This window comes from Lemur catta, chromosome 2 (assembly GCF_020740605.2).
Source record: "Lemur catta isolate mLemCat1 chromosome 2, mLemCat1.pri, whole genome shotgun sequence".
In the NCBI taxonomy this organism is placed as follows: domain Eukaryota; kingdom Metazoa; phylum Chordata; class Mammalia; order Primates; family Lemuridae; genus Lemur; species Lemur catta.
Genome location: NC_059129.1, coordinates 112,423,897 through 112,568,075, shown reverse-complemented (window position 1 = coordinate 112,568,075; position 144,179 = coordinate 112,423,897). Strand labels below are relative to the sequence as shown.

General features: G+C 35.6%; 1 protein-coding gene across 1 annotated transcript; it reads right to left on the bottom strand.

Annotated features, from left to right (window-relative positions):
• Positions 1–63,132: 63,132 nt before the first annotated feature.
• CLVS2 (clavesin 2) lies at positions 63,133–129,457 on the bottom strand. Its single transcript, XM_045542309.1, has 6 exons — positions 128,689–129,457; positions 127,309–128,239; positions 114,551–114,725; positions 76,292–76,402; positions 69,861–70,081; positions 63,133–63,588 (listed from the first exon to the last, which is right to left on the bottom strand). The coding sequence occupies exons 2-6, from the start codon at positions 127,695–127,697 to the stop codon at positions 63,501–63,503; spliced, it is 984 nt and encodes a 327-aa protein (XP_045398265.1). The 5' UTR covers positions 127,698–128,239; positions 128,689–129,457; the 3' UTR covers positions 63,133–63,500.
• Positions 129,458–144,179: the final 14,722 nt, after the last annotated feature.

Below are 144,179 nucleotides of genomic sequence, written 5' to 3'. Positions count from 1 at the left end.
AAATCACAAAAGTAAATTTCTGCCATTTGGGTGCATTTGGATAAACAATGAAGCAAAGTATAAAACCAAGCTGTTTTTCCAATTCTGTCAATAGTACGATTGGAAGAAAAATAAATAATATCTCAAATTTCTTTTAAATGGAAATGAAGAAAGCTTCACAAACACTGATCTAGATCAGACATTTCATTTTCAAAGATGTTACTCACATGAATTGAGGATACTTACACAAGTTTTGAAAACCAATTGCATTTCACAAACGGTTGGAAAGTTTATTTAAATGTAAATGTTTGTACCCCCATAATATTCTGAATTTTAAAAAAATTTGAAAAAGGAAGCTTGAGATTCAAAACTAGATAACAGTACTGTCTTAGCATAATTGTGTCAATATCCTGGTGCCTACAACCAGTTCAGCCTGTCCAGAGGTGCCACTGACCTCTCATTAGAAACACCACATCACTTATTAGTTGTATCAGTTAAGGGAGGAGTACATGTACACCATTGACTCAAAGATTCTGAGCCATGTCAATTCTCAGGCAAAGATTTAATTGCTTCACAGGAAGATAAGGAGGTGCTCAACTAAAGGCAAATGATGTTTAACATGTTACTTCTACAACCAAAGATGATATAATTAATAGCCTACACGTCCCTTACTCTCACAACTTCTAATATAATTTACACTAAGAGAAGCTTTCAGAAAAATTAGTGGTTTTTAACTTATGTGATCTAGTAAGAACTCTCATACTAAGCAAATATTAAATGGAACCTTGTGAGCTATCCATGTACTTCTTAGTAGTCATTATGTTTCATGGACACAAAACAAAGCCAACACATACACCCACAATCACACACATGCACACACACACCCCACATGCACTTTAAAACCCTAAAGACCTATTTCCTTGAATATAAGGCAACCTAATTTTGAACATTTAAAATGTATTCTAGTCAAAATAGCTTTTCCTGTATACTCTCTTGGACAGATTTTTATTTTTCAGCTTCCAAGTGTCAACCTGTGATAATATCTAAACCTAATTTAGGTAATTCTGAAATCAAACTTTTTGGGAAAATATTGCTTGTTCTTTTATATAACTTATCTTTATAGCTTCTCACTGGAAATTATATTTGCTTATCTCAAGGCATAATTCAAACATCTATTAGTTTCTCCATTCCAAGTTTTTGTTTGCGGAAAAGACTGCTTATTTCTTCTGATAGTGTCTCTAGAATCAAATGGTTGACGTCTAATCTAAATATGCTTTCTAAAAGGGGGAAAACATCTATGCTGCTATAAAAATTACTGCAAAGTTAAAGAAATTTTTATTTAGTTGTGGTTCTAAGGATTCTTATTTGAAGAAGGTACATTCAAAATGTTGACTTTGGTATCACAATATTTTTGTACAACTAGCTAGCTCTTGTCTTGACTGATTTTAGGAATGCAAAAGACATACCCTGATGATAGAGAAGGCCAAAGCAATTCTGGAGTGAGGTGGCAGAGATTGCTCAAAAAACACCCTCCCTAGAAGCAGTTTCCACAATAAGTCACACTGTACATTCCCCCATCCACACTCATGACACACATTTATGTAATAAAATATAGGATATAAATTGCAAAACGAGAAAAAGAAATGGTAAAAGCATCTGATAAATGTGTGTAAAAGAAAGGAAGGTCAGCAAGAGCTCTTGGTTTGGTATCACAGTTAGGGCAAAAGGGTACAGAGGTCAGATAACATTATTGTAGTGTAGGAAATCCATATATTTTCATCACTAAATCCTAGGACCTTTTATTACTTCTGTACTGCCTGGCTGAGATAACAGACCCTACAGAAAATTATTCCAACTTTTCTGCCATACAGACATCTAAAGGAAATTGCATCAGAACTTTCAATGTAAAGGTAGTTTGAATGCTGTTTAAGCCTCAGGGTTTGGGGGCCTAAATACCTGGAATTGGATCATGACTCCACCAGACACTAACTGTGTGACCATAAGATACTTAACATGTCTATACCTCATGTATAAAGTAGGGCTAGTGCTAGTTCCTCCATCAGTAGGTCATTTTGAGGATTAAGTCTTATTTATTAGTTTTAATATGGTTATTATAGATAACACAAGATCAGGATATGAAATCTAGAGGTGCAGACCTTTGATTTTTAGTACCACTTTACAAATTAGATCTGGTAAAACTAGGTGGTTTTCATTTTACGTAAAGATTATGAGCCTTCCAATTCTTGAGGGGGGAAAAATCAATTGTAAGATATGTTAGTAACCATCAACGAAGGCAGAGTTTTTAACTGAGAAAAAATCCAAGGCCTGTTACACAGTAAACAATTAGTAAATGTTCTTTGAATGATGACACAATAGCTCCAAATTTTCGTTAAGGCACTTGTTTGTGAATCATCTTTGTTGTGGTACATAAATTCCTTTGAGATAGAAAAATCAGCTTTCATCATTTTCAGTTTATAGGTCTAAAACAAGTTTCAGAAAATGCCATAATATGTTTTTAAGTTCCCAAAGAATGTATTTGTTAGAGCTGCAATGAGAGTTGAGTTTGAGTATACAATAAAAGTGATCTTTGACTGGGCATCACTGTCCTCTGCCATACAGAACACAGTGGTCCTTAGGAATTAGGAATTAGGTCGTTAGGAAGTTCTAACTTATTTGTTGTAATAATTAGTGGGAAAACAACCACACTAAGTTTGTCGTTAATTTCTATTTTCACAAAATACAAAATTATAAAGTTATTTGACACAATTTTGTAAAATTGTCAATGTGATAAAAAAGTATAGTAAAGGATAAAAGCTGACTTTCAGTTCATAAATCTAGATATGGATCTAGAATCCAACATCCAGTTCACATACAGTTAGAGCTACGAGAAAAGTAGAATTAAGTAATAGTATCACAGACACCCATCTTAAATATATTAACAATTAGTATTGGTAAAGTCTTTTACTGTCTTGTGTGTTCACATATATTAATATTACCTCATTAGATCAAGTGAGCTAGGGAAGCTGTTCTTACCATTGTACAGATGACCACACTGAGGCTCAGAGTATGCATGTTACTTGTCCGAGACTAGAAGTCTAGCAAGGCGAGAGAACTGGGATTGAGCCCATGTCTCCCAGGGCTGGGTCCCCTGCTTGTTGATATATCAAGGTGCTTTCTCTCTCTAAAGAGAAGCCCTTTGTTGTTGCCCAACTGATCTAGTCATGTCACAATAAAGAAGATCTAACTTCAATTATTTGTCTGTAAGGTGGTCTGCTGTCACCTCTGCCAAAAAGCCTGTGTGTTAAGAGCGTGGACATCCCAATCTAACACCATCTCCTCACAGCAAGATTTCCCTAAGGAATTTTCTTTTCTAAACACTTGTTGTTTTATCTTCTATTCTTACAACAATTGATCAGAGACCAAGCACTCTCTTCAAATAAATGTATTTAACGCTTTTGGCATATTCCTCAGTCCCCATGACAGTGCCAAGCAGTGAGATTTATGGTGACATTCAGCAGGTTCTGTTTGCCTAGAGGTTAGCTCAGAATTGCATCTGAGCTGCAAATAGCTCAGGAGAGAATGACCAGGCAGAGAAGGCTCTAAAAATGAAGAGCGAGCACATTATGTATGACTCTCAGGCTTCTAGAAAATCTGTTGCAGAAGTTTATTTCTTAAATTGTCCAAACAGCCTAAACCCCCAGAGATAAAACTAAAAATTAATCCACATAAGAGTTCTCAACTATAAAATCAGAGAAAATAATAACTGCATAAGTTTTTTTTTTTTTTCTGGTCAGAATAGAAAGACAAAATGGATAGAACCAAAGCTAAGATTCTTTTTATTCCTCAGGGAATTTAGGCTGTTACTAGTATAATGTGGCAATTAAGAACTATAGAGTGATAGTTTTTAGTGCACAGGAGGTAGTGGCCATCATCATAAAGGCTGGCTTTAGCTCCCAAATTTGTCTCATTAGCTATATGATAATGGGCAAGTAACTTCATCATTGTAAATGTCAGTTTTACCCTTATCATCTACCTCATCATGGTATAATGAGAATCACAGAAGCTAAAGTAAATGAATCAATCAACATAGGCACTGGTACATATCTTATAAACACATTCTATATATCAGAAAATATTTACTAATGAGGAAAATGTCATTATATTCATATAGTCCTTTTATGGAAATGCTTCAAAGTATTTTTAAATTTTCAAAGGTCTTTATTTACCATAAACTTACAAATATCTAGTATTGTTTTGAGTACTCCTCAATTTAATCCAAATTTGGTTGTATTTTGCAGCTATTTTTTAAAGGTTAGGGTTACAATAATAATAGAATTTTTAATCTTTTGGGGGGATTTTTATTTTTTTTAATTTGTACTTTTAATTTTTATTCATTTATTTTTTGCTTTTTTAAATGTCATAGTATTATGGGGGTAAAAACAATGTGGTTACATAAACTGCTTTTGTACCATTCGAGTCAAAGTTATAAGTGTGTCCGTTCCTCAGATAGTGTGCACTGTACCTGTTAGGTGTGAATTTACCCATCCCTTCATTCCCCCTCCCACCTGCTTGACTTCCGAAAAATATCATTTCCATATGTGCACCTAAGTGTTCGCTTAGTTCCAATTCAGTGGTGAGTGCACGTGCTGTTTGTTTTTCCATTCTTGTGATACTTCACTTGATAATTGTAATAATACCCAGTAGTGGGATTGCCGGATCAAATGGTAGTTCTACTTTTAGTTCTGTGAGGTATCTCCATACTACTTTCCATAGAGGTTGTACTGGTTTGCGGTCCCACCAGCAGTGTATGAGTGTTCCTATTTCTTCGCATCCACACCAACATTTGTTGTTTTGGGACTTTTTGATAAAGGCCATTCTCACAGGAGATAAGTGATATCTCATTGTGGTTTTGATTTGCATTTCCCTGATGATTAGAGATGTTGAGCATTTTTTCATATGTTTCTTGGCCATTCGTCTGTCATTTCATTTGCTTTTTGCTTTCTTTTGACAACAAAAATAATAACAGTTTAAAACCCTTTACTCTGACTTCTTCTGCTCTTAATCTATACTAAAATTAAGGCTGGAATTTGATTAAATTCTCTCAAACAACATGAAGGCTTTCCTAATCCTCACAGGAATAATAATTTTCTTTCTCCTTAATCCTCATAACTCTTTGTGCATTAGGTATTTCACATACACTAAATAACTTCGTTTAAATATCCCTTCTTCCCAGTTGACTGTATTTTCAAGACATAAAGGCAATATATGTAACCTAAGCATTTGTACCCCCACAATATTCTGAAATTTAAAAAAAATATTTTTTATTCAATTTATATCTGTGGACCTGAGTACAATGCTTGACACCAATGCATGGACTTCCTTCAAGTTCTATTTTGATAAACTAATTTGATCAATGAATAAGTGATTGACTACCATTCTTATGGACACAATATAGATGTATATGTTGAAAGATTAATTATGTGAAAGCACAGCTACATTCAAAGAGTGTTAACAGAGTGATGTCAACCTGAAAGAGAGAGCCATAGTGGGTGTAGGAATCTCTGTATTGGATTCTGTTCTTTCACTATTTCTTAACTGGGAACTTGATATATTAAGGATGGCTTACTTTAAAGCAAGGGCTGATTATAACACAAATGTGAGACATAACCATATAAAGTTCCACAATATATATATCAAAAGAATTACATTAAAAAGAGTAGATAGTAAAACTATGCCACCCATTAAGCCAATTGCACACATATGTGAGCAATGTGAGTTTTATCACTGTGGTCCAGGAAAAAACTAATTTTTAATATTTTACTATATCTGTATTTCACACAAATATTCTGCACAAGTATTCTTTATGTAATCAGAAATGTATTTATGAAAAGATAAGCATAAGCAGGCAAGGCATCTCACTAAGATAGGATAATGAATTAAAACTAGTGAGATTAATCTTAATGAAAATAAATGTAAATTCCTACATTTATCACTAATGTGCATTGTGGGATTTTGGCTTAAAGAAGGCGTATAGAAAAGACTTGGAGATAAGCATAGTGTGAGTCAACTGTGGCTGGTACAACAGTGAGAAATGAGTGCTGAGTGCCTGCAGCTGCACAGCATTCAGCTGAAGAAAAATAGGAGGGTTGCAGATGTTTCCTCTTTATGCTACCTAGAGAGGAATCTTTGGTTTCAGTTCACTGTACTGTATTTTGAAAGGGAGAGTAACAAACCGAAATACATCCACAGTTAGGTTACGGGAAAATTGAGCAGTCTAGAAACCAAGTCAAATGGGAAAGATACGGGAAGAAGAAGAGACATAAGAAGAATGACCTCACGTTAGAATAATGTTTATCTCTAATACCTAAAAGTCATCGTGCTGACCTAGAAATAATAAGTAGATTTATTAATGCCATGATTCTCTGCCTTTTGTTTTGGCCCAGCACACCTGAGTAATTTGACATACTCCTGTCAGTAATTGAGATCTGCTGCTAGAAATTACCACCTGGAAGACGAGTTTAGGATCTCCAGTTCGAGGAGTGATTGAGATGAGGACTAAGCATTTACATTGTAGTTTGAAAAATACAACTATTTAATAGATTAGACATTGACATACTATATTCAGAGGTTGTGTTGGTATGGAATTTCTACTTCACTGAGATTACCTGTTTTAAGTGCTTAATCTGTGCCAAGCACTCTCATTCACAAATCATCTCATTCAATCTTTATAAGACTCAAAAATGTAGGTGTTGTTTTGCCTACCTTCTAAAGCTTAGAACAGAGATTCAATATCATAAAGCCAACAAATTCAAGAATTAGAATGAAAACTAGCCTCTATCTGAATATAAACCTAGTATTTTTAACTTTATGTTATAGGTAGGGTTAAGAGAGGGCATGATTTGCCTGAGTATCATGGATTTTCTAACTTCAAATCAGCATGAATTAGATAGGGATACTTTTAAAGTAATTGCAGGAAGAATTCAAGGGAAAACTGTTAAGCCATATGACTCTGAGTGAGAAGTAGATTAATTCTATTTAAGTTAGGATGCCTTTAATTGGAAGTAACAGAACATCTGTCTAAAATGTCTAAAAATAAAGACATCTACTTTTTTATATTCTACATATAAGTGAGATCATGTGGCATTTGTCTTTTAGTGCCTGGCTTATTTCACTTGACATAATTTCTTTTAGATTTATCCATGTTGTTGCAAATGACAGAATTTCCTACTTTTTCTAAGGCTGAATAGTATTCCATTATTGGAAAGTAGAATGGTAGTTAGCAGAGGCTGGGATTAAGGGTGGATGAGAAAAGGGGAGATGTTAGTCAAAGGGTACAAAGTCTTAGACAAGAACAACAAGCTCTAGTGATCTATTGAACAGCATGGTGACTACAGTTAATAATAACATATTGTATATTTTGAAATTACTAAAAGAATAAGTTTTAAATGTTCTCACCACAAAGAAAGAATAAATATGCAAAGTGATGAGTATGTTAGCCTGATTTAATCATTCTACAGTGCAGTGTATACATGTATCATAACATTACATTGTACCCCATAAAAATATACAATTTTTGTCAATTAAAAAATAAAACAATAAAGACATCTAATTCTCCCAGAATATCCCAACATATTAACCCTGCAGTGTTTGGAAAGACCTGGTGTAAGGTTTTCTATGTCTATATGCATTTATTTATCCTAACAGGAAACGTGAGGGCTCTGGATCAGAGAAGAGACTGCTTACTCACAGAGCATCTTGCATGAGGAGTGTCCTGAGGTTTTTATTACACACTAAATGTGAGCAGATGAGTCCAAGGGAGATGAGTTTCTCAATCTCCTTGAAATAATTCACAATCCCTAGTTCCTTTGCCATTCAATCATAAAGCCCAGCCTGTGCAGAGAGATGAAATATCTGTGGAGCATTGTTCCCCAATATCTAGACTCTATCTGCTTACTGCTCTGTCCTCCTCAGAGTATCAGGGTGGCGATAGGCATATGTTTCATGTTTTCACATGTCATTATCCCAAGCACAACGGAAAGGTCAAGTGGAACAAATAGCGTTCTACTTGTGTAGCCATCTCTTTCATCATGAAAGAAAATATTTCTCAGAAGAATCCCAGTAGACTGTACTTGATATCTGACTGATTGGAACTGTACCATACACTCATTCGAAGAACACTCAATGTCAAAAGGGAAATCCTTTGCCATATTTGGTTTAGATCAAGTGCAGGGTAAATTGGCATTCAAACAAACTGAGGTTCTAACTGTCATGCCTATTAGATGGGAAGATCTGCTACAACAGCTGGGATTACTTCATTTATTCAACATGTAGCACTTGCTATGTACCAAGCATTGCTACATAAAGAAAACATAAAAATGAATGAGATAGTTTCCAGTTTTAAGAAGCTCCCAATCTAGTGGCAGTAATAGATATTTATAGATCTTAGAGTGCATGTGGCTACACGACAAAATAAGTATTAAATGTTAAGCATTAAATAGTCTTTCAGTTAAAGAATTTTTTAACAAATTGTTCTCAATTGTGAATATTTTATGATTAATTTATTGTCCTTTATTACTATCTTGATGGCAATATGTTAAATTTGACTATATAGTATGTATTTTCAAACATAAAATGACACATATACATGTTAATTATATAGTGTATGTAATAAAATCTTTGGTAATTATCTGAACAGATATAGCAAATTTGATTGCTATGATAACAATTGACTAATTTCTTAACAATCATTTTCATAAATTCAAGTAAGAAGACTAAAATAATCAATGTAGGCCTTTAAATTATTAATGCTCTCAGAATATGAGATAACTTTCATGGGAAGAGTGTAGAATGTACATCTCCGAGAATATTTCACATTAGGAATGGATATACCAGCCAGTAAATAAATAATTTCACTTTGAGTGTATTCTGGGATACTCTGCCAGAAAGTCAAGGAGGGGCTAGATAACGTCACAAAGTTCCTTTGTCTGAGATCTGATGTTTTACTGTGAATATATGATGAGTTCCTTTTGCTTCCTAGATAAGAATAGGCCATCAGTTGATAAACCATGCATATTTTGGGGGGAAGGAGTACAGAAGAAATACATAATATATATTAGAGCTATTGACTTGTGATGCTACAAAATATAGTAGAGCCTTATAGCAGTCTTTGATTTTACATATTTAAGCTTTCCTGTCTCAGGAAAACACATGTTCTGGATTTTTAATATTTCATCACTTTTTTTTTGCACTGCACTTCCTTTAATATTTATTTTTTAATATTGATTTTATTAGTGCGTTTGCTATAACAGGAATTATAAGACTCAGTAAGAGAAACAGAATGAGCTCCAAAATCATGTGGTGTTGAAAAGCTGGTATCATTCAGTAATTGACATAGAACACTATTTTCCAAAATTTTGGAACTTAGAAATAAATTTGGTAAACAAAAAAAAAATAGTTTTCTTTAGTTAACCATCAACTCCTTATCATAGATGTTTGGGTGTATCTGCAGTTCTAATAGGAGATTTAGGTTCTACTTGCTTTATTTCTCATTTCACATATGACAACCACATAACTTTTGATAGTCCTTTGAAGGCTGCGCAAGCATTTTCACATTATCTCATTTGGTCTCCAGTCAACCTCCTCAGTTCAATAGGAAAAACATTATTCTGACCTTTGAAAGAAGGAGAAACTCAATATTAAGACCTCTTCAAAAGTATATAGCAGATAGGGCCCCTGAGCATCAGACAAAGGCCAGCAAAGCTCACTACATTACATGCTCAGATGGACTCTGAAAGTGAAGGCAATAAAATGCCAAGTTACAAAAGCACCCTGGCATTATTTCCTACTATAGATGATCTTTGAGAAGATTAGTTTATAACGACGATGCTGTTGAATGGCCAATAGTAGTTGGAAGGGAAGACATCTGGGTTGGCAGCTATCAATAGAATATGGGAAGTATACACCCAAGAACACACAGAGATTTTAACCAGATTGTGGTAAGATACTTCATGATGTTAAAAAAACATGTAAACCATTCCAGATTATTACTTCAGTGAAACCCTCATCTTATCCTAATAAAATGATAAAGGGAAAAGATACATAAAAATGATGTCAATAAAAATCAAGTGTGGAGTCACAAGTGATCTACTTAACTTCATCTTGGGTGAAAGAGTTGGAGAGGAGTTTCAGAAGAATTTGTAACACAGACAAAAGTTGGCATCATGAGAAAAATAAGTTGAGTCTGATGTAGAACACTTATTCTAAGATGTCAAATTTTAGAGAATTTTTTATGTCTTCTACTGCCTGGCCAAATAGACACAGATTAATCATGTAGATGGACTTCCACATTATTTTGCCTGTCACTGCCTGAAGGGTAGCTTTAACTAAGGAAAAACTTACTCACTCTTTAGGTGACCTGCGTGAATTGTCCTGACAGCAGAGCAATTGGATCACTACTTCTCTGCCCATATATACATTTTTAATAAATAATTTTACCTTTATCCTCATAAATCAGAAGATATTACTTTTTAGATAATCAAATAACTCAAAAATTTTCCTTCTCATTTATTTTATCATTTGTATAGTAAATACTTTTACTTTTTATTAAAAGTTTTATTAAATATTAAATATTAAAGTTTTATTAAATATTGAGTTTTGTTTTCTTTGGGTTTTCTGAATACGTATGTTTATATGTCTTTGCTAATAAATGTTTAGTCAATCATATCTGAATGTATGGCAGAATTTAAACTGAGCCTTCCTTTAATTGTAGCTTAATAGTAAAATTTTTGAAAGAGCAGCCCAACCTCATTCATCTCAAAGTTTGACAGCTCTGTTATCTAAAACAAACAAACAAAAGCGAAAATAAACAACTCCAGGATTCTTAAGATCATATTGCCTCGGTTTAGTTCTCATCATCACTCCCCACCTAGGGCTCCTGAATACAAGCAAAAGGGTTCCAAACTGTAACAATTTCCCAGAATCAACCAGAAGTTTTATTCTGACTTTTTAGAGCAGAGCCTGAAACAAGGATTTGAGTGTACATGATGGACTGAGAAGATGAACTTCAGGAAGAAGCTATAAAAACAGAGAAGGAAGAGCCATGCAAAGAGTGGTCCCAAATAGAGCCCAGCCTTAGTGATGGACAGCAGGGTGGTAAGAAAAGGCCTTTGGACTTTAAATTGTTCTTCAAAGTTGTGCCAATTTAGAAAAAGTGTTGGTGGGCTTTTGTACCACCTTATCAACCAGTCACTAGCTAAATGGGAGGGTGGTTAATCTCCAGGCTTCTCTAGTTAAGGTTGTACCCATCAGTCAAGGGCAAGTGTTGGCCAAGGTCACATGTGTAAGTCATCACCCCCCATCACAGGCACTAGCTCCAGCAGGTAACAGGTTATGAGTCAGGACACTAACAGCATCTACTACACTGATCTTATGAGAGAGTATACAATCTATAAATGTGCGTTAATCAATTCCTTCAACAAGTATTTATTAAGGGCATGAAGCAAATGCTATGAAAGTCATGAGATAAAAATAATATGTGATCCCTACTCTCGAAGTGCCTATAAACAACATCTTGCCTGTGACAGATAATCAGTCTGTAGCACTGGTGCTATAAGTGAGGTTATCAGTTGAGAGAGAGTAAACCAACAGAGAAATTAAATAGGCTAATGGGATGGAGAATGACCCAAAAAATGTTGGTTGGGCCTAGGTAGGGTGGTCTATGTAATATGAGGGGGTTATACCCTGTATCAGTCTGGAGATGTTATATAATATGTAATAAATCTAAAATTTGAAAAAAAAATCAGTACTTTTAAAAATCAACAAATTTTGAATTGAACTAGACAGGTTAATAAATATATAAATGGGATGAATAAATATAATCATTAAAATAACAAATGCTGTGGTAGTTTAGTGACCAGGGATGCAATACAAGTTGAAATATATGGGGATAACATCATCAATTTCATCCTGGAGGTTAGACAGAGATTAGAAAATTGAATTTGAGAAATAAATAAATTCTAGGCATAGAGATGAGCATGAGTGAAAATACAAAGTCAGTAGGGGTAGAAATTGGATATGTCTGTTCTTGTGAGGTTTAAGTGGTTTATGTTTAGGAATAGTGGGAAATTAATGTGGAAGGAAAGATTATAGCAAAATTCTGATTGTGAAGGGCCTCAAATTCAGGCTTTATCCATAAGCAATGGGTAAAAAGAGAAATTCCTAAGGAGGGCAGATATTTATTGTTTAAAAGGATTAAACTATTATAGGCAAATATGAGGAAGTACTTGAATTATTTACAGTTTAATATCATGAAGTATATTGGATTTTTACACACTCTGAAGAATACAATAAGAAGGTTAACTTTCTACATCTTTAAAAGTAGGGAGAAAAAATATAAATAGCATACATTGATTAAATAAGATGGGTCTCACATAAAAACCAGGGTAGCATCAAGATAAATGCAGTCAGTGTAGATGGTTGTCCCACACCTAAAGTGACTTCAGTCAGTTCCTCCCCTCCAACACTTTTTAAACTGAAAACTCCGTTTGTATTTAGCAAATGCTCACTACTATACAATTTTTTGCGTGTGTTTTTCTTTCTCTCACAGCACACAACTAATCCAATAGCAAATCCTGGAGAAACTGCTGTATTTCCTTCTAGGTTTTAATGTTTACAAAAGCTATTTTAAATGAGGATTTGAAAATGTAAAACTCAATACTCCCTCCTTCCAGATCATGCCAAATGCAAGCCCAATATGCATTTTAAAACCAGAATTTGAATACAATATTTTCTACCAACACTATTTGCTAATGTGTTTGTGAAAAATTGGGTCAGAGTCACTGAACATGGTTATAAATTGGGAAGGAATCTAAAACAGTAATTTGAGTGTTATTACATGAATGAAGTATGCAATTTTATCCTTATTCTTCCTATTAGCAGATAATTAACACACTGTGTAATTGCACTGTTCAATCAGGATGACACTGGAATGGAATGGTGATGGAATGGACGTGGAGATGCAGTGAACTGCAGTTTCTGTTAAATTCTCACACATTAGTTTTGCAATTACAACTAGTTGATTTTAATCTAGTGTCATAACGGACCATTTACTCAAAAGTCAGAAGAGATTGGTTTCCAGTTAACAATTCAATTGAGTTTAACAAATAAATTATTGAGAACCCATTAAATGCCTACACTGGATTAGGAACTGTGTACACTAATAATAAAACAAATATAATCCCTGACTTTGAAGGTGATACAACATAAAAATAATACCATTTGTCAAGTTACAGAAATGTGCTGCGTGTTACTCAGGGCTAAGTAGTAATAAGAGTGATATTGGAGTTTATACAAATGGTGTTTAATCTTTTTAAAAGGTCAGGGAAGTCTTCCATGACCAAATAACATTTAAACTGAGGTTAAAAATAAGTATGATTTAGGATGAAGAGTAGTGGCCAGAAAAAATCTTAAAGGTCCAGAGACGAAACAGAACATTTAATAGAAGGTAAAACAAATGATAAGGGGAAGATCAGTACCATGTATATTACTTCAGTCTTTGGTGCTTTGACTTTCTCCATCCATACTCATTTCCTAGGTTGTGACCTTTCTGTTTCAGTAACACTGATATTCTGATGGTACCAGAAATTGTATCTTCAGCCTAGACCTGAAACTTTGAACTCTGGCCTCATAATCAACTTCCTACTCAAGATCTCTACTATGATGTCTAACAGGCATCACAACCAACCAGAAACTGCTAATTCTCCAGCATTCCCCATCACAATAAATGCCACCTTCATTCACCCCAGTTGCTCAGGAGAAAAAAATCAGAGAAATTATTGACTCTTCACTTTCCCTCATACTGCATAACTAGTCCATTTTGTTGGTTCTACCCTCAAAACATATTTTAAAGTTGACAACATTTTGCTGCCATCACCATGGCAGTTTCACTGCAAGCCACCATCAGCCCTCTTCTAAAGTATGATAGTAGCCCTCTACAGATGTTCCTGATTTCACTCTATTCTCCACACCATTCGAATAATCCTTTTGAAGTGGAAATCATGTCACAGTAGTCTTCTGTTCAAAATCCTACAAAGATTCTCCACCTTTCTCTGAACAAAAGCTGAAAACTTTTTCCCCTACATGTCTGCCTAGTCTGCCTTTTCATTTTGGCCTCTGCTCAAGTAGTTATCTTCCTTAATATGCCTCCTCCTAATGCACAATCCAAAATAGCACATTCTATGATTCCCTACATTATTATGCTGATTTTCTTTTTCCCATATCACTTCTTGGGGCCCTACAGACACGAAATTTGGTCTGTTTTGTTGGCTACTCTTTCCCTGGTACCTAAAATAGTTCCTGACACATAATAGGTACTCAATAAACATCTTTTCTTATCAATGAGCAAATGAATGTTATATCTTGAGATGTCAATGAACAAATGAAACAGCTAGGAATAGTTTCAAAGGATCCCTAGTTATACTTCAGGAGAGAAAAGAGTTGCTATAGGTATCATCTCCAGTAACTTACTAAGTAATTAGCTAATTGATTAATCAATGCCTTCTTTTATTCATCAAATATTTATAAAGGTTCATTAAGTGTTTGACACATATAGGTGCTGGCATTTCAGATATTCCAAGGAAGAAAACACACAATCCTTATCCTCATAGAACATAAGGATAATAGAAAGAGGGATGAGTAAACAAACAATTGCAATATTATATAAAAGGTAAGTAACATAACAGGAGTAAATCCTGGGAGCCTTCCAGAATGATCACCTTAAGGAAGCTGGTAAGTCAAGGATGACATAAAGAAGAGCCTGTGTGCTCCTTGTCCTCCTTGGGAGACTTGGCTGAGATGTTCTCATCAACCCTCTTTGATTAGGAAAATTGACACTTCAGGGCTGTCTCTTGAATATGAGTCAGGACTGGGCTGATCCTTCTCAAGATTAGGGAATGATTCCAACCCAAAAGAAATGACGAGACGTACAAAACAAAAACTATGGAGGTCAAAATGGGAATAAAAAATAAGTTAGAAGGAAGATGAAAGCAGAATAGGCAACAGCAACAATCATGGTTGGCACGTAACACATAGGATTTATTAAGAGAATACACAAACTATGAATGCACCCTTTACTTCAGTCATTAGTTTTACAATTTGCATCATTGAATTACATATTTCCCTAAAACTTTCACCATTACAAGGCAACATTTAGGTATAAAATATATGTAGATAAATCCCTTAGCTGAAAGAAGAGGGGATGCCTTCTTTTTACCACTATGCCAGCAGAATATAATGCTATTCTCTCTCTTTTTCTGGTCAACATATTCTAAGATTCTTAACATCACTCCCTTGTGTGGTTGAATAAAAAATGACGATGACTTGATTGTTCTGGCTTCCTGCTTTCCCATTTCTGTGTAATTTTTTACAAACTAACTTCTTATGACAGCTCTGCTTGGAGGCATATAAACCTAAATAAACAAAGGGGATTCAGAAACTTACAGACATAGAAGGCTTTGACATTGTGCAAAAAGGCTGGAAATTTAGCTGCATAATTCTAGTGTGCAATACAATAACCTGATTCTAGTTGATGCTGAAAAAAGAATGAGGAAAGACCTTCACTTTGGATATTTAGTGGGCCCAGTATAACATTGAGTTATGATGTTAGCCTGTTCCTTTATTTCTTTTTGCCTATGCCCTTCAGCCTCTGTTAGAAAATTAGATTGTGAATGCTGATCTACTGCTTAAGATTTTATGAGAAGCTCCTATTGACTGTGAAGACCTCTGCAATAAAGCTATGTTGCTCCAGCACCTAATCTGTGATATTAATATTATTATAGTTATCATTAACTACATAACACTGAAATTTACTTTCCTGTTTGACATAAAAATGAATGAATGAAAAAGATTTCCTATATATTTCCTGGACTCTATTGATTTTTCCTGAATATAAACTATATCTGTCTACTGTTTATTCTATCACCACCCCGTTTCACAGGAATCCAATTTGTGAAAAATTCACAGCCTCTGTCTCCATTTTTCTCTTGGCTTTTGTGTACATCATTATTCATTACCACATACCAGAGTGTGAACTTCATAATGAAGGAGAGAAAACCTAATAGGACAAAGTTGCTTCTGAAAAAGAATTTTTGAAGGATACTGGTAAAAGATTTTTTTAAAAGATAATTTAAGAAATCTAGACATCTAACAGAATAATTATTAGCAGAGAAACCCTCCAAAGCACTTCTACAAATATGCATTCACTTATCGACAAACAGAAGTAAACTGAAACAACTTCAGGATTATGAACAATTTCTTAGCTAATAACACACCTGGCACTGGGACACAGGGTTCTGTCCTCTCAGAAAAATGGTTTTATCTACCTGACCAATGTCCTATGAGAAGCAGCAAAGTATTTGAGAAAGCTAGCTTGATAATGACATTTAAGCTGTCTTGGTTTGGCAACATCTTGTTTATTAACCGTGTATATTCCTAAGGTATGTTTAGGTAAGTTCTGTAGCTTTCAGTAGATATTGATAGGTAGGTAACCAGTAAAATCTCATTTTAAAAGGAAATGAAAATCCTTGTTCAGCTTACATTTGGGCTCATGATTCCTACATACCAATAAATCATTTGATTTTGAAGATTTCGTTTTATGCAGGGTTGTTATCACTTAAGCTTTGGTAAGAAATCCAGGGTATTCCATTAACATTAATAATACATCTCCAATAACTTACTATAGATGGCCATTGCTTTTTCTTTCTTAGACTATCTAAGTCATACTGAACAGAGAGTTAGCCTGTACAGTGGGATAACATTGATAAAATATGATATCATATCATAAAGCCACATTAATGCATCCCTCTTCCTGTGACATATCTATGATTAGAATCTTTTAAAAAAAACCTGCACGCCAACTAGAGAGCATATATTTGCTTTAAGCCTAGGATAGACTTAATTCATCATCTAACCTGGAAGACTTTTGAGATTAATAGGAAGCATTATTAATAATTATGCTGGACAGCAAGCACAATCATGGACTTTTTTAAAAATGAAAAAAAAAAGAAAGTAGAAAATGTTGTCCAATATTGAAAGTAACATTCATGGCTTACAATCAAAATTAGAGAACATGCCTGCTACTAAATTTTGTAATTTTCCTTAGAAATGTGTGCCATATACTAACCTAGATATTTTATTTTTCCTCAATACATACTATTATTTGTTCCATTTATAAACACATGATTTGTTATGACCATTAATCAATGAAAAAAAGTTGGTGGACTAAACAATGCTTAATTAGGTTCAGTCTCCAATATAACAGTCCCTCAATGTAAAGTATCACCTTAGCGTTTGCTGCTAAAACAACTGTAATTAACATTGCCATTGCATATACTAGTTACCATTTATTGAGGGATTAAATGTCTAGAGAATGGTGTGAGTATGCTACATATTATTATCTCATTTTATTCCAAAACTCTGAGAGGAAGATATTATTATTCCCATTTTATAGATAGAAAAACTAAGCCCAGACAGGTTATAGACTTTCTCGGGATTCCGCTGTTAATGTTCAGAACTGACACATATATAAGCCCTTTAGATTTTAAAGTTTCTGTGAGTCACCCTTTCTGGGCCTTGGCTTCCCAATTTATAAGATAGATAAAAACGAATAGGAGTAGACAATCTCCAAAGGAATTCAATATTATAATTTGATGATTCCCTTTTCTAGTTAGTATATAATAATAACATTCTTGATCTACACTTTATAAGTACAAACAAGAAATCTTAACCATTTATTTTAATAGCACAAAAGTGGACTTAAATTTTCCAGCAAAGTTTGGTTTTGAATATAATGATAATGATAATGTGTTCCTCTCAGTAAACTGACAACTTAGATGCTAACAACAAAAAGAGCAAGCAATTACTTTAATTTAGAATGTAACGAGATGAATATTATTTCAACATGTAGATATAGTGCCTTTAGGGCTCTCTTGAGGATTGTTTTGAGTTCATTTTGTTTTGAAAATGATAAAATTATCTGTCATTTAAAATTATTTGAGAGGCATATTTCACAGAGAATAAAATAAAGTGCTATACTGTTATTATTCAGCTGGTATTATTATCTGTGCCTGCCTATAATATAATGGGATTATGGGATTAATAAGGCTATGTTTTGGGGGGGGGTTGTTTCTTTTCTACTTTTTACCGTCATTTTATTTTGCTTTGCATCTGGAAACTTCCTTATTTGAAAATTTTCATTATTTTACACATTTTTATATAATTTAGTTTCTTCAACAAACAAATGAAATGAAGAATGGAATTGGATTAATAGTGAGTCAATTCAGGACAGAGAACTATCCCTGAAATAGATATTCTCATGATCATTTGGACAGGACAGGTTTAGAGGGGGGATAGGTGCAGCAATTTAATTTGGAAAGTGCATTATCAAAGAACACAGTAATTTTTGGTTTTCTCAAAATATAATAATTTCTTAACAATATATTACAGAATAGAATTCCTAAAGTGTTATATGGAAAATGGATCTAAAGTAGAGGTCGGGCAAGATGCTATTCAGTTTGGAGGACAATTATTAGGGAGGTTTATCTGAATCAAAGTTTTCTTTGGACTAGAGAGAATTTTCCTTTCATCTCATTTGTAAAGTAGGACGTTGACTTTAAGGAAGAGATCTTAGGTGATATAAAAAAGGGCATAGTACTCCTGTAAAATGCACTGTGGAAGCTTCTTGGTCCCAACAGCTGTATAAAACAAGCTGCTTTGTCCTGTAATGCTTTGGATATGAACTGTGTTTTAGGGGAAAGGATGGATAACAGATCCTTTGAAAGTATCATTGCACTGATGGCATGAACTAAACATCAAGCAAGTCACAAACTATGTGTAATATTTACAAGATACAATTCAAAGAGTTACTGTCCAAAAAAATGAAAACCTTTAAATCAAGTAAACCACAGACATCCCAAGAGAAAAAAGATGAAGGATAAAATCAGAAAATTCTTGGAAGAAATAAAAATGCCTAATATAACATGTGGACTGAATGATAACCTCTACAGAAGATTGTGATGGCTCAAATCTTCAGGTAACAGCAGACCAACTGATAGACAGGGTAAGTAGCAATTTGTGGGAGAAAAACTGCTTGTGTTGAGAAAATGAAAGAACCACTTGAAAATAATTAATATCACATATATATATATATATATATTTTTTTTTTTTTTTTTTTGAGACACAGTGTCACTTTGTTGCCCGGGCTAGAGTGAGTGCCATGGCGTCAGCCCAGCTCACAGCAACCTCAAACTCCTGGGCTTAAGAGCCTCAAACTCCTGCCTCAGCCTCCTGAGTAGCTGGGACCACAGGCATGCGCTACCATACCCGGCTAATTTTTTCTATATATATTTCTAGTTGTCGAGACAATCTACCTCTATTTTTAGTAGAGACGGGGTCTCGCTCAGACTGGTCTCGAACTCCTGACCTCGAGCAATCCACCTGCCTCGGCCTCCCAGAGGGCTAGGATTACAGGTGTGAGCCACCGCGCCCGGCCTACAAATATATTTTAATGACTATTTAGCATTAACAGGAAAATGCAAAGTGCTTTTCCATAGCCATTTAAATTTTCACAAATTGTATTTCTGTGCCTGATAAGGAGCTCCAAAGTTGTTAAAAATTTCTGAGACATATTTACTATAATTTTTTCATCAACAATATATCACAGACTTTGATAATGAGTTTGCACTAAAAAGACGTCTGTGTGGTCATAAGCATTTTTTCCTAGACATTAAAGTTCCTGAAGCTCAAACTTGGTCCTTTAAGGACCATTATGTGAAGAACATTTCTTGGCTAGAAGCTTGTCCTTTAAATACATGATAAAATTAAGAGTAGAATGCTTAGCAAGTGCTTTTTATAAGCTTATCACAAATCACATGCTAGTTGAACTAAACTGAAAATCAAGTTCACTACATTAGTATCCATTCTGGGTGATGCAGTCTTCCAAGCTACAGTAATTTCGATTTTGGTTGTTCTACAACCAAATGTAATTAAAAGATAATTCTATTTTTATTAAATCTCATCAAGATCATTAGAGGAATACAAATGTACAAGCATTACTCTTCCTGTTCTCTGTTGTTGCATAATAAACCATCTCAAGATCACTGGAGTAAAAACAGTCATTTTATTATTTTCACAGATTCTGTGGGTCAGCAATTCAGCAGGGGCAAAGTAAGGATGGCTGTGTCTGTTCCACAACATCTTGATTCTCAGCTGGATTTGGGCTAGAATCACCTAGAAGTTTCTCATATCTGACACAAAAGTTGGGATGACTTGAAGGCTGGACCTTACTGAAATGTCAACTGGGGCACCAAATCGCTGTGTCTCTGTGCAACTGGGCTTCTCCTAGCATGGCAGCTGGGTTCTGAGAGGGACCAGCTGGGCCCTGAACAAGTGTCCCAAGAATAATAGGTGGAAGCTCCTTAGCCTTTTCCGACCTATCCCCCAAAGTCACATAGCATTCCTTGTGTTGTACCCTTGGTCAGATAGCAGCATGACCCCATCCACATTCCAGAGAAGTGGACATATCTCCCCCTCTTGATGGCATAATGTCAAGGTCACAGGGGATGCAAGAAGTTGCAACCATCTTTGGAAAATACAATCTGTCACAATTACATATTCTCTTTCCTCTCCCAACTATTTGTTGCAGATCCTTTAGTTATTCCACTACTGTATTCTTTGTGAAAGAATCTCCTAAGTTCCTTCAGTCTCTCTTTCTCTTTTCCTCCTAATTATTTTACTCTTTCTCAGTATTTCATTGTGTATATCAATTTAGCCTCTAGGCCTAAATAATTCTGTTTTTTCTACTCTTTGGTGTTATGGATCTTTTTCTCCATTTATTTTCCAATTTACAGCATCAAAAACCAAAGAATCTAGCTACATTAGCCAACATCATATTGAGTGGTGGGAAAGGAAAGAACAAGCTGAGTAATCAAAGATCAAATTCTCTTTGGCACACAGGAAAATGGAAAATTTTCCTTGGAAGCAGAGATATCATTGTTAGCCCTTACTCCCCACTCAGTATTGTGCCCTTTCTCCTGCCCAAGACAAGACTTCATGGTGTAAGTTAGTCATCATTTTTTTGTCATGCCTGAATAAAGCCCTGGATCATCTCTATCTCCTTACTCGCCCCTTCCTCTCTATGCTAAAGTTACTTTTGGTCACAACTTTTGGCCACACTAGAAGCAAATCATAGGGTGCAGTCTCTAGCCAGGTTCCCAACGTGGCTGCCCTCTTCCTATACCTGCCCGAGCTGCTTACTTGGTACCTTTATTCAAGGGCCAATATGAGTCAACTGCTGCTTCTTAAGTCCATCTCAGGTCTAAACTTTAAGAGGGGATCCTATTACCAGAAGATAATAAGCTTATTAATTGCTGACTAAAAATTGTCCAGACACAACTTTGACTTAACTGTGCATGAACCTCCCAGTTTCCCTCCCCTGCCCCTTAGCAGATGACCTATGGAAACAGTACACGGTCCCCCTTGGACACTATGGCTAGGAATTTAATACCCAAGTTCCTGTTACTGACTGCCCTGCCATATATTCATTCTAATATCCACATTTTTGCCTTTCATTCCAATAATAACCTTGAGAGCAGGCACTTTGAAAGTCACATATAAATAATGAATATTTCTGTGAACCTGAACCTGTCCATCCTTACACCATTAATGTGACATGCCCTAGGCCCAATTCAAAACTCTTATATTTAAAATTCAGCACACATAGTACATTCTAAAAATACACCAGGATTTTGGTAGAAACTAGCCTATTTCAGTGGCTAAGCCACATTAATTGTGAGTCCCTCAGCAGAGCAAAATCCCTAGGGTTGGCACTGTAAATCTGAGTAAAAATCTAAAATCCATCCAAGCAAATCAGACTTCCACTCTCTTTACAAAATGACTTCAGTATCTCTAGGAATGTCAATATTTGGCAATTGCCTAAATACAGGCAGGAGTAAAATAATTTGCAGCTCATTATGTTAAGAGGAAGTGTTTTGGTCTTATTCAGTTTAGTTAACTTATACACTGATGCATAGATTTGACCCTCCTGATGTTACATCCAGTCCTGAGTGCTGCATTTTCCTAAAACTGACAATTTTCTGCCCTTGGGATCATTTTCACAGTGTCTTTTTAACTCAGCATACACATTTCAGTGGCCATCATGGATCAAGTTCAATTAATCTCTTTCCTTTGCACCATTGTTCCCATACACAGGAGATCATATGAAAATATGCTTATGTGATTATGTTAGGTTCAAAATTTCAGATAAGTCTCCTCAAATATATAAGCCTCTCAAAATAACTTTTTTTGAATCAGAGACCCATATAGCCTTGCACTAAGAATGCCATATTCAAGATGCATATTTGAACAAATAAATTTAATTTATAGGAATTTATTATTCACATGGCTCAAAAACATGAAAGGAGATCCAAATATGTAATGTACATTTCCTTTTGTATTTTATCCATTTTCTTCACATCCTGCAGGTTCCCTCTAGATCTCCACTCAAAGACTGAAAAATCTCATTCATCATTACCATCTTTTATACTGATTCTGGGACTCCTCTCCCTCTTCTATCTAACAATCACCCATCATGCCAAAAAGCAGGAAACTTACAATTTAAACGACAAACAACGGATGCCAACATCGAGTTAAATCAGATACTGTAATTATCTGACAAAGCAGTCCTCATAAAAACACTTCAGCAAGCATTGTCTTAAAACAAAAAAAAGAGAGAGAAAACTTCAGCAAAGAAATAAAATCTATAAGAAATAATCAAATGGAAATTATAGAACTGAAAAATACAATAACCAGAATTAAAACAATTCTTTTATGGACTCGTTACAGAGACTAGGATCAGCAAACTTGGGGAGAGACAAATATAATTTATCAATCTGAACAACAGAGAGAAAAATAGATTAGAAAAAAAAGTAAACAGAGCTTCAGGTATCTGTGGGACAATTATGAAAGATCCAATATTATTGGTGGATCCATTTTTATTGGTATCAAAAATGGAGAGACAAAATAGAATGGGGCTGAAAAAATATTCGAAGAAATTATGGCTGAAAAATCTCAAATTTTTCAAAAGACAAAATCTTATAAAATCAATAAAGTGAGGAAATCCAAATAAGATAAATCTAAAGAAATCTACACTAAGATGCATCATAATTAAACTTCTGAAAACTGAAGACAAAGGAAAAAAATCTTTAAATCAAAGAGAACCAACATATTACCTATAGGGAAATGCTATTATTAATAAATAATTTGAATGACAGAAAATTCTTTGTCTAAAGCCAGCAAGGCTAGAAAGAAGCATCACAACATTTTTCAAGTGCTGAAAGAAAATTTTTTTCAGCTGTTAATTCTATATCCAGTGACATTATCCTTCAGAGATGAAGGGTAAATAAAGTCATTCTCAGACAAAGGAAAACTAAAAGAATTTGTCACTAGCAGAACTGCCCTTGAAAAACGGTTAGAGGAGGTTCTTCAAATGGAAGTTAAATGATAAAGGATGAAACCATGGGGCATCAGGAAGGAAGGAAGGAAGGAGAATAGAAAGTAGAAATGAGTGTAAATAATAAATTAGCCCCTAGAATTTTCTAAATCATATTTGACAATTGACAAAATTATAATGCTTTTTAATACGAAAGACAATAATAATATTTAAAAGTTATTAGGGTAAAGGGACTAAAATGGAAGCAAGGTTTTCACATTCGCTTGAAATTGTAAAACATTGATACCCGTAGACTGTGATAAGTCACATACATATGTCACAGTATCAAGAGCAACCACTAAGAAAAGTATACAAAGCGATACACCTAAAACACAAATGAAACATGATGCAATCCTGAAAAATGTTCAAGTAATCTTCAGGAAGGTATATGTCCTTTAGGCGAACAATCAAACAAATAAATAGTGATGTACCCAAACAATGGAATACAACTCAGCAATACCGAGGAATAAGCTATTAATACATCCAAAAAGCTGGATGAATCTCCAGAGAATTAGGATAATGAAAAAAGCCAATCCCAAAAGGTGACTGTATGTTTTCATTTATACAACATTTTTAAAGTAACAAAATTAAAGGGATGGAGAGCAAACCCTTAGTGATTGCCAGGGTTTAGAGATCTGTTGGGGGCAGTTGCAAAGGAAGATGGGGATGGTTATGAAAAGGAAACATAAAGGATGCTTGTGGTATGGAAATGTTCTATATCTGGACTATGGTGGTAGATACACAAACTTATATATCTGACAAAATTGCATAGAACTAAATACATATACACATGTAAATGAATACAAGTAAAACCAGGGAAATCCAAATAAGATTGGTGGATTATATCAAGATCAGTATTCTGATTGTGATATGGTACTATAGTTCTGCAAGATGTTACCATTGGAGGAAACCAAGTAAAAAGTATATATGATTTCTATAGTATTTCTTACAAATGCAGGTAAATTTAAAATTATTTCAAAATAAAATTTTAGTTAACAACATCAAATTAGAGAAAAATATTAAGTGAATTGCAGAAAAATATTAAGTGGTATTTAGCTGTGGAGGCTATCCTAAAGGTGACAAGAGACTAACTGAAATTTAGGATTCGGAGCTGGTCAAGAGTATGAGCTCTAGAATCCTGCAAATTTGCCTACTAAGCACCTGTTCTCTAGGTCTGGGCATGTGTTTACCTTTCAAGTGGAGGAGGTGAGAATGGGAACAATCCCACTCAAGTAATGTCAGGGAGGAGGCGTTTACAGAAGTAAAAATATGCAATATTAACAAAAGAGGAATTAGTGATGGTAGGCAGGAAAAACACCAGAGATCTTCTTTACTTGAAGAAGTTCAGAAGAGGGAATGCCGCCGAACTCCAACAAAAAGGATACGGGGCATCATTCCAACATTGCAGAAGCAGGATGCTTCTACAGTGTATCATGACAGACCTCAGTCATGTTTTATATGGGAAAAGTACGAAGTCCTCGAGAACTGAACATCATTACAATAGGAGGGACTTGGGCCAGGGGAGAGTTAACCATATGTCAGCATAGAAAGTATAGGATGAACTTCAGATTCCTATATAAGCTCTAGGATTCTGATTAGGTCACTATTCATTTCAGTTATACTAAATGGAAATGTTTATGAAACATAGTGTGGTAGCTCCATCAGGGAAAAAACATTAAATCAGTAAATTAACCTTGGCTTCATGTTCTAATATAGTAGATATGCTTGTAGCTGTGGTTACTGCTTTCCAAAGCTTAAATATAATGTAGAAATATTTTCAAAAAATTATCTAAAATAAGTTTTAGTGTATGTAAGAACATAGGACAATAAACCTCGAAATTGGATCTCACATTGTAAAATCTATTAATTTGCAAAGAGAGTGCTGCTTAGCAAAAAAAAAAAAAAGCCAGAAGATTTCGTTTGGTGAGTTGATTACATGTACACTATGACTCTTGATGACTAATTAGTACATATTGTCAACCAATACAATTGTGTTTAATAAAAGAATTTCAAGCTATGTATCATTTCAATAGCTTTCTAATGCTGCCTTCTGGTAGGACCACAATCAGATCTTTCAACTAAATGTAAAAGTACACACTTCAGTTTATAATGCCAATCAAGCACAGCAATTGCTCATTAATGGAAAATTAGCACCTTGAGAAAAATGTTGGTCACTAATTATAGAGTACCAAAATCACGAAATTACCTCCCTCAGTAAAATTAAGTAGAAATAACAGTGTGTTGAAGAGAAGAAAGAGAAACCACCCTTGCCATTGAAAATATCACTTTACAAACTCACTCTCCTCTTCAGCCATTTTTATTTTCCTAGGTGAGTAAGTGTAGCTGTTCAGTCATTCTGCTAAACAAAAGAAAAATTTGGTTAAGAAAATACATTTTAAATGATTTCTTTGCATCTTCTCATGGCTGTGAGAGAAGAGCTTTCATATTATTATGAAATTATTCTCCATGTGATGGAAAATAGACTCCTTGCAAGTACAAAAACGAAAGGAGTTATATGATTCTCATTCATGTAAGTAATGTAATATAAACTACAGCATGATTAGAAGCATGGACTTTTAGATAAATTTGGGTTAGAAATTTAGCTCTGCTTTTGATTATCTGCATAATCTTGGTCAATTTACCTAACTTTTCTGGGTTTTTATTTTCCTGATTTTAAAATAGGTGTTATATGACCTATACATATGTATATATTGAACAGATTAAATAAAATGTCAATAAGGTATTCAAAGTGTTTTACAGAGTATTTAGCTCAAATGAAAACAATGGTAGTAGAGACTGGTTGTGGTTAAATCCAGAAGCTCCAATTGCTTGGATATACATCTTCCATCACGAATTGATTTTTGGCTAAATAACTCATAAATGGCAAGGAAAAAGCAACACATATTTTTAAAAAATGTTAATTATTTAAACTAAAACTTTAAAGTATGAAAAGTTAAAAATATTTTTAATATATTATAGCATAATGTTTGCTGAAGTATGCATAGTCTATGGATTCATAGTAGAATATTTCTTAGTTTATATATTTTACATATTTTAATTTTCTTTGCCTTTCTCTCTCACTATATATATGAGTGATAAACCATATATATATATATATATATAGCTAATAATTTAATAGAAATTACTTAGGCCTTAATTATTAGGGGATACTATGTAAAGAAACTGGGTCAATTTAAAATCAAGGCAGAGAAAAATATTAAGTAAATTACAGTACGGGTTGTATTTATTGAATTCAAAAAGAGTGTTGACTATCTCAGGCACTTTGATGTAGGAAAAAATTGTAGCAAGGTTCTTGGCAACATAGTTCTTTACCAGGGAAACACCGCTTTTGCACAAATCATGTTGACTTTAAGAGTCAAAGGGTTGAGGAAGATGAGCTTTAAGTCCATACAAAAGAAAGGACAGTGCCTACCCTTTATCTCTTCTATGAAAAGCCAGGATGGTGCTTTCTTAGATGTGTGGTAGTCTTGTCTGTAAAACTGTAATTTAAGACTGAAGAATGATAGTATGTCAATACCAGACCATTTTTCAGAGCCAGCCCTAAGCAACATTATGAAACAGATCAAATTATCTTTGCCATTTTTCTCTTTTTTCCTAATAATTCTGCTCTTTACCTGAGGCACATTTATTTCTAGCCCCAGCAGGGTATGCTTTCTTAACTGTCACTAATTTAGAAAGCAAGATAATTTCCCTTGCAGTGTCAACTGTTCAATAATAACATTTCCCAAGAGTATTATAAAGGTTCTTGCTTACCAAGAGAATCTGCAATTCCCAAAGAAAACTATTCCTAGACGTGCAAGTTAGTATTATCATCAATGCTTATGTATATATTCTTGCGAGAGAAACTTTATTAGCATCACTGAAATCCTACAACATAGATAATATTTACTAGTAAATCCTAGTCTAATACTATAATTTTTCATATATTTAGCTTACTTTCCACCCTTAGCAGACCACACACACACACACACACACACACACACACATACATTCAAACAAGCATGTATTTATGTGATTTTTATGAAAGAAAACAATTATAGGCCCATGTCTAGAGGAGAGATACTTTATAAAACAAGCTGCCACTTGATCTACAAGGCCCAGAGACATCTCTGCACTGCTTCTAAAATAAAGTAATATAGGATTTTTTTTCCTGGGACTGTTCTAACAGTCAGAGGTAGAGAAAACCCTTCTTTGTGTCTTAGGGGGATACAGTGATGATAGTTCAATTTTGGATATAAAAATTATCATCTTCATCTCTAATCTGTAATCAAATTTTCCATCATAGGTTCTCCTCTGAATCTTTTCCCCTAATGCTCACAACACCACATCCTCAGGAGAAAACAAACAACTTTTGATTTAGTACTACTACTTGGGTCTTTAGCTAAAATTCCTGTTTGTTTTCACTGTGATCTTCTTCAAAGAAGCCATTCATAATCGTTGCAGCCAATCTCAAATTATCATTCTGAAAACCATCTTCCACCACCATTCTTCCAAGTTATTGAAATAATTTTTCAATCAAGAGTTTCCTGAGGGGGAAAAAAATAAAACTTCGGCTATAAGTAGGGTCACCTGAAAGTACATACCACAGAAGCAAGGAAAAACTGGAAATAGATCAGCCCACACAAAAACAAAAAGCCCAGAATTTAATCACTTTCACGTAAGATTGAATTAATGTGATCTTCCATCCTAAATTTCTACCAGAATTAAAAGAAAATTATATATGAATCATCCAGAGACTCCAATTATTCACATAAAATGATTGACAATCAATAAGATGTTATTAGAAAAGCCAAGTACAGACAAGAGGAAAAGACTAGACAATAGAATAAGGATCACAGATGATACACAATTTAGAGTTATCAGACATAAACTTTAAAACAAATGTGATTAATATCTTCAAGTAAATTTCATCAGAAACCTGAAATCCATAAAGATGATGCAATAAAATTCTAAAACAAAAAATAGAATAAGATATTAAGGATTTAATAGATGTTAACATCTTGTTAGTCATAAGTTAATAAAGTAGAAAATAGGTCAACAGAAAATATTCAAAATGAACCATGAACGAGAAACAATGAGAATATATACAAAAGAGCTTAAGTGGCTTATAGGATTTCATGAAAATGTCTAAGATACATGTCAAAGGATCTGGGGAAGAAAGAGAGAATGGAGCAGATAAATCACTTAAGGAGATAATGACCTAACATTTTCCAAACTGACAGTATTTCTTTTAAAAAAAAGATCTATATTTAAGAGAATGAGAGTAAAACTGCTTAAAGCAAAGATAAAGAAAAAAATCTTCAAAGTAGCCTGAGAATTATTAAAGAGAAACAGTAAAAATGATAGCTGACCTCTCAAAGAACAATAGAATCCAGAAAATATGAAATATCTTTAGAATGCTGAGAGAAAGTAACTACAAATTCAAAATTCTACTAGTACACACACACACACACACACACACACACACACACACGCACACACATACAATAAAGTTGAGTGAATTTGGTATTTGTTTGGAAGTGGAAAGTTGAAGATTTGTCAATGTCCAATAGGCTTCCACTTCAATTTTGGAGTGGATGGCAAGAGCATTTCTTGACATTGAAAGGATGGAAAGAGGGGAAAGATAAATGAATCATTTTCTGACACCAAGATGTATAAATAGATATATACATCTGAGAAAAGAGATCTAAGGTGGATCTCGAAACTATCCATATGCGTCCGGAAATTGAAGCCATGAGACTTGACAGAAAACACATAAAGTAAAAGAATACCAATATTAAAAATATATAAAAGGTAGAAGAAGTTTAAAATAGTCTAAAAGAAGCAGGTAGAAAGGAGGTCAGTGATGGACATAGGAGAGCAATTTGAGAAGCAAGGTAGTGACTATATTAAACAGGGTTCTCCAGAGAAACAGGATCAACAGGATGTGCATATGTGTAAATATATACACACATATATATGTGTGTGTGTAAAACATATACATATATATATAGAGAGAGAGAGAGAGAGAGAAAGACTTAAAGGAATTGGCTCACCTGACTGTGGGGGCCGACAAGTCCAAAGTCTGCAGGGTAGGACAGCAGGCTGGCAACCCAGGGAAGAGCTGCAGTTTAATAGTCTGCTGGAAGAATTTTTTTTCCTGGGATGTCAATTTTGATTCTATTAAAGTCTTCAGTTGATTGATGAGGTACAACCATATTATGGAAGGCAATCTGCTTTACCCAAAGTCTACTAATTTAAATGTTAATCTCATCTTTTAAAAAATTTTCATAGAAACATGTAAAATAATGTTTGACCAAATATCTGGGTACCGTGACCTAGACAAGTTTGAACATAAAGTTAACCATCACAGGGACCGAAGCCAGAATGTCTTGGTTTGAGGAGTACTGGGGAAGTGAAAAAGGAAGTTTTAACTATTCTTTCACAAAGTTTGGCTGTGAAAGGAAGGGGAGCACAAGCAGGCACTAGAGGGTTATAAGGCAATTGTATGTAGGAGTGGTGTGTTGTTTAGAAAAGGAGAGACTTGGCATGTTGATATTCTGGGGGGAATATTCAGTAAAGAGAAAGACTGATGATACAGGAAGATATGTGTATTGGGACTAGATCTCTTAGGCAGGGGTGAGCCCCTGAAAAGGTATGATAATTAGTCCATTTTGCTCAGAAAATTAGCACAATTCTTTATAGCTAACATATATAGTTTTAGTTTTTTGACACATTAACTGCCATGTGAGTTGTATTTAACGCATGCTAGTTTTGAGCCCGGGGCCTCATGAAGAAAAACGTGGGCAAAACCCTGCAGTTGGTTTCTGAAAATCTTACTTGTTGATGTTCTTATTGTTACAAGTAATACTAACAAATTAATTATTTAAAAGTGGATTAAATGAATAGAAGTCAATAAATTTCATTTTTCATTAAATATTTCATCAAATTAGAAAGGATTGGTTTGTTTTAAAAGCTTTTATTCTATTTTTTGTAATAAAACACTATGGCCCCAGGGGAAAAAAAATTTTTTTCTAGTGTGGCAGGCAATGTGTTAAACATAAATGCAATATATTTAAGTAGTGATATGTTGATTTTGCAGTATGTTAACTTTGTTAGCTATATAAGATATTCAATGATGTTTGAATACAAAGAAAAATAATAAAATAGCATTTTATTATTATTTTAAGGCAGGTAGGTAGAGTTTTCTATCAGAATTACATTGGGAAGATCAGAGAAATCTTCCTGCAAAAAAAAAAAAAAAACCCAACATTTTAAGTTGCTCTTAAAAACACATAGAAGTTATCCCAACAGGAAGAGGAGAATGGGAGATACAGAAAGGATGAGATATACCCAGTTCATAGGATAATGATAACTTTTCAGTCCAGGAAGGAGTTTATTTTAGCTGTGTTTAAAGGAAACATAATATCATCAATATGACAATGCAAATTTAAATTTTCATAAATAAAAGACAGCAAGCTCTTGTAGTTGTATGTCCTTCAAAAATAAAATTCAGAATTTAGTTTGGCATAAATATAAAAACATATATTTGCAACACTTAATTATTTTAATCATAAATTTAAAACCTTTTAAAGTTTTGTTCAAAAGTTATTTATTGAGATTTTGCAATGGATCTAGGAATCATGGTATTCAAAAGACATTTTATATGATGGAAAAAGATCTGACAAAATTGTAGACCCTAAGGAACTTACAATATTGAAAAAGCAAAGCTTACACACATTATATATGATTATATTAAATCCAAATATATAATGGTAAGTTTTACAAAGGTCATAAAAATGAAAAAAAATCACCTTTCTTAAGAATTTGCCATGTAACAGAAGAAAAAATACAAATTTGTAAATTTTAATACCTGGTAGAAGGATGACAACATAAGGAAGATACTAATAATGCTCTATGGCAAATTACTTCTCAGGGAAGATAGGGAGTGTCTTATAAGAAAGAATCCCGTTCTAAATGAACCTCAAGGATTGAGTGGAATACCAAAGGGTGGAATGTTGCCACCAGTGATATTGTAATGAGTGATATCAAAAAGAGAATATTTTCCTTTAATTCGACAAACAGTGGGTTAGCCTCAAATAATTTTTATGCAAGAAAGAGTGAAACTGAGTTATTAACAGAAGCGATGGCAACTTATGACTGGTCAGGATGTTGTAATAGTTTATCCAGGAAAAAATTTGGTCCTAATTTAGAGTGGTGGAAAGGGAAAGGAGAATGAGATGACTGAAAAATATCTATTCCAGTGTCCCCAAAATTTGAATTTCATAAGACACTAATGCTTTTTTTTAAAATGAAGGACTAATTTAGAGCTCTATTTGACTAAGAAAGAACATTTAAAAAATATATTCTTATATAACCTCATGATCATCTCTGCAGTTAATATTGTCCACACAGTGGCACTTAGAAGATCCTTACTAACTGGTTGGGTCATGAGACAAGACTAACCTTGTTCATTCAATCCATGAATATGTATTATGCACCTACTATGTACACTACACTCTTCTAGGCTCTGGAAGACTGCAATAAACAAAACAGAGTCACCACTCTGTTAGAGCTTATACTTTAGCACAGTGAGACAGATAATTTTAAAAAATAAATACAAAACAGCGTATAAAGAAAAGTAAAAGCTTTGAATTTTACTCTGAGGTTGAAAAGAAGCCTCTGGAGGTGCCTAGCTTTATTTTGAAAGGATAGCTGTGGCTGATGTGTAGAATTTTCATCTGCACTAGTACAAAAGGGGACAGGACAGGTAGTTGGGACAGGAGGTAAATTAATCCAGGTAAGATTAAGATGGTGGCATAGGGTGGAAAAGTAGCATTATAATTGGTGAGAAATTCCAGATGTATTTTCAAAGTAGAGTTGACAAGTTTTGCTGATAGGCTAGATATGAAAGTGAGAGGAAGAATGAAGGTTGACATTTTGGACTGGCTATTCTTCTGTTAGGGGAGATTATCACTAACATTATAGATACCAGTAGCATACACTCACCCCTGTTTATGACACCCAAAAATGTCCCCAGACATTGTCAATGTCCCTTGAGGGACAAAATTATCCCCAGAACTACTGTTTTAGACTAAAGAAGGATTATATTTGAAAGAGAATTATCAAGCATTTGTTTTAACAAATGCTAATTAGGGATACTTATTGTATATCCTAAAAGAAAAGTCAAGTAGAAATTTGGATATACAAATACAAATATATAGCTTAGGGGAAAAGTCCTAAGACTGAAGGCTGAAGATATTAATGTGAGAGTCATCAACATGTAAATGATAATCAAATCCTGAGAATGAACGAGAGTAAAGGTAGTTAAAGGACAGAGATGGCTGAGAATTGAGCCTGGAGCGTGGCGTGTTTAGCCGTGGGGAAAAGAATACAAGTAGAACAACTGAATATAAACAAGATACTATTCCAGAAGCCAAGACAAGACAGTGCTTAAAAAGAGACTTCAAATGTTGCTGAAAAGTCAAGAAAGATGGAAAGTGGAATTTGAATTTATTACTATGGAGGTTATTGGTGACACTAGCAATTTTTGTAGAGAGGTGGAGATAAAAATCTGGAATGTTTTCAAGGGACAACAGAGGTGAAGAAGTAGAGACTGTAAAAACCAAGAATATTTTAGAAGAGATTTGCCCAAGAGAGGAGCAAAGAATTAGGCAGTAGCTGGAAAGGAATGTGAGGTCAAGGGAGGTTTGTTTGTTTTGTTTTATTTAAAAGGTGGGGACAACTTTTTCTTTTTCTTTTCTTTCTTTTTTTTTTTTTTCCTGATATCAATGATGTAGTGAGGAGAAAAAATGATGATGCAAGAAGGGAAAACCTCTGGAGTGAAATCATTGACCCTGAGTAGGGCAGTGGATATCAGGATCCAAAGCACACAGGGAATCATGTTAAGAGCATAGATGATCTGACTTGGACACACCAGGAATGAGGAATGCCAGGTTATCAAGCTCCTGGAGCAAAAGTGAGGCTCATATAAACCATCCTACAGAGATAACTTCAGAGGCTTACTACTCGAGTTTGATTCCAAAATACTCAGCTCTTAGCTTACAGCAGCCATTTTCTGAGCTCCAGTATGAGTGAAGCAAAGGCCACTGTAGATAGACCTTCTTACATTAAGGTAAAAATTTGGACATCTTTGTTGACACTAGGATGGACACTAATATTTCCCGGGCGGTATCATTCACTTGAAAAAGTTCAGCTACCACTTATATGCAGAAATCACTCCCTACGTGGTTCACATGCATATATAATTTTGGAAACACATTTACTATGTAAAATAAGTTCCACATGTGTTACACTTCCCATCTCATAATCCTAAAGATGCCCTGTTTTATGTGCTCAAAATTATTCTCCATGGTTTAGTTTCAGTGCAGTCAGTACACCCAAGGGGTAAAAATTGAATCGTCATGACCCTGAGAAAAATAAAAAGCAAAAATTTATTTGGGTCTATTTTACAGCTAGATTTTTTTCCACTTACACCCATACTTAAATTTCCACTTTTAAAAAATACACCAGACAGCAGCATGACAATTTTAGTGACTAGGAAGATAATGTCTTATGAGGTGACTTATAAAATAATTTCACAAGTTTTGTAATAAAACAAATTGAATAACTATGGAAGTGATTTATTTTTGGAGATCGTATCTGCTTCTGCAGATAGTAGGAGAGATCATCTTTGATGATATTAATACATTCAGAAGAAAGGATTTTACCAAATGTATACTGTTAATTTTGTTACATGGTTCAGCTTCATTTGATTGCATTTCTCCCATAAGAATAGTTTGTTGAAGTTATTCCCTATAGCTATGAACAATTCAGATTATAAAATCTTATAATGCACTTGTTTGTAATTACAAAGTTAAATTTTTGACACTCTTGAACCTTTAAAATATATGCTATGTATAACTAATCTATTTCAGTCCTACTGTTGAATTCATTTGGTGTATTCCTTACTAAAGGTCAGTAATATAATACTAATTGCATCAAATTCCCTAAAGCACATCCTCAGCTCTTTCTGATGTACAACAAAATAAAACAGCTTCCATTGTAGACACAATAGAAGTCTAAAAAATGAAATAAGATCAATAATGTTGGATATTTCTAAAATGCTCTAATGATCTTTCTGCAGAGATGCTTCCTGTGGCTTTTTTTTTTTTTTTGGTCTTTGTTAATGTGGATTTATCTGATCATTTTAACTAAAGCATTATTTTTAAAAAGGACTTTTTTCTATTTTATAAATATTTTACTACTCCTTAATAATAAGTTATAAGCTACCTATAGTCATTTGCTTATAAATAATACTATAACTATTCCTGGAAAAAGACACAATTCCAACATCCAGAATTTAACTCAGCCACCAGGTCCAATAGGAATTTCCCTTCGTATTAGTGTTTGGGGGAGAAAGTACTTAGGAACAAATTGAGCTTTCACTTACTTTTAAAATATTTATTGTTAATTAAGAGTATCTCCCTTTCTATACTTTTTATGTAGGATGGAGAGAAGAGGCTCTGCAAACAGCATCATCTTGCCCTCATTTTCCTGGTGGCATCACGTCTTTCCCTGCTCCCTGTGTTCTGACAAGGACCTAAGAAATATACTTGTCCAACCCTCTTGTCTTAGCCAAAATTATCAGCCTCAAAGATATATATGTGAATACTTAGATAGATAATCTTTATGTACATATACTAAAATGCATAAGCTTCCCACAAAACATTTGAGTTTGATTGAGTCCATCTGCTATTGTAACTTTAAAACATAGAAACTATACGAAAGTAGATGGTAGAATTAAGTATTTAGTGCCAAAATGTACTGTACATTCATCTATGAGCCATTTCTCTAAGGAAGAGAAACCATCCTACAATGAGCAGCCACTGTGCTAAGTAATCTATATTTATTATTCTAGTTAGTCCTCACAATAAAACCGGAAGTTATAAATAACCCCATGTAATAAATGATGAAAGTAAGCCTCAGAAATGTTAAGCAATTTATCAAAGATCAAATTGCCTAGTTGGTGAGTCAAAATTTCAACCCAGGTCTACCTTACTGAGAGTTCACAGTGTTTCCATTTATTAATCCACTCAACATATATGTATTAATCATCTATTATGTGTCATGAACTGTGCTAAGGGCTGAAATAATGAATGAATAAGATAGATATGATCTATGCCTTCATGGAGTTATAGTCTAAAGGGATAAAATTGTATTTAAAAAAATATCAAAGTAATAGCACAAGGACAAATCCTGACTGCAGGTATATTTATTTGTTCTGTATAGTATGGACCTGGAAAGTGTTTTTATTATTTGAAGTTTTAATAATTAGAACATTTATAAATCAGAAGATTTCACGCTCCTGCATTGTCTCAGTCAGTTTGAACTACCATAACAGAATACCACAAATTGGGTGACTTAAACAACAGAAATTTATTATTCACAATCTGGAGGCTGGGAAGTCCAAGAACAAGGTCCCAGCAGATCTAGTGTCTGGTAGGGACACTCTTTCTGGTTTGCAGATGGCTGTCTTCTTGTATCCTCATATGGCAGAAAGAGAGAGAACTCTCTTAGGTCCCTTTTATAAGAGCACTAATCTCATTCACGAGGGCTCCACCCTCATGACCTAATTACCTCCCAAATGTCCCACCTTCTAATACCATCACATCAGGGATTCAGACTTCAACATATTCATTCCATATGAGAGTGTGCACACACACACACACACACACACACACACACACACAAACACACACACACACACACACACCCTCTTAAAAAAAGAAAACTGGATTCCTGGCTTATATGAAAAAATTGGGTAGCAAATAAGGCTTGCTGGGCCAGAGTTCTACAAGGCAATGACTGACTAACACTGAGGACAGCTGGATTCTTTACATGGCCAGAGGTCCTCTAACTCACCACATTTTCTACACTCTTTACTGTCATTTTATTCATTACCAAAACCTGCCAGGCACTGTAGGCATTCTAGCTTATGATCCCTGATTTGATTACATTTTTTGTAAGTGTTAGTGTCAAGTAAGTTTAGCTCAAATGAAATTACACATCCAAATGAGTTAAGCAAAATTCTAAGATGACCTCTAAAGAGTTGCACCCTTGTAAACCCCACATCTTCAGCTTGGGTGGACCTGTGAATACGATAGAATGTTACTCCCTTGATTAGGTTAGGTTAAAGAGCAAAGATAAAGGGATTTTGCAGATGAGATTAAAGTCCGTAAGCAGTTGACTTTAAATTACTTAATAGGGACTTTTCCCAAGTGGGTTGCCTGCACTAATCAGGTCAGCACTTTCAAAGAGATCTAGAGTTCAGAGACTTGAAGCAACAGAGATGCTGTCCTGCTGGACTTGAAGAAGCAACCTGCCATGGAGAGGCCCATGTGGCAGGGAATAGTGGTGACTTCTAGTCCTATGCCCACATGGAACTGAATTCTGCCTATAACCAGTGAGCTTGGAAGTGCACCCAAAACTTAGATGATACCATACCCCAGGATTATATCTTAATTGCAACCTTGTGAGCCCCTAAGAAGAGCACTCAATTAAACTGTTCCCAGACTCTTGGCTTCTGGAAACTACATTGCTTTCAGCTGCTAAATTTATGGCAATTTGTTACACAGCAATAGAAAACCCATAGATATTTTCTAAGCACGCAGGTAACAGAACATTAAGGGTGGGAAGAAGCAGTTTATGAAAGGCACCATGGCAGCGGTGTGAATAGGCAGCAGTGTGTTGAGACAGGGAGGCTGGACAGGAGATGTTGAGGCCCAGAATATGGAGGGTCTTATGCCCCACAATTTCTGTCTAATCTAAAAACATTAGGAAGACTTCCTTGGGAGGTTTTTAATTTGAGGATTGGCACACTAAAGCTTGTACTTTAAAATAATGAATTAAATACAGAAAACAAAATAAAAGGTTATTGAGATAGTCCATAAAGCTGGGATTAAGGAAGAAGATATAGAAAAGTGAATGGATTTGAGAATTATTAAGGAAGCAGAATCAACATGACTTGGTTATTGGATACAGGGTTGATATCAAGAGAGGTGTAAGCTAAAATCCAGGTACTGTACTTACAAATAATGATATGGAGTAACAGTGACATTTACTTTAGGATCCTAAAGGTATTACTTATACCTAACCATTCAAGATTCTCCCTTTTTGGAAACAAAAGTGGGCCACTGATAGGCTAATGACCTTCTCCCTAAAACTGACCCCCTTTTCCAAGCACATATAAACTTTGTCATGTATTGCTAACTTATGCCCTTCACTCCATTGTATACTGGCACCACTGTTCAACTGTGTAACTTCTCTGCTAGGATGAAGAAAGAAGATGTTTTCTTTATGATCTACCTATATTTACTTACTCAGAACCATCCAGGTCCTGCCTAGGCAGGAGTCCCTTATTTTCCTTTCCTTTAAGAACGAAATTCATTTAATCCATCAATTTCTTAATTCCCATTCTGTTTCATTAGATTTAGCAAACATTTGGGGGTCTTCTAAGTATATGACATCTAAAATATAGAGTCTATATTCTAGACACAGTGCCTTCCTACCAAAAACTAGCAGTTCATGTAGGAAAAATTAAGCATCTTCAATACAATGTGAAAAATAGTATAATAAAGAAATACACGGGATAGCACTGAGACACATAAGAGAATAACTAATCTAGATTCAGAATGTTCAGGGAAGGCTTTCTGGAGCAGATTATATCTGAGCTGACGTAATAAATAATAATTACCCAGTGAAAGAAATGTGTGCGTGTGTGTGTGTGTGTGTGTGTGTGTGTGTGTGGTGGTGGATGGGGGGAGGTGGTTAGAGGAAAGTCTATTTTAGCAACCAGAATATGAAAAGGTGCAAGAGGAAGAAAGCATGATGAATTCAGGTTCCTGCAACTCATGCTGAAGACCGAAGCTGAGGGTCCATGTAGAGAAGGGCCTTGCTGGTACTTGCTGGTAAGTGGGACTCAGATTGTGAGGGCCACAGTGTGCTGTGGAACAATCTTGGTACTGTTATCATTCATTAAGGCTAGAAAAAGTACCCACTCTGACTCTTTGTGCCTAGATTCGCCAGCCTCAAGGGGCAAAGTACAGAACAATGACCTTTCAGTGTTCATTCTAATTCCTGGTGATAAAAATTACTCTCCAAATTTTCCATTCTCCCATGTTCTGTCTTCTACTTTTTTGGTACTCCTGAATAAATGCACTTCTGATTAAAATATAGCCTTATGAATAGCAGGTTTTACACATAAGGAAAATGCAAAAGAATTTGATTAAAAGAAGAATAAATGGACGGAGATGGTTTCATCTGTAATTGAACACAGATTCTGTCAGCTTCTGGTTTGGAAGCCTCTGCTTGTTTTCCACCTTCTACAGCATAAAAGAGAAACTGTTACCCGCCACCTCCCTTCCCACCCACAACCTGCCCCACTTACCCTGTTCGCTCAGTGTGCCTTTCCAGTCTTGCCTCTACCCTGCTCCCACAAAACCTCACTCTACAGCCATTCCTGGTGGGTCACTACCCCTAAAATATGTCACACGCGGGTCCTCTGCTATGGCTTTCCCCATGTACTTCCCCAGGCTTGGAATGCCTTTCATCACTAGCCTACCTGGAAAATGATTTTCTCAGGCTTTAAAACTGAGCACAAACGTCACCTCCTATCTGCAGCTTCCTGTAATTCTGTTTTCATTCCCAACTTGACTCTCAAACAGAAAAAATTACTCCTCCCTCAGTCCTCCCATTGTATTTTCTAATTCAACAACTTCTCATGCTGCGTTACACTCACTTGTGTTTGTGATTCTGTCTCCTTTACTGGATCGGAAAGGCTCTCAAATGTAAAAACTGCTCCTTATTTATATTTCTATCCTAGTGACCAGACGGGACCCACCAAATATTAGATATCCAATGCATGTTTGCTGAGTTGAATTGAAATGAATCTTGTCACAGGAGAAACAGTGCGCTGGGTTCCCATCTCCACCAGTTTCATTTGTTTAGATACCCTATGGAACAATCAATCATGCACATAATTCCCTGGGAATTATACAATTCTTGAAAGGCTGGGCGTGTGGGTGGTGGTGATAAACTTGGGTTGTTCGTATGAAAGAGAACTGTAAAGTAAACTTGATATGCTGATGTCTGAGGTGTGGTATTTTCCCTGCATCTACCTGGTGGCTATGTGCCTAATTTCTTTCTTTCTGTGTGTAGATCCCAAGCCAACAATGTCAGCTATATTTTCTAATTCTGAGTCTGTGGTCTTTTTTTTTCTGACATCTGGGGATAAAATGGTAACCAAGTCAGTGAGTCAGTGAGCATTTCCTGTATGGCTATTATTAGCATGAGCCCTGAATAAAACACTGGAGCTGTGTCACTGTGCAAACTAAAAGGAAAGTGAGGCTAAAGACCTACTACTTTGTAATAAATAAACTCCTAGAATTCCTCCTTGTCTGCATTTCACTGAAAGGAAAAACTATGTCCCTAGCACCAAACCATTTCCAGTGTGGTGGAGGCGTGGGCCGAGTGGCTTCTCTCTATAAGCCTTTTAGTAAATGAAGCCCTTCTAGCTGGGAATCTCATCCTGTCTATCTGACTTTCACTTTGGAAAACATGTTTATCAACTAAGAGATGAATCATTGCTGCATTTATGCTAAATAGACAAACCAGAGCTGCATAGTTATTTTCCACTGCTATGGCAGCCTTTCTTTTCTATTTACATCTGAATCTCAGCCCACTCCTGTGGAATAGAAAGCCTGGCCTCCTTCCAGACTTCCCAAATCTGATTATGGAGTCCTCTGAGGATAGGTCTCATTGGTATACACTACCTTGAAGGCCAAATCCAGCTCAGTGAGAGAGCTGCTTCTCTGGGCTAAATTGGTGTATTATGGAGATGTCAGCCACTCTTGAGTCATCAGCAAACACGAGTTGGTGTACAAGGTGTCCTGAAATGATTCAGGGCAAAGCAGAGTCAGTCTTCAGCTTTGCTCTCTTCTGACTGCTCGTAATGCACAAGAGATTTAGATTATGAAGCTTCTTGTTGACTTTTATAATTCCTTAAAAAAAATTGTGAAGCAGTATGTTGCAGTGGTTAAAGACTGCTATGTTCTGAATGTTTATGTACCCCCCAAACTCATAATGTTGAACTCTTTATCCCCAAAGTAATGGTATTAGGAGGTGGGTCTTTGGGAAGTGATAAAGTCATGGGAGTAGAGATTTCATGAATGGGATTAGTGCCTTCATAAAAGAGGCCCTAGAGAACTCCTTGTCCGATCCACCTTGTAAGGTTAGAGTGAGAAAACAGCTATGTTAGAGTGAGAAAGCTACTTATGAGGAAGCTGGCCATCAGAACACACCTTGCTCTTAGACTTCCCAGCTTTCAGGACTATGAGAAATGAATTTCTGTTGTTTATAAGACAACCAGTCTGTTGCATTTTGTTTTAGCAGCCTGAATAGACAAAGACAAAGGCCTAGGTTTATGAATCAGAAAGAACTGGATTCAGATCCTGACACTTCTAGCTATATGTCCTTGGGCAGATAAATTGATGTCACTAAATAGCAGTTTTCTCATCTGGGAATTTTGGCTAATCTTAGTATTTACTCTATAGTGTGATTTTAAGTATTAAGTGGAATAAAGTACATAAAAGGCAGAGCATAGACCCAAATGCAAGATATGGGCTCAAAAACTGGTAGATATTATCATTGGTATTATATTAAATATCTTATTTCCAATGTTAATTGTCTTATTTTCATAATAATCCAATGTTCTTTTAGCTATCACTACCATCATTCATTCTTCCTAGTTAGCCATTCCTTTGACTTAATCCTCCTCAGCATGCCCCTTTATATCATATCTTCCCTTTCAATTCAAAACTATCCATTCATCCAAAAGTAATAAAGACAAAAAGTCATGTCTGATAAGAGGCAGTAATGGGTAGCACTAATATTACTTTAAGAACTCAAAGACTGGCCAGGTGCGGTGGCTTACGCCTGTAATCCTAGCACTTTGGGAGGCCGAGGTGGGTGGATTGCTCAAGGTCAGGAGTTCGAGACCAGCCTGAGCAAGAGCAAGACCCCATCTCTACTAAAAATAGAAAGAAATCTGGCCAACTAAAATATATATATAAAAAATTAGCTGGGCATGGTGGTGCATACCTATAGTCCCAGCTACCCGGGAGGATGAGGCAGGAGGATTGCTTAAGCCCAGGAGTTTGAGGTTGCTATGAGCTAGGCTGACGCCACGGCACTCACTCTAGCCCTGGCAACAAAGGGAGACTCTGTCTCAAAAAAAAAAAACAAAAAAACTCAAAGACTAAGATAGCTGAAATTAATTGAATCCAAGGCCTATTTAAGACTTGGTTGTGGTGTTTGTTTTCATTTATTTGTTTGTGTTTTGCTATTGTTTATGATTTCTAACAATAGAAGTGGACTTAAATTAGGTAGTTGGGCACTAAACCTTAGAGTATTTACTAATATGCTAAAATTCACAGGATTGTGTTAGAAATAATACAAATATAGTATAAAACTCAAAGCAAAGAAAGAGCTGAAACAAAATCTATTTGTACTTGCAGACGTGGCTTACACTTGGGTTTTCAGCTATGTTGGCAATCACCTGATGTTAGAACAAGGCCATGGCCCACTTTCATACCCCTGAGAGATTTCTATCTTAACCAATCTGATACCACCAACAGCTGCGCTGAAGTGGCCATTCACTGTTCTTTTGATCCCTTCTGTTTCATAGATTAATTAATTTTTCTACTTCTGGTCTTTCATCTGTTTTCAGGCTTCCAATCTCATATATTCCATGCTGTAGCAATTGCATTCATTTGCTAGGGCTGCCATCCCACAAAATTCCATCACACAAAATACCACAGCCTGGGTGAATTAAACAACAAAAATTTATTTCTCACATGCAAACTGATTGTTTTCAATTCGTTGGCTATTACAAACCATACCACAATGAGGATTTTTTTTTTTACCTAATCTCAGAGTTTTGTTCACATTCAAAGTTTTTCTAGAGAATACCCCTAAGAGTGAAGGGATTTTATATTTTCATTTTTATTAGATATAGCCAAATTACTCTCCATAATGGCAGTACTAATTATATTCTCCCAGAAACCTCATAAAACTTAGTATTATAAAATATCTTCAGGTTTTTCAATCTTCAGTTGTGTGATATTTTCATGATGTTATTTTAACTCACATTTCCCTGATCTCTGTTGAGCATCTTTTATGTAGTTTTTGGCAAGTTGTGTTTCTTCTTTTTCTCTTAAATCCCTTGTCCCTTTTTCTACTTCATTTTGTACATTTTCTTAATAATTTCAGCAGTTATCTATATATTTCAGATTGTTGGATATATTCATTGCAAAAGGGATTTGCTAATACTTAGCTTATCAGACATTTATTTATGGTATCTATTGCTATAGAGAGAATTTTAATTTCAATATAATCAAATTTATCCCTCTCTTCCTTCACAATTATTTGGAGAAAGGAGTTAAGAAATGCTTCTCTATCCTGGCATCACATATTCTTCCATATTTTCTTCTGTAATTTTTAAATTTTATTTTCACATTCAAACCCTTAATCCACTGAATGCAGAAAAGATGTGTGAATCAACTAAGAATGTTGAATAAAAAAATTGGTAGGCATGCTTACCTATTTTATAATCATTATTTGGTAGTTCTAATATCTAAAATGTTAAAGGAGATGACATGCTTTTTACAATTTGTTGTATCTAATGATTATTGCTTATGGTAAATTTGTTCCCTGTGGGTTTTAAAACCTTGCACTGTGAACTTCTCTTCAAGAAGGTTTTCTATGTGGAATGAATCCTGCAAAGGTGGGTTTGGTATGTCTCTCCAGAACAATCGTACTTTTGCATCTGTCAGGCATTCCATAGGTACTGCTATCTGTTTAAATGTTATTTCAGATTATGGTTTTTTGGACCACTCATGTGGTGTAAATTGGTACCCCCAGGTCATATGAGAGAGAAGGATGCACATAGGTACGAATTCTCAGAGGAATCTCTCTTTCTTTTTTTTCCTACCAGAACCCAGACTGCGATTTGTCAGGGTTCTTATAAGGAAGAATTTTTTTCTATTTTACTCTTTTAATGAGAGTATAGCCTTTTGTGGTGCCTACTTTAGTGTAGGATCTTAGCTCTGATTTGTCACCCCTTTTTTGGACCCAAGAATAGCAGCTTCCTCCACCCACTTTCCACCTCTTTATTCCATAAACCCACCACTTAATGTAATTCAAGTGCTTCAGTGCTTTAATTTTTTTATCTTGAATATTTCCTTTATTTTCCTGTTTGCTCAGCTATGCATTTAAAATTTTAAAAATATTGTACCCATTCTAGTTGTTGTGTTGTTTGTATGTGTTGCTATAAATGGACGCCCTGCTTTTTTGTTAATAAATACTGTACATTAAATAGACCTACTTATGATTCACTTTAATTGAGCAAAGCAGGATTTATATTCTGATTTATATTCTAAAAGACATTAATACAAACTCTCTGTTCTTTAGTTTCTGTTTTCTTTTCAGTGTTTTTATACATTATTTTTTGTAATCATAGATCACATGGGTGACATATTAAAGGCTTTAAAATTAGGATTAAGTGCTCATAAACAGTACTGCACCGTGAATAATTAGTTTGCAGAATTTCCATTGATTGGTTATCACATTACTGCTGTCACATAAATTTCAAAAATACCCAACTGAGAGATTGTGCTATCAAGAAATGTTCCTCATCCCCACCACTTGGGAGTGAAAGCAGTGCCAATTTAAATTTTTCCAATTTATGCCATAAGAACGTCTCTTTCAGCAGTTTCCCAGCTGATCTACCTCTAATATCACTTATATAGCTGTAGACAGAATCAAATGATTCAGTTTATGTAATGTCTCAATTCTCATTCCAGAAGTTTCCATCCAGAATTTTTTTTTAAAAAATCAACCAAAATTTATTTTACATATTTCTTCATCTCTTTATACTTTCTCTTATATACTTCTTTAATCTTTTCAAAACCTCTGTACTCGTTTACTCATGGGAAACTGGTAGGAGGCATATGGTTTCTAATGAACTAATCAAAGGTCTGCCTCAGTTGTTAGGGTTCCCAGAAATCTACTCAGTATCTCTTTTACTATGTCATCTCAAAGAATGAGTTATATGGTGGGATCAGACAAACAGAGCCAATGTAAGGGATTTTTTTTTAATTAAAGGAGACGAGGATGAGGATGAGCATGTCAAGGTTCCTCGTGCCATGTATTTTGGCCATTTCACGCACAGAGCCTGTCCTGTCGTCCCCGTGTCCATGCAACAGAGCTCACATGCAGCTTAAGAAAACTCACTTGTTAATGAAGAGCAAGTCATTAGGGAACAGTTTTCTCACACGTTTCTTCTTTCACAAAGTGCTTTTGCTTAAAAAAGTAAATCTTTAAAAAGTTCTAACACAGGTAATACATGCCACGTTTGTTCTGAGTTATCATTATACAAAACATTAGAAGCCATTTCCAGTGGCCAGTGATTATTTTCAAGTAGCTTGAATTTAATATACACTTCCAATAATCTCCTTTTTGAGAGTGCCTATCCTTATTTTTGACGGATATTTTTTCACTTAGCTTTGCCTCTGACATAGAAATAATGATATACACACACCAGAATTTCCATATCACCAGTCACTACATTGTATAAAAAATCTATTGACATATATGGATTGTACTGCTTTATGACTTAGATCTTGCTTTTGCTGACATATTTTGGAAATATGTCAATGTGAAAGCCACAAGACACTAAATAAACATAACAGAGAGGAATTTTTTATTATTATAAAATGCCTTAAGATTAATTCCAATAGCAGTTAAACAACTAATCTAATTTTTTGGATTATAAAAAACATGTTATATTAACATATAACATGCTTGATATGCACATTATGACACATATACTGCAAATCTCTATTAATTAGAATTCTTTAAAAAGCAGAATATTCTGATTAAATTAATTTCTGGTGATATCAATATATATTTAAGTAGCAGAAAGCTATAGTAGAAATAACTTAGGTATTAGATAACTAAATTTTAAAATCCTGCTTCTATCACTTACTACTCTGAACTCATATTCAGAAAATCTTTTCTTTCATCAAAATAAGTGTGGGTTAAAAATACCTTCCTTTCATTAAAAAAGTACTTGGTACATATGTTCTCCCTTATTCTATGTTTATTAAAAACACTACAAAGTACAATAAGCTATGTATTAAATAATAAATAAAGTAATATAATTTAGGGTTTTAGTGACAATAATTGATAATCATTCATTTCATTGTCTGTACTGCTAACAATACATAGTAAACATATGGCCAATATTATTTCAACATTCATCACTATTTTGAGATTTTGCCACAATTTTCAATGTTGCTTTCTGATACTCATCTCAAACTGAAAAAGCCTTGTCTCCCCTGGTCTCTAGTTCAACTTCATAACTGTGCCATTTTCCCATTCTCCAGTTGTGCTTTGTAAGGACATTCTCCAGTTGATGGGGCATGAATTACTTAGTGGTAAGAGCAGACAGGGATGAGTGTTCAATAAGGGAGGAGACACTGGCCACAAACACTGTGGTTGTTTCACTGTGGTTGTTTGTGTCTTCAAATGAGATTCTAGAAACTGGGAAAGGCTTACTACACTTGTAAATATAAAAGACAAAGGAATTTGGAGCAAAAGACCACCATATTCAAGACTTCCTTTGTAGATGTTCTCCTTTACATTAACACCACACTATCATCTTATTTCTTTGTATTTTATAATTTTTCAGCTAAATGTAAAGTTTCTATCATATAATAAATTAACACATTAGCTAACATTTGCTACTTACCAGCCACTATCCTAAATGCCTTGCCTATGTCTTATCCTTTAATAGTTAAAACAATCCTAAGAATTACAAAAGAGAAAAAAAACCTAGCCTGATGTCTCCAACTGGTAAATGACAAGGACAGATGTTATTGGCTGAATTGTGTCCTCCCAAAATTCATATTGAAGCCCTAACACCCAGTACCTCAGATTGTGACTATATATGAAGATAAATCCTTTAAAGGGGCAATAAAACTAAAATGAGGCCATTAGGATGGGCCCTAATCCAATCTGACTGATGCCCTTATAAGAAAATGTGGCTGGGCGCGGTGGCTCACGCCTGTAATCCTAGCACTCTGGGAGGCCGAGGTGGGTGGATAGCTTGAGCTCAGCCTGAGCAAGAGCGAGACCCCGTCTCTATTAAAAATAGAAAGAAATTATCTGGCCAACTAAAAACTATATATAGAAAAAAAAAATTAGGTGGCATGTGCCTCTAGTCCCAGCTACTCAGGAGGCTGAGGCAGGAGGATTGCTTGAGCCCAGGAGTTTGAAGTTGCTGTGAGCTAGGCTGACGCCGGGGCACTCACTAGCCCAGGCAACAAAGCGAGACTCTGTCTCAAAAAAAAAAAGAAAGAAAGAAAATGTGGCCACAGGCAGAAACACCAGGGACAACCACATAAAAATACTGTGAGAAGGTGGCCATTGCAACCACAGAGAAAGGCCTCAGAAGACACCAATCCTGTTGACACCTTGATCTTGGACCCTAGACTCCAGAATTGTGAAATAACAAATTTCTGTTGTTGAAGTCACCCAGTCTGTGGTACTTTGTTATGGCAGCCCTAGCAGACTAATGCAAAGGACTTAAACTCAAGCATCTGGTCTCAGACATCACCATTCTAGGCTATCATGGCTTACATAGTTATCTTTGTTTGTTCCTTATTTTTTTTTATAAGTATCAGTTGTTCTATCTATATTATTAATACCCACTCTGATCCTTTTTATTCTGACAATTGTACAGAGCTATTTAGGAACCTAAAAGTCACCCTGGGTTCTAAGTAACTTGTGATACGTTTCATGTTGGTTCATTTTGTTAGAGAATAGTGTACTTCCAGACCACCCATTCTAAAAGGTATAAAATGATTTTGTTAAGAAACTACTTTAGAAACAACTTGGAGGTTCTGAAGAATTAGAGATAGAAAGAATCCTACTTGAATATTTCGCTTATCTTAACATTGCCTCCTATAATCCCCAAAGCAATTATTTCTGCTATGTGATTGTCTAAAAAGAAGGAATCCAGGGGAAATGACAGACACCTTGTCGAATGCTTTCTGTGCATCTATGCCCTCAGAAAACCCTGCCTAGCATTAGGGAAGAGTACACAAGAAGCAGATGAAATATGAGAGCTTTTTACCTAAACCAATCCATAAATCATCTGCAAGAAAAAAATAAATGACTAAGCAATTGTGATTCCAAGAAAACTGGCAATTTCAACCAATATGGAATACTTTATTTAATGTACACCTACAAGGTCTAGAACATTTATGTTTAAATCAGTGGCTATTTAGCTTCCTACCCCCATAATAATTTATTTTCTTTCTTTTAATGTATAATATTGGAACACATTGCATTGAGGCACATGTCAAAAGCACTGGTGATTAAAAAAAAACACACAAAAGGAGTAGCAAGATTACTATAATGTAAATTACTTAAAAACTAAATTAGGCTTATTATTCCAATGACTTTGGTGAAGTTCCAAGTTTTTATAATGGCAATCAATTTGATAGTCTTCTTGTACTACTGATATATAGGTATTCTAATAACTCTTCCTTCTACAAAACAAATAGAAATACTATACTAAAAATATTAAAATAATCCTAAACTGGCAAGAAAATAAGGGAACTTTTCAGATTATAAATACAAAACAGGTATAAGAATCCACGGAAGGATATCAGGGACTGATGGATCTCTGATTTTTCTTTTTCAACTGAAGTTTTGGTCTGAATAGTTACTGAAGGTACAGGATAAAGCCTAGAGCCCTATACAAGGCTGGACATTTGAAACACAGAACAATGAATAATTATCTAAAGCTAAGGCTATATGCTGGCTCAATGAGGGGAGGGCAATATTTGATTTCTACCATTCACTACACACAAATATAAATTCCACATAGGTCAAGGATTAAGTGTGAGAGGCAAAATGTAAAATATTTCGGAAAAGAAAGAAAAAATCATTTCCTAAGGTAAAAGTCATACCTTTCAAAATTTTTAATATTAGAAAATAAGAAAAGACTTAAAACTAATAGTTTGGGACCAAAGTTAGGAAGTTATAAAAAAAATAAGATCCACAAAACTTAAAACAAAGAAAGAAGCAAATAATAAAGAATAAAGTGGAAAGATGAAATAAGCAAAGGTACAATAGTTTCAACTAAGTTATATAAAGGAGACTTCTATGGCAATACTAATAAAAAGACATATTATTAATATGAAGAATAGAAAGGAGTTATAAGCACCAATGCAACATGTGTATTTTTAAAAAATAGATATTATAAAATTTATGCAAATAATTTTTTAAAACTCAGTGAAAATGGTCAAATTCCTAGGAAAAGGACTGTAATAATCAAAACCAACTCCATTAGAAACTGAAAATCAGAATATGTACATATTTTATATATATACACTACAATATTTAACTATAAGCAATGTCAAAATGGTGTAAGAGAATAAAGGATTTTAAACTTTAAAAAATTTTTTTCAATAGATTATACATTCACAAAGTTCAATAATGAAAAAAAATGTAGAAAGGTGAAAAGTGCAAATTTTCTTCCCACCCTTGTTGCAACTTACTCAATTTCTAACCCTTCCCAACAAACAACCAATGTTACCATTCCCTTTATATTCTTCTACATTTCCTTAAGAATATACAAGCAACTATGAACATTTATTTTTATTCCTTTCCTTACATTTTTACATGAAATATAACATATACTATATAAAATCTGAACCTTGCTTTTTTCTTGAACAGTATATCTTATAGATCTTTCTATTTCAGTATATAGTGTTTCCTCATTTTTTAAAGATTTGTATAGTATATACTATTCTTTTGAATAGCTATACCAATTTAAGCAGATTATGTTTGCATAGTATCCTCTTACAGCTATATCATATATATTTAACATTTTTGAGTTTCCTCAAATTTTTTGTTCTTGCAAACAAGTAACCTATGACTATGTACATGTATTTCTCAAGTGTGTAAGTATGTTTGAAGGATAACTTTCCAGAACTGTAATGATTGGGTCAAACAATACTTCCATTTGTAGTTTTAATAGATATTGCCAAATTGTCATTCATAGGAATTGTATGAATGTACTCTGCTAATAGCAATGTAAAGGAGAGCTTTTTTCGCATAGCCTCTGCAAAAGAGTGTGTGTCAGGCAGATGTGGGTGGGGGAGGGGATGGATGTATACATACATAATGAGTGCTATGTGCACTGTCTAGGGGATGGACACGTTTGAAGCTCTGACTTGGGGGGGGCAAGGGCAATATACATAACCTAAACTTTTGTACCCCCACAATATGCTGAAATAAGAATAAAAAAAAACATGGAAAAAAAAAAGAGTGTGTTATAAAACTGCTGCATGATTTGAATTTCTGTTTCTCTCACTTTTAGTACGGTATAGCATCTTTTCTTACTGTTAGAGCCACTATGTTTTCTTTTCCATGAACCATCTGTTCTCATCAATTATTTTTCTATTGAGTTTTTCCTTTTATTGTGTATTTCCAGAAGCTTTTTAATATATTAGAAATATTAGCTTTATGTCTGTGATATGAGTTGAAAAGTTTTCCCAGTGTCAGTTGTCTTTTGGTTTCGCTTGTGGTTTTTCCTATGTACAACTTTTTAAATTTCACAGTGTTTTCATGTTATTTTAAAAATCATAAAAAGAATTAAAAATTTTAGGTAAAATGACAGTGGCCAAGTAACTCCAAGGCCTCCCTTTTCCAAACTCAACAACAACAACAATGCTAAAATAATCTCAGGTAAAATCTGATGCAGAAGCTTTTTATAACCTTGTAATGAACCAAATTAAATATTTTTTTCTGCTTAGATTAAACCAATCTATTAAGATCTAAAACTTCTCTCCAAACTTTTTTAAGACTTGAGAGAATTCAATTTGTTAACATTCTAGTCCATAAAATCACTATAGTCAATCCTACGAGAAAAGTTCTCCATAAGTAGGGATAAATTGCTAAATCAAGCTATGGGAAAGTCTCTCTCCCATGAAGTACAAGAGCTCTCTGAAATACTGCATGATGGCTTGGCAGGTGTAGTGATAGGAAAAGTCTCCAACATTCTAGCATTCTACTTGCCTTAAATCATTGACAAACGTACAGAAGAAAATCACAAGCTACACTGAGTAGCTGTATTGAGCTGCTCCCCTTCCTGTTGGCCAAATGAAGGTTATTTGCAAGAGGAAGGGGAAAGGGCACAGAGAAAATATTTCTCTTCTTGAAGTCGGGGAGTACTTGCTTCTAAACACAAGAAAACTGGCTTCACTGAGTGACTATCATTTGGTTTAGACATAGGTCTGATGAAATCTCATCTTCCCACTGAACTGGGCTCATTTTAAATCCACTGTGCTAAATCCTGAAAGGCTGGGAATAGTGGATATGTACAATCTGTTCTTACTATAAAGATTCCTGAGCGCTGTCCCCCATTACATTTGTAGATGTTTATTTAATATAAAACTGATGGAGAATGCCAAGCACAGTTAATGATCTAGAGAAAATTGAATGAGGTCATGTGCAAGTAGAGTTTAATGGAAAAAAATTCAGGAGAGCAAGGGGAAAGTTCTTAAAAGCAACAAGAGCATTACTGGACTGGGTGAGATCTTAGTTCTAGTGCCAGCATTTCTCTTAATTAGTTGTGTGACTCTTACCAAGACAGACCTTAGAGATATCCAATTTATACACTAATACAATGAAAAATCTGAATTATTTAATCTCTAAAGGATCTTCCAGCAGCAGCACTTATTATTCTCAAAGAAAGTGAGAAAAGAGGAATCTTTTGATTGGAGTGAGAAATAATAAAAACATTCATTCTTTTGTTTATTTTATTAGGTATTGATAATTATGTTTGGCAGTCTCCGTTAATCAAATATATTGAAGAGTTGTCAAATTTTCTCATAATTATTCCAACTTTAAAAACATGTTTGCTTAGGTATTTCTAGTTCTGTAAAAAATATTGAATTATTCTTACAGTTTGTTTTACTATTTTTTTTTAAATATACTCTCACTCTGTTTCCCAGGCTTGAGTGCAGTGGCATCCAGCTAACTTTTTAAGTTTTTTGTAGAGACAAGGGCTCAAAAATGTTGCCCAGGCTGGTCTCAAACTCCTGGATTCAAATGATTCTCTGGCTTCAACCTCCCAAAGTGCTGGAATTACAGGCGTGAGCCACTGCACCCAGCTATTTTACTATTTTTGAATAAATTTTCTGAAAACATGTATACAATGCCCATTAAATGACAAAAGAACAACTGTGGCAAAATAAAGTTTAAAATTCTTTGCCTTAGAAAAATGTTTTCATATACATTTAGTAAATAAGTTGTGTGTAAAATCATAATTCATTATTTTTTTTTTAGAGACTGGCTTAAATCTTTAGTACACGGTCCACAAGGGAAATAAGTTTATAAAGACTTCATAAAGAAATCAGTTTATTAAAATAGGCAATCTGAAAGGTGTCTATATCTGCCTGCCTCCAGAAACAGGATTCTTTATCATGACCGTAACAGATGCGCTGTTTTTTCCCTTCATAAACCTAATGAATCAATTATCAATAGGCTAAAATATTCCATTATAGAAATCAGTATGTGAAAGGAAAGTCAATTTTTATGTTCATTAATTAATATGGCATCCATCCTGCACTAACATAGACACTGTCCTTTAGTGAATTTTTTATATGAATAGAAACAGAGAAGTTCTATGTTTCCTTAAGACAGATGTTGTTTGCTGCTTGTTTGTTTTTTATTATTTCATAAAAGAAACTTTTATTTACTTATAGCTCCTCCTAGATGAGTTATAATCAACATTCATGGTATTCTACTCTGCCCATACTTTGAGACTTTCCCATGATGAGTTTCTCAAGATATTTTATAATATGACCACTTTACAAAAAACAAAAATTCTCATTATACTTCACATACCAGCAGGAAATGATTCTTTTAATACTGCCTAAATTAGCACCTCTGAAACCATAATGGTTGGGGCTTTCATTACCTATATTACATAAAATATACTCAAACCCATCAATAAAAACCAGGGGGTTGTGGTTCTGCCTGTGGATAAGGGGAAATAACATACTGAATAGAAAGATTAAAGTCTATCAGATTTTTTTTATATTTGGTTCTTTTCTGTCTTCTTTTCAGATAGAAAATCAATGTTTATTTTTCAGTTATAATGAATTAAAGTAGTATGGAATTTATCTTAAGAGAAACAAAATTGTGCAGGAACCAGCATCTCCGGATGGCATTGAAAAGCACTGATTACAGAATGCATTTTCCCTGAACATCTACAGCCCTGGCAAACACTGTCAGCTGTGAGCCAAAAGACAGAAACCATAAGACCCTAATCGTCATGCCCAAAACAACATGGCTAAAAGGAGATTATGTTGGGTTTTTCCATGAAAAGGAAGGAGCCAAGTTGTCAAAAGGATACATAACAAACTCTAGCTCATATTTTTGGTACAATTATTGCCCCGTTATACAGATGAGAAAACAGAATGCCAGAGGTCACACAATTAAACCTGTAAATCTTCATCACACTTGCAACACTTTGCTTTTTTTATGTCTTCTCCACTAAAATGCAACTTTCAGAAGGGAAGGGGCTTTGTATTGTTTACTCCTATACCCTCAGTACCCACAGTAGTGCTTGGGACATAGTAAGTGCTCAATAAATTTGTTAGTGTAAAAAATGAGATAAGCTGAAGTCATTATTTAATCCACTCCACTATTTTAAGAGGAAAATGTTATAATTGATACTGTCTTGTATCTCAATTCTATCATTCTAGAAATCAGAAAGTTCTTTCTAGTGATTTGGAATTTATACCAATTTTATCAAATACATCCAATCAAATGAACAACAAACTCAAAATAACATTACAATATAGCCATATATGTTTCAAGTCAGTTTTAAAAGAATTTTATACTTCTAAATACTAACATCAATTTTGTATGTTTCCATTTTAAAAACTTCTTTTTTACCACTTTTTAGAGATGGGATCTTACTGTGTTGCCCTGTTGCCCAGGCTGGACTTGAACCTCTAGGCTCAAGCATTTCTCTCACCTCAGCCCCCAGAGCAGCTAGGACTACAGGGTCTCCATATTTTAATGACAAATTTATTTATAGCCATTTCATATGATGTTTTCTAAATTTACAGGAATTTAGTTTATGATGAAAAACTGAAAGGGCATATACACTCACCCACATTTCTGAATCTGAAATTTCATTTAGTGATGTTTTATTTAACAGAACTTTATTCATCCTCAGAAATCAACAGACAATGAAATAGCTCCTCATTAAAAAGGAAATAAAACATGAATATATGGTTTTAAGAATATAATAAAACAATGACCTGTTTTATAAAATTTCTGAATCCATTATAGAGTAGACATAATTAATAAAATTTACCAAGGAACATATTTTTAGAGTTCAATCATAAAATTAATTATGAAAAGAAACAAAATTCAGTATAAGAGAACATGAACTATGTATCTCTCACGTACTGTGTATACTTGAGCTTGAACTCTTTTACTTCTGAAGTGATGCTAAACACATTCTTAAAGAAAGGCAAAAAAGGATGTCACAGAGGCAATGGCTTCCACTGTACAGACTGCCAAGGAGCAAACGGTAAGAAACACAAGAAAATTCTGCCTTATTCCTGAGCAAGAGCCATTAATTAATATCTCCTCTACAGAAGGTCTTTCAAACTGTTAACCCTGATTGTCATACATTTGTGTCACTGACAAGAAATATAATCTATATTGATTAACAATGTGCTCCATAGTACACAATGGGAAACACAATCCATACCCATCGCAAAGCCAATAAAAGACTGGTTGACCTCTGAAAACATTTTGAAACATCTAACCTTATTCTTCAGGTTATAGTAACTTCTTCAGTATCACCTGCCAATCCTTTATTTTCAATATCTTCTTAATACACAGCATGGTAGGATATCATAAAACTGGAAGCTTGAATTACTACAATGTAGGGAAAGGCACAACAATGTAGTTAAGGAAAAGAAATAATATAAATAAAAAGATAAACTGCAAAGGTTAAAACTCAGAAACCCATCACATCAAGAACCAATATCTAGGGTATTTGGTTACTGAAATTATGGAGAAGTCAGTCCAAATACTATTGGGAATAAAATATGAGAACCACTTTTACGAAATAAAAATAAGAGATAGTTAAGAGCAAGTGTGACTAATAGTAAGGTTCTGAAAAAGATAGCTGGAATTAAAAACAGGAGAAGGAAGAAAGTTGGGAAACCGGTTAGAATATATGAGCATGAGTAATTCCTAAAATCTTGTATCAGGTAAGTTTTCAAAATAAGAAAAATGTAAAGATATCAAAAATAAAACCCAGTTGACATAAGACTTCTGTTAAAAGTGTTTACAGAGTATATAGCTGTAGTAGATTTCTAGATCATGGAAAGATCTTAGAATAACCAAGATACTTCCTCATTCATTTTATAATTGTTGCAGAGAGGACATGATCACAATTTCCTTCTTCCTCCTCTTCTTTTGATTTCCAGTAAAGTCACTATATAGGCATATTCCCTTAAACGGGCTTCCAATATTATAGAAATTATGGTCTATTAATTCCCTGCAATTTTTTAAAAATTGGAATTAACTAGAATAATCAGTAAAGAACAATTCACATCTGTGGCCATATCACACTGAATGTATCTTATTTTGTCTGTTCTTGGAAGCTAAGCAGGGTCAGGCCTGGTTAGTAGTTGGATGGGAGAACAGTTTCCTAAGGTTTTAATCTCAAAATGACTTCTCATCTGAGGTATTTTATACTCTCTCAAAGAGTAAGCCATGTATATGATAGATATAGGGCCCAACAACCTTACAGTAATTTCTAGAGACAAACCTAAACCTCATGTGAAACCCAGGCTCTGGGATAGAGTCAGAGTCATGAGTCCATCATCATCAGAGAGGATAAAATTTCCCCTTAGAAGACAAATAACAGGTTTTTTTTTTTAATTAAGGAAACAGAAAAAGTCTCCTTAAATGCATACTACTGGCTACTACATAAGTTGCTGAAACACATTAAGATCTTCATGAAATTTTTGTGGATTTGTTACTAAGTTCCAGGCACTGATCAAGGCACTGGTAATGCAACAGTAAATAGACACAAAAATCCCTGTCCTTATGACGTTCATACGTTATTAGGGGGAAATGTCAAATAAAATAAATAAACTATACAGTGTGTTAGTTGATAAATGCTATAGAGAAGAAATAGAGCATAAAAGGAAAATATGAAGAACCACAGGGCTCTTTCATTTTAAATTGAGAAAAAAAATGCCCTCACTAAGAAGATGGCATTTGAGCAAGGACCTGAAGGAGATGAGAGAATAAACTATGTGGATATCGGGAGAAAGAGGCAAAAGGAACAGAAATGCAGAAGTCTTCAGATGGAGTCACGCTTGGCAGGTTCCTGGAACAACAGAATGACGGTTCATCAACAGAATATAAAGTAGAGGAGAGATTCTTAAGAGATGATGTAAGAAAAGTCAAGGTCTGGAGTGAGAAGGCTTCAGAAGCAAGAAATTGAAAGTATTTAACAACTGCTTTTACATTGCACAGGCAAAAATGCTGGCCCGATCAGAAACTATGCTACTCTGCTGTACTGGCTCTTACTGACTTCATATCAACCCTTCTCATACTATTACAAGGACTTTGGTTTTCATTCTTTCAGAGGGTTTTGAGAACAATGAACGATCTGAGTTACATATTAAGAGACTCACTCTTGATAATGTGTGAAAATTGGCTCTAGGAGCTAAGGGCAGAAGCATATTCCAGGTGAAAAATGTTGAAGACTTGGACCAAGGTAGTGCTGATGAAGGTTAGAGAAGTAGTCAGAGTGTGAGAGACACACGCACACAGACACATATTAATATTTTTTTGAGACAAGGTCTTTATCTGTCACCCAGGCTAGAGTGCAGTGGCATGATCACAGCTCACTGCAGCCTCAACTCCTGGGCTCAAGTGATCCTCTTGCCTCAGCCTCCCCAGTAGCTGGGAGCACAGCCACAGACCACCACACCTGGCTAATTTTTCTTATTTTTTGTAGAGATGGGATTTTGACATGTTGCCCAGCTGATCTTTAACTCCTAGCTGCAAGTGATCCTCCTGCCTTGGCTCTCAAAGCACTGGAATTAAAGGTGTGAGCCACCATACCTGTGACTATATTTTGAAGGAGAGCCAACAGTATAGGGTAGCTGATTAGGTGTAGTTTGGAAAGATGAAAGAAAGAGATTGACTCCAAAACTTTTAGCCCAAGAAATTGGAAGGTTGGAATCGATAGTGAAATGAAAAGGGTAAAGGGGAAACAGGTTCAGAGTGAAAGTAAAGAAGTTTGATATTTGTAAAGGTTAAATTTGACATGTCCATTCAACATCCAATTAAAAATGTTAGATATATGAATGCAGAGGAAAGGATATTACCAGTCTTCTCCATAAATCCCAGACACAAAGAATACAGTAATTTTCTAGCACTAAAACCATATAATTATATTTTTAAATATAGGTAATAATTTATAAATCAGCATACAAATATTCAATCGTACACAACTAAGTGAATTATGTTCATATATGTATAATACAGCATTTTTTCCCTAAGAAGCAACAAAGAAAGTGGTATGGTTTCTGTCTGACACTTTTATGATACCAACCAGAAAAAAGAGAAGGAGAGAGCATACTTATTTTTATTTTTAGAGGAGGAAGTGGTGCTCAGAGGTATGGGTTTTTGACGGTGATGTTGTGTAGAAACATACTTCATGACAGAGACTGGACAATCACTTCCACATGGCTTCTTTTCACTGGGCAAGTAATTTAGCTCTTGATATTGGAAACCCTTGGCATTTTGAAATAGTTTCCTGTTTATAATTTAAAATATTTTCTCCCTGATCCCTGAAGAAGGAGCACAACTTTTGGTAACGAGAAATGGAGACCATATCTCTGGCTTTTACTGCTTTTTCCGGTTGCCGGGGGCTTATTCCCACTGAGGATACTTCTTGCTGGAAACACGGCTCCTCCTGACATGCTTTTAAGAAGAAGTAGCAAAAATGATTCTTGATAACCTCAAAAGCGGTGTACAGGGAAGTCATCTGAGTTTGACCAAAGAAATTCATGAAGTCTATCGTACCAGGTTCTAGGTAAATGTAATTGAGTTTCTTTTATCTCATTGGATGACTTTTCACCCACAGGTAGGGTAAATGAGGGAAACTCACAGAGGATACAAATGTGTTTGTTAAAGTAAGTATTATTTCTCAAATCAAATGGAATGTTTTTATTTTACTTCATATATTTTGACCTGGGATTAATTTCTTAAGGATGTATTTAAATCAATGCTCTTTTTTGTAATTCAAATTTCTGAATTTAATCTCTTGTCTAATCCAATAATTTCATGTGGAAATGTGAAAATCCTAGTTATTTTATTTATCATCCTAGTTATTTATTTTATCATTCCTCTCCTATATGTAATTTAAAAGTTAGTTTACTTCTTTCAAACTGTCCTCTGAAAGTTTGTCTGGAAGTTATAAAATACTGAAAATGCCACTTTGATGAAGGAAATTACTATGTATTTTTTCCTTTAAGCCCCAAACATACAAATATCAGAAATTTTGAGGTATCCTAACCTAAATAGCTAACCACAATTTATCTCAAAATAAAATTATTGTTGTCAATTTTTAGAACTCTCCATTTTACAGATAGATGCAGCAGACCCAAGACTACCAAATTCAACATCAACCATACGTAAAATAAATGCTTTTTTTAAAAAAACAGAAATGCATACTTGTTCACAAATGTTATTATACTATTTATAATATTGTACTGGAATAAATAACTCCCTCAAAAGGCCAAATAGTAATTAGTGTGTAGTATTAAATAAATATTGTGTAGTTGTAAATAGGAAGAGCATTGAGCCAAACATTAACTAGTGTACTTAGTATTCTTCAAGGACTTGTATAATTTCCTCTTAGACATTCTTTTTTTTCTGGACAGTTTTGAAAACAAAAACCATTTGGTTTTATAAGTTTTATTTATTTATTAAACAAATGTGAAATCTAAAAAACTGGATTAGAAACCAGACAATGCTTTGAATTTCTATTATATTTAAATCAATTATAGCCCATTGCAATTTTTCAAGATAGCTGGGAATTTTGTCATTCTTAAAAGTGTTGTTAAAATTTATTTTGATTTTCATCTAGGTCCATCTCACTCATCACAAAAATAATTTTGACAGAATAAATGCACTGATATCATTAAGGACAGAAATACCTGCATTGAGACTTGAGACTAAGTCAAATACTGACAAAACACCTTCTAAATGGTAACAACTTCTACAATTTACCATAAGAATACATTTATTATATTTAAGTTCTATAATTATTTGGTTTCTAAGCAATTTTTTATTTCAAAAATATCATTTGCACTCCTCCTCCTTTGGGAAAAAAAAGTCCAATTTGAGTGTTTCAATCCACAGAATTACTATTTTATATTTTTCCCTACAGTACAGGAGAATTCATTCCCATATTTAGTACATAATAGATTTCGTAGCACTATTTTCATTTGTGGGGTTACCTTCCAGGTATTCATAAAATAAAAACCTGAACTCGTGAAAATATATTATATTCTCTAAGTCATTAGGATCAGGATATAATAATGTTACAAAGTCAAGCCTCTTTTGTACTTTTACTTATTTGCTTCCTTCAAGTGGTAAATAATGCCAAATAGTTCTAATAGCACATGGGAAGCTGTTTTGTCAAGTAAAACTAAAAACCACAAAATGAAAATCCTTTTCATTACTGAAGATAATTACACACAATGGATATTTAACCAATCTTCTTTTGTTCCAAAACATTTGTCTATAATCTGCCTGTTCTTGTAGGATCTAATGGCCTCACGAATTTAAAATGCACTACCATGTTTTAGACTATGTATCTATACAGCAGATCTAAAATGGAATATATGCCTATGAACTTATAGATGTAAAAAATGTAAATACCATATCTGAAAGTTGAAATACCATGCCAGAGCTCTGCTCATTTTCTTTTTGTGTTGAAAATCTCTCTGAAATATCCCCATGGCTGATGGCAACTTTTCAAGTAATCATTAATAAGTATACACACACAAAAAAAAAGAAGCAAAGAGATATTATTAACCAACCAAAGAAGGTTAGACCTTTAAATAAAACAGAAGAGTATACAGCCTCTCAGCAAGTTTTCTTAATATAACTTCTTTAAAGGACCACAGACATATCCATAAACCTTTAGGTTGTTTGTAGAAACAAAGAAAGCTTGTCCCTGAAGATACACTCCATGGCTCGGAAGGTTTCCTTTTGTGAGGTCATAAACATATTCCTCAATGTCTAATACCACTCTTCATTTTCTTGATGCAATAGAAGGACTTCTGTTCCCTCAGGAATATTACAGAAACTTCAAATGTTTAATTTAACAATGTGACCTAGTTAACAATATTAAAAGAACCTAGATGCTTGGCTTTTCTGCTTATGAATGTATGAATTTTTGGTAAATACTTATTTATAAAGTAAATAAGCATTTTACGTGAAATGACTTAATGAATGACTCTGTCTACACTTATGCAAACTATTATTGAATGAAAAAAATCATGCATGCCCACTTCAAAAACTTGCTTGCAAAACTCTGTTTAATACTTGAATATTGTTTTAGCATAGTGCCAGGTTTGTTATTAATGTGTATTAAAGTTGCTGAATTTAACTCACACAGAGACTTAGTACTGTATGAAAATACTCAAAGCAAGGCCTTAAATATCCTTCTTCAAATGATATCTAAATTTCACCCTTATAATATAGATGCATGTACTTATTTACTAGAAGAGAGTACAAATAAAATCCCTATGCCAGTATTAGTACTACTTTATCCTATTTTTAAAGAGGCACTTCTTCATTTTTCTTAGAGTATATTTTCCTGATGATCTCTTCCTTTCTATATAGCAGTGAAAATTGTGTGTAAACATCACTGACAATATAATAAGAGAAATTATTTATTTTTAAGCCAGTTTTGGAAGCAGCTGCTCCCAAACAACTGGAAGAAAGAAAGAGTAGGCAGGCTGAGAGAAGTTAATGGACTACTGGCCTATTCCAAGTCAAATGTGTTTATTCTTTGAAGTCCACAAAATTTCAAGTGACAAGACAACTAAAAAAGAAAAGCACAGCTCTCAAAGTAGAGAGGCAAATTCATTAGGGCAAATAGTCTAGTGTGTGTGTGTGTGTGTGTGTGTGTGTGTGTGTGTGTGTGTGTGTGTGTGTGTGTGTGTCTAAGTCTGTGTGAATGAAGCTGTACTGCTGCAATTAAAATAAGGAATATATGGGTGCTCATTTAGTAGGTTATGTAATAACACACGTAGCTCTGTGACACAGACTATCACGTGAGAGGAAAAATCCCTAAACAGTGCTAGCTAGCTGGTGCTGAGGGGAAAATTTATAAAGTTGAACGAATATCCCTTGTGTAAGCAGCTTCAAAAACATTACTAGAAAATGAGTTTATTCACAGACTGAACTAGATATAGCAATTTCAAAAGGCAACATCCTTGTAATTTGTTCATTCATTTTTATATATTTTACACAATCTAGCCAACTCTCAATTGCTCATTTGAAGACGAGAAGCAATGCAATGCAAAGTTTCCAAATGTGGGGCTGGAAGACAGTGTAAATGATATTTATAATTAGACAGGCATACATATGAAATATGCCATTCTAGTTATTTTTATATATGACACTAACTTTATGATAATGGAAAGAAGCTGGCTATGCTGGAAGAATTCTGAAAGCTGGCAATAAATGGTGCACATCAAGAGAAACTCAGGAGAATGGAAAGTTGACTGCTCTTCTCTACTTACATTGTTTCTATTTTATTCCAATGGCTCACACTGTTTAAGACTAATTTATATTGTCTATAAAGCCCAGGACTATGGCTAGGATTCTTGCAAAGATGAGAGTTGCTGTGGCTTTTTGTCTCTAATTCATTCCAATCTCTGTAATAATTATTTGATAGTTACTCTTCTTCTGCACGTGACTGGAGGTTGGCACTCTTAAGGTATTTTTCACTCGTGCTAATTAATGTATTTTTACATACATTAGACAGTCCATTGGTATACTGCAGATTGGTGAACTGATCTTGCTTTTAAGATTTTTGGCTGTAGAAATATAACTGGAATTTTTGGAGCTTTGGGCTAAAAAATGTAAAGGCTGCCACATGCCTTTATTTCTGTTGGTTTCCAAGTGTTTTGGAGATTTTTTTTTCAAAAGAATATTTTAATGGTAAGTTCTCAATCTCAAGATTTATCATGCTGAAAGGGTGATAAAAATCTTGCTTTCTCATGTTAAAGTTTGAAATTTAAAATAAGATTATTAAAATTTGCTATGATTGTAGAATTTTTATGAAATAAAACTTTAAATAATATATGGATTCCAAATCTAGTATAAACTACATGCTATCTTACATGCCTTCAGATGATTTCATTTTATCTCCTGGATATAATGTATTGTTTTAATGTTTTATGAAAAGACACTGTATACATATAGGATCACTAGGATAATTAACTCAAATTTGAGAAAAAAATATTTCACTCTTTGTCACCGAATACCACCTACACTATATTGAGACCTGTTCCTTCTTTGAAGAAAAAATATAGTTTAAATAAAATGACATATTCAAGATTGCATTATAAATTAAGTTGGAATTCCCTTAAATAGGTATACTGAAAGTCTGTTTCACTATTTCTCATTTTCATTAACTTCAGTGGAAGTTTTCCAGAGTTAGCATCTCATGTAATCATTTATAACATCTCTAAAATCATTTAATATGTTGGATTTATTTTATAAGCCTGTCACATTAAGGATTTATTAGAGCTTAGTAAAAATATATATGGTGCATGTGAATATATATATATTTTTCCAACCAGTGCACAATAATTAGAAATTAGCCCCTTTTGTATAAGTGGCAAAATTTTATGTTCAAAATTAGCTGTTAAAAGACTACTCACATATAAGTTCTCATTCTCTTGGTCAAAGCATTTTGAGAGAAAATGTTCTTAGAGCACATCAGACAGAGGGTACAGTGGGGTCTTGAATAAAAGGTGCATTGTGAAGACAGCAGTTTAAAAATAATCCACTCTCTTTCACAATTCTGCATCTTAATTGGGGAAACACATCTTTTCATGAGATTCCAAGAATTAAACAACATAGAAGAGTTCAATTATGTGTTCAGTTTACCAGCTCATCTGCCATTCCTTGTCTCCAAAATCCAAGGCCAATTAAAGTCACTAAGACATATTTTCTCTGAAATGAAAATCACTAGACAGGAAATACAGTAATTATAATAATTTCCTAGAATCATTTAGTTCCCTGTGCCCATTAAAAGTATGTTTGAATACCGATACAGTTTCAGAGAAAAACAATGAAACAATCACTATGATAGCTGAAATATGGCTTCACAGGAAACAGGGCTACATTTAATCAGCTTTGACTGTTTACATCTTTCTGCTTTTTGTTAGAGTTCATATCACTGGTATAGACTTTTGAGCCAATCCTTTCCAAATTAAATTACTACCAAAATTTACAAACTTGGCATGAAGATTACATTATATTTACAAAGAACTTGGCACTTACAGAATAAATTATTGACTCTTTTAAATCCAGCCCAGGGCACCCATGGTTCAGGCAAACGGGAAAGCCTGATGCCTTATTATATATTATGCTACATTAACATGAATAAATAAGTTTCCAGCTGATAATTCCTCCACAGTGCGATCCCTGTTGCTGAAAACCAGTACCTTCCATTTCTAATCCAAGAAGGGGTGTAGAGAAATTAGTCCAGAGAAAGCAAAGGTTGCATGTTTTCTTCCTCGTTTTTATCCATGCGTTTTAGTACTGTAGGATCCACTACTGATTGGGATCTGTAAAGGATAAAGCCAATGTCAGTGAGTTGTTACCACTGAGTATCACCCAGATGATACTCTCTTCTCTGTCTTTTCTTTGTCATTACCTCTCCCATGGACATGGAATATCTTCCCCTACATCAAGAAATTTATGAACTGTGGATGTTGCACATTTAGGAAAAAAACCACTTATGGTGGTGTTTTGCATTGGAGTGAAGAAACAATCCCCTCTGGCCTCTAAATAGAATGATGAGAAGCAAAGGATTCTAAATAGACAATAATAGGCTTAAGTTCTGCCCTCACAATTGATCAAGGTTCTTTTCTTTGAGATATTAAGAATTTTTAGTGTAGGATCAAAGTTTTCCAATAAATATTTCCAAATGGAACAAATACTATTGTGAAATGATAATTAGGAGAAATTAATAGAAATGCTAGGAGGCTTGATCCCTGTCTTAAAGGAATCCATGAAACAAATTCAACATGAATGCGCATTTTTCTTTAACCATCATTTTTTTTATTTTAATGATGACATCAACAAAAAAATCCCAAATTTAAATGCAATTTTGTTGGATTTCCCACTAGAACATTCAAATAAAATCAACTTTACTCTTGAACCTTTCATAAAATGGTTAAAGACTTTTAAAAAGAAAAACCCCCTCTTGTTTAGGCAGCAACACTTTATGATTAGGAAAACACATAATTGGAAAACCCACTTATACATGCGTTTGATAGCAGGTGGGAATTATATCTCAATTTATCATTAGGAAACAACATGAAAGCGGGAAGGAGGAAAATCAATGAAACATGCTCCCTTTGTGGCAGGAAGCTGCCATCTTAATAGCTATAGCATTAAGGAAGCAGCTGCCCTTTTAAAATTCTCCTCGGTAATGAATTCTTCCCCTGCTGCTGCATTCCAGCCAATTGGCTTTTGCTGTGGCAATATGCCTCTTAACAGACCTCATTAACTTTCGAAAAGAAAGACTATAAGCTAAAACACAACTGCACATGCTAATGAAAAAGAACAGCAACGGAACTAATTATCAAAGAAAAAATAATTACAGGACTAACTGATAAATCGATTCCTTTATTTAAATAAACTTAAATGCATGTGTTTCTAAAGAGGGAATGAAAATGAAGGCGAAAGCATTAAAAAAGGGAAAATTTTTGTTTCCTTAGTCATTGACACTATTTTATCTCAATGTTAAATAGGCATTAGAGGCCTATCTCAGCAAAGGAACTGATTGAAGTTTTCTTGTGTGTGTGCATTTTCAAGAGAGAGAGAAAGAGAGAGAAGGAGGAGGAAAGAAGAGGAACAGAGAGAGAGAAAAAAGATTTTTGCATCAATTTTAAATGCAGTAATACATATTTATTATCTTTTTTAAAAAGTTCAGGAGTAAAATATTTTTTAAGAAAGTGGACAATTGCACAAAACACTTAGTAATTAGAAATTTAGCACTGTTTTTAGGTAAAACCCAATGGAGAAAATGAGTTTCCCAACATGAATCCTTGTTAAAACAGAAAAAGGTTCATTTAATGTCCTTTGCTAAAGCATTAACTTGACAACCTGTATGCACTAGACTATAAGTTCCATGAGCAAGGACTTTATCAGTTTCTCTCCTTACTGTGAATATAATGTGTGTCATAGTAAGGATGCATTTCTATCAATGTCTTAACTTCCATCCAGTAAATAATGCCTATATTAAAAGAATTTTGGTATTAAGCATTTGAAATGAAGAGTAATGAGGATAATGCAGAAAACAATTCTTTGTAAAAAATAAATTTTAAAATTTTCATAAAATTAAGTCTACTATATAAATGTTGAGGTACATCCTGATAATATTCCCTAAGTAAACATCAAAGCTTTTCAGACACCAGGAGGTAATTTAAGTATTTGCATTTGCCATAATATTCTATTAAAACACACATCATACATATATACACACAAATACACACACATTCTTCTAAGTCCACGTTTCATAACTTTTTTTGAAAAAAAATATTATTTGAGGATATGACAATTTTATCAAAATATTTTAAATTACAGTGTATTAGTCAACCTAGGATTAGGTCCCCAGTTTACTTTTGTCATGCACTATAGATATCAGAATTGTGGATGATGAATGTTGGTTCCATATGTGGAACAATTCTTCAACAACAGAAAAAAATCCAGGCAGAGACAGTTTGTGATTAGGATTTTTTTTAACATATAGTTGTCCCAAGTATACTATTATTTTAGTCCCAATTTTTTGTTTTTACTCTCTAATATGAAAGAATGGGATTATTTGTGCAAGATCAAAACTGTTAATGAATTGGTTTATTCCAGCTGCAATAGAGAAAGCTATCTATTAATAATTCATAATACATCTCAGGGGTCTCCACACAGCCTCTACTGTTTTTGCAATGAAACACTTGTTTTTTTTTTATTTTTTGAAAACCAGTAATTTAAATTTAGGCATCCAGTACTCATCTGTTCACTTATTAGGCATCTACCATATTGTGCTATACCATAGCATTTAAGAGGCTAGATTTTGGACAGAAGTAGATACCAATTCCAGTCACTAGTAATAGCAATTTAATAACTCTGTGAACACAGGAAGGCTATTTAAACTTCCTAAGATTTTGTTCTCTTATTTGTAAAATGGGGAAAATAACACCCATCATTCAGATATAATGAGGATCAGATGCAATAATGTATAAACCTCTGCACAAATTCTGGCATATGGAAAATGGTAATGGTGAAGGAAATAGCTCATGGAATACTATGGCCCATGTACAAATATTAGCATTGCTACCTTGTAGTTATGCAACATGTGGAAGTCACTTACCTTCCCTGTGTCTCAGTCTCTCCATCAATAAATGGGGATAGTACTACCCTATTAGTTGCTTTGAGAAGCAAATGAGTCAAACTATACAAAACATTAGAATAGGGTTTGGCATGTAGTAACAATAAATGTTTAATATTTTCAATAAAATATATTCAATATTCAATAATCAGAAATTCACATCACCATAATAACATTAGAAGTATTGCTCACTGCAGTTGTTATGTGCTAGCACTAGTCTAGGTGCTGAAGATGTAAGGTAAAAGATACTCCTTAATTCTAAAATACCCACAATATAATGAACTTTGTGTCTTTTCACATGACTATCCTATTACTTCATAAATTTACATAGGAGCACATAGTTGTCTTCTTACGGTGTAGCTAAATTCACCCAAAGGAAGAATTGCCCACAGCTCTTTGGTGAAGGAATGATTTTTCCCCTCTCAATCTAAGAGTGACATAAAACTGCAAAAAGGAAAAGGGCCAAGGGGAGCCAGGGTGAAATATAGGAGAATCTTCTCCCATCCCGGATGGAGAACTACCATTCCCTCTCCGACAAAGAGAAAAAGAGAATCAAGTGAAACAAGCACTTTCTCAATACCATTCTTCAGGAGTTTTCCAATGGAACCACAAATGTTTCATATGATGCCAAACATACACTAAACAAATGATGTCTGAAATTCTAGTCAGCCCACGTCAGAAGCTGGAAATTCAAGGTTGGGGCCATTGATGTGCTGTAAGCAAAGTGCAGGGAGAAAAATGGCCTAATTAATTGGAGAAGAGAATCAGGATCCAAAAAGACTTCAAAAGGTGGACTGAGCCAAATCTAACAAGATCAATTAAAATAATGTGATTGGGGAAAAAAAGCTAAACACAGAAACAGAGAATTAAGAGGATATGGATTGATAAGTAACGAGACTTTCTAGATTTAAGAAGCCAGATACGAGTCAGCAATGTGCTTTGGCTGCCTGAAAAACAGCAATAGTGACAACAACAATAGCATCAAAAGAAGCCAATGAGGTCTACACTGCAAAGCCAGAGTTCTGGAACCTAAACGCAAGTAGTAAAGCTGGGGTCAGACGTCACCCAGTCAGTTACACTTAATGGGGGCCACTGACAGACAGCAGAGCACTCCACTCCTTCATTCATTCAACTGGTATTTAGGGAGCACCCTCTGTGTGCCAGAACCTTTTCCAGGCACTGGGGATTCAGAGGAGAACAAGACAGACAAAATCACTATGGTCTCTATTCTCTATGACGCTTACATGAGGACATGGGGTATAGATATAAAATTAAATAAAATCAATCATTTCATAGATCACTAGGTACTATGAAGAAAATAAAGGATTGACAGGGAGTGACTAGAATGAGGGAGAAACAGAGCTAAAGTCCAGGCGGGTGATAAGATCAAAAGACTCTCTTGAGGAGTTGACCTTTGATTGGGACGAGCCATTTGAAGATGAAGGAAAAGAACATTCCAGGCAGCAGTGACAAACATAAAAACCCTTAGATAGGAACAAGCTGGAGAGAGGATGAAGGAACATAGAGGAGGCTATTATGGTCTAAAAGGTAGGGGAGGAGGGAGCGGGTGGGATACACCTGGTAGAGAGAGGGAGGCAAGGTCAGATCAGGTAGTGACTTCTAAGCCATGATAAAGAGTTGATTTTATTCATTGCATAATCTGCAGTTATTTAAAAATTTAAAGCAAGATGTGGAATGATTTTATTTATACTTTTAAAAGATTTTTAATTGCTATATGGATAATCAATGGAGGGTAGGGGAGCAAGTCAGGCTAGAGATAATAAAGGCAGTTAAGAAATTTTGGGAGTGGGTGCAGGTGAGCAGACTGTGGGTGATGGTGGTGTAACAAGGTTGTAGAGTTTATGGAGAGAACTGTGCTCTCATGATGGGACCGTGGGAGTGACCACGCCACAGGAGGAATGGCTGAAGGAAGAGACCCTTATTAGGTGGCAAAGAAGAAGACTAATGAACACTGATGACAGCTGTCTCCAAATCCTTACATAGCTCAGTTCCAGAGTGAGGAAGCTCAGTGCCATGACATCATGAAGGGTAGACAGGCTTTATGTCAACAATATGAATGACTCAAGACTCCATACCTCATGGATTGGAACCCTGCTCTACTACGGACTACTTAACATTGAGGATACAATACCTGTTTAACAGGGTGCAGTGAGGATTACATAAATTAATGTAAAAACAAAAGGTACCTAGTAAGGGCCTAATTCATGGTAACTACATAGTAAATAACAGATTATAACTACTATTATTAGGATTATTAGTTTATTAGAAGAAAGCTATTCTTAGGTAACTGTGTTTAACCATTTTTATTTTGGAAAACTTTTTGAGAATTTGATGAAATATATGTCTTTTCTCCAGAAAAATGCACCAAATATATGTAGTACATTCACACATATACACACAAGATTTTACATACAACTTTTGGCACTTAACAGAATCCTTTGAGAGCCCATCCATGAATCCGTTACTGTAGGAGAGAATAGGTCTCAAGAAGTTCTGTTCTAAGAGAAAGGAGTTAAGAAGCCTAAAGTTGGTTTAAATATAAGCTTGCTGACTAGCAAAAAACCATTTCCCCACAATGTTTTGCAGTAGGGATGGTTAGATCCTTAGACAAAGACTTGGCAGAGATATTGAAAAGGGACCACAAGTTTTGACCATGGTGTTTGAATCAAAGTGTTTGTGTGTGTGTGTGTGTGTGTGTGTGTGTGTGTGTGTGTGTGTGTGTTGCTTTCTTCAAAGGGAATCTAACAGAAGTCTAATAAATTGCTTAGATAGGAGAGTTGCTCTCATTACAGTGGAAACAGGCACTCTCCATACCCCACTGGTTGGCCTGAGCCACCGTCAAAACCTTTGGTTCCTCAGGGTACAATATGAAAACCACTGATCTGGTGACTTCTAAGGGCCCTGCTAGATTGTTTGTTTATCTGGAACAACACTAAATTGAGGTTATGTCAAATGACTTTATCTTTGTCTTAACTGATAATCACATATATTTATGGGGTACAAAGCGATGCACAAATACTGCATGATCTCACTTCTACGTGGAATATAAAATAATTAAACTCATAGGAGTAAAGAGTATAATGGTGGTTACCAGGCACTGAGCTGGAGGGTGGAGAGATACTAGTGAAAGGGTACAAAGTTTCAGTTGGAGAAGAGGAAGTTCTGCAGGTCTGCACAGCAGTGACTATAGTTAATAATGTGTCGTATACTTGAAAACTGCTGAGTAGATTTTAAATGTACTCACTACAAAAAAAAATGACTTTATCTTTGACTCAAAATTCCTAGACATCCAATCATGGGAGCATGAAAGGCTTTAAAATCTCACTGGAAAAAATATATACAGCAAAATATAAAACTTAGAGTTTGACTCAGGATACCTCCCCAAACCCTGGCCCCAGCCCACTTCCCAACCCACCTCCAGCATACCTCTTCATGGACTTGGGGGAGAGTTCCTTTTCTACTTCCTTCACGGGCATGCTGTAGGAGTCCACATTGTACTCACTGTCGTCATCATACTCATGGTCTAGCAGTGTTCTTGCCCATGTTCCCATGTCATAAGGGGGCAGCATTCCTCCAAACTCAGAGGGCAGAATCTCAGGATGAATTAGTTGGTGTAGACTGTTCAGGTTGTTACCATGCAAAAATATCTGTAAATGCAAGCAGAGTGGAGGGAAGGAAACACACAGAGGAAACTAAATACCATCCAAATGCTGGGAGGAGGAAGTGAGCATAGGAAGAGCAAACACAGGAGTTGTCCAAGTCTGTTAAGGTTTTTAAGATCCTCATCCATTCTGTGAAAGGTACTATTATCCTAGTATTTCCTATCAAAATCCTGAGGTTCAGAGATTTTAAGTAGTTTCTGGAAGGTCAGATAATTATTGGGTTAAAGAGCTGGAACCACAAATTTGGTTTCCTGCTTCATAATCAGGGCCATGAGCAGAATAAGATGTGCATGGTGATCTGTACATATCCTGGTGTTAGCGTGCAAACTTGATGATGTGCGTAATGAATGCTGTGAAAACAGGCTCTTCTTATAAGGGACACATCAATTACAGAGCCTGTCCAAGATACTATGCCCAAAAGCTGTCACCAGCATGGCTTTCTCTTTATCATCAATAAAAATAAGAATACTGCAACCACTAAATCACCATTTTATAATGCAAAGTGGGTGATGTAAATAATAGAAGTAGCTTAGCATCATCATAATGAAAGGTTGAGTGAGGTTCCTGTCCCAGGGGACATTATGTTCTGTAATGTTGCCAGCACCTTCTCTACTAAAGATTTCCATACTTATCGTCCAAATAGAAAATGAAGTAATGGATTGAAAATGTAAAGCTGTGTGTGTACATTAATTATTGGTATGATTGTCTACATAGAGCTTTTATTCAAAACTTGAGAAATATTCAAGCCACATACTCAAGATTTGTTTCTCCATAAATTAATACCTTTCCTCCTCTTCCTTCATTTCAATCTCAAAACTGCAGCTCAGCCTTCTCTGATACAGCATTGTTGTCATTTCATATAAATTTATGTAATGTTTATTTAAAAATTATAGTTTATATGTAACTTAAAAATAATTTCATTCTTCAGGCTCAAGAGGAATAGGCAAACATATTCATATTTGCTTTCTGTAACTTTAGAATCCACTGAAGTAAGTATACAGGAAAACAAAGAAAGATTATTCTACAACATCAAATAAAATTGGAGGATGGCAGTCGCCAATTAACAAGCATTTTCAGCAAATTATGGAAGAATAAAAGCAGATAACAGCAGGTCACTGGCCAAATGGCTGCCAGTAATACATGAGACACAGTAAAACAGGTTAATTTCAAACTTTACACATTCCCACTCCTGTCTGAGAGCACAACAGCCAGTATTTATGTCCAGGAAAACACACACACTCCTAAGTTATTCTCATAAGAAATGAAAAAAATATTCCCCAGGAAAGTTAAGTTCTGGCACCTGAAATCCTTATTTTTTTAGGTATATAAACTTTATTTTATCAGATGTGTTTCTTTATGTAAGAAATCTCCTTCAAGTGATGCAAGAATTATGGTAATAAATCCTTAGAGCAGCAACAAATGTAATCCTAGCACACTACTTCCTCTCTCTTCTCTAGCACTCTGTTACTTCCTCCCTCGACATCCCTTCCAGCTCTGGCCCTGCTTCCACTTTCACCGAGAAAATGGGACAACGAGATGACATCAACCCACCCACGAACATCTGTGTCCATGTGTTTTGCCTTCACTGTTAGTACAATGGAATGATAAACCCAACAAAGGCCAGCCTCTCCACCTGCACACAGAATTCATCCTCTCTCCCCTACGCAGTGATATTTCTCAACAATTCTCTCTTGCCTCTTTCACATCATCAAATTTCCTCTCTCTGCTGGATCTTTCCCATCAGAGAAAAAAACATGCTGACTCCACTACCCCCGTGCAGACACATAAAACCTTTCTTGGCCCTACTTCCACCTCCAGTTGTTACCCTATTTCTCTCCTCTCCTTTACAGCAAAGCTCAACAAAGGAGCTGTCTATATATTCATTCTCTGAATACTCTATCCTCATTTTTCCTAAATCTAATCTAAACAGGTTTTGTCTCCCACTACTGCATGAAAAAACTCTTGTCAAGATCCTTCTCATTGCTAAATTCAGTGTCCAAATCTCAGTCCTTATTTATCTTGAACTCTCCGTAGCACTGGCTATAGATGACTCTTCTCATTGAAACATTTATTTCCAGTACATTTTGCTTTTTGCCTCCCTTCCTAGACACATCTTTATAGTCTATTTTTCTGATCACCCCAACATCTTAACATCAGAGACTACCAGGCTTCAGTTCTTGGATCTATTCTCTTCTTTAACTATACTCACTCTTCGGTAATTTCATTCATTTCATTGCATTCAGTCAATAGCTTTAAAATATTGTCCCTACACTAAAAATGTATGTCTGGAATCCACACCTCTCCCTTAACTCCCTATTTGCATTTCTACTCTCTACTTGATATCGCCACTTAAATGTTCACTGGGCACCTCAAATTCAACATGGCCAAAACTGAGCTCACGATCTTCCCCCTAAATCCACTTCTCCCTATTCCCAGCATCAGTTAATAGTATGACTATCCTTCCAGTCTCTCAAACCAAAACTTTCCACTCATCCTTTACTCTTCTCATTGTCTAAGTTCTCAGTAAATCCTTTTGGCACTATCTTCAAAATGCATCCTGAATCCAATCATTCTGACCAGCTCCATCCCTACGACTTTAACAAAAGCTCTGTCCTTTAAACTGTATTACTGCACTCACCGTCTAGAATAACTCCTCTCTTCTACCTATATTTTATTCTCAACATAGCAGCCAGAATGAAAATGTCAAAATATGTCAGATCATATCATTCTGATCATAATTCCCCATTGAATCCTTTTTTTTCCTCTTAGAGTAAACCATATAAGGCCCTATACGAACTACTCCTTTGAACACATCTCCTACTACTCACTCCATGCTGAAACATACCATGCATATTCTTGTCTTAGAACATATATAATGGATTTTTCTTCTGCCTGGAGATTTCTGCCTTCCAGATGTCCCCACAGCTTGTTGACCCCCACATCCTACAAATCTTTGCTTGAGAGTCCCCTGATCAGGAAGGCCTTCCCTGCTGAGCCTATTTAACATTGTGCCCCAGCCCAACCTGGAAAGCCCTATGCATTTTCTCTGCATCATGTTTCTCTACAACACTTCTCACCTTCTAATATATTACCTAGTTAAGTTATGCATATAATGCCTTGATGATTCATAAAATATAATACCATTATTTCTCCAAGGCTAAGATTTGTTAAAAAAAAATTATATGAAAATGCTCTTTTAGAAGTCTTGTATATGAATTACTCCTCTGGGCTGGGCAATAAAGATGCATTGCAATTGTCCAACTGTTAGCTTTTGCTTTTAGATTTTTCTTTGTTTTGACTTAGCTCTGTGTGTGATAACATCATTTATTGATGTTTTACTATTTTTTTCTCCCTATATTTTTTTTATCTTCCTTCATTTCATGCAAGAAGTCTGGTCCTTGTGGCCTCCTTCGCCTCTGAATATCTTACAATTTTAAGAATTATCCTGAATAATACTTCCATTTTTTATTTTATTTTTCTACACTGTCCCATTAAAGAGTTTATGCTAGGTGATCTGGAATGGAAACAAAGAGGATGAAATACTTTTGAAAATCAGCATGGAGTAGAAGAGAGTCCACCATATTGACATATTAAGGAAGAAGTTTGTGCCAATTAGTAGGGGAACCTGTTTCCCATCAGCTCTTGGTAAGTAGTAAGACCACAACCATGACTCACTGAAAATGTACTGGGGTAGTGGCTGCTCTGGGGTTTTAGCCTTAGCAAATATGCCCATTTTTCACAAACAACTTGGGAGTAGAAAAAGACCTTAATCCAAGGAACTAGTATCAGTATGAACAATGAGGATGTCAGAAATGACCATGATGGATGGGAAGTTTGACTCTGCATGAAACAGTCCAGATACTGGTGAGATTTTGTGGAGAAGGGCCCCCTATTATACCAAGGTGGGTAGCCCTACCAGCCCATCATGCTGGAGATTCAAAGTCAGATTTAATTTAAGAAAATCACGAACCAGATGTTTCTTGCACACCTGAGTTTGTGGAAAAAGATCCACAACTGCTCCTTAGGTTTTCTTTTACCAGTTTTTCAGAACGTGGGCTTATAGCATCTGAGGTACAAGGTGTTTGAGTAATACTGTGATGCTGAGTCATTTGCAATATCAGTGAGGATATGATAGCTTTGCGTTGTGTATTGATTATATAAGTAGAAGTTAAGAGCATTTTAACCTATAATTATTTTCTCATATGAAAATTTCCAATTCATATGATTTTAATTAAAATAGTATAGTTCAGACACCTCTCTTAGACTTAGGATAATGCTAAGCAATGCATTCTTCTAGGCATTGTTAAAATTGTCAAATACCATCACAAAACTCCCAGGCCCAGGGCACTCCTTGTTTTCTAGATTTTATCATCTTTAGTCTTTTTCAACAGAGTAGAATCGGGTTCAAATCATGTCATAACAAGTCACCCCTGCATTCAGTACACTTCAAGGGCTTCTCGTTTCACTCTGCCCGAAAGTCCAGATCCCTGCAATGGCACAGGAGCCCCTGTGTGATCTAGGACACCACAGTCCCTCGTAGCCCGTCTCCACTCCCTCCCCCACAGCTCATTCTGCTCCAGCTCTTCTGTCTCCTCGCTGCTTGTCAAATACACTAGGCATGTTTCTACCTAAGCACCCTTGAAACCATCTTTCCCATAAATCCATATATCCAGCTCTACTCGATATCCACATATCTACTATCTGTGATTCAGAGCAAATCGGTTAACCTTCTGAGCCTTATTTTTCCATCTATATAATGAGAAAAATAACAACACTTACCCTAGAGTGTTGTTGTGAGTATTAAATGAGTTAACATGTGTAAAGTGCTGAGAGCAGCATGTGGCACAGAGGGAATACTGCAGAGGCATTCGATAGTGTAATTTGTCCTAAGAGCCCCAGCAGGTTTTCTGGATCACCTGACCACCCCTTTATGAAACAAAGCTTGATAGTATTTGTGAGGCACTTCTATACACTTTCTGAATTCTAAAATATGAATTAATTTGATTCTTGATGGTAGAAATAATTCATAGTTTGTTTGTTTACAGAATTCTTTCTCCTGAACTACTGAAACATTTTCAACAAAGTCATTTACAGTGAACCCTATGTTCACTAATGTGTGATACGAACACATACTTATAATTACTGCACTTTCACACATACAATGAGGCCTCTACAACACGGAAATACCTGAAGTGCCTTCTAGGTCATTGAGAAACATGACCTAGAATTATCTTCCGTATAAATTTAGAAGTAAATATATTTTACTGTGGAATTAGTCATTGGGAAATTGGATACAGCACAAGAATGTAAAACAGTTTTAAATGTGAAGCTGGAATATTTTGGTTTGTATATTAGCTCTAAAACTTTTCTGCTCTGTTATAGATGAGTGAGCAGGTTACTTATCCATCCTAAGACTGACTTTTCTCAGCTCTGAAATAGGAGATAATGCTTACTAAATTTATTTTTCAGAGCTGTTATGAGAATTAAATGAGATGTGAATTAAGATGTGTTTTTACAATCCATATTTTAATAAAAATGATAATCATGTTCAGTATATCATGTGCCATGTACTATGCTAAATGTTTTACATAAATTATCTTAATCTCAGAAAAATAATTACTTCATTGTATGTACTTTGGTCATCTTCATTGTTAGGTAAAACTGAATTTTAAAGATACTTCAAGTAACTTGCAATTTAAAGAAATATTAAAACTTTTGCACATTAGCATTCTTTCCAAAATGTGTGATTGATCATGATAGTCATTACAAAATTATATTAGATATCACAAAATTCACTATATTTGTTATAATGCATATTGTGAAATAACTAAAACTCATCAGCATATAAAATTATAACTTTTGTTTAGATTTTCACTTGAATTAAGTGTACCCACTGCACTATAGTAACATGGCATAAAAGATTTTTTTGACCTTTAAATTGAGGCTTTAATGTATAATGGATGTGCTATGTCTTCCCCTTTTGTGAGAAAGTAGAAGAGCTAGTTTTAAAATGTTTCTTTCAGATACACTGTTCAGAATTAATCACAAGGTCACTAAGAATTTAATAAGGTGTTTCATGTTCAATATTTATATGCAAAATAGAAGTACAGTTTACTATAGCCAATATTACATATACACTGTGCAGTATAATTCATTGAATGAGGGAGAAGAAAGGATTAAAAAACAAAGAAATACCCTTTTCCGAGTCTTCTCCTTAAGGAAAGGTCGGATCACGGTGTACAGGGCATGGATATACCATGGCTGATTAACAAAATGAATTCCTCCAAATCGTGCTGGGAAACTATCCTAGAGTGACATGGAGAAAACAAAAAATAAAAACATGCTTTAATATACTGAGAAAGTGTAGGGAATGGTTATATGTTATAAAAATTTGTGGCTCCACACACTTAATTGAGATTATCTGTATAGTTAAGGAGAAGAAGGAAGAAGAAAGAATCTTAGAATATTAAGCATTATAAATTTCATACAGTAACTGAAGCAATGTGTAATAAAGCAAATCCTTCTCAAGAAAAAGGTTATTGATAAGAATCTCAGATTCTTAGGAGGGTTGTATGTTAAGCCTGTAAACTGTCAATAGTCATCAAAAGCCAAGGAACAAAAATAAAGGTTATTAGAGATTTGTCAAATAAAGTATTTATGTTGAATAAATGTTTATTTAAATTATTTATATTGATTCAAAATATGTTTAAATTAGAACATTTTATTAAATTCCAATACAGTCATCTATAATGTGAGCAATGTCAGATATCAAAACTCACTTTGTTTTCTCTTTATCTTATTATTTTATCAACTTTGTTATAAACATTCTCCTTTCTTTATTTTAACTACAAAAAGGGAAATATGCTTAAGCAAAATAAAAGCACAGAATTGTATTGTAAGAAACCTGGAGATTTTTTTGCTAGCTTAAATGAAAATCAAAACACTCTAAGCTCACTCCACAAGGGGAAAATGGAATTATCATGATGCCATTCTCCTCAAGCAAGAGCTTGTGTAAGCTCTGAATCTGAAGTGATGCAGAAAGGTTTTTTCCTCCTACCCTTGATTAAATAGGTGCATCCCTAGGCCACTCCAAAATATGAAGGAATCCTTAAGCCAAATGAATGGCAACATTTGACACTGCACTTGAGTATGTCCAGATTCTACAAAGAACTCAAGCAAATCAGTAATAAAAAAAAATCAGAAAACTCTATTAAAAAGTGGGCAAAAGGCATGAATAGAAGATTTTCAAAAAAAGATAGACTAATGGCCTAGAAACACATGAAAAAATGCTCAACATCACTAATCATCAGAGAAATGCAAATCAAAACCAGAATGAGATATCACTTAACCCCAGTGAGAATGGCTCTTATCAAAAAGTCCCAAAACAACAGATTCTGTCATGGACGCAGAGAGATAGGAACACTTACACACTGTTGGTGGGACTGCAAAATAGTGCAACTTATATGGAGATTCCTCAAAGAACAAAGCGTAGATCTACCATTTGATCCAGCAATCCCACTACTGGATATTTACCCAAAGGAAAAAAAGTCACTTTATCAAAAAGACACGTTTACTGCAGCACAATTGACAATGCCAAAGATGTGGAATCAACCCAAGTTCCTATCAATTCATGAGTGGATTAATAAAATGTGGTATATGTATACCATGGAGTTCTATTCAGCCATTAAAACAATTAATAGCTTTTACAGCAATCTGGATGGCACTGGAGACCATTCTCCTAAGTGAAATATCTAAAGAATGGAAAAACAAACACCACATGTACTCACTATTAAATTGGAACTCACCGATCAGCACTCATGTGCACAGATGGAAGTAAAACTCAAGAGAAATCCTGCAGGTGAGAGATGGGAATAGGGGAGGGGTGAAATCATACCTAATGGATACAAGGTACACTATCTGCATGATGGGCACACTTATAACTTTGACTCAAGCAGTACAAAAGCAATTCATGTAACCAAAACACATTGGTACACCCGTAATATTCTGAAATCTTAAAAAGTAAATAAAACAAAATAAAAAAAGGATTCCACATAAGTGGATCTGATTATTGTTAGTGGTTCAAAATTCCACATTGAACTGACTACAAAGGTCTGCTTAAAAAATAAATAAATAAACCACTATAAGTGTCTCTCCAGTGGCATCATAATACTTGGCAGTCTTCTGGATTCTATTTAGAGCATGAGCAGGAAAAAAAGAAAAGTAAAGGAGCTGAAATAATTGTAAATTTTTTTTTAATTTAAATGTTCCCTTGAATAAGAGGTCTGGTCAAAAACATGCATGGCATAACCCCATTAAAATATTTTGTTTTCATTTGCAACACTTATGAGCTTTAGTGAATTAACAGTGTTTTTGCATATTGATTTGCAGAGCTGCTGAACAGTATTTTGCAAAGTACTTTTTATCTCTGAGAATAGAACACTATACTGCGACAGTACTTGAAAAAATACATTAGTATAGCTGATGGTAAAACTTTTCACCCTTTATGCCAGTGTCTTATTTCTTTTATAAATATGTAGTTTTCATTCATCAAGAGGTTATTACAATAATAAAAATGAATCAGACAGAAATGCATAGTATGTTTTTACATTATGAAATTTTTATACTTGAAAAGAAGATAAATAATGAACATATAAGCAAAAAGAATTCTAAGACAAACACCCAGACATTTTATTATTATTATTATTTTTCCACCTGAATATGGGAAGGACAGAGAAGTTTGCTTAAGGATTTCCTGTCGAGCAGGAGTTTTCCTAGCACAACCTTCCCCAAGGGTGTAGAGCCTAGAGGAGTGCAGGGTCTCACTCCCACTCCCCCACTTGCCCTCAATGTGTGCAAGCCTGGTGTCTGCTCCTGAGCACCCCACACCCCAAGCAACCAATATTCTCTAAAGTTTTAGGTTCCTGCAATTAACACTTGCCTCCAGAGCCGCCCAGCCTCCACCCACCTTCCTGTCTTTTTTTTTCTATAGATTACTGTGTGTGCTTGACTCAAAAGGACTTGTCTCATGTTCCTGAGAGTTCAGCAATGCACCTGGAAATATTTTGGTTGTGAGGGAGCCAATATCTTGGTACTTCATAGTAGGAAGATATTTAAGAATTTTTAACCTGCTGTACTGCCTGAAGCAGAACTATTTAATATGTTTTTAAAATATATTCCTGAATGAGCATTTGATCTTTAGAACAAAACTGAATGAACACCAACTATCAAAGCTATTAAGCAGAAAGTCTTAGTCCAAGTGATTCTTAAACCTTGAGAATGATAGCAAGCTATGCTTCTTCTCTCCTGAAAAAATGAATATACACACACGTACACAGAACTTGCACACAATGCCACGGGCTTTCTTGGACACATCTTTAAATATGCAATGGCTTGATCAGTACCAAATTGTAGATGAGGCAGAGTGAAGGAGCAGGGAAAACCCTGACTTTGCCACCAATAGATCTAGCTTAAAATTCTGACCTAATGCCACCTCTCAAGAATCAAAGTCCAAAACAAGGACATAATCCTTGATTAATTTCTTTTCCTTACTGTGATCTTCCTCATTTTCAATCATGTCCCAAATCTTGCAATATTTACCCCCTGCCTCCGTGGAGATTCATATTCACTGTCTACGTGATGCCAACGTGATCCCAGTAAAACCCAAAACCCATGATCTCTACTGCATATCATTTCCCTGCTCTCCTTCACGTCTGTGGTTGCCACAGTCTTATAGCTTGTTGACTTTTTTCTCTCCCATATGCCTTCCATAGCCTTCCACCCCTTTTTATAAGATCTACTCTTTTTTTTTTTTTTTTTGAGACAGAGTCTCTCCAATCTTTTACATGGGCTAGAGTGCAGTGGCATCATCACAGCTCACTGCAACCTCGAACTCGTGGGCTCAAGTGAGCCTCCTGCTTCAGCCTCCCTAGTAGCTGGAACTATATGCGCATGCCGCCATGCCCAGCTAATTTTTTCTACTTTTAGTAGAGATGGGGTCTCGCTCTAGCTCAGGCTGGTCTCAAACTCCTGAGTTCAAACAATCCTACCACCTTGGCTTCCTAGGCTGCTAAGGTTAAAGGCGTGAGCCACCATGCGCCCAGCCCAATCTACTTTTGCTAATCCCTTAAGACCTATATCTGCAAACATCATCTCCAGGAAGCTTCTTGTGAGCCCTTTTCTCACTTCTCACTCACTCCTTACCCATAGAAGCCCATTCTGTGCCTTCACTAGCACAGAACTAGAGTCCATCACTGCACTTTGCCCCACAACCCTGAATTTGTCTTTTTGTCTACCTCTACAACTAACCTGTGAGCTCTTTGAGTGCAGAAGTTGTATGTTCTGTATGGTCTAGTGGAGCCTGACCTGGAATCCATTTCCACTCACGTCATGCTCCACTCTACGGGGCAGAGGATGGAAGGTTAAGCATATGATAGTCCTGCCAATGTGATACACCTGGACAAGATTTAAAGCCCCAAAGGGAGAGATTGTTTTCAGCAGTCAGTCTCTGGACCCCACCTTCCTCTTTCTAGGTGTCACATAGGAGGTGAGTGGCCTCTGGGATGGCAGCAGCAAAAATGGACACAATCGTTTCTTGGCCACTGAATCATATCCACAGGCATCTAACCTCAAAACCAAGGGTTCAGCACAGTCCCCTCCCAAATTCCACTGCCCCAGCTCTTCCAATGATGCTGTAAACACTAACTGCCCATACCAAAGCCATTTGTTCTTAAATCATCCAGAGAGATTTCTGTGTTGTGCACTGAACTGAGACAGACTGTACCTGATTCACCTTTGTATTTCCAGCATTTCAAAAACATATGTGTGTTTGTCCCAGAGCAGAGCTAGACAAATGTTTATTGAATAGACTCTGACATTTTACAATTTAAGAAAATTATTTGTCTTCTCTGAGCCACAATTTCCTAATATGTAAAATGGAAACAACATTTACTAGGACTGCTGATACCTAACAGTATCCATTAATTATTGAGCACACCTCCTAGACACAGAGCTATTATGTTGACAACGAGCCTCCCCACTTTCCAAGTGTGGAAATGACCATGGAGGTACTTTTGTAGTATGGTTTAACTGGTAATCATTTGGCCCTAAAGAGCACTACAAAGTAACCATCAAAATGGCAACATAACAATATGCCAATTGTTGACACTGTTGGCTACACCACTCTTCACTGGGAACAATAAAATAGAAAGTGCCTGGCAATCAGTGAGAATACAGCCAAGATGGGATGAAGAGAGGTAATAGAATTCCTACCTTCCAAAATCTTTTGCCAATTCACTTGCATACACTCTTTTTTTTTCCCCTTGAGCCAAACTCTTTGTGCTCAATGCACAGATTGCCTTGCCTGAATGCGTCAGTTAATGGAAAGTTGGCCTGCCAAGGTTCTAGTGGAATTCAGGATTTCTACAAGCTTCTGTTGACATTATACACAAATAAATATCTTTCTTGGGAGAAAATGAGCTTGGAAGTACCTTCTCTGCAATATCTGATCTTCCTTAAGTGTAGACATCTATGGAAAACAATTGTAAAATGAGAGTCAATCAGAATAAATCTACTTTCTCCTCATTGGCACTATAGACACTGTATATGGGGTAAATATATTTATAGGCATTATATATACATACCTATCAGTGAATTATTCATACATTTCTAGCAAAAATATGTTTGCCTCAAATATGCAGCTATTCAAGAAGAAAAACTGGAGAAATTAACTATCAGGTATAATGCCTAGCTATTCAAGAAGAAAAATTGGAGAAATTAGCTATTGGGTACAATGAATACTATTTGGGTGATGGGTACACTAAAAGCCCCGACTTCACCACCATACAATTCATCCATGTAACAAAAAACACTTGTACCCTAAATCTATTGAAATAAAAATAATTTTAAATAAATTTTGATGAAATATAAAAGTTGTGTTTTAAGATAAATACTGTGATAATAATATAGTCAGATTTGCAAACAAAATAAATCAATATAATTTCTGGTGCAATCAAGATACAGTTTAGAGCCACAAATGAAAGCCAAATGAATTTTTCTATGAGAAAGAAATCCACAACTTTGGTCTTATTTCACAATAACACTGTCTAGGGCTGCTAAGCCAATAAATTGTGTTAAGAAGTGTCCTCAGTATGAACATAGGCAGAAATTATATGTGTAACTCACTTACTTGGAATTAAATCTATCAGGCTTTCTTTTTAAATGTTTTGTTTTCCTTTTCTCTCCTCCTTGTACTTTTTGAAACACTTAGTTTCAACTAAGTGCTATATGCACCATAGCATAGTGGATATAGTAATAAGTTGTAGCACCCGACACCTAGAAATTACACCTGTAATCCCTTACCTCTACTCACAAAGTCACATTAGGATCCAGACATTGCATTATTCCTGTGTGATGCTTTTAGTATAACTATAAAACATCCCTATTATAGAAATTTTTAATACAAAAAGTATATTTAAAAAAAGAAGTCACTCATAAGCTTAGCAACCAGAGACAAAAGCAATACTCTAAGCATCTTGGTGTATTCTTCCAATTTTTTTAGTTAAGTTTTATATAGATAACAAGAAACTCTATGCAACAGTCTGGAATTATGATAATATTTATAATGGCTCACAGGTATGTCACATATATAATATTACTTTCTCAAAGTATGCTTTGATATTGAAAGTAAAGGTGATTATTGTAGCAGCCGGTATTACTGGTTCCTTCAGGAGTGTCACTATTGGCCACCTTCAGATATGTTAAAATTTACTAAATTTGGTCTGCCTTGACATGCTAATCACACTGTGTTTACCTAAATATGTCTTTTGGGAGTATCTTTCCTACATGTTATAATGGTATTTATATACTTTACACCCATCTTTTAGAATGTCATATTAGCTATTTGTATGCATGTCCTACTCATCTTCTAGAAGATTCGGATTCCTGAGGGAAGTCATGCTTTTCCTAGTTCCAAATCCCTGCTTCCATTCCCCACCACTAGCATCCTTTGCAGGATCTGGAACTGAAAATAATGGCACTATAGTTGTAATCCCACATATTTACTATCAGCATTAGTGGACAGACAGATCCATACAAGTCATTTACTTGCTTTTATGAGGAAAGCAAAGATTTTTACCAAAACATTCCAACTAGTATCTTCTGCCAAATTGAGAAAAGACAGCCAGAAAACTATTTAATTATCAGCTAATTGGAATGTCTTTTTCTGTGCCTCGCTTATAACTGGTAATGACCTATACTTAAATGATTGCAAATAACAGGTTGAAAACAAAGAATTTTGACCCTCACACAGAGATAAGAGTTTAAATTAGAATTATAAATATGCCGGAGGCTGCTTCACCTCCATCCTCTTAACTTCTAACTCCTCATTAAAATCTCATGCTATCCAGGTAGACATACAATAAAGGAACTTGATTAGAAGCAAAGAATTATGCAGAAGCAAAATTTCAACAAAAAAGAAAGTAATCTGATATGTAGGGAAACAATAATGAATACTTTTTTACATCCAGGTTATTTAACACTTAGGAATTTCCTATCAGACAAAAGAGAAAAAATTAATTGAATGGAAGAAAAGAATAGCTAATTCTGTTATAGGAAGCAAGTCAGTAAATATACAATATATAACATTATGTTTCAAAATAAGCACTTAGCATGGCTTTCTATTTGATGAACAATCTCTAAAACAAAATGCATGTAAATCACATATTTAAATTTTCATAATTCTTCAGAAAACAGTGTCTTAATTTTAATAAATGTTTTAAGAAAGCAGCATGGATTTATCATGATAAATCGTTTAAAGGAGTGATTTAAAAATACAATTATATCCCATTAATGTGTGGCTTGGTAGGTAAAATTCTTACCTGAATTTTCAAGTTTTGAAATACAAAAGTATTTTAAAATGATTTTGCCCTACTAAATGTTAAAATCCTAAATCTAAGTATCCACTAAAATGTAGGTAACTTTTTAGTTTCAGTGTTTATATTTGAAAACTGATGTTCTAGGTCCGCGCTTACATAATGTTACAGTATCTGTTTTAAGACACTTGGCCAAACATCAGCTATTTTTTAAATTGTCTGTCATGAATACAAGTGTGTCAACAAGTAATTTCTCTGAGGAATAGACAACACGATGTGTCCTACCCAAAGGCATACATACTATGTTTGACAATTCTATTAAAATAAAATGACTCCCCCATCCTATAAGCACTAATATTTGGCTAAAGAAAACTTCACGACACTGCAATGCCTAGAAAATCTCTCTTTTGCCCTGCTCTCTCACTGTCTTTTAGGGAATTTAGTTCCCATCTTAGAGATGTGCTAGCTTTGCTCTTTTTCCGTTCTGAGGGTGTCCTCTTATTGGCTTGTTTGATGTTGTTTTCATTAGAAATGATGCCCAAATACAGTGATGCTGCCTGTTTCTGCCACAGGCTACACAGAGGGACTTGATGGAGGGACCTGCCTTCTCAGTGCACACTACTAGGCCGTCTGCCATAGGAGTCTGAGGTTTCAAAAAATCGTGTTCTTTAAACTGTGAGTGGGCAGGCGTTGTAGGGGGAGCAAGTCTCTCACACCAACATTTTGAAGGCAAAGAGATTTGGCTGCATTGCTTTGGTGATTCTACATTCAGTATTTATAGTTTGAACAGGGAAAGTTTCCAACTTCCACTCAAGAGGACTAGGAGAAATCCTGTTAGGCCGCTCAGAACACAGGAGTGGTCAGGGCTGTCCCAGTTTATGAAGCTGCCGGCCCTGAGAAAGACACAGAGCCAACCCTGCCTCATCTGTGAGGGCATACGATTGTCACCTGCCCATAGAAAAATGAGAGTTTTGTGATGTCATTATCATGGTTGTAATATTAATGTAGACTATCATTTCTCAATTTTTAGTTTTATTTTTAAAATCTGAAGAAAAAAACTGTTAGTATAGTTGGTTTGTCTAAATCTATAATGAATAACTGCATTTCCTCTTTTACTACTAAATTATCATTTTAAATAACAGTTATATATTGATTCCATAGGGAGAAAAAAATACAATGTTATCCCTTTTCATTTCCTGCTATGTTTTGAACACATGTACTGAAATAATCTATAACTGTCTTGGCTTCTAGGCTCCAATGATAAATCCACTTAACTATTAATGTGTCTCTGTCAGCAAAGGTACCCCTGTCCCTCCCTCCCAGCACATACACAGAATTTCCAAATAGACCAGATGGATCAATGTGCAGAGAAAGCCTAACTGAGTACATACATTGTGATTATATGCTCAGGGTCTCTGAAATTTGTAGGCTAGAACTCATCAGGCTACCTCAAAATATCAGGTATATGTTAATTCTTAACAAATCATTTTTAATTTTTTTTCTGTGTTCAGTTAATCACTTGGTGTTGCCTAACTATGCTTCAAATACACCCCCCCAAATACAACCCCATACACACAATGTTGATGTATTAGTATGAATAGACCCCAATACCTGGATAAAACTCTCAGTTTGGGTGATTGTTTTAATGGTGACTTGGTGCCAATAACCAGGCACATAGAAGGGAATATCTAAGTCTGGAGTACTATAAAATATAGATGAATTAAAGTGGAATATTATATGAAATATTCTCCATTGAAAGACCTCTACCTAGGTTAAAAACTATTACCCAAAGTAAAACCAACACTAAAAACTAATTTGCAATGTTTAGCCACCATAACTGCACGGACAAGAAGATCTCTTTTTTGTGAGCAAAACAGATAGGGTCTTCTCACCAGTTACTTTTTCTGTCAGAGAAGGCTGATAACAGATTGGAGCAAGTCACAGCCACGCAGCCTCAACATGAAGATACAAGACTTATTTAAGTCAGCCGCTGCTGGTGTGCGCCTGATACAACCCGGGAGTGAGACAGCCTGGAGAACGGGACACAAAGCCATTCTCACCCAGCCTCACAACCCACGAGGCATTGATCTCAATCAAGTGTAACCACAAGAGAGAACGCAAAGTAAAAACTACTGCCTTAAAAAGTGTGACATCATCATGTTCCTAAGTTAGGCTCTTTTATCAAAACCGAATGAAAAGGAAAACAAATAATTGTGCCACTTGTAAACAAGAGAGAATGTGTAGTAATTTTCTATGAACTGTTTTAAGGCTTGTAGCATCAATATGTCAGCTGATAGCAGGAAGGCCTTACTATTACTCCAGCCAGTATATCAATAATAGATTGGGTCTCCCACTTCACTTCTAAACGACTTTAGATAACACAAATTTAGAAGTGCTGACATTCTCAAAGTCAAATTTGCCAAAGGGTAGTTAAGCAGCAAAACTTCAGCTAGCAGAATTGAGAAGAAAAAAATTATAATAATCATTAGGCAAAAGTCCTTTAATGGATATTTCATACCACTGCTGCCTGTCTCAGACGTGTGGAACTAGGCAAGATTGATTTTAATGATGAAACAATGCTACAAGGGTTTGGCAAGACAGGAACTGTCATGTTCTGTGGAGGAAACATAAATTGGTGAAAAAACATTCCTGAAAGAAACTTCAAAACATCCTTGTTATGTCCCCTAATGTTGTTTCTAGACGTCAATTATAAGAAAATTGTCATTAATTTGGGCATCATTTTATATGCAACATTGTTTGTTTCGTTTTTACATTTTGTAATTAGACAACTACTGAAATCAATTTAAATTTAGTTCAACAAAAGAGTGAATAAATGAATAATGTATTTATAATAGGTAATACTAAAGAGCCATTAAAATGGCATTTTCAAAGAATTCCTAATGACAAAAAGTAATCAAAATATAATATTAGGTTAATAAATCAGGAAAAAAATATTTTAAAAAGGAATGTAAAAGAAAAGACTTGGAAGATACATTAAAATATTAACCTAGTTAACTCTGTGGCATAATAGATGATTTTTATTTTATTCTTTGTGTATTTTATATTTTGCAAATGTTCTGAAATGACCACGTACTACACACAGGCACATATGTATATATACTAGTAAATATGTATAATAGTAAAATATCACACACTTTAAAAAAATCAGCACAAAACTCACAATTTATAGCACTCTAAGCATCAATTAAATTTAACAAATATTTACTGAAAACGACTCAAAGCTGGGAAATGCAGAAGGAATGTGAATTAAGCAGTCCTTGCCTTGAAGGAGTTTATAGTCTGCTAAAGAGAATAAATAACATAAAGCAAGGAAAGATAATTTCCACGATATGGTATGAGTATTAAAGCAGAGAAAGAATGAGAGATTGAAGAGTTGGAGGGATGAGGAAAAAGCTCACAAAAGAGGTAGTATTTGGAATGGGCCTCAGGAGTGTCAATGAGAATCTGGGAGAAGAGTGTCCCAGGGAGAGGGAGCAGTAGGAGCAGAGACGGGGAGACTGGGCCTTATTTAGGACACAGTTACCAGGACCATTTGTCTAGAGTTGAAGGTAAGCATGAGGAAGTCTTGGCATGGCTGAGAAGACAATTTTGAGCCTACCTGGACAACCCAAGCTGTCTTGCAGAAAAGTTTGTATCTTAGCACTGGCCATTCTTGAGAAGGGAGTGGAGTGTGAGGCAGACATCCATATGCCTGGTGTCCCCACCACTGGGCAGCAGGGATGAGGTGGTGAGGGCCAGGGACTGGTCAGAGCTGGAATAAGACTTGGGAACTGACAGAGAGAGGAGTGGAATAAGGGTCATGGATGTCTCTGGTGCACATTTCTTGGAATAAAAAATAGTGTTTTATGTTTTGACCTGCCCAGTTTGTTTGATGGAGACTTGCAAAATTTCCTACTTTACTTGATTTCTAGTAGAGAGAAAGCAAAGGTGGAGACACGAAGCCAAAGCTGTTAGCACTGTGCAGGTAATCAGAGCCTGACTGTCAGTCATACCAAGGTGTTTACTATAAAAGCCAACCAAGGTACACATGTTAGAAATGTGAAGAAGACAGAGGCTATACAACTCGACCAATGGTTGGATGCAGAGTGGGCATAGGAGAAAATCGCTGAAAGCAGTTTGCTACATTTTAATCTGGGTTAGTTGAGAGACCCACTAATTGTGCTAGAAACTGAAATAGGGAAAAGACCGTATCTGAGAGTAAATATGATGTGTCGAATTTCAAGTGTCAGTAGACTATACGTATGAAGATGTCCCCAAGCTGGGATAGCTCAGGCTACAGTAGAAATGAAGAAAAGCAGAAACACAGCCAAAAAACAAAAACAAATTTACAAGATTCATGAATACATGTTAAGTCATTTTAAAACGCTAAGGTAATCTGTATATTTTAAAATAATTATAATACACATTTTTCTCCCTAATTTCAGTTCTTGACTAGTATCACAGCGCTGGCTGGAGTAAGGAATTGGGAGAGAAGAGGGAGGTTACTGAGCCAGAGTGATAATTTCCAATCATTTGCCAGAACACTTTTAGCTCTACCACCTCCTTCCAGAACTGTGTGGTGTCCATATGGATTGTGAGGCAGTAGATTATAAAGATAGCTTGAGAGGATCTAAAGATGTTTCAGGCACATGTTCTTCAAAAAAAGCACACATGAACAACAGCAAGTCTGGGGCTCAGGGTGTAGGCAGCCCCTTGGCCTGACACTGCTGATGAGGAACTCCCATTCGGTCTCCAAATGTCTCCTGCAGGGATGGCGGGCAGGGCACTGATGCCTCAGTTTAGCTAATCTGGGAATATTTACTTTCTCTTACCTGTTAGTTTTATAGCAAGAAGGAAGCAAGAGTTCAGCTTGGGATCATGACCCCCTTTCAGAAATCCAGAAACACTTTCTGAATGTACCTCTTAATACAACAAAAAGAAAAAAAGAACTTCTAATTCAATGCTTTAAAGACTTTACTGTGCTCTTCTTGCATTTATTACAAAATCTGATAGATACTTATCAATTGTGGTTTAATTTGAGAAGATTCTAATTAAACCACCAGGAAATGCATATGGCACAAGTGGGATTCTTCTTGCTTTTGCTTTACCACCTGTGACTTTACTAGCAGGTAATGATCACCCAAAGCTATTCCCTAGAAGTTTTCTTTCATATTGCTGCAAACTCTTCCTACAAATAAAGCTTCTTAGGAAGTAATATTCAACAAGTTGTTGAACCATGGTGCACTTCACTGGAGCAGAGTCGGGAATGATTAGCACTACCATCTACCTAAAGCATTATTGTGCATTCAGCGTCTCAATTCACTCTTGAATTTTATAATGGAATTGAAGAGTTCATATCAGCCTTTGTTCTACCAATTTGCATGAACAAGATATGCAAGCATCCCTATTTGTCCAAGCATTCAGATCAGAGCAACCACACACACAACAGCAGTCTTTTCCTTCTATAATCTCAGTCACACACACACACAAAATTCCATTGTATCTGATGGAAAGTTTCATTCTAAGGTGCAAGTATTAATTCTACAAAGTTTCCACACTTAAAAAAGTCACCAAAAAATTCCTTCACATGTAAAAGGTAACAATTAGGTGGCTATTACTCTGACAAGTTTTGCTTTTATCTCTCTAATATTCTCTCTGCCATATAGATTTAACCAAAACTAAAATAAAACAGCAACAAAATACCCTATTTCTTTTAATGATGCAAAACAAAAATGATTTCTGAATATAATCTTAATGGTGTTCTTCAAGAGAGACAATAAAAGTAGTTTTTTTCTCATTCAACAAGTATTTATTGTGCCTACAATGTACTCTAGTGACACAATGTTAGCAGTGAGATGCCTACTGTGATTGTGCTACTTTTTTTCACCATTCAGAACGTACCTGAATGTATTGACTCACCGATTTTTTTTTTATTTTGAAATATTTATAGACTCACAGGAAGTTGCAAAAACTGAGCTGTGTGGTCTCATGCACTTCTCACCTAGCTTCCCCTAATGGGATACTTTACCAGAATAACCACCAAAATCAGGAAATGGACATTGATACAATCTGCAGAGTCTATTCACATACCACCAATTTTGCAAGCACTCATTTGTGAGTGTGTGTATGGATATGTAGTTTTATGCAATTTTATCAGCTGTGGAGCTCTATGTACCCACTACCACATTCAAGATACAGAAATATTCTATCACCACAGGGCTCCCTCATGCTACCCCTTCAGAGACACATCCAACATATCTGACCCCAATTCCTAACCCCTAGTAACCACTAATCTGTTCTCCATTGCTATACTTTTGTTGTTTTGGGAATTTTATGTAAGTAGATGATACAGTATGTTACCTTTTCAGATGGGCTTTTCTCTCTTGCCTAATACCTTTGATATCCATCAAAATTGTTGTGTGTATCAATAATGTCTTTGTTTTCATTTTTTTTCCTTTTTGTTGCTAGGTAGTATTCTATGGTATGAATGTACCACAGTTTTACCCATTCACCCATTTTAGGACATTTGAGTTGCTTCCAGTTTGGGGCTATTACAAATGGAGCTGCTATGAATATTTGTGTATAGGTTTTTATGTGAACATAAGTTTTCATTTCTCTGTGATGAATGTTCCAAAGTCATATGTTGCTGGGTCATATGGTCTCATGTTTAGTGTTATAGGATACTGCCAACTGCCTTCCAGAGTGGCTGTACTATTTTACATTCCCACCAGCAATGTATGGAGAGATCTAGTTCCTCCACCTTTGCTCGTATTTAGTATTTTCACTATTATTTTTTTTAATTATAGCCATTTGAGAGGCATGTAGTAATATTTTAGTGTAGTTTTAATTGCATTTCCTACATCTTCTCATGTGTTTATTTGCCATATGTACACGCTCCTTAATGAAATGTCTGTTGGTGTGTTTTACCACATTATTAGATTTTTATTTTTTTACTATTGAGTTTTTAAGAGTTTTTTATATGTCCTAGATTAAAAGTACTTTCTCAGATATGTGGTTTGAAAATACTTTCTCCTAGTGTGTGTCATGTCTTTTCATCCTTTCAAACAGCATGTTTTACAATGCAATTTCGTTATTATAATTTTCATGAGGTTCATTTATCAACCTTTTCTTTTATCAGTTGTGCTTTTGGCATCAAGTCTAACAACGCTTTGCCTGGCTCTGGATCCCAAAAATAGCCTCCTATTTTTTCTAAAAGTTTTCCATTTTTATGTTTTACATTTAAATCCATAATCCATTTGAGTTAATTTTTGCATAAAGTTTGAAAGTTTGAGGCTTAGATTGAGGTTCTTTTTTTTTTTTTTTTTTGCCTATAGATATCTAATTACTTCCAACAACCTTTGTTCAAAAGCTATACTCTCTCCACTGAATTGGTTTTGGACTTTTCCCAATTATCAGTTGGGCATATTTGTGTAGGTCTATTTCTGGGTGCTCTACTTTTTTCCATTGATCTATATGTCTATGCCTTTATAAAATCCTAATATTTATCTCACTAATACTATTGTTGTGACATAAATTAGAAAAAAACAAAATTTACTTCTTTTAAGTATGTACATTAAAAATATTTTCCAAATATTATCCTATGTTGTTCTATGAAAGATAAATAAAAGTTGATTTTTAAGGAAACAATTCCTTCTCCAGAAAAAGTTGACAAATTAGTTTGTCATTTTAAATCTTTCAATTTCATGAACCAAAAAAAATATTAGTTTTAAATGTTTCCTTTAAAACAAAAAATGCTGAATATGCCAATATGAAAAAGATAAATTATAATCCTGAGTCAAAGATATCTATCTAAAGATTGAGAAAAATTAATAGGAAAAAATGCAACTAAGAAATGATTAATTAAAAAAACTCTAACATATATAAGGTAACAATAGACAACAAAGAAATCTTTGCTGTTTTTGATTTACAGGATGCCCATAACCTCTTGGACAAACCTGTCATTGCAAGGTCTTAATTTTACCTGAGGAAACGGAGGCACAGAAGGTTTAAAGTCCTACATAATCAAGCTGTTGTTAGTCAAGGTAAGCATGGACCCAATCACAGTTTCAAATTTACTGCTTACTACAGTTGGCTATAATTTTTTTTTACTCATTGGTAAGTAGGAAAGAGATCAAAATTTGAATACTAAAGTAGAGCTTTTTGCTTAAGGTTGCTTTGGCTATACAGGGTCTTCTCCAGTTCCATACGAAACATAGAATTATTTTTATAGATCTGTGAAAAATGATGTTGGTATTTTAATAGGGATTGTATTGAATCTGTAGATCACTTTGAGCAGTATAGACATTTTAACAATATTGATTCTGCTGATCCATGAGCATGGTATGGTTTTCCACCTATTTACATCCTCTGCAATTTCTTTCCTCAGTATTTTGTAGTTCTCCCTATATAAGATCTCTCACCTCCTTACTTAAATATATTCCTAAATATGTTATTTTCCTTGATGCTATTGTGAAAGGTATTGCATCTTCGATTTCATTCTCAGCTTGACTGTTATTGGCCTATATGAATGCTACTGATTTGTGTACATTGATTTGGTATCCTGAGAGTTTGCTGAATTCATTTATCAATTCCAAGAGTCTCTTGGTTGAATATTTGGGGTTTTCTAGATATAATATCATATCATCAGCAAAGAGCGATAGTTTGACCTCTTCTGCCCCTATTTGGATATCCTTGATTTTAGCCTCTTGTCTGACTGGTCTGGCAAGGAAGAAAAATCAACAAGAAAAAATCAAACAACCCCATTATAAAGTGGGCAAAGGACATGAACAGAAAATTTTCAAAAGAAGACACACTAATGACCAACAAACATATGAAAAATTGCTCAATATCTCTAATCATCAAGGAAATGCAAAAAAAACCACAATGAGATATCACTGAACTCCAGTGAGACTGGCTTTTATCAAAAAATCCCAAAACAACAAATGTTGGTTTGCATGTGGAGAGATAGGAACACTCATACACTTCTGTTGGGACTACAAATTAGTACAATCTCTATGGAAAGTAATAGGGAGATACCTCAAAGATCTAAAAGGAGCAATCCAGCAATCCCACTACTGAGTATTTACCCAAAGGAAAAAAGACGTTCTGTAACGAAGACATTTCCACTTGAATGTTTATAGCAACACAATTCACAATTGCAAAGAGGTGGAAACAACCCAAGTGCCCATCAATACATGAGTGGATTAATAAAGTGTAGTATATGTATACCATAGAGTACTATACAGCCATAAAAAACAATGGTGAACTAACACATCTTGTGTTATTCTGGATGGAAGTGGAGCCCATTCTTCTAAGTGAAGTATCACAAGAATAGAAAAACAAACACCACATGTACTCACCATTAAATTGGTACGAACTGATCAATACTTATGTGCACATATGGAAGTAACATTCATCAGCTGTTGGGCAGGTGGGAGGGGGGAGAAGGGGATGGATAAATTCACACCTTATGGGTGTGGTGCACACTGTCTGGGGGATGGGCACACTTGTAGCTCTGACTCAGGTGATGAAAAGGCAATATATATAACCAAAGTGTTTGTACCCCTGTAATATTCTGAAATTTAAAAACAGAAAATATAAATAATGCACTCATCATGTAGGCATACACCCATCACCTCCCCCACCCCCCATCTCAGTCTGATATCCAATTGGTATCCTTCCCCGATGTGCATTTAGGTGATGATCAGGGAAACCAATTTTCTGGTGAGTACATGTGATGCTTGTTTTTCCATTCTTTGGATACTTCACTTAATATAATGGGTTCCAACTCTCTTCAGGAGAACCAAAGAGATGCGTCTGGGAAATGGTCATGCTTGAAGGTGCTGACTCAGGGAGGCAGGGGGTGGGGGTGGAGGGACGGAGGTATGACTACATGGTGAGTGCCAGGCGCACTGTCTGGAGAATGGACACGCTTGAGGCTCTGACTCAGGGGGATGGGCGGGACATGGACAATGTATATAACCTGAGCTTTTGTACCCCCATGATGAGCTGAAATAAAAAAAAAAAAAGAAAAAGAAAATATAAATAAATAAAGCAGAGCTAAATATTATATGAAGAATATACTCCACATACTTCTATAGCACAGACACTGCTTTATCCACTTTACAACCAACAATCACTTGGATAATTTTCTCAGTTTAACATATACATATATATACACACACATGTAATTTCTAATATATTAATTTAGTGAATATTTGTTATATTACCTTTTTTTTGCCATTCCCCTTGTGAATCTAAGACATCATCCTTGCCACCATGGATTTTGTCATCTAATTTTAATCATATTTTTATACTCTATGTTCTACCAGAAAGCCTTTGGGTGGCTTACAATGATACATAAGTATCACTGTAAGTTGGTGAGTATTTTATGATTTAAAATGACAGGCTGAGCATACATACTTGTCTCCCCTACTCCCGATACTTCATTAAAAAATGATAGGAAAGGATATTTTGTAAAGGAAATAAAACCATAAATTGTGAGAGAACTGGAGAAAAAATTATCATCATATAAATTATTTCAAAGCATTTTTAAAATAAGAAAAGAAGATAAAAGCCTACTGCATAAAACAGAGGCAATATAGGTGTGAAAACCAAGGGGAAGAATAGGCAAATTAAATAAGAAATTGTAGATTTAAATCAAGAGTTAAGTGAAAAACAATCCAGGATGTTAGCCCTGCAGCAATACTAGAAAGCGTTTAGACAAATTAGAAAAGACAGTGACTGAGATAAAAGGGAAATTATTTTGAAAAGAATACAAATAATTTGCTAAATAAATATTATGAAAAGGTAACTATACAATATTGGCAGTAAATAGTGGGAAAATGTCTTTTACTTTTAATTATAAGTTCTATTTTATTTTTTATGAAGAGGTAAATGTCTCACTCGATATAATATTAAATCCAGTTAAGTGTAAAAGAAGGAAAAATAAGACCAAGAGCCTCAATAATTTAGGCTAATATAATTTTTTTAAATGTACTACTGGTAGACTTCAAATATATCCCTGCGTGTTTTAGCAGAAGAATTTGGGGTTTTACTCTCTGACAATCTTCTGGAAATAGCCTCTTAAAAGATCATTGGATTATTTTTGTCCTCTCACTTTATTGAGGTATAATTGATAAAAATTGTATATATTTTAAAAACTTAATGTTTTGATATACACATAAATTGTGAAATACACACTATAATCAAGATAATTAACATATCCATCACCTCACATAGTTGCCATTTGTGTGTGTGCATGTGTAGTGAGAACACTTAAAGTCTACCCTCTTAGCAAATTTCAAGTATATGATAAAGTCTCATTAACAATAGTCACCATGCTGTACATTGGATCTCCAGAAATTATTCATCTTGCATAAATGAAACTTTGTACCTTTTGACTAACATCTCATCTCCCCCTCTGTTAGCAGATACATGAGGTGCAGCTAGAAGAGGCATTTGCTTGTGCAAACAGAAGTGGGCCTCATAGAGATACCTAACACCACAGAAATCCATCCTTCCTTTCTTTGTTGAACTGAATGGCAACTTTCAGAGAGGATTGAGATTTTCCGTACAAAATTATTTGAACTCCACCCTAATGCATGGCAAAAAAAAGTAGCATTTAAGACTCTAGGATTTACTCCATTTAGTTTGGCTGAGTTAGTTTGGGTCTGGGATGTCAACATGAGGAAGAAAGTATGTGCTGTCATTTGGATCTAAACAGCCTAATTCCACTCCAATCTTACTTAGACTGCAGAGTCCAGTTTGGAGCTATGGAAAGAGACAACGGGAAGCAGATCAGGTGAAAATATTACTGAAGATAAGGATGACCTTTATGCTTAGCCAGCAGGGAGTGAGCAACTCCCCAAGCAAGTAATCATAGGTGAGTCTGAACAACATATAGTTTTAGGTGGCATAAAGCTTGACTTCAAAATGACTCATTCCTGCCTCTCACTGCTAGAGCACTGAGAACATTAAAACTGAACATTAGACAAGGTTCTTGGATAACTGGGACTTCACTGAAGATTAAACATCACACAGTGAATTCAAGAATCCAGTCTCTTATCTGTCTCTTATAATAGCTCTATAGAACCAGAAAGGAGATCAAAGATCAGACACAGTTAGAAATGAACAAGAAAAGAATTAAATTTGCACACTTTTATTAACAACCCCTTTAAAAGTCTATTTCAAAGAAATAAGGGGGAAAATGACATGAAAAGAGACAAGGGAATATTACAGGACAACACTGTGATGGGGATAAACTATACATCTTTTTCTGACAGTCGTAATTTGCACAGCTTTTACTCTGCTCTCTCTGTCTGGCTTGCTAAATGTCCAGTGTGCAGGGGTTATGAGCATTTCTCTAAGTGAGAGCAACGTATCTTCAAGTCTAACAGCCATTCTACATGTGGGATGATTCACGAGAGCTAGTCACACAGTACTTTCAACAAAAACTGCTTCATCAATCTGTTTTAATACTCAGACTCCTTGCTACCTATGAATTCCATCATCAGGCAGTATTTGTTAAAAATATGGCTGACGATATGCTCAAAGTTCACTGGCATCTTAGTTTGGGCAACTACAACAAGAATATTGTCGACTGGGTTGTTTAAACAACAAACATTTATTTCTCACAAATCGAGGGGCTGAGAAGTCAAAGATCAGGGTGAGGGCACGGTCACGTTCTGGCGAGGGCCCTCTCCTGATTTCCTCACACGGCAGAAAAAGAGAGAGAGAGTAAGCTCTCTTGTGTGTCTCGACTTGTAAGAGCACTAATCTGATCATGAGGGCTCCACCTTCATGACACAATTACCTCCCAAAGGCCCCATTTCCAAATACCATCACATTGGAGATTAGGATTTCAACGTAGGAATTTGGGGGGGACATAAACATTCAATCTATAGCATTGGGATAAACTAACAAAATGTCATTAATTTAGAAGGTGGAACCAGAATGATATACTATTCAAAAACTATGTCATGAAGAGAAAGGGATGGAAGACTAGGTCTTATGTATTTGGAGAAAAAAATATATAAAAATAAGAATCATCAGATAACTTCAAGTGCTCAAAGGAACAGACCCCTATGTCTTTGAAAAATTGTTACAAACAAGACAAGTGCATTAAATGGAGTGGCACTAATCCTGTGTTCAAGAGTTGGTACAAGGACCAATGGGTGAAAGATTCATAGGCCAATGTTAGCCAAATTTAGGAAAGAGCTTTGTTGTCCAACTCTTAGAGATGAAAAGTCCTGCTCTGTAAGATAGGGCACTAACATGCTCCACATGTGCAAAGACAGAAGCCACACACCATCTCTTAAGATTTCTGTAGAAGTAATTTGTACATAAGATAGTCTGTGACTTCTAAGTTTCCTTCAAATGCTAAGATTCTAAGATTCTAGACCTGTCTACACTAAACTTTTTATTACAGAATCTGACATAGCATGTGCTTCTGTGTTGTACATCTGCTAAATGTGATTTAGATCTATGTAGCATAGACAACAGTTTCATACAGAATTACATAAAATACCAAGAAATATCATCTCTATTAGATGAGAAAGATCACATTAAGGTACTCCCTGATACTTTAATACCCAGTTTTCCATTCACATGCACTTAGTTATTAGTCTAGAAAGTTTATAGGAAAAAGAAGTACCCAATAGTAAATTTCTAACCCTTAAAAATTTAAAGTATACAAATAGTTGTTTATAATTTACCAACATTTGATCAAATTTTAGAGGAAAATGAATGTTATTAAAAAGCCATATAGTACATTATGCTATTAATGTACTTCTCTGTAAATGCACAGTACATTAATATAATAAACATAATTTATCATTAGATGCTGAGCAAATGCAAATATAAACCTTTTCAAGCGAATCTTTTCCACAAGAGATTTTAACATGCATAACAACTTATTTCACTTTTTTCAAAGAATCTCTTTAAACAGCATTCTAAATTAAGTTCTATACTGTTGTCTTACCAAAACTTCTGCTTTATTTCATTTAAGGTCAGCCTGATGAGCTCTGGGTATGCACAGCACAGCAGACCCCTCACCCGTTTGTCTATACAAAAAGTACAGGTGAGCAAACCCATGGGGTGGGAGACAGTGGTCAGAGACACTATGCTTTAAAAAGATAACTGTGTTCACTTCACAGAATAGGGACTGGATGGGGGAAGGGCAACAGTTTTGTCCTCTGGGATAACCAAGGTGACATAGAACAAAGATTTAAATGAGGTCAGGGGGGAAAAAGTGGATGGGAGAGGACATAGACCTTCCCTTCCATTTCATTATCACTGACCTCCAATAATGTGGACTTTCAGCATCTCTGGGCTGGATTGCTATGAAAGTGTCCAAACTTCTTACTTTTCAAAACTTTTTCTTTAAAAGTATTCCACTCATTGAGTATTTGTGGGATGAAAGCATGAACAAATGGATGATGTCACATTAATTTTTGTATTACCCATTTTTCATGGTTTGTTCTCAGAATATTCACTGATTCTCCATTCTTCATAAAATATAGTTTAAATTCAAAGTCCATCCCATTTTGATCCCTCCATTCTTCATAAAATGTAGTTTAAATTCAAAGCCCATCCCATTTTGACCCCAACCTTTCAGATGATTTCTTCATCTTGTCTTGCTTTCCTTCCTTATGTCAACCCCTCACATCGGACTGCCTAGAGGCATTACCATCTCCATACTGCAACATGTGCACCTTCACCTCTCTAAGTTCATGCTATTTTTCTCCCTATGCCTCTCTGCATATTCAAATTATGTCATCCTTGAAGACCTAGCTCAACTTTCAACTCTTTCATAAAGGCATTCTTGCAGTTTAGTTCATGTCCCCTCCTCTGAACTATTAAACAATTTCTGTTTATAAAATTTATTTTACCATTTGTTGAATTGATTTTAATAAGGATATAACTGATAAGCAGAAGCAACACATACTGTTTGAAAACATGAGTGTCTTTGTAAGATGAAATTTATTTCAATTTTTTCTTTAATTTAATTTATCCATGGCTATCTTATTTCAGATTTGCCTAAAAATATTTTTTTATATAGTGCTTATTGATGGCTATTGGACTGAATTCAACTTCCTTCTTTCTTCCTTCCAAAAATTGGTTAGTACATGGCAGGTATAATATTAGCATGATATTTAGAGTTTTATATCAGTCTTGTGGATTTATAAAATATTCTTTTTTAAGGATGTCTGATCTTTTTCTCCAAGGCATATTTACATTTACACTAACTCTGCTTCCCAGAATCTTTCTGGAAATTTCCTTTGTGGTCCCAAATGTGACCCATCACATCTATATGTACTAGAACTGCATAATTTTCTTAAGATGAGCAGCTGCAGCTGCCTGATTCCATTAATCTACCCATCAAACTATGCTAATATTATTTTTTAAATAGAGACTAACCTTTTTAACATGGTGCATTGTATATTTATTTGTTAAATATTGCTTCATTTTTTACAGTATATCATGATTTTTGAAACAAAGATTTTATGATAAAAATATTATGTTCCAAATGGCAAAATATGTCAAATGCAGAAAGTAAAAAAGAAATTTTTACCACAATCCTGCCATTCTCATATAATCATTACATCCACTCCAATCCTTTCCTTCTCTTTTGTGAATATATTATTAATATAGATATTATAATATTTTACCTGTTTATATCACATATATTCCATTAAACATTATGTTAATAAATAACAATTTCTGATATTATTACAAACTCTTTGTAAACATTAAATGGAAAGATCATCCATCACAGAAATCTGTCTCAGCCTACCTGAATATTTCCTTTCTATATGCCTGTTGGTGAGTCACCATTTTTTAGCATTAAAATTATTATGATCTATTTTATAAATTTATAGTAAATACCAAAAATAATGCTATGTGTTTTAAGTGAGTTTCCCTGGGTGACAGACTCTGAGACCAAGCTTTGCTTATAGAAGGATCATCAAGGAGTGATCTTAGGATCAAAGCTTATAAGGAGGTAAGAGAAAGAAACTAGGCAGAGGGAGACATTCAACTATGATCTAGTCACAACAGAGGCCTCAGCTGATCCACAAGAAGTTCTGGAGTTGGGGTGGCCTTTCAGATTTGCCAGAATGGAGGAAAGAGGACACATTATTGTAGTTCTGCAACGAACTAACACTTATCCTCACTATATTCCCTGGGAGCATAGCCTGTGGCAAAGTAGCTGCCTTTAAATGAAGGCAATTTCTAGAGAGGGACTCAGCTTAAGCTATCGCCTGCTAACACTCCTGGCACCTGGGAGAATAACTGCCTTGGCTCTAAGGGAGGCATCTGGGCAGCACATCATATTATCCATTACAGTTCACTCCTTGTGCCACTTAGATTCACTTGCTTCATATAATAAGTTCATATTATTTTCTCTTTGGGTACTTAAAACAGGAAAGTCAGTAGGAAAAACGATACGTTGCACTGCTGCTACTGGTGTGAAAGCACTTCCTTCTTACAATAGATTTCTTCTCAGCTAAGGGAAATGAGCCAAAGATGTGTCTGTGGATCCGGTATACCCACTGTGATTCAGATCTCAGACAGAACTCCATTAATTCATTTCCTTGCCCTATGCACTCCCACTCAAATAGGGCAGGGAGGGGGCTTCATGATGGTGCTCAGGTTCCCAGATATCAATGTCAACTTGTTTCCTGTGTCCAACAGCCCTTGTAATGGCTGGATAACCCCCTTACTCAAGTGTATAGCTACCCAAGAAAATGGCTGTGGGTACCTTTGAAAAATAACTGATGAGATAATTGTATATACTTGGTGTTGCAGAGTCCTTCTTCATGAGAACATATACACTTCTTCAGTTCACAGATTTGGAGTCTGAGAATTGGCCCAGATCAGGAAACTAAACATGGTATTCTAACTTTACATTGGGATAGCTGCCTTCATCCTTTTGATTTCTTTTGGTTGAATATTTTAAATAAGACGTTTATTGCCTTCCCATCTGTCTCATAGGAACACATGATTTAATAACCATATCCATAGCTTCCTGAGTACCAGGGCCTTATGGCTGCCACCCCAAGTGTGCCACTCAATTCAGTAATTTTACCCAACATACTTTTGATGTTTAAATGCCAGTATTATTTCCAAATCCTATCATCCCCATTGCTCAGGAAGGTCTTTATCTAATATATTAGCTGTCTTTCCCAAAGTCCTTCTGATTATCACTCCTGAAGCTTTCAAATGCCTGAGATATTGAACCCTCCAGTGCATGTATGGTCTCTCAAGAAAATCCCATCCTATGTCACATCTTGTGAAAGTTTTAAGACTCATAGCTCTGCAATATGCTTTTAGTCCACCCCCCAGAACCAGTGGCAGGTCCTCCCTGCCAGCTGGCTGCTGAGTTAGCTGAATTGATTGGTGTTCTTGCCATTGAGGATGTCATTACCTAGTTGAAAGCAGTGAGATGAAGTATGTATATTAACCGTCCCTATAAAAAGCTCTTCATGTGGTTTTGGCAGAAAATATTCATGATATTCTCAAGAGTGAAAATCCCAAGTCTTGGATCCTAGGAATAAACCAATGAGTCCCACTTTTTATAAAGAGCCAATACTTGTTATAATTATATTCAACCATTACCTTATAACCTGGAAGACCAGAGTCAAGGTCTATAAACATCTAATAAAAAACTGCCTATTGTTTTTTAGAAGGTACATTATTTGCAGAAAATATTGGGGGTAGAGGGGCTACTTTCCTTACATCAAAATTCAGTTGCTCAGTTTTGTATGATCTGCCAAGTTTTGCTGATTAATTATATTACATAAAAATCATATTTTAGTCTAAAAGGTTAATCTTCTTGTTACATAACTTTACTTACATTTTCTTCCTGAGCACAGAGCAGGGAATAAATGTATGGGCAGGACTGATTTTAACCTACTTTGACTAGGTATCATGCCGATCTCTTTCATATATGTTATCTTATTCAATCCTCATAATAATACCAGGTGGAAGGTATTAACACTATTTTTAGATATGATAACAAAACTGAGATCAGTTAAGTATTCTATCCAAACTGCAATCTGGACATGGCAGAGGCAAGATTTAATCCCAGGAATGCTTGAATCTAAAGTCTGACCTATCCTAGCAGTTGTCAGGAAAATAGAAAAATTTGCTTTGACTATATCCTGTACAATTGTTCTCCAAACAACTCTGTATGGAAAAGGCAAGTAAATAAAACATGATGTCCCCAGATGTCTACTTGGATGAAAGCAGAAAATTTCTTTCTTCCTTATATGGCCTCATGATGAAACACAAATCACAGTACACCACTCTCTTCCTATATATTATACAACTTAAAAGTGTTTTGTGTTTGTAAATTAGTTTATAAATAACATACGAGAAGCCCCCAAGGGGAAAGGAAAGGGAGAGGATAATTCTGCTTTCAATGATAATACATGAGCTTCCAGTAAACAATTTCACCAACTTCAAAAAAAAAAAAAAAGAGCTATTTATAAATAATGAAGGAAAAGGAGTCTTGTAGGGAGAACCTTGGCTACTCAATCATAAACTGCAAGACTCAGAGAAAAAGGAGAAAAACCCTACTTCTGTAGTGACTCAACCTATTCTAAGTTAGAGGGGCCTAATTTAAAGGCCTTTAAGACTAGAGAAAACCAGAACAGCAAAGCAGAAAAGGACAAACCGCAGGAACTGAATTCCTGAGAGCTCTCCATGGTGCTGCTCAAATCAGCCTAAGCCTCCTTTGATGGTTTCTAGGCAGCACTGAAGTCACTTTAACTCTTCTTTGAGTTAAGGACCTTCATAGTTCTAAATATTTATAAAACTGGAACACAGTTTCCCGTTATTTACAGAAGAGTGCATTTATTCCCTTTTCACTAACTGAATTACCTCTCCAAGTTTAGTATATAGTGGGAACCCACTATGATGCTGATCTGATCACCTACCCCATGTTGAGACACCAGGCTTCTGTTACCACTAAATGTAGTTCGTTTTCAGTCCTGTAGAAGAACCTCTTCATTGTCCTAGGCAGAGCCGAATGTACTTTCCTTTGGCCATCTTAGGAGAGATAATGGGCTGACCAGAGACAGCTCTATGAGGTCTTCCTTAAAAACCAGGTAATAAAGTTACCTATCTGCCTGAATCACTACCCAATTGCAAGTAAATGTGGCTTTCTATGCTTTAAAGTTTTAGATCAGGTGTTACTATACTGATTTTCCAGGACTTATGGGTACATCCCTTGGAATTTTTATTTTGGGAAACAAATTTATTCCATATTTCATCCCAAAAATATCTCTCTGGGGATTCAGATCAAAGAACATTAATTATCTTCATCATTACCATCATCACCATCATCATCATGATCGTAGTACAATTATTGCCAAATAAGAGAATAATAGTTTCTCTTCTACAGTCTTACGCCAAGGTAAGAATGGTGGCTCTTGACCTTCATTTCTATCACCTTATAATCATAAACTAGAAAATAAATGTCTTTAGGTCAGTAAGAAGCTTCCAAATCAATGTGGCAGACTGAATAAGTATAATTTCCTTCCTTTTCTTCACAAATTTAAATAACAGTAAAGAGTACAAATGATAATAAATTTATAACACCACTGAAAACCAAATGAGGCAGGGGAGCATTAATGAATCAGATATTTTCATGAAATGTTGGAAGATAAAAAAATACTTGTGGTTCTAACTCCTGCTTCCAGGAAGATGGGATAGTCACACTTTTCCTCATCCTTCCCATTAAGTATAAGTAAAAAACCTGAACATTATATTTAAAACAAACATAAAAAGACTCTGAAACAGGAGGAGGAGAAGGCAGATCAGCTAGGGACCTTGGTACCCAAAAAAATGACATGGTGGTAAGTTCCCTCGGTTTGATTCTGCCTCATGAATTCCAGATTTAAAGTGAAAGAAACTGGAAACTGGAAACTCCAGGGGGCACACACAGATGAAAAGCCCTAACGAAAGCTCACTCTCACTATCCAAAGGCCCCGGAAAGATACATACTGGCAACATACAAAACAGTTAGGCAATAACTGCTCTACTCTAGCCAAATAACACAGGAAAAAAGTCCTCACTCAAACCAGTAAAGGCCAAGGGGAGAACCTAGAGTTATACCCTCACCAGGCTGTAATGAGGCACTTCATCCCACATGAGTGCAGTGCCAAGGAGGCTGAGTAGGCAGCCAAGACTCTCAAGGCTGCTGTGTTCATAGCCTGGTTGTGATATTGCACAACATTTTTCAAAGATGTTACCATTGGGGGAGACATATATGAAATCTCTCTGCATTATTTTTTACAAATGCACATGAATCTACAATGATCTCAAAATAAAAATAAAAGGTTTAATAAAAATATATGTAATCATGAAACAGAAGCATTATGATACATAGAGGATTAAGAACACAAATACAAAATCCATGCTACAGAAAAACCAGAAAGGGAATCAGAGAAAAATCTAGAGGAAAGAATAATAATAATAATAATGTTTCTTTTTCTAATTGAAGAATTCATTAAGTGGCTAGTGGAAACATAAAAAGATCTACTCCCAGATGCATGTTTGAATGCCAAGTATGAAGAAAGATTTGAAAATCTTTTACAGAGAAGTTACAACAACATATAAAGTAAAAATAATTTGAAGCCAGGCATCTTGTCAGAAATCATGGATGCCTAACAACTATGAAATAATGATTTGCAAGTACTAAGGGAAACTTATTTTGAAGTCATATTTCTATATCTAGAAAAACTATCAAACAAATATAAGAACAGTACAAATACATTTTATGGGATGCAAATATTCAAATATTCTGCAATTTTACCTCCCTATACACTCTTTCAGATAAAACTACAGCAACAAAAAAAGAACCCTAAGATTGAGTCTATCAAAATAAAAAAAATAGAAAGAAAAGAATTCAAAAACTTGAGGAAATGAAATCCAAGAAACAGTTAAGACAACATGATGGTGAATTTTTAAAAATTTCTAAGATGGCAGCTCTAATATAGGTCTAATAAAAACAGGAAAATATCATAACATAAAGAATATCTGGAATACTTCCAAGAGGAAAGTACATTACTTGTAGTATATAAGATGGAAAACTTAGGTAATGATAATATAACTTTTGCTTTTATTTATTCATTTCCACACTGATTAAAATTACATTGACTTCTGTATGTTTTCACGATATGGCCAAAAAAGAAGTAAAACTCCAACTGGCCTTTTAAAGTACTTGATAAATACTGATAATATGATGAATCCTAGGGATTCTACATCCTAAAATTTGACATTGATTCTATTCTCTAAATCTATGTGACAAGACTTTATTGTGAAATTCAGTATTTCAGCAGCTAACATTCTTTACTGAAAGTTTCTCCAGTTAGGCCATCTCATTTTTTAAAAATGTCTTGTTCTCATTTTATGAAAATTAAATCCCAAATTTGGAAGATGTCTAACTTCAGGGCAAAGCAACAGCAATATCATTACATGGTGAACATACCAAATCCAAAAATCCAAAATCCAAAATGCTCCAAAATCCAAAACTTTTTGAGAGCTGACATGGCACTCATAAGAAATTCTCATTAGAACATTTCAGATTTTGGATTTTCATATTTGGAATGTTCAACCAGTAAGTATAATACAAATATTTCAAAATCTGAAAAAATCCAAAATCTGAAATACTTCTGGTCCTAAGCATTTTCAATAAGGGACACTCAGCCTGTATAGCTGTTACGATAGTCAATTTAATCTGTCAACTTGAATGGGCCACAGGGTGCCGATATATTTGGCTAAACATTATTCTGGGCATCTGTGAGATGTTTCTGGATAAGAACAACATTTGAATTGGTAGACGAAGTAAAGCAGATTTTCCTTCCCAATGTGGCTAGGCCTCATTTAATCCATTGAAACCCTTAATAAAACAAAAGGCAGGGTAAAAGAGAATTTTCTCTCTTTGCCTGGCAGTCTCTGAGCTGAGACATCACTCTTCTCCTGCCTTTGAATTTGACTTGGACTGTAACTACATTATAGGCTCTTTTGGTTCTCAGGACTTTGGATTTGAACCAGACCTGTACTATCGGCTCTCTTGTGTCTCAGGCTTGCTCACTGTAGATCCTGGGACATCTCAGCCTTGATAACTGCATAAACTAACTTCTTTTAATAAATTGCTTTTGATGTATATACATATATGTATATATCCATCCTATTGGTTCTGTTTCTGGAGAACCTAGACTACTACAACTGTCCTGGACACAGTTTTAAGAATTTAGAGGAATTATTTACTTTTTTCTCTTTTTAAGTTCAGGATGTTTGGAAATACTTATCATAGGAGAGTCAGAGTAATTGTGGAGAGTTAAATTGATTGCATCACAACTGTGTTATATTTGTTATAGAGACATAGTTATACTGATGCAGGTATTCATACATAGAAATTGCCTGCCCCCTTGCATTTGCAAAACTAGTCAGGTATAGAGATAGCAGTCAGTACATAGACTGAATTGTAGGAAAGATGTATTTATTCCTTTATACTTCAATATAGCAATTAAAGCTCCTTGAAACACTTTCTAATTATCAACTCTTTCTTTCACAGAACATAAGCAAAATGTCCCTTAAAGAGCTAATTGAAGAGTCATCAAAGTCATTTTAAGTAATTAGCATTGTGAAAAAGAGTACAAGTTGTCCAACCATTCCTCCCTTTCCTGAGACAGTTAGATTCCATTTCTCAACCTTCCTTATAATAATGAGTGTCCACTTGTCCGAGTTCTAGCCAGTAGAGTGCAAAAAGCAACAATGTGTACTACTTCCAGGTCTGGCCCATAGAAATCTATCACATGTGATCTTCTCTGTTTTTCACCTTACAGGGAAAAAGAATAGAATTGAGAAAAGTGACCTTGGAAGTCACATGGAGAAGGCGGCACAATAAAAAGGGAGAAGGGATAACAAGGGAGAAGGAATATGAGCCACTAACTGAATCAGTAGGAGCAGTACCATCCTCAGATCAAAAACATTCACTGGATTTCATGTGAGAGATGGATGAGCCAATGTACACATTTTGGTTTGCATTTTACAGAAGCTATAATTAAATTAAGTAACTGGCTTACACTCACCCACATTTTAAAATTCCAATTGATGAAGGGCTTTCAAAATGCAGTTGACTTTTGGTCATAGAAATACACTGTTATTAATTGTGCATAAAACGGCATCCCAGGATAAATCCAAGGAAGCATTTCTCTTGTGAGTTTATTGTGGCTTCTCTGATTGCAGATGAGAAGAAAACCAAGCCCATTAAAAAGAGCTCCTCAGAATAAAGGATAAATAGTATTTTAATTTCCAGAACAATCTTAAAGAACAGAACAAGAATGTTATCTGTGGATGGGATAGAAGAATCACCCACCTACGAGATTCTGTCATTATGGCACCAGAATTTCAAAATATAAGAAAAGGAAAATAACACCTTAAATTGATATTTCAAAAGATTTTAATTAAGTGCCCATGAGATAACATTTATGATGGTGAAATGGCTAGACATTTGAAAGATAACCATGTCAATTTTATCAGTACCTATAGGAAACCCTAATGCCACTTGGATACTAAACTACTTTTTAAAAAGGATAAATGAATGTTCACATTTTTCAGCTTTGATTTGAAGACAGTGAAAAAATGAGGTTCTGCTGGGAGAGGATACAAGATGCATTTACATTGCTGCTGAACAGAGTAAGAAAGAACCTGATTTACTCATCTTTTTTGTTCTCTAATGCAGGATATGTCTAAACATAACCAATAAAATGAAATGCAGAATAGTTTATATGCTTTGTTCACTTTTTAAACAGATAATTACTTTTCGTCCATTCATCAGTATCTCAATGACTCAGCCTCCCCTCTAAAAGTGTGATTTGCTTCTTTCCCTTGTGTTACTGCAATTATTTGAATATTAGAAGCAAAATAACAACCACTTTGTCAGTGGTTGAATGTAGAAGCATTAAATGTCATTGATAATTACTAATACTATTTACTTTATTTAATTCAGTAAATACATGTTAAATAACTCCAAGAGCACTCATTTCTTTATTTTATGTTTCATTAAGGTGGATACTTACCTCCCACAACTAGACACTTTTAACAGATTTAGCTGCTTATCAAAGGAAATGAACAGAAATTTTAACACAAGAAAAAATATGATTATATATATATACATGTGTATATGTACAGAATTAATTATATATATGATTATATATATATACATGTGTATATGTACAGAATTAATATATATACATGTGTATATGTACAGAATTAAAATATGATTATATATATATACATGTGTATATGTACAGAATTAATACATGTACACATGTATATATACATGTGTATATGTACAGAATTAATCTAGATTAATTTCAAGTTTACATAATCTTTATCAAGTATTACATAATCTTTACCCTGCTTGCTGAACTGAACGTTATGTGTAGCTTTTATGTGCCTATTGTCCACTTTTGAGAAAGACACACAATGCCCTAGTTTTGGGAACTAAACCTCTCAGCCAGACTATATTCTCACACCATGAAATAAAATAACTTTAGGGTTTCCACTCATTTTGTTTTAGGTTAAATAATAACTGAAAGGAAGCACACTTAGCTCAAACAGTTATGCATGTGATAGAAAAAAATGTCACTTTTTTTACACACTGCCCTTGTCACTGTTTCTTAATATGGTTCTGCCTGTGCACACAAAATGTGACAATAAATGCTCCTACCTCCAGGCTGTCTGAATGAATACAGTTCATTAGCTGTTGTGTTCATTTTCAAAAAGATAGGCATTGTTTCAACCCTCTCCCATCAATGCACCCTGATACTGCTTTAAGTTTAAAAGGTAGCTTATAAACAAGAGGTTTCTGCAATTGCCCACAGAATTCTAAACCTGAAAACTAATAGCAGCCTAACAACCATTACAAAGAACACTGTTGTAAAGCACAGTTTTATTATAAATTCCTAATTCAATCAATATTTCACCAAGTTCTTTTCTATACTCTCCCTTAACCACTTTAACCTGCCTTAACACAGACACACACACTCACATACACACACACACACACACACACACACACACACACGCATGCATACACACACTCACACACATGCAATTTCAAAGCTGCCAGAAATTACAGGTAGGATTTGGAGGACTGATCAAGCTAATGCTAAACTCAAGTTAATGGAGCTCCTCACCTGCCAGCCTTGGACAGTGATGTTCCAAGTCATTAGCATGTCCTCTGCTTTTGGCAAGATTCCCTAAGTAAGACCTGGCTTCCAAACAGTCAGAGCCAGAATTTGTAGAAGCTGTACTTTTTGTCTTCCACATGAATAATCAGAGCTCTCAGGGCTAGCAGATTGGTAGCCGCTGGAAACGCTGGGCCCTTGAGTCAAATGAAAGGGCCAGCAAATTGATTACATATTCTTTATTCTGTCACAAGTCCTACTTATTAAGGGCTCCTACAATATCTGGCACTATTTTAGGCATTTTGCAATGGCCCTACATCTGAGTCTTATGTAGCAATTCAAAGAGCTATTCAATCCCTTGTTACAGACAAACCCCTTGCCAGAAAGCCAGGCCTTGACTACATTATGAACTTTTTTGGCAGATGGAGTTTGGGGATTCCTGTGAAATTGTGAAAGCAAAAGCACAGAGACACAGCAGGACAGCGCTAGGAACGACAAATAAATATATCCAAAGGGCAACAAAAACACAGGTAGAATTAGGATAAGTTAAAAAAAATTTACAAACTGGGAGATTCTGGATTCATTAAAAAGTTTGAGTTTTTTCATTAATAAAGAGTTTTAGGGATATTTGACAAGACAAAATAGAGCAACAGCAATAAAAAATATTAAAAGCACAAAACATCATTTCACTGTAAATTCAGAATCTAAGCTGTTCTAGGTATTTCCAAACATTTCATGTTTTAATTGGCTTCCCAGGCAGGTATCTTAGTCTACCAGTCACATTCACTTAATCTTGTATTGATTTTCTAAGAAACTTCCTGTTTCTATGACTAACCTAATCAATTAACTTCCTGTGAGTAGCAAGACAATTTTCTCTTTCACTTTTATTTTTTTTTTTTTCCCAAATGAAGCCTGAATAGTTTCTTTCCACAAAAATATCTAATGTTTGCCTCTTACTCATCACGGGACCACATTATGCTGGTAAAAATGGTTGATGTCTTTCATATTTGAAAACATTTGGAGATTCTGCACAGAGAAAGCATATAGACTTGCCTTGGAACAATATTATAAATGGTTTATCAATTTGTGGTTGGGGTGATAAAAGTCCTGTTTAGCTATCAGCCAAGAAGTTTCCCCTTGGCCTGTATGCTCTAACTCAGAGGACTGGGAAGCTGGTGGTCACTTAAAAATGCAGCTCCTGAGAAAAAGAAAATAGTCTGCTACTTGGTGTCAAAAAAGTACAAAGCCACAAGCCAACCATTTGTGACTTCTTTAGTTAGAGTAACACCGTCAATCCTAATAAACAAATGTCACCTATATTAAAATGTCAGGATTTGGAGATGGGGAGACAGTTATTTTAACCTGAGCCTACTAACTTTTTCTTAAGGACAGGCCTGGAAATAATAGAAACCACAATATTCAGGAAAGGCCTGGGTCTTTGGAGTCAGACATCCTGGACTCAAGTGTTGAGTCAGCTTAGGAAATTTAGTTAAACATCTTTTTAAAATCCCTGAAGTTTCATTTCCTGTCCTAATAAAATGGGAATATTATAATTACCCCAGTGGGGTTTTTAGGTTCTCGAGATATAACTTCTCCTTCCTTTAATTCAAGTCCATTCTTCTACCCAAAACATCTTTCCAAAGCAGAAAAGTGATCAGGGTACTTTCCTTTCCCAAACCTCCCTATATCTGGAGAGCAAAGGACAAACCCCACAGTATCCAGTCTTTTGTCCCATAGAGCCAGGTTTCAGCCCGCCTTTCCAGGGTTATTTCTGGTTATTCTCCTCAATGTATTTCTCATTCTAGCCATGTCAAAACAGACGCATCATGTACTTTCAACCCCCATAGCTATGTGTTTGTTCTAAGTACTTTCCCAATGTTCCCCTGACCAATACACCCTTCCTGTTCTTGTCCACTTAGCAAATTCTTGCTCAGCCCTCAAAGCCAAGGATCTCTCCAAAAATACCACCTTTCTAGCTGTGCCTGGAGCTTATCCCAAAAGAAACAAAGATTAAATTTCATCAGGCGAAACAATCTCATTTGTTCTTTGGCTTCCAACATGAAAACACATTTTATTTGGCATCCAACATGAACATAGCTAGATGCTATTTAACTACAAAGAAGTGACAGGAAAAAAAAATGCAGTCTGTGTATCTACAACCTGAGCACCAAAAGAAAAATATGGTATTCAGATTCCCAAAGTCAATCACCTTTAATTTATCACAGTTTATACAGTCACTGAGTTGTGAGAGAAGCAGCACACATCCAAAAGAATACGCTGCCTGAAAAATGAGCTGATACACATCAATTACTTTAATCATTGATATCACCTGCTAGGTGCAAGATGTATTATTTCTAATATAATTACACTTTAAAATTGGTATAAATGAGTAGACTGTGATTCAAACAAGTTTAGTAATCTGCTCAAGTATTTAATATGTGGCAAGGTTGCCATCCAAATCCAGGTCTGTCTGCCTCTATAGCCCATTCTATTTCCACTCTTCCACATCATTTCCCAATTGACCTTATAGTGTGATGATATATGGACCTAAAGTAATGGTCCATGTGTCTTTATACAACATATCAGATGCTATCGCTAGTCAGGTCACTCAAAATACTCTTTTGCTTAAGGAAAAAGGAGGTTGGTGATGTGAATAGACAGTTTACACAGCCAACTCAAGAGGAAGAGAGACAAACCCTCTTCAAATCACAGTTACATCCCATTTATAATGCACATCGTAAAAGTAAGTTTTCTCTCTGGCACGAGACCTACTGATAGCTTTTCTTATTTTTGGTCCCAATCCCTGGAAAATTTTTATGTTTGCCTAAATAAAATTAACATTATAGAAGAATTATCACATAAGTTATCACCGAGTTATTAAAAATATTCTCATCTCTTCACTTCCCTAACTGGATTAACTGGAAGGGATTTATTATTGCTGTGGTGATGGTGGTCTCTTGGTGGTGGTTGTGTTTAGCAACCTAAAACTGTGTAAGCATCTTTACTTCAAATATTTGCAGTTTTATGTGCATCTTGAAAAAAAATGTTTATTCATATTCTGGATGAAACATATAGCAATGCACAATGTGATGTTTCTCACATAGTAAATGCAAAGTAAAACAGAGATTTGATTTAAAGTCAGAAAATGTTACTTCAATATGAGGCTAAATATGAGATAGTGCATGTCACAATGGAACATTCTTTAGCAATCCTATATTCCTATTTAGAATTATTATTGCTGTTTTTTATCACTTCGTGGCCTTTTGGCTAAGATCAAGTGTAGAATTACTATTGCTTTTAGATACATATATAGACACAGATACAGACACAAAGACACGGATATAGCTTACATAGCATGAAAAAATCAATTTGAACTAGAGAAAATTTGAGTTTAAAGGTTAGTAACATTTCAAATTTATTTCCAGGAAGAAGTCTCTTATTTTAAATGACTTCCTAACTGGGAATCAGGAGGAATGAACCCTGCCTGCTCAGTCTGTGTTCTGGGAAAAAGGGAAACAGAATGAGGCATTTATAGGGAATAGAGAGAGGGCAGTTTTCTATGTGCAGCCAGCACAGGTCCCTGCAGTGAGGGAGCATCATTTCCCTCTCTAGACAAGAACACAGAGGTTTAACTTGGCTGTAGCTCCTGCCATGCTCACACTTTGCACTTAAAGAAGTTCTGACAAAGGCAGGGTTAATGAATAAGCTCCCAAACATCGCTGAGCTGTCAGTTTGTTCTCCTGCAATGATTTGTCACATTATTATTAAATGACTCCACAAAGTATGTCAGTTAGAAAATAGCAAGGTACTGAATCTATCGTTGAGGCATGTTTTTTTGTTTGTTTCTTTTTAATTTCTTGGGACTAACATGAATTCTCCTGTCCTTCATGCAGCTGAAGGCCTAGCTTATCCAAGAGCAAAGAGAAGACACAGGTTAAATAGGGATAACAATTGTAAAATACTAGCTTGCCATTCTGTGTTAAGTAACATAGTTGTTGGAAGCCAATTTCCTTCACAAACTGAAGAACACTTTATATATTGCTGGTGATAGGGCAGAATTAGTACAGATTCTGCCTGATACACACATTTCCAAACATGTATTATCCTGTGTCCTCTCCCAACCTTTATTAACTGTCTCTGTGGAGTTAAAAAACAGTGTTAAGAGAAGATAGGAGCAAGACTGACTCACCAAGAGCAAGTCAGGAAACCCTGCGTGGGGAAGAAAATCTGTGTATCTCATTCAGTCCAGAAGCAGACATCAAACCATGAATTCAATTTGTGTAAAATATCCTGCCACCTGGAGAAGTAGCCCATTTTTATGGAGTCAACAGTCATCAATTTATGTGCATATAGATGCAGTCATAAATTACTATGGAGCAGAGATTTGGACAATTTTGGCTTATTCAACATAAAAAAATCTAACAACCTGACCTAATGATTGACAAAAATATAATTCATTATTTTAAAACAAGTGATATTTTTAGTGGTAAAAATTAGAAATGTTAACGGTTAACTTGCATTAAAATACATGCTGTAAAAACAAAGAATAAATACTGAATAACATCACTCAAGAGTTAACTTGCAAATGCTTTTAAAAGCTTAAAATCAGTTCCATAAATATTATACACAAAGTAGCATAAAGCAAAGTAGAGAAAGAGCAGAAGGACATCTTAGAAGTTAAAAAGAAATTGACAACAGCATGTTTATGACATACCACTAAATAATAATTCATTTTTCATTTTATAATTCCCAACCAGCTAAATATCATTCCCTAGAAGATAGAGTATTCCTGTATAAATTCTATATGACAACCCTTCCAACCAAAAAACAAAACAAAACAAAAAACCAATTAAGTCTAAAGGTCAAAAGTAATTCAAAACAGTGACTTTTGTATCTTCCAGACCAAATAACATTGACTGACTTTCCAACAGTAACATGAAGATATTGTTGATCATATCCCAAATTCACCAGGTTAAATGGAATATTGAAGCTGATATTTAGCTAATTAATTAATATATACAGAAAAGGAAAGAGAAACAAAAAATAAGCCTAAAGAGCTAATCCTTAAAATCCAAAAAATGTTGCTTGTTCTGATTTTCAAGATTAAAAATCTCAGTTCCTTCCTTACCTGTATTTATATTTAGATATCATGTATACTGTGCCAAGTACCACAAACTCTCATCTAACTATTAAAAGGCTTGACATCCTTCAGTTTTTCTTCTATAATCCTTTGTTCAGTTAATGTTTTAATTTTTGTGCTCAAAAACTATAAAAAATTTTTGTTGTTATTCTGTAAGTAAGACATTTTGTTATTCTAACACATTAGACAAGAAAAATCAAGCATGGGAGACCAAGAAACTGGGTAATTTGTATATCCTTACCTGTAGGCCTTCAATAGCTAATCGCAGCATGCTTGGTGTAAGTTTAGAGGCTTGCTTGAAGGTGAAGTTACTCCAGTCTATGATCAAAACAAACCCATTCACTTGAAGCTCAGGATCTTCAATCATAGCTTCTAAAGAAAGCAAGATGGCACGCAAAATATCCACCAGTGTGTACCTATCAGCAACAGAAAAATACTGAATTAAATCTGACCACCACTTTTATAAAAACCATAGAAATTTTTTAGCACACTAAAAATTCACTTTAATCTTAAGGAAATGATTTTGTTCAAAACCTTCTTTTAAGAAGAGGTTTACTTTATATGTGCTCCAGAGACATAACAGAATTTAACATGTATTTTACCCAAATACATGACAACGCCTTTGAAAATACTACAGTTTGTTTCATATTTTATGATCATTTAATTGACCTTCAAGCTTTCCTATGATTTTCTAAAATTTCATTCATCTATCCCAAAACTAGGCATCATATTTTTAAATAGTGCAACAATGCCCTCTATAATACTGACACTTCATATTTTCAAATTTGAAAAAATTGACAATGAGATTTGAAGGAGTCTCATCAATAAACAAGAACACTGTACATGATAGCTATGGATAAAAGTTAATACAAATTACTTGTATTGAGTTTGTATTAAAATAAAGAGGAAGGTGGGAAAGATGGAAAAAGAGAGAGGAATATAAACAAAGGGGGGGGAAAAGCCATGGAAATTTACCTATTATAATGCACGTCATCCGTATTTAGGAATTGGGTCTGTTTTTTTTTCCTGCCTTGCACCTTAGCAGTGCCTGGCACATTCCAGAAATCCAACAAATGCTCTTTACGTTCTTGCAAAAGGGGACTCAATTAGAGTGCAAGGACACTGGCTGTATTAGATTAAGCCCCTTCTTCAATGAAGGCAACGAATTAAGAACAAAAATAAGAAGCCAAATTTGAGAGGCATTTTAGAGGTAAACTTGTTAAAATTTGACAATGTAGGCACTAAAATTAGGAAAGTGTAAAGGATGACACATAGAGTCTAGCTTCAGTGGCCTGAATAAATGGTAAAACCTTGAATCAACAGCAATAATGCAAATGTAAGATACTGTTGGAGATGGCTAGAAATATAGAGCTTTGAATAGAACCTACTTATTTGAGAAACATGTAGTATACCCAGAAAGATATATCAAGAAAACATCTGAACAAACAGATCCTAAACTCAGGAGAGAACTCAAGGCTGAAAATTCTGAAACCAAAAGCATACAGACCTTAAGTTCAAGGAAGTGAAGGAGGTAATGCAATCGGAGCTGAGAGAAACATGAGATAATTATTCTAAAAAGGGAATCCTTAGAAATCCCAGCATTTTAAGAGGAGTCAGCAAATTTCCGGAAGATGTTAATTTCAATTTTTGTACAGCCACATTTTGGAGTTTTTTTTTTTTTTTCTCCTGAGATATTCAGGGCTAGATGTTCGGGAAAAGCTAGAGAAAGAGCTCAGAAAAGATGTGGCTTGGGAAGGGGAGTAGAAATCATCCCCATTTATTGCAAGTGATGGGCTCATGAGGGAGACAGTGTAAGACAGTGAGTGTGTATGACGGAGTAGTTCCATTTCACTTCTAAAAACATTTGGAGGCCAATGGAGAAAGCACAGTAGTTCAGAAAGGGAAGAATACTTAACATTAGAACTTCAAGCAATTTCTCACCCTCTAAGGGTCTCATTTCCTCATCTGTAAAAGCAGTAGTTTGGAACGGCATCTTTTTTAGAATCGTAGCATTAACCAAGCATAGGGTATGTTGTCAGAAAACTTCAAGATGGAATCTCTACCCTGCCCCTAATTACCTGTGTTGTCCTGGATGTGTCAGTGATTTATAATTCTGAGGATCAGTTCCCTTATCTGATAAAAAGGGACTAATTATACCTATATCTCACTGTATCTCACTGGTGGTAGGGGAGTGAGGGTAGAAGTGGCAGAGAGTCAAAAAGATGGTTCAGGTGAAAGCATGTGCACAATTCTAGGTATACAGCAAGTGTTCAGTAAATGCTGGTTGAAATAAATACATAGTATAATTTTTGTTGTAATGGTAGCCATAGACATAGTGTACTAGTCAGGGTATAATCACAACTAAAGAATGTTTTACTTCAAAAGTTAATGAGATAATCTTTAAGACAGCCTATCACTACTATAAAAAGCAAGGATCAAAAGGTCTAGGGATAGGGCATCCAAAAATACTTTTTGCAGAGCTCTATTATGTACTTGTTATTAAATCTGTCAAATATATATGGCTGAATACCTTTATCTGTCACTTTATGGCTGGCCTACCATCATTTTAAACAAAATGGCCTGACACACTGTTGTGAAATGAAACCTATAAACCTAAACACATTGGAAAGCTGGAACAGGAAGGCTTTATTTCTGGTGAAAATTTAGACCCCTACCCCTCCAAAATCATTTTAATTTCTGAAATTCATAACAATATCATGATAAAGAAAATTAGACATTAGAAAACTCCAATTTAAGGCAGGGCACGGAGGCTCACTCCTGTAATCCTAGCACTCTGGGAGGCCGAGGCGGGCGGATTGTTTGAGCTCAAGAGTTCTAGACCAGCCTGAGCATGAGCAAGACCCCGTCTCTACTAAAAATAGAAAGAAATTATATGGACAGCTAAAAATATATATAGAAAAACTAGCCAGGCATGGTGGCGCATGCCTGTAGTCCCAGCTACTTGGGAGGCTGAGGCAGTAGGATCGCTTGAGCCCAGGAGTTTGAGGTTGCTGTGAGCTAGGCTGACACCACGGCACTCAAGCCTGGACAACAGAGTGAGACTCTGTCTCAAAAAAAAAGAAAGAAAGAAAGAAAGAAAGAAAACTCCAATTTAGAATGTTCCCCTCATTATGAAGCTGATCGTTCTTATGTTACCCATAAGAATAACGTGTAGCATGAACACCAAAATATCATCAAATGAAACTTAAATCTGAAATCAGCTTTGAAAAGATGATGCATTTGTATGTAGTGAAAATAAATTATGGCACCAATAGGAACTGAAAACAAGAGGCAATTTGTTTTAAGTAACACACTTGAAGTATGGTTTTCCTAAACTGTGTCAAAATCAAAAGAAAAATATATATACATATCATTATTCTGAAGGAAATAATATAAGGCAAATCTCAAAATCAGCAATGAGGAAAACAGTTTTGCAAAGTTTTCAAGAGTAAGTCTAACCAATTTTTTTAATTTAATATCTTGCACTAAGAAAAAAATTAAATGATATTTATATAAATCATAATTTATAAGTTTAACAAAAGAAACAAGAAAAGATCCCAGCTAATTTTACTCAAGGGGCAGGTCAAAACCACTCTTGACTTAACTCCAGTCCTCTGTCATCAAACATGTCATATTATTACCATTAGCAGCTCAGCAGGCTATTCCTAAGCAGAACATTATTACACGGGATCTCACCAGAGTCTGTAAAATATCTTTCAAAGAAATGTATCATCCATAAATTTTATCTCTTCAGGACTCCTACCATTATTCCCCTTTTAAAAATTATTTCAACTGTTACAACTCATACTACAATGTAGAGGTCACTACAATGAAATATTCCACATGTTCGAGTTTGGAGTTTACACCCAAATTATATGGGTTCCACCATTGCTATTCTTCCCTTGTTTATTAGAAGAAAGCCATGAATAACAAACTAGCACAGTCTTGACTTCTGAGTGTGCTTCCCAAAATAGCATTAAGTAAAACCTAAATTTGCAGAAAGAATGATATCATGTAGTAAGAAGAAATTGTGACACCAATAAGGAATTTTACAACTGACATCAGACTAGGTAGACTACTACTTTTGAAAGGAGTCAACGTAGATGCATAGACAATATTTGGAGAAGACTGTGATATCCATAGTTCCTATTTACTGCCTGTGCAATTAGAAGGAAAACATTTCATCCCTGTTGAAATTTTTCAGTTATAAAATCAGTCGGCCTTAGAGAGTAGAATATATGTTCAAAACTTTCAGCTATAACAAATACAAAATAAAAATAAGGACTCTTGATGATTTTTCTAATCTTAGCTTGCCCTTGCACCTTGAAGAAGTTACTGAACCTTCCTAAGCCTCCATTTCTTCTTTCAAAAATGGAGCTAATGACAGTTACCTCACAGAACATAAAATACTTAGTCCAGTGCATAGCACACCAGCAAACATAAACAAACTTCCAAGATTGCTATATTGTCTTTTGTTCTTTATACAATCACATATTCTACACTTGCTTTTCATACTTTTCAACCATTTATTCTTAACTTGCTAGAACTGGTGTGAAGATAAAAATGAAATAAGACATGTAAAGCTTTTAACAGTACTTGACATATATAGAAACAACACATATTTTCTATAATCATTGTTGAAAATCTTTCTTCTATTTGGTTCTGTGATGCTATATTGAACTTTTTCTCTTCCCACTTTTCTGTTCATTATACATCTTTCATCCTTGGTTCCACTCCCTGCTCCAATCACCCAAATGCAGAAATAGACTTTGGTTCCTTATTCTCATCATGTAGTATCTCACAGAGTTACTGAGTCATGCACTCATCCCTGGCCAAAACGCTGGTGAATGTCCCATCTATACCACCAGAGCAAGTGTCACTCTTGAGCAGCACCCTCATCTCTCCAGTTGCCATCTGAACATCAACATCTTACTGACTGCTTGTTACCTGAAGTAGTTTATATTAACGTAACTCATCTCACTGCCTTGCAAATTCACCTTCCCTCTGGGATTGCCTATATTATTCAATTATTGAAGAATCATTTTCAGATATTCCCTTTTCTTCTTTATGTTTATTCACCAAGTCCCAAATATTTTTCCTTTATATATTTATATGTCTTTAGCACCTAACCTCTCCTTTCCCAGCTTAACTGCTTAATGTCATGGAACTTCTCTTTCTTTTTCTTTCTCTCCTCCTCTTTCTCTTTCAGAAATCTTGCATACCCCCTATTGTGAGATTAATCATCCTAAAACCTGCACATTATACTACTACCCATGGCTCTTTCAAAATCCCACAATTCCCTTAATAATTATACTTCTTACCTTGTGTATCATGTACAGGCTCACGCCAGCCATCAACATCTTATGAAATCCATTCCCCAGCAAACCAATACACTCCTCTGCTCTCCCCTCACTTAAGTCTATGGGGAACACTCCTCTTCCTTTTCACTTTATCTGAGTTCTATAGAACCCTTCTCTGAGCCCGCCTCCAGCTTGCCCTGCTCTGTGAGATTGTCTCTATCTGCCAGAGACCCCAGTACCCCCTCCTATTCTAAAACTCTAGTGCACATAACCGTCAGTGTTTGTCCCGTGGTCCAGACATACATGCTTAACTTAATAGCTGTGTTTCACCGTTTGATACCACTTTCCATTTTTGGCACCCAACAAATGTGCCCTGCACATTGTACATGCACAATAATATATGTTAAAATCAAATTATTTCCCAAGGCCACAGATCACACTACTTTACTTTACCTACAATGGTCATTTAAGTGCCATAGTGGCATCAGTTTTTAATTATACCATTCACTTAATAAGGCTTCCCTCTCAGCCCAAAGAGCAATACACAACACCTTCCTAGACCGGAGAGAGGACAAGAGCCTTGTCACGCAGCATTGCAGAGGGGCAGCACCCTGCCTGCAGCCAGGAGCCCCATGACTTGTTTTACAAGAAAAGTTAATGGTGGAAAATGAATTCTGCAAGTACTTTCAAAAAATGTTGAACAAAATCAGAGAAGCTTTTTCTCTTGCCTCCGGCCATGCAGTGTTTCGGTGACTACCTGGCTTAGGCTTCTCCCCTGGCGTTCACAGCATCTCCTCCTCTACCACAGTTTACAATAAGTGTAAAGATCAACTTCAATCACAAACAGGTCATATCCTTCTACTTTCCAACCTTTCCAGCATGACAGGGAAAAACTGGCATCTTGGCATCACATTGAGCAGCACAACAGCCAGCAATTTCCCTTTGTCACTAAATCAATCAGCCATTATTAAATTCTTCATTAAGGCTGCCCCTGCCCCTCAGTTTTCATTAAGCCACGTTTTCTAATGTCGGAAGCACTTCATGTTAGAAAGGTGCTTGGGGGAGAGACAAAGGAGAAGAATTACTTTTATTAATGCCGCAAGATATCATTAGTACTAAAGTTGATGAACCCATGTAGGTGTTTTATATTACTGAGTGGTAATAATAATAATACTTCTGTCTGGGTAATAGTTTAAGATTTCTGAAGCAATTTTAAATGCATTATCTTAATCTCAGAACAACTGCAAAGTCTCTGAGCTGGCTTTGTTCCTAACATTTTACAGATGAGGACCCAGGGTCTCAGAGAAATTAAACAGTTTGCCCAAAATCACCATTGGAAGGAAGAGAAGAGCCTGGATTAGACAGCACATAGATCAGTGTTCTTTCTACTCCCTGCAGTCCTTCGTACCTAGAACAGAGTTTGATGAAATAGCTGTCTGCTTTTTAATGGTAGCATAGTATGTGTGTCAGAAGACAGGAGGAAGTCAATACCATCGTGGCACCATGCCACGCACTCCCCAGCCTGGCCACAGTAGGGGGCTTTGGTGGAAAAAAAGCATTAAGACATCCATAGGAGTCAGGATGAGAAGCTGCGAAGTCTACAATCCCTGGAAGAAATATTAACTCTGAAATTTTCATCTGTCTGGCTTGTATCAATGAGCACAGAAGATTAGCTGTCTGAGCCTTACTTTAATTTTACTACTGTGGGAATGTAGGCAAGTGAGAACAGGAGAGTCATAGGAAATGAAACATCTACAGGTAAATGTCCTTCTTTGAAAAAAAATTTAAAATTTGCAGCTTTTGCCACCAAAAAATATTAAATAAAACAGAATCATCCTGGAAAAATACAAACACATCAGAGAGGCAACTCTTCTTTTCAGGGCCAAACACTCCAAGCAAATGTCCAGTTAGTAAATTCTGTGCCTTCAGAAAATTTATTCTTCCACCTTAACTTTCTGTTCCTAATTATCTGTATTCTGATATTTAATCAAGATTTTCTAAACCATAGATAGAATTATTTTTAATTAACAAAGCTTAATTTTTTTGATATATTTGTCTTTCCCTAGATTTAGGTTGATAACTGTCTATAGACACAAAAAAGTTACTGCTAATTCACTTATTAGTTGTGTGATCATAAGCAAAGTGCTTACCTGCTGTAACACATAGGATAGAATTGTTTTTAAATGAATGAATGAGCGAATGAATGAATGCAAATGGCACAATGCAAGATTGAATTCAGTTAACCAAGCAGGCAGTGTTCTCTTTACACAACACTGAGTAGCCCACAGCTGCCCCTCCATCCTGAGCTTACAGCACTGATAAACAGCAACCTCGTTAATCACATGTGACTTCTTTGGTAATTAATTATTCAGCTTTTCATGTTTTCTTCCCAAAGAAGTTGTATGCCACTTAGAGGTACAAAGTATGTGTTATGTGTCTTTATTTGCCCCAGTACCTACTAAATTTCTGTGGACATAGCAAATGCTCTACTGAAATGTGTTTATTTAGTTAATTTAAATGAAATAGGAATTTTTCAATTTGTTATTTGATGTCACAAGGATCTAACATAACAGGGGTATCCTTTCCTTCATGCTAATAACACTGATTACTATAAGAAATAGATGGTTTCGGTGAAGTAAGAGTTCAATCTTTCCGTCAAAATGGAGAAAATGTATTAATTTACTAAGGGTAACTTGGTAATGTATTAACCATTGGCTCATGTTTTAAAATATCATTAAATATTTTTCTTGAGGCATTATTTCAGTGTACTATGGTAACCACAAATCCTTTGCTTCTTTTCAACCTTGTGTAAAGTTGCATATTTGAAACATGAAAATAGCTTGGCTCAGGGCAGACCTAATCAACATCCTACTGAAGGTTGGCACTCCTGGTTTTTGCTGTTATTTCAGGATTATTTTACTAATTACTGCATAATTGCCCCAGTTTTTAGAGACTGTCCTACTTTTTTCAGAGGTTCTTCACAATATTTGTCTAACATTTCGCAGGACAACTTTTTTTCTCCCTATTTTCCACAGTATGTACCAACAGTATAGTTTGGAATAAGTTGCAGTCTCCGGAGTATTTGTTAAAAGAGTTTCCCTGTAAGGAAGAAATATGGAAGCTGTGCTGGGACAGAAATCCTATGGAATCCACCCCTGCCATTTACAGTTTTACTTTAATCAAAATCCACCCAAAACATGGCATAGCAATGCCTCTAGGATTTTGAAGGTAAGGAATCATCACCATGCCACTAGGTATGACACTGTAAAGCAAAAAGTGGAAAAGTATTTAGGGACAAGAATTCTTGAGAAATCAAGGCAAAAAATTAAGCTGCTTTTTTTAAAAACTTGTTTTTGTCTTTAAAATGACTGAGTACAAGTGTTTCTCCATAATTATCTGGTAAACTGCCCTTGACTATTTTAATCTATCCCTGGTCATTTTTATTTTATTTTATTCATTTTTAATACACTTCCAGAGACAAGTAAAGCTTTATGGCTGGCATTAATGTACATTTGCATGAGTCTATGGTTATTTTATAAATTGTAAGTTATCATCACCATAATCTTCTTTCATTTTGAAGACTGGCCACATTATTTTAGTAATTGAGAATATGATCATAATTCAAACTGAACCCAAAAATAATTGACCATTTATACAATATTTTCTTTTTCATGAAAAAGCCACACAATAGGAAGAAACTGACAATAAGTTTTTTAGGCAAATTCCAGGGTAAGTTAGAGGATCATAGCAATGTCTGATCAGTCAGTTTTCAACCCTTCCAGAGCTTCACTACTGTAAGTGATAATCAATGCCCATTCAGACAAGCCAGAGACCAGACGAGATGGTCAGTGCTTTCTGAATTGCCACTATACTAAGAATCATTTTCATTCTAGTTGTATTTGATTGCTTTCTAATGGCTACTAACCAGATTCCAGATACACAATTGTTTGCTGAACTAAAGTATAGAAAACTGCTTTATAAGACTAATGCGGTCTATAGAAGTAAAATATGCCTTGCAGACTAATTGACAACTTACAGGACAACTCTCACACTTCATGTCATCGTTATGTTTCAGGTAATATAATTTCACTCATGAATATTACCAACAATTATGTGCCAGTGGATTTCAGCTTCTCAGATACCTGCTTGCATGCCCTAGGGCCTAGACAGCCATCTACTTTCATTCCAAACTTCCTTTTCTCAAGTAGTGTTAACTCTTCTGGATTCCTGGCACATTATCCTCACACTCAGTTGATGAAATCATGTGCACAATTTGAAGGTTTCTTCTGAATCCTAAGCAGGTCACTATCATTTAGGAAGGAAACACAGCATGTAATGCAAGGAGTATCACCGCATCCTCATGATGCAGTGTAACAACCAAATTGTTTTTAATTTTATGTAGTTTACTTTTGTTTTCAGAAATTTTGTTAGACAATCTGAAAGAAAGGACATAAAGCTATATAAATCTTTTCCTGCCCCATCTATGTAATAAGTCATCTGAGCCTGTTCTATTCTTTTCTAAAAGAACCACAGACCACAGCAAAAGTCACTTTGATATTTCAATATTTCAATTTTTTTAGATTTGTTAGAAGGTAAGTATCTTATAAATATTATGATTTTATATTAGTCTTCCTGATGATTCCATGTCTCTCAATAAAAGCTTTGGGAAATAGTCCAATGCTTTATAACCACCTGAAACTAACCTATACTGTATTGCAGTAGAAAGAGACACTCTTTTATGTATAGTCACTATCTCACAAACATTTACTGTCTTCAGTGTCCTGTGGAGCACAGAAAACTGTCCTACAAATTTAATATAGGAGAAGGCATATGTCAGATAAAATCCTACTCAGAATTGGTTTTTTGAATGCATAACTCAATTCAACTCAAATATTTATTGAGCATCTATTCTAGTTCAGGTACTGCTATAAATATAAGAACATAACGTCTTTTTTGTTATACAGATCAATTCTTTCAGGGTTCTTTATAAATTTTTTAAAAATTCATAAAATCCTGATTTTCTCTTGGTTCTTGGAAAGTTATTTGTTTCCCAATAAATGGAGGCATTGTCTCTACTTCATTTCTGGAATTCCCCTAGATAATAATCTACACTTCCCACCTACTGTTTCTTAAAACGAGGCTACTTTTTCAAAAAGTTTTTGAAAGCCAGGTGATCCATTTAACAACTCAAGGAATGTAGTCAGAATTATATTCAGATGTGTTGTCTTCTCTAGAAACCCAGGGGATTTGAACTGGGAAGATCAGAGCAAGGGAGGTGAGAACACTGACTCAGAACAGAGGAGGGATGAGGAGCAAAGGAATCTGGCATGTGGCATATCCACCTACCCAGCAATAATAGTAAGCTAAACATGTAGGGAAGGTGGTAGAGACTTCTGTAGTCAAATAAGCCTTGAGGCTTCAGAGTAGAGGAAAGGGATTCAGGCTAAGAAAGGCTGGTGTCACCCTGGCACTGCTGAAAAGGGAGCTGTTCTTCGGTTTCTGGACAGGGGCAGTTCTTAAGCACATATCCCAGTGATAATGGTTCACAAAGGATGCCAAGAGGACAGGTCTGCTTATCCACCAATCCCTGTCATTGCATATGTGTAGATTTGGGGTGGAGGACAGGTGGGGACAAGGGAAAGATTTTTATAAAAAAAAAAATAGAGGCAGAGGAAACCCAAATAAACTTTAGACGAGCTCTAAATCACTTGTGTACCGTTTTACCTTGATGTACTATAACTTCTAGATTAAACCTGTTCATATCCAACCATAGAAATAAAATTCACAATTATTAGCCTATAGATACCGACAGAGTATTTCTACAGGACACAGCTTCTCATTTTCTTTTAACGGACAAAATTTTAGTAACCTTTCATATAAAGCATGAGATAGCTAACTAAAACCCAGTTTCTTTAGTGAATCTAAAACAATCACCTCCTCATTTACATGAGAACTGTGACTCTCATCCCAATTAAGTTTATAAATCAGTATATTAGTTCACTTATAGAAATAAATGCAAATAGATCTGAAAATAGAGATATATGTCTCTCTGAATGCAAACTGCGTCCATAATGACATCTCTAACAGACTTCAAACCATATTTAAATATAAAATTTCCACCGACTCCATTTCAATATAGCTCCATAAACAAAGTTCCAATCTAACTCACATAAAAAAATGTTAGTTTCTTTCCTGAATAAAAATTTTCAGTATTGATATGCACAATCATTGACTTGCACAATCCTACAATATATTAATACTTCTCTGATTTAAAGAAACACTTCTTAAAAATTGTGGTCAATGGATGGAATCTTATAGTCCTTTAAGCTTTAAGCTACCTGATAAAAAGTGGAATAAGATCTCTATAACTAACCAAAGTAGGTAACAAAACTCCATTCCCTTGCAATAGCTAACTATGAGCTTCTTAGCTTTACAATTCTTCAGGTAGTAGTTTGTCTTTATATTCACCTTAAAATATTCAAGTGATTCTCAACCTAGAATTATAGACAGAAAGTGACCAATTAAAGGGGGGAAAATGGTTAAAAAGGTTAATTTACATTCTAAGATCCCAAGATTCTGAGAAGCCTATTCAGAAATCTGTAAGATCTAAAAGATCTCTCAGTGACTAGAAGAGCCTTTTACAATTGCTCCAGAGACAGTATAAGCTAACCAGATGCATTGAAAGTCATCATTCACAGAACTAAAAATACACCAATGTTTTAAGAACCAGCTTCTTATGATTCATAGTTCTGGTAGCATTTTTAAGTCCTATGAAATATATTTAACTTTGAACTTAATTGAAACTATATCTACAAAAGAGCCTTTTATAATTTCTTATATCTTTCACTCTGAGAAAACAATTCTGATTAAGGAAATAGAAGTGTCATTGCCTACATTTGTCTGTAATAATGCAGACAAAGTAAGAATATTATTTCTCCTCTAATAAATAGCAAGTGAGCTCAAAAAGTCTAGCAACTGACATATCTGAATGTTTTCCACTTCCTTCCGAAAGATGAAAAATCACATCAGACAGGAAACACATTCTTTAGATTAGTGACAGGTGTAGAACACGCACACCAGTCAGTCTTTATTTTCAGTGTCGGCAGGCATGCTCAGTGACAGAGGATACAACTCTTCCTTTTCATTGAAGTGACACACATCATATTATTCCTTCATCTACACATCACATCATCCAGCAGAAAAGTTCCCAAGCAATAGGACTACCTGCTCTTGGTTGTACACCAAGCTATTCTGAAAAGACAAAACATCAGTACTAAAGAGAGAGGAGGAGGAGGAGGATAATGAGTCTAGTTTAAGAATTTCTTTAGGAGGAAAAGTTGTCTCCATCCTCATACTCATTTCTCTAAACCAAGGAAGTTATTCAGGAGGTGAAAAATTTAGAACCTTTATTTAGAAGTTAAGTGATTTAGATCTCAGCACAATTATATGGTTCAGAAACACTTAAAGCTTCAGCAGAAACTGGGTGTTAGTGAAGTAACAGTTTTAAAAGTAAAAATGAAACCCCTTCCCCCATCCTAGGATACCCATCAAAAACTCATTTCTCAGTTCCAGTTTGTCTTTTCTCTCAGGCAAATAAACAAACACATCAAAGCCCCAAAATTATTACACTACTCAGGGTAAATTCTGGAAAATGGGAGAGCAAGAGGCTCTCTAGTACAAGTTTGGATTTAGGACATACCTGCTCTGATCCCAGTTGGCAGCAAAAAGGACTAGAATCTTCCTGCCATAATGGTCCAGATTGGCCAGGCCCCCAGGGAAGCCATCCTTCAGCGCCTGCTTGATGCCAGGGTCAGTGGCCTTGAAGCTTTTGAACATGTCCAGATTCTGCTGCCGGTACTCAAAGTACTGTGCCAGGAGGCGGAAGGCCTCAAAGTGATGAAACTTCCTGGCCCGCAAGAAGCGTAAGATGAAGGCATCATCCGTGCGCAGAAAGCCAATGTCCGGCCTGGTGATGACCATGTCCCTCACCTCCTGAATGTCCTGGTGCAGTGTGTCTGGGTTCTCATTGAGCTCCAGGCGAGCCTTCTCCAGGGTCTCAGGAGAGAGACCAGCTTGCAAATGAGTCATTGTTCTGCTTATTCCTGAGCCTTCCCCTGTGAAGCGCTTGTTGACTCTTCCACAACAAACCTGGCCCTCGCCGGCACCACGCTCTGGCCCCCAGACCTGGCTGTTGCCTGCTTCCTCTCCCTTACAGGAAATGATTTGTCTTCGTGTCCAATCAAGTACCCTGTTGCTCCTGATTTCCCACAGCTTTACTGTGGGAGGTATAAACTTCTTCCCCCGCCCGCTAAAACACGATGCTCCACTTTGGTTCCCTATTCCCTTTCCTGTAAAGAGATGTGGACCTCTGGCGGGCTCCTCTTCTTGTCCTTTCTCCTAACAAAACACCCCTAATTCCACCTACCACTGGTGGTTCTGATCTTGGTACTGTCCTCTTCCCTTCTCTTCCAAGATGTAACAAAAACAACCCCCACGCACATCTCAGCCCCAGCACTGTGATGCTTCTGCGGTCTCTCCTGAAGGATGCGCCTGCCAGGGATCACGATGGAAATTCTGATTAATAATAAGGTGGCTCTTCAGCGCTGAGCTCCAGGGCGGGGAGAGGGCGTCTTAGCCAGAAAGAAAAAGAGAGAGGGGGGGGGAAGGAGCTTATTTCTCCCTCTACTTATTCAAAGATGCTATTTTTAAAAGACATATTTGTGGGATTTTATTTAAGATGATTGTGATCCAATTAGGTGGAGACTCTGCAGATAGCGCACCTTCCCTCCTCCCCTTAGAGAGATACACCGTGATCTCAGGAGGCACCAGCAGGGGTTTTGGTGGCCTTGGCACCAGCGTGGGCTCCCCCTACCCCACCCCCAACTTCTGCCTTCTTCTAGCTCTTTATTTCCACGGACTTGCCGCGGGAGGGGAGGAGGGAGAGAAGAGATCTCTTTGGGAGTGTGTGTTTCAAAAACGGGGGGAGGGGAAGGAGTTAGGGAGAATAAAATAAAAATGTCTTTTTCTTTTCTATATAAAACCCCAAAGCAAGAAAGAAGAAAGAGCAGCCAGCTCCTACCAGCAAACCCGGAGGCGGGGACGCTAAGCAATGCGGCACTCCCTGGCATCCATCAGCCGCGGCTTCGGCGGCGGCGGCGGCGACAGCAGCATCAACTCCTCTGGGCGGGATGGAACGAGCAGAGAAGAGCGGCGGCAGCGGGGACCCGGGCCGAAGACGCACTGGGGAGCAGCCGCGGCCACATCGTCTGCCGGCAGCCCGCTGTCTCTCCCAGCAGGAGGGGTGGGGACCGCAGAGCTAGGGCCACCGCCGTCCCAGGTCCTCGCCTGGCCTTGCCATTTTCGCCTTCGGGAGACAAGGGAGGGAGCGGGACCCGAATGCCTGGATGGGGAAGGCCACGCGGGCGGCCGCTGCCTTTGTGCGCCGGGGGCCGCCTGGGCGGTGGGCGCGGTGGGGCGGCTGCTGCGCGCCGGCCTGTCCCCGTGCGCTCCCGCGGCCCGAGCCAGGAGCGCCCGCCGGGCTGCGGCTGCGGCTGCGGCTCCGGCTGCTGCTGCTAAAAGAGGACTCGGCTCAGCCCAACTCCTCTCTAATTACCCCAGCGCGGCTCTCGCTGCGACGTAAGCGCTCACTCAGCTCGCGCACGCACTCCGCTCCTATCTCCCTGCCTCGGTGGGGTAGGACGGCAATCCCGATGGCATAGACATACCCCGAGTCCCAAGTTGAGCCTGCTTCTTGTCCTCACTGCCCAGCAGGGTGCTGGGCGGCATCGCCCGGCCAGCCGGGGAGGTGATGCCTTCCAGCCTCCCCACGCCCCTCGCTCACCCTTTGTGTGCGAGACCCCAGAGCGGCCGGGAGAGTAGCTGTTGTCGACGGTAATTCACACTGACACGCGTTTTCTAGCTCCTGTAGGAGGTAATTTTGATGTGGAAGGAGTAACGGAAACATTTTGTACTTGCCGCATTTGTTGTTGACTGAGATGTTTAATTTAGAAAAGCAGACCAGAGTGATTCCAAGGCATTGTGTTGAGGATTTAGCCTCTGGAGGAACTTACATGAATAGTTTTTCAACCGTAAACTCTTCCTGCTAAATTCCTGCTGAAGAGGATGAAAATGAGCACTGGGGCAAATAAGAATAATAATGCAATTCTCAAAGGAAGAAAAATTAGGCACTTCTTGACTCACTGCTCATCTCATAATAAAGGAAATATTTCTGGAGACACATACGATCTCTCCCTCAATTTTATGCATCTGTATACCAGACTCATTACAAATGAGCAGGAGTCTTTGAGCTTAAGATGACTGTCTACGGATTTGAGGAAAAGGAATGTTTTCTAGTTTCAAAACACTGCATGTATTACTGAGCATGTCACTAAGAACAACTTTTGGCTTACAAATTGTAGAATGGAATCCTGAGTTCAAGTTAACTCAATACAACAAATATTTACTGAGCTCTACTAGGTGTGGGGCATTGCTCTGGATTATATAGATAGGAAGTGGTGTTGAAGATAAGAAAATTTTGTCATGCTTTGAAGAGTATTAGAACCCTCACATTACAGGCACATTATTTTTATTGTTCTCATGGCAGTGGTGTTGACAAAAGGAAAGAAAGAAGGTTGTATGACAGAACTATACCATTTTATTAATTAAATTAATGCTAAGTAATGCATTATGGGACCCCAAATAAAAGAACAAATTAATTACTCTCAGACACACACACATACACACACAGTCATTATTCTCAAGGAATTTACATTTTAAGTGGGGGAGGCAGAAAATAAACCATATAGATACATGTGTGTATATGTGTATATATAGGTGTGTTATATATATTCACTGTATAGATTTAAGGTCCTTGTAGGACTTTATGTAATTATGACTCTCACAAGCATCCTGAATGCAATGTGAACTGTTAAATAATTTGGTTCTCAGTTCAAAAAATTTTGAAAAAAATCATTTTTGGCCAGTCTTTTAGAGGTTGAAGAAAATTTCTGTCTCATATAACTATATGAAGAGATTTTAGTCATCACCAATATTGAAAGACAATTCTCCATGTATCTCTTGTGTTTCTACATGTCTTACAAGAAAAGTGTCTTTTTAAGGAAGTTTGTATAGTGAACAGACTTGGAAGATCCTTGGAAGATAGAGATAGTACCTCCATCTGGACAAAAGGGTAGGTTTATTTATGGCCCCATAAGCCATAGTGTTTCTGTCCTGAGCAAAGGGCAAGCAAGCTTATTTGAATTCCCTGACCTCAGAGCTACTCTGCTGTAATGCCACCCAGTGTATGTGAAAGTATCACCCTCTTCTCTTAGCCCTGTGGGAATTAATGCTCAGGGAAGAGTGCAAGATATTCTGATGTTCATACTGCTTGCTGTGCCTGGGTGATAAAATCCTTTATCTCTAACCTAGGAGTTTTGCATCTTCTAGCAGCATCCTGAAACTATAGCTGGCTAACTTGTTAGTTTGTAAGTAGGGTTAATACTCAGATCCTTCATCTTGCTGAAAAACTAATTGCTTAATTTTGTTCTTTAGACTACATTTTTGAAAGGAATTTATAAAATTCAATTAAATCTGTCATCCCGTGGTATGATAGGACCAATATGTAGTGACATTTTTATTATTTGTTGTTTATGAATAATAGAATGGCTTCAAATAGGTTTATTTTAACATATCCATATATAGTATAAATAGCCTCTATCATTCACTAAGTTTGTTGGTCAGTTTGGCAGATATAAGAATTTTTTCTATTACATTTACAATCTATTAACTCGTTTCTCCAATGATTATACTATGATTCTCTCTGTACTTGTACATTTGAAATCAGTTCTGAAACCAAAATAAATATACAAAGCCACCTAAAATTAAACAAGGCATTTATCCAGATGACATCAGAGCATTTGATTCTCATTCAATATTAATTTACCCTGAAAAATTAATGCAAAGTTATGTAGAAATTAAAATATGAGCATCAATTAACTAAACAAAAGGATTAATTAAAGCATTATTGGAAAAATAATTAAATCAAGTTCAGGTGTTTTCAAGTAACTAGAAAGGCAAGTTTGGTTTACTGCTATATTTAAAATGGATAGAGTAACTAATTTATGTTTTTAAACATTTTATCTCCTTTATTGTTAAAGAAAATGTATATACAGAAAGGGTCACAAAACCAGGATGTACAGCTCAATTATATATTACCAAGCAGACACCTGTATAACTATCCAACCAGGTTAAGGAATTGAGCATTGGCAGTAACCAGAAAGCCCCTTTCCCACCACTCCTGATTACTGGCCTCCTCTTTCCAACAAAGGAAGCCACACTATCTTCATTTTAAAAGCAATCCTTAACATTTTTTTTTCAATTTTACAAACTAAGTAACTACAGTTTATTTTTCCTGCTTTTAACATAATCATTCATATGTAATTTTGTGATTGGCATCTTCCATTCAACATTATGTTTGTGAGATTCACCTATGTTGTTACATGTAGTTAGTTCATTCATATTCTGTGACGATGTATGAAATTGCATTTTATAAATATACTATGATATATTTTTTCATTCTATTGCTGATGAAAATTTGGGTTGTTTTTCAATTTGGAGCTATTATGACTCATGATGTATGAACACTCTGGTACACATCTCTTGGTGCACATGGACATACCTAGGAATGAAAATTGCTAAGTCACCTGTGATGTGCATCACATATACACATCAAATTTAGTAAATAATGCCAAACTATTTTCCAAATGGTTGTAACATGTCATCTTTCCACCCAGCAGTATATGAGAGCTCTCACTGTGCCACATTCTCATGAATACTTTTTATTGTCTATAATTTTAACTTTAGCCATTCTGATTTTGAACAGGTGTGTTGCATTATGGTTTGGGTACGCATTTCCATGATTACTAATGAGGTTAACTTTTCACATTGTTTTAGGCTATTTGTATACCTTTTTGTGATTTTGCCCATGTTTATAGTGAGTTGTTTATTGTTTTATTGTTGACTTGTAGAAGATCTTTATAGATTCTGAATATGAGCCCTTTCTTGCGTGTGTTGCAAATATCTTCTCCCAGTCTGTGGCTTGTCTTTTCACTCTTTTAATAGTATCTTTTAATTAATATAATTTTAAATTTTAACATAGCTCAATTTTTCCCCCATGAATAGTGCTTTCGTTGGGTCCTCTTTAAAAATATCCCACAGTTACTCAGTTATTCTCTGATATACCTTTTAAAAGTTTTATTGTTTTGACCTTTCCCATTTAGACTTGCAGTCCATCTGGGATTGCACTTACTACACAATATGAGAAAGAGATCAAGTATTTTTTATTGATTCGGCACCATTTATGGAAACTATTTATTGAAAAGATCACTTTTATTTTCCTACTGGACAGAAGGGCAACCATTGTCACAAAATAATTGTCCATATATGCATGGATTTTAATTCAATATAAACTTTAAACTCCACCTTGTTTTACACAACCAACATTCCTCAGTGGTTCTCAAAGAGTGTGCTCCAGACCAGCAGCATTAGCAGCGTTACCTGGGAACTTGTTAGAGTTGTGAATGTCCATGCCTGACATACTGAATCAGAAATCCTCCCAAAGGTTTAGGGACTTGCCTAGTTTTCTGGTCAGCCCTTTGAGTGATTCTAATTTATGCTAAAGTTTGAGAATCACTGCTTCAGATTTGCCCACATACTTATTGTTATCTATTCATTTCTCTATCTCTGAGTTTCCATATAATATTCTTTTTTAAACTTGAGGATCACTTTTTATTATGTCCTTTCATACAGATCTGAGGGTCATAAACTACTTGTTTTGTTTGCCTGAAAGTCACTTTATTTTACCATCAGTCTCAAAGAATATTTTTGTTAGACATAAGATTCCAGATTAGCAGCTATATTCTTTCAACACTTTAAATAATTTATTCTATTTTTTTCAGGCTGGTCTTATTTCTTTTTTTTTTTTTTTTTGAGACAGAGTCTCACTTTGTTGCCTGGGCTAGAGTGAGTGCCATGGCATCAGCCTAGCTCACAGCAACCTCAAACTCCTGGGCTTAAGCGATCCTACTGCCTCAGCCTCCTGAGTAGCTGGGACTACAGGCACGTGCCACCATGCCCGGCTAATTTTTTCTATATATATTTTTAGTTGTCCAGATAATTTTTATTTCTATTTTTAGTAGAGATGGGGTCTCGCTCAGGCTGGTCTCGAACTCCTGACCTCGAGCGATCCACCCGCCTCGGCCTCCCAGAGGGCTAGGATTACAGGCGTAAGCCACCGTGCCCGGCCATGGTCTTATTTCTGTTTGTAAAGTTACCTGTAAATATTTTCATTATTCCTTTGAAAGTAATCTCTATTTTTCTCTGATTTTATTGTCTCCTGTCTTTAATTCTCAGCAGTTTTACTCTACACGTTTTATTATTTTACTCCTTTACCACTCTTTTATTCTTGTATTATTTTATATATTTTTAAAATTCTGCTTGGAATTTATAAGACTTCTTGACTTTATCTTGATGGTTCTTATCTGTTTTGGAGTGAGCTAAATCATAATATCTTCAAATATTGCTTCTGCCTCCTTCTATTTCTCTTCTGCTTCTGGAATTCCAATTACAGAGATGTTGTATCTCCTCACTGTTTCCTCTATGTCTCTTTCCATGTTATCTACATTTTCCATCGTTTTTTTCTATCTTTTATTTTGGACATTTTCTGTCTAACTTTCTTTCAGTTTATTAAATCACTCTTTAGCTCTTTCTAGTGTGTTGTTCTGTCTCTTTATTGAATTCCTAATTTTGATTATTGCATTTTCTAGTTCTAGGATTTCTACTTGATACATACACAGACATACTCATAACAGAGATAACAAATACACATATATATGAGTTATGTTGTAACAATTAATTATTAATTAAGTTTTTCTCTCCTTACATATAATGAACATAGTGATTTTAAAGTTTTTAATAACTTTAATATCTGGGTCCCTTGTGGATCTCTACTTTTTATTATTTTATCTGTTGTTTCTACAAGTTTTAATTTGTACCATATTATCTCCTTGAGTGGCTATTTGTTTTTATTGTATACTTGTCCTTGTATTTACAAAATTATTTTTAGGAATAAATAGAGGCCTAGGATGATGTTATCTGTCTCCAAAGAGTTTTCACATTGGCTTCTATCAGTCACCTGAAAACACTAGCATTTATGGACAACTGGGCACTAAAATACAGATCAACTTAATCCCATTTCAGGGAATAAAATTATGTGGAATTGAACTACATTCTCTATAAGGATAAGTATGTTTCTTGCAGTGGACTTAATGATTTTTCCCTCCAAAGTTCATATGTTGAAACTTAATTCTTAATGTGATGGCACTTAGAGGTGGGGCCTTTGGGAGTTGATTAGGTTATGAGGGCAGAGCCCTCATGAATGGGATTAGTGCCCTTATAAAAGAGACCCCAGAGAGCTTGATCACCCCTTTAGCCATGTGAGATTACAAGAAGAAGATGGCTATAAGTGAACAAGAAAGCAAGCTTTCACCTGACATCAAATGTGCTGGTGGCTTGATCTTGGACATTCCAGACCCCAGAACTGTCAGAAATAGATTTCAGTTGTTTATAAGCCACCAAGTTTATGGTATTTTTGTTATAGCAGCCCAAACAGAGTGAGATACTTCTTTTTTTTTTTTTTTTTTTTTTTTTTTTGAGACAGAGTATCGCTTTGTTGCCCTGGCTAGAGTGAGTGCCATGGCGTCAGCCTAGCTCACAGCAACCTCAAACTCCTGGGCTTAAGCAATCCTACTGCCTCAGCCTCCTGAGTAGCTGGGACTACAGGCATGCGCCACCATGCCCGGCTAATTTTTTCTATATATATTTTTTAGTTGGCCAGATAATTTCTTTCTATTTTTAGTAGAGACGGGGTCTCGCTGTTGCTCAGGCTGGTCTCGAACTCCTGACCTCGAGCGATCCACCCGCCTCAGCCTCCCAGAGGGCTAGGATTACAGGCGTGAGCCACCGCGCCCAGCCCGATACTTCTAATAAACTCCTTTGAGCTGGGCCCTGGACTCTAAATCTTTCTTCTAGACCTTCAAAGATGTCAGCCTCTCCAACTCTAAGCTGTTCTTTCTTCAATCATAAAATGACCCCAGAGGGTAAAGTGATCCTGAATACCAAATTTACCTCCTCTGCCCTTCCTCTGTTTCTATCTTATTGTCTGTCTGATATATTCAGGCATAGTTTGCTTGTATTTAGTGTCCCTTCTAGATGTCCTCAGCAGGAAGGTTGATCTCCAAAATACCTAAACTGAATCCTTTTTTCTTAAGAGACTGCAGATTAACTTAAGCCAGTCTCCAAATTCTCCTATTACTAAGAGGAAATTTTTTAATGTCAGAGATTATAATTTAATATCTCTATCTATATTCATGTGCATAATTAGGAGATATATAGAAACTATTTCATGAGGACGAAATATGTCTGCATTATTAAGTCACTGCTAGGAGCTCACATGTTCATAAAAACAAAAAAAATACTTAAGCATTAAAACCATTTCTAAATTTTCCCTTTAGTATTTATTTTTAGTAATTGTTATTTATTATTTAGTAATTATTTCATCACCTGCAAGTATCACTCACAGACAAGTGACAGTTGATCCCAAAAGTATAAGAAAAAGTTTATAGGTTTACATTTAATTAAACTAAAATTTAAAATTCGACATTGTTTAACTTTTTATTTTGAGATAATTATAGATTCACATGCAGTTGATGAAACAATGCAGAGAGATCCCCTGTATCCTTAGCCCAGTTTCTCTCAGTGGTAACATCCTACAAAACCATAGTACAGTGTCACAATCAGGATATTGATATGGATATAGTCAAGAGTCAGAGCATTTCTGTCAGCACAGAGATCCTTCATGTTGCCATTTTATAGCCCCATCCACTTCCCATAGCTCTATTTAACCCGCAGACTCCAAAAGACCAGTGCCTCTAAAATATCTATATGCATCGAAGACTTTAGAGTCTCTTTTCTTCTGCAATTAGAGGGTTCATAGCTAATAGTTTCCTAAACACAGGGAGCATTATGAACATTGAAATAATAACTCAGTAATCTTCATTGTCATAACAATTCACAATCACCATTGTCATTTTCATAATTAATAGGCAAAATTTTTTCCTCCAGACATTTACTTTAGTTTCTTCTTTCTTTTTTTTAATATCTAGGTAGCACTCTAGATAAGTTAAAAACTGAAATGAGTGCATTGCCTTTAAAAGCATTGCAGAGAATAGGTGTTGCAAATGTAGTTGGCAAATTCTCATTTCATCTTAGTGTTGTGCTGTGTTGCCAATAATATCACACTTTCACAGAAGCCAGTAATAGCAAATTGATCCAGCTAGTCCCCTTGTGATACAAATGCTTCCCAGATATCTGGTTAGAAGCAGTGGAGATTGTATCGCTCTCCTTTCTTTCTAAGAAGTAAATGTAACCAAGGAGGTGATTATGTTAAATCTTATTAGTCTGCAGAGTTTTACTTAAAATTATGATATATATTTATACAAATATTTTAATATTTGTATGCAAGTATTTCATTTCACAGATCTAATTAAGTCAATTTTTTGTTATTTTATTTTATTTTGCAATGTTATGCCTTTCTTTTAATAAAGGCTTTCCTGAAAGGATAAAATTTGCCTGAGTCACTGAATTCCATGTGTCAATAGTTCCAATATAACTAAATAGGTAAAACTAGATTAATATAATCATCAAGAACAACCTCGAGGAAAAAAACCCCCTAAAAGGTTTGACAGGGTTGTGTGTATGTGTGTGTGTGTGTGTGTGTGTGTGTAAAAGGTGATGAAGGTCTGGCTGGATGTATAAAGAGCCTCAACTATTTTTAACCCAATCAGTTGTCATATGCTCACTTCCTGGCCAGCAGCTTGGAATAAGCAACACTACCTCCCCTAAAGTGCCTATCCAGGATGAAGATACTTCAATAGATACACATATGGAAAACTACCATTTTGCTGAATTTTTTCAGACTTGTCATTTCTTATACGAATGCAGTTATATCTAAGCTTGTCAATGGCAGCAAACATGTCTGTGACTAAATGTCACCCTGTTGGTGATGTCTCATCAGTAGATAAGAACAAATTCAGTTCTGCCTCATTGCTCTTGTTTTGAGGCATATAATTTCAGTTCTAACATATTTTCATACCAACTGTTCAAACTTGAATCTCTTTCATTTTTCTCAGGAGTAACTTTTTCTCAAAAATATTGACAATCTTGTTATTGCATCGTATCTGTTAGTAATCATCTACTAGGACCTGGGTTTGTTTTAGTGCAACATAATTAGCTAAACTTCAAAAGGTTAGAAGTAATTTTTTTACCATAAGCACATGGAAACCATATGTATATTTGCCCTGCCTGAGAGTCCTAATGCCAGCATACATTAAGCACTCAAAAAGGCCATCAGTGGGGGGAAAAAGTGGAAGAAAAGTATCACTTGTGAAAGCAAAAAAATATCCTGATGTGTTCCAGATATAGACCGTGTTTTTAAAGTGGAACTAGTCCGTATAATATACAAGTTAAACATTGTGGATTCTTGAAAGTATTTTGTTTTGACATTTGACTCAATTGTTACCAATTGTTTTGATTTCTTTTGCACTTCAGTTAAATTGTCCTTTGAGAGTATTTCCCTTAGATTTCCATGGATCCACTTCTTCTCTGGCTGTAGTTACAGATATAGTCATGTGTCTTTCCCAAACTGCTTCCCTTCTGGCTTACTAGAGAGGATTACATGGTAGGAGAAAACCTTGAGACTGTCCAGCTGGATTTACACTGATGGATTATTAAGATGATATGCTTAGTAATATAATGAGCACTTTAAAAATCATTCTAGTAAGTCATGGATTGAATCCTCATGTGAAATTTGAAAAAGATGTTGTTTAAAAATTCAAATGATGTTTCAGTCCTTTATCAATTCATCTGTTCTTTCACAAAATATGTATTAAGAATTAGGATGTATTAAGAATTAAGAATTAGGATGTAGGCTCTGTGCTAGACAACTTTCCCCTCTGCTTCATTTTCAGCTCAGCACTGTAGAATATACTATAGATAAATTATCTACACTATCAGACTTATTTTTCAGAAGATCATTTTTAGGATTGCCATGGTCATGTTTTCTAGTTTAAGATGGACACAGATCTACAAATTCAAACAGAATCCTATAGAATAATGACAGAATCCTATAGGATAATGACTGATACCAGTGATACTGTGGGTTTTTTGTTTGTTTGTTTGTTTTCAAATCGATGTGAAAGATATCCTTTAGCATCCTGTTAGGAGCAGCCCAGCTCTTCACAACCATTCAAAACAGGTTTTCTCAACCTGTTTTAGATAACAACACATATGAGGACATCATCCATGGACCTGTGGCTCTTAGGTTTTGTGCAATCCCATTGACATTACCTTCTATCTGAAACCAGGTGCCTGCCATCCATAGACAATTTCTCTAGAATCTAATCATGAACCCTATGACCTCTGAATGTTCTTCTACCAGTATGGGGACTGGAGGCTTCACCCTGTCTACCAGAACGTGCAGCCAGGTTCCAGAACTTACTGCTTTCTCTGGTATTGTTCCACTCAAAAAAAAAAAAAAAAAGTATATTGGAAAAATAAGAGTGAGTTATAAGAATATAACCTGGAATCCTACTCTCAGTTATATGTGTAAAGGTCAATAATTTCCAAACTTCAGTCCTTTAAGTCCTAGTGGTAACAAATTCCATGTAATACACCTCAAGTGATCATTCACAAAGTGTGTCTGTTGGCTCCCTGTAATTAAGAGCTACTGGCCTTGGCTTCGTCAATTGAAGCGAAGCTTAGCAAGTTTCTGTGTCTGAATAATTAGGTGCCTTTGATAACAGCACTTTTGATGACAGTTTTCCCTTTAGTGGTGTCAGTAACAACCTTACCTTCCCAACCTCTGATTGACTCAGCTCTGCATAGCCAAATCCAATGTTGGCTGCATTGGGAAATTCCTATCCTTCTCTGCTTTCCAGATCAATCAAACCAAAAGTTTCAAATTCAAATATCATTAAAGACCCAGCCGGGTGTCTTAAGACGGGAAGCAGCCTATGTAAGATGACAGGGAATGTTGGTAATTGTGGCAAACTGGAGAGCGTGCCCAGCCTCCAGGTGTCCCCGTTTCTTTTCATACTGCACAGGACACCAGAACATCTTCTGGGCTGGCAGTTTGCAACTCTTGACATCAACTAATACGTTCTACCCAAACTATTGCTCTCTCATGCTTCAAACCTCAGATTTAGGGGACAGTTACAGCTTTTGCTCCTGCACTGACCTCCTCACGCAGCACCTAGAACTTCCTTATATCTAACTACAGGTGGACCCAATCCACAGGATTGAACTGTGAAGCATGCCCCAGACCCTTATATACTGTTATTACAGACCATCCATCTGTTATTGTGCTTTACTCCTTCTGGTTGCTTTCCCTGTGGCTAGAACATTACCTTCTGTCTGAAACCAGGTGCCCGCCATCCATAGGCAATTTCTCTAGAATCTAACCATGAATGCTCTGACTTCTGAATGTTCTTCTACCAGTATGGGGACTGGAGGCTTCATCCTGTCTACCCGAACATGCAGCCAGGTTCCAGAACTTACTGCAACTATAATCATGGTCAAGAATGTGTCTCTCTTCTGACACTGTCCCCAAAGGATGCAGTCCCCTCCATACAAGCACCTGAAGCCCAGCAGCATCTCAGAGAGATTTTATGGCTCCATCTTTCTTCCTGTATCCAACAAACATTGTTCCTGAGTTCACCAAAATTATAATTCAAGGGAGAACATACCTTGAGTAAGCCAGAACAGGCTTTTAGTTTTCCACATGCTGGGTGTTGTAGGTTTCTCTCCACATTTCAAGAAACTATGGAGAGCCTGGTGTTGACCACCAGAAGGAAAACCATCCATAATACACAGACCAGAACACTCTGCCTTGTAAAAGCAGCAGTCAGCTTGGTCAAACTGTTAACTGTCCATTATCACGCTGCTTGGTTGCAAAGGTTAAGAGGCATATTTACTATAAATATTTTCCTATACCTTAGCAACTTTGCAGCATATGCCTATCAAGTTACTCTGGAAAAAGGCATGAACAGCTCTCACAATGAAGGAAAACATAATAAGAAAATAACATTAAACTGGTAGTAGCAATTTTCTCCAACTAGAGTTTCTAAATTGTCTATTGCTAGAACGTTAATCATTGAAAACCATATCTTATTTCTCTCTTCTGATCCTGTAATCCTCTAGAAGCTACAAGACAGGACACTAAAGATAGCTGCAGGTTTTCTGAAATCCAAGTACAAGGGAATATCAAGAGTTTGATACATATTTATTATTGAGTAGAAGAAATAAAATGCTGGTGTCATGATTTCAAAATTAGTCAAAGAATAATTGACTTCATATGGCTGTAAGAATTCCTTAAGTATAAAACAACAGAGGAAAAAAAATTTCCAACCCAAATTTCCAAAATACTTTCATTGCTTCATGCAAATGGATCTACTCACTATCTCCTATAGTCAACATGTACATTCTCCCAGTGCCATCCATTCCTCCAAGCTCACAGTGTGAGAGTAGAGCTACGGTCACAGATGTGGTCTGGCTTCCCACCACAGAAAGCTGCAAACTTGATAGAGCCTGACTAACATCCGGTGGCCAAAAGCTCAATGGTCACTTGGGGTCTGGTCTCTTTAATGCCAAAAATTAGTGTTGCATGATTTAGGGAGATAAGAAAAGATGGTCAGAAGAAAATAAATTCAGATAAACATATAACAATTTTTAGCATAAGTATGTACCATGCAATACTGAGGACAGACTAAAAAAAAAAATTTAATTAAATTGAAATCTAACTGGCATCCCATGTTTTCTCTGGCAACCCTAGTTAAAAAGTCTATTGGCTACAGAGGGGAAGAAAGAATAGTAATCTTTAACAGTGAATAAATAGTATTTAACAGTGAATAAATAGTAATCTTTAACCCTGATAAAACAGGGTCTGTTTTATCAATTCCAGAAATGGAAGCAGGGGTGAAACGGGAAGAGCTGGTTAGCAAGAGCAGCCTCATGGTGACGGTGCTGCACCTGTCAGGTCAGGCGGTCAACTGTCTGCTGGAGAGTGGCCTGCAGGACTATGGGATGGTGGGGGAGGGGAATACAAAGAGTGGACCCAAGAAAGACTTTGCATAGGAACTCACTAAGGGTGTCCACAGCCTGGGAAGCAGTCATTTGACTCATCCAACCTATCTCATGTGACTGTCCTGACTATTGGAAGTAGCAGAGAAACTCTAGGACATTCCCCTGTCCTATGAAAGGGAATTGAAGGGTTGAAAAGTTGGAAGTTCATATAAACTTGGTGGCTGTTTGAATTAAATGTGTCTTTAAGTGTAATTCCAGACTTTGAAATGTCGTGTGGCTTAAATGAACTAAAACAGCATGCAGGACTATGTCCGTCTTACATCCAGAAGATCCTTAAGCTTCTTCAATAAAAGAATGGAATCATGTTCATCATTGACTCCCCAGTACTGGACACAAACCTGTCTCAGTGGAGACAGCTGTAGATGTCTGTTGGTTTGATGTGTTGTGATTATGAGACTGAAATTAGTGTTTCTCCTAAGAAAAGAAATGGGTCTCTCAGGGCATCAAGACCTGTGTTTTCTTTTTTTTTTGAAGATGATCAATAATTCAAAGTATAATTGAGATTGTTTAAAGCAAAATAAAAGCAATCTGCTAAAAATAATAGTAACAAATATAAAATTGTAATATTTCTCTTTTTTTGAACACTGGAAACTACTGAAGCCATCTCTGTGCAAGACCGAACGCTCCACCTTTTTAGGAAATGGTTAGCTGTACTCTAGTGGCAGAGTGATCTCCATGTGACCAGGATTTAAATTATTAGATGGAGGAGCAGTGAACTTAATATCTGGTGGTGTATGCAGAATAATGTCCCATTTCATCCTTCTTCTACCTCGCACTACTGACCCACTGCCCCAGTTGGGATTGTTCTGAGACTCAGAATGTCCTTTCCAAAGGATAAAATGCATAATTCACAAGGAAAATGGGTGCTTCAGCTTAAGAGGCTTAACCTGGAAAATGTCACATTTTGAGCATAAAATAATATATTAGACGCCATGAGAATAAGAAAATGACATGAAATTAGAAGCATTAAACAAAGCAAAAATTCTAGCTTATCTCATAAGTTTTATCTTTCACTATAATGCTCAGACTGCCTAGTTTACATAAAAATTCACTTAGCTTACATAAAAATTCACTTATATACATATGACTTATATAAAAATATATATTTAAACTGTTTCAAAATTGATATTTTAATAGTTTCAATCGAAAATTATACTAATTTCTAATAGCTGTCATCTTCCCTGAAAATAACAAAATGAGAATGTATTCTTAGAAAAAAATCTACCTCTTGCAGAGGATTCACCAAATTCAAAAAATTTGTAACTGTTCAGGCTAAGGCAGAGGGATAAGATTAAAAAGGAGTATCATGGGGCTTTAAATGATTTGGTTCTATTTTATTTTTTAGGATGTATGATGATTATAAGGGGTTCCTTATAATATTCTATCTGTTCCTATGTCTTAAATGTTTCACAATAAGCTTTTAAGAAAGAAGTAGAAATCAGAGTTACTTCAGTTACACGTATCCTATGGTGGCCTTTATATATAGGTCCATGTATGTGCCACACATTTATTTAGTATGATTTTTGTCTTTAGGAACATAATCAGCCATACCCTCTGATGCTTCTTCATGCATCCAGTTACAAATTAAAGAAAGATACTTTGATGAGCAAGCAAAATGGCTTTAGATTTTAAAGATCTATCATATACAGAAAATAGTATTTATTTATAGACTTCTCTGACCCCATAAACCTAACTACCACCCTCTCTCTTTCCTCTTCTCCTCTTCAAACGTTTTGAAGAAGCTGCTTAAAGTCACTCTCTCTTCTCAGCCGTCCTCCGTTCATCCTCAGCCATGTCCTCTAACTCACTCCATTAACATCGTAGTCATGCATTAGTGGTTGTCACTAGCAAATTCTCGCTAAATCTTACTTAATCTCTGTAGCATCTGCATTGTTAATCTCCTCATCTTTCTTGTCATATTATCTTGTCATCTTTAGGCTTCCATGAAATGATATTTATTTGGCTTTTCCCTTCTGAGTCCAGATTCAACCACTTATCAGCCTCTTCCCCTTGACAATTTTACTATAAGCCTAATTTTACCTATAAGACTGATTTTTTTCTACTGTAAAGATGACTCATTGCAGCATTATTAGGACTGTTTATTGTATTTGTATAATAGAAGATCAGGCAGTCATTTTAAAATATAAAGTAAATCAGTTGTGATTGTCTGGAAAAAGTAGGTTGCACAAAAGTATTTTTTTACTGGAATTATCAATAGCAATATAAATACGTAGAGAGCAGGAAAAATTAGATGCATATGCACTATACTTTACCAAAGGTTGTTTTATGGAGTGGATTACATAGAATGTTTACCCT

What these genes read in the sequence shown, in the direction of transcription:
- CLVS2 (XM_045542309.1), bottom strand. Translation starts at nt 127,697, where the DNA reads ATGACTCATTTGCAAGCTGGTCTCTCTCCTGAGACCCTGGAGAAGGCT. An exon ending in TAGCTATTGAAGGCCTACAG is followed by an intron (nt 76,403 to 114,550) that starts GTAAGGATATAC and finishes ATGTCACTCTAG; the next exon opens with GATAGTTTCCCAGCACGATT. An exon ending in TCCCCCAAGTCCATGAAGAG is followed by an intron (nt 63,589 to 69,860) that starts GTATGCTGGAGG and finishes TATCCTTTACAG; the next exon opens with ATCCCAATCAGTAGTGGATC.